Raw genomic sequence first — 138,803 nt, 5'->3', positions numbered from 1 at the left:
AGAGCAGGAATCTGTGCAAAGTTTTTAGCAAGCAGTTCATGCCAGGGCTGCTCTCAAAAAGCAGGTGTCACATACCCAGTCCTGGTCCCTGCTCCAACACTGGCCTCCTCCACAAGGCAGATAAGCCACAGACGGAGAAATGGAAGGTGAACACAACTCTTTGGGGCTGTTCTTGGATACACAGTAGGGGCTAAGCAGTCATATGAAGAGCCCACAGATGATGCACCAGATCATGTGAGGATGCCACCATGACCCTTACCGCCTTCCTGAGCCTTAGGGGGTCAGATCTTGCAGCTGACTGGTTGGCTTGGAGCAGAGAGAAGGGGCTGGGCTCCTGGATGCCCCCCAGACCCTTTGGGCTGTCTGGCTGAGAATGTAACCATGTAACCTAATTCTCTTTTTTGGCAAAGCAGCTCTGGGTATGCCCGATGGGAGCATCCACTGCCCGAGGGAGCAGCTCTGCTTCTGGTTCCCTCCTGCAACTCTGTGGGCAAAACCGCAGTGGCGTCTCCTTCCGCCTTATTTCCTCTTATGTGTGAGGTGATAGCAGGTCTTGGAGGGTTTTCCTTCCCCACCCCCTGCCCCCCGCTGGAGGAAGCATCCTGTGGCTACCTGGGGATTGGTCTGGAACTGATCACCTGTGCTTACTGGTGGCTCCCCGCAGGGCCATGGGGTGGGACAGGGACCCTGCAGACCAAGACCCAGCATGAACCTTTGGGGGTTACTGGGAGGGTCCTCACTTGGACCAGGACCTCAGCCCTGCCAGTTGCTAGACTCACTGGGGGCTTCACCTGAGATGTTTCTTACCACCCCCCACTCTCTGACTCAAGCTGCCCTCAGAGCCAGTCTGATGACACCCTCAATAAGACACCAGCAGGACCCTTCTCATGGCTGGGGTCCTGGGGTGGAGGAAGAAACAGTAGAGAAAACTCAGCTGACCAGGGATACCATTTCAGGAAACAGATGATCCTATATCTGTGGCCTGGCAGAGGAAAGAGCCCTCCACATGGGAACAGAAAATCTGAGTCCCAGTCCTGCTCTTCAACTAACCAGCTAGTCACCTTAGCTACAGCTAGTCCCTCAGAGCCTGTATACCCACCTCACAAGGTTCTCAGGAAAATTCATCAATCCAATGGATACCCAAATGCTTTGAACAGTAACACACAAATGTGTGGAATTTATTCAACACCTGTTTTGTGGTTGGCACTGTGCTGGATGATATGGTAGATACTTGTAATATCTAGAGTTGACCTCTCAGGGCTGTAAGCAGCATGACATCTCAGATGATTGGTTGTTGCTCTTTATGAAGCTGCACTCCTTCTACAGTGGGACTTGAACCCACAATCCCTGACTTAGGAGGAGACTCGAACCCACTGTGTTTCGTTTTGTATTTTTTAACATCTTTATTGGAGTATAATTGCTTTACAGTGTTGTGTTAGTTTCTGCTGTATAACAAAGTGAATCAGCTATATGTATACATATATCTCCAAATCTCCTCCCTCTTGTGTCTCCCTGCCATCCTCCCTATCCCACCCCTCTAGGTGGTCACAAAGCACAGAGCTGATCTCCCTGTGCTATGCAGCTGCTTCCCACTAGCTATCTATTCTACATTTGGTAGTGTATATATGTCCATGCCACTCTCTCATTTTGTCCCAGCTTACCCTTCCCCCTCCCCGTGTCCTCAAGTCCATTCTCTACGTCTGCATCTTTATTCCTGTCCTGCCCCAGGTTCTTCAGAAACGTTTTTTTCTTAGATTCCATATATATGTGTTAGCATACGGTATTTGTTTTTCTCTTTCTGACTTACTTCACTCTGTAGGACAGACTCGAGGTCCATCCACCTCACTACTAATAACTCAATTTCGTTTCTTTATATGTCTGAGTAATATTCCATTGTATATATGTGCCACATCTTCTTTATCCATTCATCTGTCGATGGACACTTAGGTTGCTTCCATGTCCTGGCTACTGTAAATAAAGCTGCAATGAACATTGTGGTACATGACTCTTTTTGAATTATGGTTTTCTCAGGGTATATGCCTAGTAGTGGGATTGCTGGGTCATATGGTAGTTCTATTTTTAGTTTTTTAAGGAACCTCCATACCGTTCTCTCTACTGGCTGTATCAATTTACATTCCCACCAACAGTGCAGGAGGGTTCCCTTTTCTCCACACCCTCTCCAGCATTTATTGTTTCTAGATTTTTTGGTGATGACAATTCTGACTGGTGTGAGGTGATACCTCATTGTAGTTTTGATTTGCATTTCTCTAATGATTAGTGAAGTTGAGCATCCTTTCATGTGTTTGTGGGCAATCTGTATATCTTCTTTGGAGAAATGTCTGTTTAGGTCTTCTGACCATTTTTGGATTGGGTTGTTTGTTTTTTTGATATTGAGCTGCATGAGCTGCTTGTATATTTTGGAGATTAATCCTTTTTAAGTTGCTTCATTTGCAAATATTTTCTCCCATTCTGAGGGTTGTCTTTTCATCTTGTTTATGGTTTCCTTTGCTGTGCAAAAGCTTTTGTTTCATTCGGTCCCATTTGTTTACTTTTGTTTTTATTTCCATTTCTCTAGGAGGTGGGTCAGAAAGGATCTTGCTGTGATGTATGTCATAGAGTGTTCTTCCTATGTTTTCCTCTAAGAGTTTTATAGTGTCTGGCCTTACATTTAGCTGTTTAATCCATTTTGAGTTTATTTTTGTATATGGTATTAGGAAGTGTTCTAATTTCATTCTTTTACATGTAGCTGTCCAGTTTTCCCAGCACCACTTATTGAAGAGGCTTTCTTTTCTCCATTGTATATTCTTGCCTCCTTTATCAAAGATAAGGTGACCATATGTGCAGAACCCATGGTTCTTTTCATTGAAACCGCTCACCTGTGTCAGAACTTACTGAAGCTCAGGTTCTTTTGTCTTGGTGCAGAAAGAATTCAGCAAGAGGCAAAGTGGCAGGCAAAGAGTGAGTTTATTACCATAGGATGCTCGTGAGAAATACAAGCGGGCAGGCGAGAAGGCTTTGCCCCAAGGACTGAGAGGACTTTATTTTTATAAACAAAAGAAAAGTGGGAAGGGGGGAAGACCACTTCTTCCTCATTCTTGGGCAGACATCAAAGCTTACATCATTAGTTCTTCCTTTGACCCTACATGGTTTGAACAGGACTGTCATGGCGCTATTTAAATCATATGTATATTAGCAAAAGAGTGGTGACATATACTAAAATATGGTAATTCACGTCAGGTTTTGGAATAATGTCCCCTTTCCCCCCTTTTTTTCCCCCTTCACCTATATTTCTGTCTTGGCTACATGCAGAAATGCTGCTCTTCAAGGACTAACTCCCTGACTTCACGTAACAAGATTCAGACCCCAAATCTATTGTCTTGTGTTTTAACTATCAGGGTTTGTGGCTTGAGTGTGCCTGGTGCTTGGATGCACCTGGTCTCCCTTCAAGGCAGTGTAGATTGTTGCTAGGTTACTGGATTCTTTTCTTGAGTGGTCATTAGCTTACGACAGTCTCCGAAACTCCCTTAAAACTCCCTTTCTGTCCTTAATCCCCTAGTGAGATTTCTAAACTGACTATTTCATTATCCTAATCTATCCCTATCATTTAGGGAAGGCAAGAGGGGGCAGGAACAAGGCCTACACATGTGAAGTAAGCCAAAGCCATAATGAAGTGCCCTTATGTTTAATAAAAACAATGGGAGATTGGGAAGGAGAGAAAGGGAGAGATGGACATGGCCCAAAATGTCAGGGAAGGTTTTGTGGAGAAGCCCGTTTGAAGCTGGGCTGTGAAGATACTCAGTGTTGGCTTCAGCGATCTGGCTGAGAGGATGGGGGTGGGAGAAGGGTGTGAGGGTGGAGAGACCTAGTAAGCACAGGTAAGGGTGCTGTGAGGGAAGACAGCCTGCCCAGCAAGGAGACAAGACTGTAAAGGCTAGGCTTTGGCTCTGACTTCAGGTCTCTCTGTCAGCAGTTGTTTGCCTTGGACGAGCTTAATTAGGCTTAGTCTCAGTTTCTTGACTGAGGAAAAAGTTGCTAACAATACCTGCCTGAAATGACCAGTGTGAGGAGTATGTTAGATCCAGGCCACAGTTCTGCGGCTCGCTAGCTGCCTGACCCACACAAGATCACTTCTCTGAACCTCAGACTCCTCGTCTTTAGAGAGGGGATCACACCTCCTCCAGAGGGTGATGTTAGGACTAAAGGAGCTAATGTCATGAAATATTTGGCAGAATAAATGTCCAGTGAATGTGATAATACACCAGATTCACTCCAGGGAGGTGGGCTGTTGGAAAGTTTTTGATCAGCGAGGAAGGGTTTGAGTCGAGCCCTCCGCCCTCCCCTCTATGACCCAGGGAGAGCATTTCTGAGTGTCCAGGAGGGAAAGCCCAGTGAGTAGCAGAGCTTCTGTCCACCCCATCCCAGGCAGAAGCCAGCAAGTTAACCAGGCCAACCGCAGTCTTGCAGGGCACACTCTCATCCCCTGAACCCAAGTGACCAATTGAATGACTGTAACCAAGGCAGGAAAGGAATTCAGAGCAGACTGTCCTCTGGCAGTCACTGTTGGATTACATTTCTTTGTTGGAAGAAAAAAGAAATCATTCTGGTGGATTTATTTTCCTGCCGGCACACTGAATCACAGAACCTGGACAGCCTTTCCCAGCCATGAAGCCTCTGAGTTCACCGAGTGCCCCTACTGAGACCTGGGAAAAGCAATGCACTCAAGCCACTGGACTCTGGGCACCTGGACCAAGAGCGGAGGTGGGGGCAGTGGGCTGCACAAGCCCCAGGTTGATGCAGAGCCTGTCCCCCTCCCCCTCCCTTTCCTGTGACCACTCCTCAGAGAGCCACCCATAGTGGGCTTGGTCTCAAAGTCCCCCTGATGGGGGTTCCCCCCTTTCCCTCACTGGGTCAGGAGAGGCAGCCTGAGGTGAACATGGACCCTGGACCCAGAAACACTGATGTCAAATCTCCCTTACTGATGAAGTATGGAGTGACCAGCGAGAGCCTTAACCTTTCCGTGCTCCGTTTTCTTTGCCTGCACAATCGGATGCTGTCCTGCCCTGCTCGTCTCATGGGGTTGATATGGGGACCATTTGGGTTAATGCTGTCTGTCATCCTATCACCTTACAAATAATCACAAATGACCAAGTCACTTAAGTGCTTCCTTCTCTCTTGGGCAAATAATCCCAAATCCTTGCCCTCCAATCAAATTTGAATCCTGTCTCTCTGCAAAACATTTTCCTGTTTGTGGCCTGTGGAGCTTGAAGCCCTCTAAACAGACAGTCCTCTAAGCCAATCTGGACTAGTGCACGGTTGGGGGTGGGGTGGCGGATGGCTTCACGGGGAGGTCCTGCCGTGACTCTGGCCTGGGCTCCCCTACCTGCTGGCACTTCCCCCTACCCTCTGGCTGCAGGCAGCTGCCACCCCAGATAGCTGGCTCTTTCTCTCTCTTTGCCCACCGCTCCAGCTCCCTCCCTGCCTGCTGTGTGGTCCTCATCCACTTGTCCTGACATCAAAGACTGGAGTGTTAGCCAAGCCTGCAGATGAGGCCAGCGCATCCTGACAATCCAGGGACTTGGCTTCAGGAGCAGCCACTTGCCTCCCTGCCCATGGGCTGGCTGGAGTCTCCCCTTCCTCCTCCTAGAGAAGCCCCGTGTCCCTCCCCGAGGACGCAGCTTCCCCTGGCCGAGCACCTCAGGAGAGGGTCCTACTTTCCTCTTTTCCCTCAGGTTCGAGCAGGGTGTCCAGGTGCGTGCCTCCCTCAGAGGAAGTGTGTGTCTGTGGGATGACTGGGTGAATGAATAATTGTGCTGAAGGCCTCACAAAGAATTCCCCCCCTCCTTGGGATCTGGTTTTCCTCAGACATGAAATTCCGACCAACACTGAAAGCCCCTCCTCCCCTTCCTTGGGCCAGCCACGTGGGCATATTTCTCCAAGAGGATAATTCCATTGCTTTTCCTGGGAGTTTCCAACCCCAAAATGGCTCAGGCTTGCGCAGTGATGCCAAATGTAGCACAAAAATTATTCTGAGCAACTCACAGCCTGGTCTTACACAAATAGTGAAGTAGAGGAGGATGATTCTGGCTTTCTCTTTCTTCGTTCCTGTCTTCCGTACTGTCACTGATTGAGTGAATCACTCATTGAATCATTGATTTAGTTACAGAGCCCCAGGCACTGGTAGGTATAGGTTATACAAAGGGACGACGGAAACTGCGCAGCCAGGAGGGAGTTTGTCTATAAACCAATAGAACAAAGTTCAGGGCTGCCTACTCCAGGGAGGCCCAGAAGCCCAGGGAAGCAAGGAGGACAGACCCTTCCTGGGGATGTGGCTGGGAAGACTTCTGGGTGGAGAAGAGTCTTTCGGGGCAGGAGGTCATGTGGGCCTAGCCAATGAATGAGGGAGGTCTGGTGATGTGGGAGGGAAAAGGGTGGGAGACCAGGGAGAGAGGAGCTGTCTGGGAACAATCTGGAAGACAGGTTTTTGTTTGACAGGACAAAAGGGGGAGTGATGACCCATTCTGTCAGCAACTGATTCCTGCTAAGGTGTTAACTGCTCATTAAGGAAAGTGTTAAATGTTAATTAAAGGTGTAATTGTGAATTAAGCTTTAAGGTGTGGCGTCCTTTTGAGGACTGTATTTGTTTTCATCACCTGCTGCCTGGGAAGAATGTGGCCTTGGAATCAAGCCTACCTGGGTTCGAATTTGATTGCAGTCACTACCTATAACCTTGAGCACATCATTTAGTTTCTGGAACCTTCACTTTCTATAAAGTGGAGACAATAGTCTTCACCCCATAGGGTGATTTTGTGGGTTAAATGAGATGTCATATGGAACCTAGCTCACAGCTAGTACAACACAGGTACTCAGAAATCTTGCTTTTACCTCAAAAATTAAATACAGAATTACTATATGATCCAGCAATTCCGCTTCTGGGAACATACCCAGAAGAACTGAAAGTTGAAGAGATATTCGCACACTTATTATTCACAAGAGCCAGAAGGGTGGAAGCAACCCAAGTGTTCATCAGTGGATGAAGGGATAAACAAAATGCAACAAAATGTGAGATCTCTCTCTCTCTCTCTCTCTCTCACACACACACACACACACACACACACTGGAGTTTTTTCAGCCTTAAAAAGGAAGGAAATTCTGACACATGCTACAATATGGATGAACTTTGAGGACATTACGTTAAAATAATCATAAAAGGACAAATACCGCATGATTCCACTTAAATGAGGTACACTGAGTAGTCAAGTTCATAGACAGAAAGTAGGGTGGTGGTTGCCAGGGCTGGGGGGCGGGTGGAATGGGAAGTTGTTGTTTAATGGGTACAGAGTTTCAGTTTGGGGTGATGGAAAATTTCTGGAGATGGATAGTGGTGACGGTCGTACAACAATGTGAATGTATTATACTTAATGCCACTGAACTATACACTTAAAATAATAAATTTTGTTGTGTATATTTTATTACAATTTTAAAAAGAGCAATGTTGCTTCTATTCTTATTCTCCAGCAGCAGAACCTCTACCAACTTCTCTTTTCTTGGTAAGGAAAGTGGACTAGGACAGGCCTGGTGTGACACTTCTAGAAGGTCACTAACCTGAGCTTGATGCCTAATTCTCAAGGGATCCTGCCCAGACTCCCAGAGGGGATTGATGAATCAATGTTCTGTCGAGGCTGAGGAGTCTATAGATCAGGCTCACTGGAAGGAAGCTGGCTGCAGGCTGGAGTAAAGCTGAGGGAGGGGAGGTGGATTAGCATTCACGGAGTGTCCACTGTGCGCTGGGCAGAGCGCTCAGCAGGTGCTAGGCATGCAAATGACAAGCTTCTGCCCTCAAGGAATTCACAGTCAACTTCCACCTTTACCCGCCGGCTGGACTTCCCCACTGTGGAGATGGCCAGGAGGGTGAAGGGGAAGAGACACCATTTTGCAATTGTCTACCTGGACTCAGGCCCCAGAGATTTAACCAGGGCCCCCTAAAGACCTGGCTTCTGAGGCTAGAAGTCCTCTGTGTCCAGACCCTAAGGAGTAGTCAGAGTTGTCTGGGGGGATCTTCACAGTGCTGAGTCTGGCAGGAGCCCAGGCCATGGGGCAGCAAGGGAAGGGAAACCTACCTGGACGCCCTGCTTCCTGCAGCACTCTGGGTGGGTGGGGCTGGGAGGACCTCCCCTTGAGCTGATTGAAGGAACTTGCTTTGGCCAGCATCCACTTGGGATCACAGGCCCCAAGAATCGAAAATCTTCGTGGAGATCACCTAAATAGTTCAAGGTCCTGGAAAGATCTCATTTTTCCTACATCCCCAACTTCCTGGCATATGGCAGGTGAAGACCCTACTGCAAAGTGTAGTTGGCAGTTTAAACATAAGGTCCCAATTCTATGCAACTGCTTTTTATTAATTCAACAAACATTTATTGAGCCCCTACTTAATACCCGGCATGTTAATAATTCAGTCTCTATACTTAAGCTGTACAAAAGATAAGAGATATAAGTATAATTTCCAAAAAGTTAAAAGCACAAGTCTCATACAGATATAAAATGAACATGTGTCAAAGACTTTACTAAACTCACTAACTAACGAGGGAACCAATAAGATGACAAAGCTGGTTCAAAGAGCATTTAAGGGACTGAGCTTTAAAGGAAAGGCACACCAAAATAAATTTTTTTTTTAAGTTAGAGACAAATCTGGTAAATATCCTACAGGGTAATAAAACAGGGATTATCTCTCTTATGAGACAGAAGTCATTTGAATCTCTACCAGCAAAAATCTACAAGTTAACATGTATTTCACGGTCTGAGCCCTTCATTAATAATAGCAAATGACAGGGCTTCCCTGGTGGCGCAGTGGTTGAGAGTCCACCTGCTGATGCAGGGGATGCGGGTTCGTGCCCCGGTCCGGGAAGATCCCACATGCCGCGGAGCGGCTGGGCCCGTGAGCCATGGCCACTGAGCCTGTGCTCCGCAACGGGAGAGGCCACAACAGTGAGAGGCCCGTGTACCGCAAAAAAAAAAAAAAAAAGAGCAAATGACAAAGTCAAACAATGAACTTGTCTTCTAGAGCAGTGCTATCTGACAGTGTGTAACGTGGGTCAGGTCTGTAATTTAAGTTTTTCTAGTAGCCACATTAAAAATTAAAAGCAAATAGCTGAAACTAATTTTAAGAATATATTTTACTTAATCCAATATGTCCAAGATATTGTCAGTTTGACATGTGGTATTAGCCACATTTCAAGGGCTCAATAGCCATGTGTTGATAGCACAGTTCTAGACAAATAATCTTCCTGTAGGTCTGTTATACAAAGCTTCAGTATGACACTGAAGGAACATACAGTCATCCTCTTGACCGTATCTAAATTTCAGATAATTTTTCCCAACATACCTACTTAGGTCCCTGTGACCTAGTTGGCAGGGGTATGGGAAAGGTGAGTCCAAACAGTGGCCCTTAAAAGACAGCCATATAACCATCCAGTGCAACAAATGGTCTTGGACAGGTGTATGGGGGCCGTGAGGGCCCAAAGTTTTGCTGGTGGGATGGGATGGATCAGAAAAGACTTCACAAAGGATAAGTGGCTTTCACTCCAAGCAAGGGGGAGAGTGTAACCAAAAGCAGGACAGTGCACAGGTCAAAGAACAGTCTTGCTCAGGTGTGTAGGCAGGGAGGGCAGGGACTGAGCCTCAAAGTTAGGCTGGAACCAGATGGTCAAGGGTCTTGGGCATCTCACCTCTACCCAACAGGGAGCCATAGAAGGGTTTTCAGAAAAGGAGGGACGTGCCCAGACTCATCTTTTAGGAAGACACCTCAAGGAGCTGTTGGCCCTGTGGCTGGCAGAATCTTCTCCAATTCCCTACCCTCTCATTGCCCCAGTTGTGAATAGGGAAGAAGTCATGGTTGGTAGCTAAAAATATTTCCTAGGCTCAAGTTCCAGATATGATGCCAAATCCAGAGTGAAGAAAGCATTGGTGAAGGAGGCAAGGATGGATTAAGACTCCTCTGGGTCTGAGGAAGGCTGCAAGATGGCTTTTATGGATTGGTGATTCAGTCGCTGATAACCTGGCAGCCTTTAGGGCAAACTTAGTACAAGCTAAGAGAGATCTCAGCATGGAATTAACTCAGCCACTGGCCAAATGAGGCAAGAGAGGGCACGGGGTTTGGCTGTTTTGATTCCCATCCTCTGGATAGAGATAAGAGCTGGCTTTGATTTCTCTTTCCCTTTACATCTTGAGAGGTTCAGAGTACTTCACGGGCATGCCCTAAGATGCTGTCCCTCAGTCCTGCAAGAGGCAGGTCAAACAAGGGCAGAGAAAGCTGGAACAGGCACGGATAGTACAAAGAAGAGCCCTTGAATCTTCTGAAACTTCCTCCCTGGTCCCCCACCGCATCAATGTCAGAGAAGAGCGACCTGACTTCCTTAACTTCTAGTTCTACCTGAAATGCACAGAATAAGCTACTTCAGGCTGAGAGCCTCTGGCCTACAGGAAGAGGAGAGGCAGTGTGGGGAAGGAGAGATTTGGGGATAGCTCTTCAATCAAGTCATCTCACTTGGTGGTGTATACAGGGGCCGAGGGGTCTTAAATCAGCTATTTTACAGCTGATGTGTTTCCAAGTGACCATTCTGAGAAGGCAGACAACTCTAGGGTCCTATTTCCACTGGGGGTTATATAATCACCATGTGCAGGACTAACCACCCAGTCACACAGGAAAATTCTAATCTAATCTCCTTGGAGATAAGACTTCCCCTGGCTTTTTGCCATGAATTGATCACCAGCTGGGGCTTCGTGTGAATGTCTTCTGATGAAAACTGAAGCCCAGAGCAGCAGAGAGAACTGAACTGGAACTTAGGAAATGGACCCAGCCCCCAGCCTCCTATTTAGAAATGAGCTGGACAAAATGTCAAATATTTGGTTAAAGCCAAAATCCAGTCTGATAACCAGCTGTGTTCCAAATATCAGATAGGGGTTTGGTTGCCTCTCTGCCACAATGGGGACCTTCTGCTTACTCAGACCTCCCTCTCCCAATCCTCCACCAGATCTAACCCTCCAGCCCCAGCTCCTCGTGGGCTGTGATCTCCTGTGTTCTCTCTCTCCCCAGTTTAGTTCTCCTCAAAGGTCCTATGGTGGAGTCTACGTATTAAATGTAGAAAGAGCCTTAGAGTTCATCCAGGAAAGAAGGAAGAGAGGAAGCAAGGACATTAAGCTTCATGAAATGTTAGTTGCTAAGCTAAGTCGTAGAGACATGGGATCTCACTTGAGCCTTGTGAGAACCTGCTAAGGTGGGCAGTATTATCCCCAAGTTTACAAATGGAGAACTGCTGCTCAGCCAAGTTCAGCAAGTTGCCAAGGATTGCACAGCCAGTGGTGGATGCGAGGCTGGAGCTCTGGCCCCCTCATTCCTGTCCACATTCAGTCCCAAGTAGAGCTGATCTGAGCTTGAGAGAAAACGGCGATGGAGCAAAAGTCCCAAAGTGAGAGGGATTCCTTGGGCCAGGCTAAAAAGCCGTGCCAAGGGCCACCTGGCTCCAGCTGCCTTCACGGCCTGTGCTGGCCCAACCTCTAACTGCTAGACTAAGAGTTCTTTGTATTGGCAGGGGGATTGGCAGGGGGTGGGGTGGGAGGTGGGTGCAAACTCCTCCGAGAATCTGATGAAAGCTCCGGATCCTGTCTCTAGAAAATGTACATTCACCCTCACACACATACAGCTTCGGCTGCAAGTTCAGGGGGTTCCTGGGCCCCAGAAGTCAGCCATTCTCTCTGAAACCCCGGAGTCTCCATGGGGACCAAGGTGGGAAAGAGGGAAAGGGTTTGGAAGCGCAGAGGAAGATTGAAACAGTGTGCTCTGCAGGGTGGGGGGAGGTGAAGGAGCAAAGAGGTGGGGTGGAGAGTGGTCAGGGAAGGAGGCGCCCACAGCAGAAGTTCAGGAGGCCTGGGCACTTCCCGGGGTGACATTTGCTACCATGGAGTGAGCTCATCGAAGGGCATGGTGGTGCTCTGGGAGGGCTGAGGGAGATGGGCCCCCAGGCCAGTCCTGACCCATCCCAGAGCTGGGTTTTGTTCTAATAAGGGAAGTGGGATTCTGTGACACAGCTCAGATTCCAAAATCTCCATTTGGAAAGTGAATTCAGATCCCTTCGCCTGAAGCCAGCAGCGTCCACAGTTAGAATAAAAACTCACAGTAGTCTTGGTCTCAAAGTAACCAAACCTTCCACCTGCCAAGGACAGGGTGGCGTCAGGCTAATGCAGCCACCAAGCCAGCCTGTTAAAAATAATGGTTATATAAAGAAAACATCCTCAGAAAAGAACCCTGACTAATCTGGTCTGGGCTAGAATAAACGTCTCCTGTTCTGACCTACCCCCGAGGTGATGATTTATTTATTCCTTGAATTACTCCCCCAGTGTCTGCGCATTCACATGCTTGCTCAGCAGACCCCCAAACAGAGCATTTTGGGTTTGCCCAGCTGTTCCATTTCCAGCCTGTTCAGTTCATGTCAGGTCCCACCGCTGGGCTTGGTCCCTCCTTCTCCCTGCCCCCTCGTCTTCCCCTTCCTGGTTTTTCTCTCCCTCCTCCTTTCTCCCTCTTCCTCCCCCTCCTCCTCCTGCTCTGAGATCCCCGATTGGCCTCCCTTCCTGCCTCTCACCTTACCGCCTCCTTGGCTCCCATTCCCAGGGGCCCACAGATGTGTGGAAACGCCCTGGGGGCAGCTCCTGATCCTGGGCCTTGAAGGAGAGACGAGGAAGGGAAGCTGGAAGAGGCACCGGCAGCAGGCTGCTCTCTGATTTCTCACTGCTTTGGGGAACAAGCACGCAGGTATCACCGTGTCACCAAGAGGGAAATGGCCATGCCAGTGAGTCATCTCACGAGCATCCATATCCCCAGCGCCTGCATCAAACAGGACACTGCCTCCATCCCATCATCCCACAGTGAGTGGCCCTAGCAAGGCATTTCTGGAAAAGGGTTTCTGGTGTTTTCTGTTGTGGAAGTCAGCCCTGCCACCCCGCTCCCGCCCCCCCGCCCCCCCGCGCTCCCCTGTTTCCCTACATGTAAATGGGGCAGGACACTCGTTGAGTACCATTCACCTGCCTGAGTCGGGCTAGCTGTTTCACGTATTCATCCTCCAGTGATTCCTCCTGGTAAAATTTGCAGGAGATGTAGGATTATTCCCATTTCCTGGATGAGAGACCATGCTCAGAGAGGTTGTCATTTGCCCAAGGTTGCACAGCTCATAAGTGGCAAAGCCAGTGACAGCCAGAATCAGCATTCTGAGTGTGGGTAGTAAATCGATGGCAGTGGTAGTCCTGGTGCTGAGGGGCCAGCTGCTACCTGTGACTGTGTGAGGCCATAGAGCCAGTGGTCAGGAGCATGGGGCCAGGGCCCAGCTGAATGAGTTCAGGTCAAACTCAGGCTGTGATGTCCACTATCTGTGGGACCTCTGAGCCTTGATTTCTTCATCCATAAATGGGAGTGTTTAAAAGAGCCCTTTCGGGCTTCCCTGGTGGCGCAGTGGTTGAGAGTCTGCCTACTGATGGAGGGGACACGGGTTCGTGCCCCGGTCCGGGAGGATCCCACATGCCGCGGAGCGGCTGGGCCCGTGAGCCATGGCCGCTGAGCCTGCGCATCCGGAGCCTGTGCTCCACAACAGGAGAGGCCACAGCAGTGAGAGGCCTGCGTACCGCAAAAAAATAAAATAAAATAAAAGAGCCCTTTCCTCCTGGGTTTGTTCTGAGGATTAATCCACATATATGGCTTAGAGCAGTGCTTGGCCCGCATAAGCACTGGGTGCTAGCTATCACTACTTCCAGAGGCACCGACGCTTTGATTCTGGAGGAATACCCCAGCCTCTGAGAGAAGGTTGGAGGAATGATAACTTTCACTTCAGGTAGTGCTTTAGAGGATCCAGAGGCCCCATCCACTGACTTCCCGTTCAATCTTTATAACTCCCTTGGATAAGGGCAGGGTTGGTTTAATTCCCATGTCACAGATGTGAGCTTGAAGCCCAGCAATATCATGGGACGTGACTGGGTCCCTGCAGAAACAACTCCTACCAGCCTCTCTCTATATGGCTTATTTTGTGGCAGGACTTGTGCCCAAGAGTGCACACCTGAGCAACCAGACTGGCACTCAGAGAATTGGGGAGGGCATGAGGCTCATAAAAGAACACCCTGATGCTTTTCCGGTCAGCGGCCTGAGGTGACCTCTAAAAATGGTTCGCTATTCACTTGACCCAGAAAACCCCACATAATCATGCAAGTCGAGAGGTTCAAATCTTCGTGTTCACTTTAAGAACACTCATGAAACTGCCCAGGCCATTAAGGGTATGCATATCCAAAAAGCCACCAAGTATCTGAAGGATGTCACTTTAAAGAAGCAATGTGTGCCATTCCGTCATTACAATGGTGGAGTTGGTAGGTGTGCCCAGGCCAAACAGTGGGGCTGGACGCAGGGTTGGTGGCCCAAAAAGAGCGCTGAATTTTTACTGCACATGCTCAAAAATGCAGAGAGTAATGCTGAACCTAAGGGCTTAGATGTAGATTCTCTGATCATCGAGCATATCCAGGTGAACAAAGCCCCCAGGATGCGGCGCAGGACTTATAGAGCTCATGGTCAGATCAACCCATACATGAGCTCTCCCTGCCACATTGAGATGATCCTTACTGAAAAAGAACAGATTGTTCCTAAACCAGAAGAGGAGGTTGCCCAGAAGAAAAAGATATCCCGGAAGAAATTGAAGAAGCAAAAACTTATGGCCCGGGAATAAATGCTGCAAAAAATAAATGCAAATAAAAGTAAAAAAAAAAAAAAAAAAAAAAAAGAACACCCTGATGAAGGCTGAGAAGAAAGATGGAGAAGAAACCAGGACATAAGCCCCTGGCCCTTCCAAGTGGACACCACTGCCAATCTAAGCCATTAATGTCAGGAAGGAAAAACCCAGCTGGTCACAAACAGGGAAGCCGAAAGGAGTGGAGGACAGTGGATGGGAGCCCTGGTGGCAGGGGAGGAGGTGGGGAGACTTGGCTGGCACAACCAAGGAGCCCAACATTCCAGGGAATTGTTCTGGACAAATTCTGGAACCAGACATGGGTTAGGATGACAGGTGTGAAAGACAAGAGTCAGCAATGAGCAGCTAATTCTTTTGCTTTCTACCCCTTCCTCCCATCCTCCCTTCCTTCCTTCCTTCCTTCAACATTGAGCTCCTAAGCCCTGAGCAGGGGCTGGAGATAAAAGTGTTAAAAAGGTGAAGCATCCATAACTGAGTAAACAAGCAACAAGCTATACTGTGATAAGTACTATAATGGAGGGGCAAACAAGGAGCAGTGAGAGCATAAAGGAAGAATCCAAGAAGGCTTCTCAGAGGAGGTGACAGCTGTATGGACCTTGAGGGATGAATAAGAGTTTGCCAGGAAGAGGACTCAATATTGGAATGTGGAAGGGGGCAAAAAAGAGAGAGAGGATCTTCTGTCTAGAAGCAACTCCTATTGCTTATCACTTCAGATTTCCCTTTTGTGTTCCATTTTCTTTTTTGTTAATCAGAGCCAAAGCAGAATTCCTTATAGAGCCCTGGCCTCTAATTTACCTCACACAAGAAGCTCCTGCTTTGTTTCTCCTCTGAACAAAACAATTATCTACCCTGTTTGGCGCTCTCTGGTGCTAGGGTTTCCTATAACAGAGAATAAGGCTCTCATTCCATAAGCTGAGATGAGGTGTAGTAATCCTACATCCTGAGAAATAAAGTATACATGGACTCTAATTTACACTAGAGTGTGGATGACTGACACAAGATACTTACCTATGCATAGATGAGAACACAAAGAGAGAGTGAAGAGAACAGAAGGACCCTGGAAGTATGCGTGTGTCATTAAAGGGGAAACAGTAGTGAGAGCCCCTGACAAGGGTGGAGAAGAATCCGGGAAGAGAGATGGAGAGTACTAGATTAACAGTCACAGTCCAGCACACTGAGACCCAGAGGGAGAGTGGTACCCTCTGGAGCCTTCTTACTTGCCCCCTACTCTCACAATCCCACCCCCAGACTCCCTGGCAAATGATCGCTACCTCCAGTGGGGTCCTGAGAGAAAGGAGGTCCCTAATTGACCTGCCAGGAGTACGGCATTGTCCCTTCAGGGGAGAAGGCGGTCCCAAGGCATGAGGCTGGATGCAGGTGGGGCATTGGGAAGGACGCTGGTTCCGTCCTGTTCCTTGGTCCTGTGTCTGCCTGGTGGACTGAGAGGACGGCACAGGCTGGCCCCCAGGCCAACCAGCCAGCAGCCTAGGAAGGGTTAAGGATCCCAGGCAGCTTCTACACAGAGCTGGTGGTGGCAGTAGCACAGCTCTGCTCTCCACAGCACCTTGGGTACCACCACCCCTGGGAGGGCCACCATGGCAACAGCTAGTGTGGGAACAGGTCCTCTGGGTCTCCCTGCCTCCTGGGCTCGCCCAGGTCCTCCCGAGGGGCAGCTGGCCCAGCCTGGGCCATGAGGGAGAGGCAGGCCACCTCCTCTCTGAACCCCTCTGGGGCCGAGGGCTGAAGGCATGGAGGAAAGTCTGGTTTTGTTTGTTTCCCTTTGTTTGCTCTGAACTTTTGATCACTGATACTGCGTTGGAAGTAACTGTCCTTTGACCTGGGGTCTAAAGATGAGGAATTGTGGGGGGAGATTTAAGGGGGAATCTCTGGGGACATTAGGAATGGAGTCGTGCCACAGGTTGAGGAATCCCAGCCTCTGGTCCCTGCAGAGGTCCCCTCGGGGCTGGTCACCCCCAGGAGGCCTGAGCAGGGTCCGGAGGCTCAGAGTTCAGGAAGGAGCCCATGGGAGGTGAGGCGGGCACTGGCATGAAGGCCAAGCTGGGCCAGCAACTCCTGCCTCAAGGTTTTCCTTCTTTCCCTCCATCCCAACCCCACTCCCTCCATCGGTCTTTCCTCTCTTCATCACCCCTTCCTGCCTCTTGCTCCCCTTGCCTTCTCTTCTTCCTCACTCTTCTTCCTTTTCCATCTTCATTCACTTAAACATTTCCCTGAGCACCTACTATGCAGGGAGCGCTGGGCTAAGCCCTGAGGGGGCGCCGGGATGAATCAGCTCCCTGGGGTAGCTCACAGTCAGGGGAGGGGAATTCGACAAGCATCCAAAACACCAGGAAGAGATGGTTAACTTCTGAAAGGAAGAGCTATGGGAACTCTCCTCTCAGTCCCTCTCTTCCAGCCCTCCTCGTTATGCTAACAGTTTCTCAGGCAGGAAATGCATAATGTAAAGAGAAGAGCTTTCACGTTATTCCCCAAGGACTCCCAGGAACGCCCTAGAAGTGAGGTGCCAGCCAGAGACATTTAGGAGGGATAAGGGAGGACACAGTTGAGCACTTACTCATGCCAGGCCCACCTCTGCCCCTTCATTCATTCATAAAACATTTATTTCACACGGTGCTAGGCCCCAGGTACTTACAGGAAGGCAGGCAATAGACAAATGCAGTTACAAGAAAGTACCATGAAAAAAATGAGCAGCTGCAGTGACAGAAAACAACACAGAGGTAGCGGCAGGGGGCAGGGGGCAGGGGGCAGGGGGGAATCACCAGGGAAAAGACACTTAAAGCCGGACCCAAAGAGTGAGAACTCAGCCAATCAAAGGGTTCGGGAGAGGTGGGGCACAGTGGTCCACATGAGGGAACAGCGTGTGTAAACTACTAAAGGTGGAAGAGGCTGGTACGGGTAAGAAAGTTTCCCGGGGGCAGAGGGAGGGGCAGGAATGATTTGCTGAGGCAGGAAGAGGCCTGATGAACAGCAGGGCCTTGAGGGCTCGCCTTTCTTTGAAGAAGTCTGGATTTTATTTGAAATACAGTGGGAATCCAGCCACTGACGGTTTTAGGCAGGGGTAGCACGATCTGGTTTCTGTTTTAAGAAGCTCTCTCTGTCTGCTGGGTGGAGGCTGGGTGGTAGATGTCAGTGGGACCCGGGGAGACCAGGAAAGAGGAGATGAAGCCCACCTTCAGAGTTGGAGGGGAGAGAGTGGGAGATGGAGAACGTGTGAAACACATTTCAGAGCTTGGAATGATAGAACTCGCTAATGGCTTGGAGTGGGGGCAGGGTATTGTTAGATATTTTAATCTACTGGTCTTTTGGCCTACCTCCTCTATTAGAATGTAAGCTTCATGAGGGCAGGGACTCCGTTGGTCTTGCTCACTATTGGTTCCCCAGGACAGAGTATAGGCATTTAATACAGATGTAATGCACGGCGAGTGAGTTGAATTAAGGAATGAGAGGGTGGGATTAATGATGACACCTCAGTTTCTGGCTCAGCCTCAGGGAGAGGAGCCGCCCCCTCTCTCCACACCAGGTATTGCTGATTTAGGAAGCAGAGACCCTAAGTCAGCGAAAAGCAGAGCCCTGCAGTTCCAGGAGACGTTTATGGAATAGCCCTAGAAGTAGGCAAATATGGCAGGCGGGGGCCTGACAGAGCTCTGGGGAAAGGAGAGGCTTCCAGCACCCGCAGCAGAAGGCCCCTCTGACCTGGGGCCACAGCTGTCCTCCTGGCTCCCTCTCAGCCCATGATGTTGTGTTCAAGGCCAACTGTGGTCTCCCAGGACAGAGCAGGTCTCAGAACCCCTGGCAGCCCTCGCCGGCCTCTGGAACAACGTAGGCAGTTGTGGCATGGGTGTGCTTACCACAGCCTGAGGTGACTGAGCCCACTCGTGTGCCCCCTGTTGTGTGGGTACCAGGGTGGGCACGCTCAGGGGCCTGCAACTGGGAGATGACGGTGGGTGCTTGCTGTGGTGATGCTGTCGGGGCCCCGGGGGGCTATAGGGGTGGGCGCTGGGTACATGTCGTCAACACCGAGTCACTCTGGACCGGATGCACCACAGATGCTGGTCTCTGCTCCAGCCTGTGCGGAGGGGCAGGGAAGAGGCAGACAGGGAGTCTTCTACCCTGGAGTTAAGGACTTTGAGGAAAATCATGCTGGGAAACGAGCTTATCTGAGTCCTGTTCAGAAGACCTGGGTTCTGGACCTGTCCCCACCATTAACAGCTGTGTGGCCCCATGTAAGTCAGACCATCTTAGAACTGGAAGGGGCCTTCTAATTCCACCTTCCAGGCTGAGCAGAAATTCCTCCCACGAACCCCTGGCACACGATCATTCGGGGTCTCTCTAAACTTCCAGGATGGGAACTCCACTCCAGGACAGCCCATTCCTTCAGGAGTTTTGTTAGGAAGCCTCTCTTTTCCAAGAGGCCTGGAAGGACCCAACACCAGAGGTTAACGGTGTCACCTCCAGGGAGGACAGTGGGATTGAGGGGGGGTGATGAGGCTTCCCTGTTGACTTGGTTTGGGATGCTTTTGGTACCATGTGTTAACTTTGTAATGGCAAGGAAAACAACAAAAAAGTCAGGTTTTTCTTGCTTTGAAGCCAATCTGCCTTCCTAACATTTCCACCTACTGGTTCTAGGTCTGCTCTCTGGGATCAGAGAATAATCTAAACCTACTTCCCCTCCGATACCCTTCAAATACGTGAACTTGATCCCCATCAAATTTCCAATAAGCCATTTCCAGGTTGAGCTGCTCCTCACGTAACTTGGTTTCCAGACCAGTCCCCATCCAAGTACCTCCCTTCTGAGCATCAGAAAATAAAACTCAGTGAGTTGCAGAAGGAAGGAATCAATCACTCCAGTTGGGTGTTACCTTATGCTAATTAATTAACGAGGCTGAGAAGACATCCTTCTCCCTTTTCTGTGTGCATGTGGGGGCATGATCAAATCACTTACTTCCTCAAGCCTTGGTTTTCTTACCTATAAAAGGGGAAAACAATACCTTTGCTATGAGAATCAACAGAGGTTAAGGAAATGAAAAACATTAAAAAGCACGAATCTATACTTTAGGTATGATGACCTAGGAGCCTCATTCCATTTAGACAGCAGCTAAGTGTAGGGCTCACAGAGCCAGATGGCTTGGGTTCAAGTCCCAGCCTTACCGCTTATTGGCTGTGTGACCTTGGAGAAATGACCTAACATTGCTGTGCTACAGTTTTCTACTCTGAAACAAGGACGATGATAACACCAAGCTCAGAATGGGTGTTTAGGAGCATTAGATGTATTGCCTGGCACTTAGTAAAGGTTAGCTGTTTGGTATTATCCCCCAACTCTTATTCCTTCACAGGGAGATAAGGGGCTCACCGAAACGAGGCGAATTCATGGCACCTATCTGAAACGTGAGGCCATCAAACCAAACCGGTCATTTGTCATTGGAGAGAGTTGCTCCCCCAGCCAAATATTTGTAAACAATGTTTTGTGCTAGGTGCTGTGCTAAGGGTGGCACAGGCCCTGCCTCACTGAACTCTCCCAACAGCTTCATGAGGTAGATACCATTATTGCTCCCATTTTACAGATGAGGAAATAGAGGTTCACACAGATTAATTAACTTACCCAAAGTCACATAATCAGGAAGTGAAGGAGCCATGAGTCAGACTCCCAGAGTCAGTCTCCATCACTATAGCATCCTGCTCTTTTAACCAGCTCCCTAGTTTGGGTTCCACTCCAGCTTCGGGGACCAGAGGGAGCCAGAGCCTTTGCTTCCTTGACAGCATTGCCTGCGGTTTCTGTGAGGTGGGGAGGAGGGGTGGTCCCCTGCTTCTCTCACTGAACTCTGCCCTCCTGCACACTGCCCCCTCCCCCTTCCCCTCCAGGGGTCTGAGGGTGTCATCGGTGACCCCAACTGCATCTCCTTGGGTCCCCTCAGGCCCCCCTGGCATTGGGTACCCTTGGGCTGCCTGCTGGGTTCTCAGCCCCTGGCCATGAAACTGTTCCACATTGATCAACAACAACAACAAAAGTAAAAGAAAAAGAAAAAAACCCCAAAATACCCAAACACCATTTTGGACATGGGCCCTGATGCATAATATCATTATGGAGTCAGCAGTGCATCCCATCCTCTTATTGCCCGGCCAAGCTTCTCTGAGGCGAGCCTGGCTGCAAATGGCTTTCTCCTGTCTTGGGGGGCGGTAGCCTCTACTTGCCCTCCACTGCTGGAGGAGAGATTTTATCTTTAATTGACAACTGGCTGCCTGCCATCGCCTTGCCTCCGCTGGCCCAGGCTCCAAGCGCGATATTCTCTTTGCTTCAGGGACAGGCTTCCCCTTACTTCTCCCCTCCCCTCAGCCCTGCCGTCCTCACCCCCTGCTCCCTGGTGTGCTCTTGTCCTTTCCTGGTGTGACTGGACCAGGCAATCTCAGAAATCTGGGGAGAAAAGCTGAGAGCAACAGGAAGTGGGTGAGGAGGGAGCTAATACTTACTGTGCATCTACTGCATGCCATATGCAGACCGATGACACTGGGCCAGGCCTTTACACTCACTGGCTCTGAGACAGGGGCTATCATTATCCCCATGCTACAGGCAGGGAAACTGAGGTTTGGCAAGTTGCCCCAAGTTACCCAGCTGGGAAGTGGCAGATCAAGACCCTGAACTGAGGCCCCTTTGACGTTAAGTTTACACCTGGGATAAAGAGTAAAGAGAGCACCCATGTGCCCAGGCCTGGCTACATAATCCGCAGAGCCCAGTGCAAACTGAAAACACAGGGCCCTTCTTCAAAAATTATCAGTAACTTTAAGATGGCAACCGCTGAGCATTCAGTCAGCTGTGGGCCCTTCTGAGTGACTGCACGGGTGGCACGGCCCTGAAGCCAGCCCTGCTCATGCCCTTGTGTGAGTGTGAGAGGGACAAGAGCGAGGGATGGCGTCTGAGCATCACTCACCGCCACCCCCATCCTATCTAGGCCCAGGACCATTTACTCCCCAGCCCTAAGTGGTCCCAGTTGTGCTCCCAGCCCCTTGTCGGCCTCAGTTCATCAGCCATCCATCTAGTCATCACAACGACTTCGGCATCCCCAGGGCCTTGGCCAACATAGAACGGGTGCAATTTCAGGGAAGAGAAGATGCCCCCTGCAAAACAAGCAGGAATACAGTGGAACCCCCTAAACAAACAACCGTCTCTTCTTCCATGTTACTGCTGGGGGTGGTGGTGGGGCGGTGGCAGCAGTGGAGATCACTGCCCAGAAGCCCGGGGTCCCAGGTTAGTCCTCTTGGCGTGACCTTGGCCAGATCACTTTTCATCTCGAGCATTCATGTCTGGCTCTAAATGCAGGGGTTGGGCTGCACTGGTCATTCCTGGTGGGGGCGGGTTAGGAGTGTGTGGCATTTCTCGGGTGTTGGGGGGGAAGCCCGGGGAGGTCCCCACAGATACAGAAAGGAGAGGCGGAGGCAGTCACTCACACAGCGAGCACGGCAGGACGCTCCAGATGTCTTTATTGGGGCTTGAGCACAGCATGACAGTCAAAGGCATGCAGACAGGGCGGCAGGGCCCAGCCTAGGCATGCCTCAGACACACGAGGGGACAGCTTTAGAAAAGGACGACCAACACCAGGGAGGGGCAGGGCGGGCTGGGAGTGGGGAGGGAGGGCCGACACAGGGGCAGAGGCCAAGGTCGAAGGGGGCACCTGGCCTCGGCTATTGCACGCATACTCTGGCCACCAGCCAGGAAGTACTGTATTGCAACTGGTCTCCGCTCGCCCACAGCATTCCCTTCTCGGACCCCTGAGCCAGATGGGCAGACAGACCCCTTCCCTGCCCGTCTGCCCAGCAGCATCTTTGGAAACAAACGGACGAAGGCGACAGAACAAAAAACCAGAAATAAAAAAAAGACAAAACACCCCCTCAGTCGAGGACACAGGGAAGGTGGAGAAAGGAGTGGAAGAAGGTGCAGCGGGAAGTCCCCCAACAACTGGGGCGTGGGGTGGGAGGTAGAGCCCCAATCTGGGATGGGGTGAGGCTAGTGGGAGCAGTGGCTCCAGGGGGCAATCTGGCCTTCCACAGGCCTCTGGCCCACAGGGGAAACACTTCCAAGAGGGAGAGTCTAGCCGGGGACCACCCAGCTGGACTGGCAGTTCCCAGGTACACTTTTCCTGGGATATTCCACACACATATTCAGCAGAAACAAGGAATCAGTGAAGGGGAAGGGAGTGAGGGTGGGGGCGGGGCGAGGGCCTGGGGAGACACAGCCTAACGAAGAAGACAGACCACCAAGAGCACATGCACTACACACAATAGTATAGCATGTATGAATATAGACACTATATGTGCATATATATCTCTTCAATGTACAACAGAACAAGAACATCAGACCCAATGGCTCTGGGCCCCGAGGGTCACATGGGAGGTTTCCCATCAGTCCTGTGCAATCAAGGATATCTGAGTCTTTCCCAGCGAAAGATTCTTGCCTGGGTTCCAGAGTTGCCCTAAGCCTCTGGCTTTCTGTCTGTCTGCCTGTCTCTCTCACGTTGGTGCCGCTTTAAGAGAGGGTGAGGACTTCAGCCTGGGCATAGTTGGACGAGAGGGCATCTTGGCAGGTCTCTGTGTTAAAGAGCACAGGTGTGAGACACTTGGACACACACTTTCGGCTCAACATTGCCTTCTTGGGGGGGTTGGAGGGGTAAGGAGTTCAGCAAAAGAAAGGGAGAAACAAAGAATGAGATGTTAGAAGGAAGGCAGCTGCTGACCTATAGGCGGTGGCCTGAGGAGTAGGCCAGGAGTGGAGCTGGAAGGCATGGGGCCCAGAGCTAAGAGTCCAGGAAGAGTGGGGATAGGGAGGAAAGGAGGTGAGCCCTTCATCACCCCTCTGCCAACCCAGCACTGGGCCATGGTGACCCATAGGTGATGTTACAGCTTATCTCCGTGCCTGTTAGGTAATGAGCTCCAGGAACCAGGAGACCTCAGGTCCTCAAAGCTGTAGTGCAGTGGGAAGAGGGACCACAGTTCTGCAGCCTGGCATGGAGGCAGTGGGAGAGGTTCCTGGCAGGGTGGTGGCTCACAGCCCACAGGCCATCACCTGGGCTGCTGCCTGCCCAGCCTGTGCTCCCCCCTGACACAGCTCCATCTGCCATCACCACCTGGGGCTAGTCCATTGTCCCAGGGGGCTGGTGAGGAAGGCTCCTGAGTGTGCTGCCGTGTCATGCCCAGTCCCCTTCCTCAATCTGGCAGGAACAGAGTCCCAGCAGCTGGAGGGTGGATGCTGAAGGGGAAGGTCAGGGAGGACGACTGTGCCCATCTCAGGAGAGACAGCAGGAAACCCAGCCCCTCAGTGAGCCCTTCTTGGCGTCTCCGCCTTAGCCTGGGACGGCAGTGGCCTGGGCCTTCCCTTCCCCTACCTTCTCAACTGGGGCACAGGTAGGGCAGGCAGGAGGCTGCTGTGGGGGCAGGCATTATGCCAGAGAAGGCGATGTTCTCTGGCCAGGGCAGAGGAGGCCCTCGTCTTCCAGAAAGCTCTGTGAAAGGGCAGCCGGAGCTGTTATGCAGCCTCCCCTCTGACTCCCATGCAGTCTGGGCTCTGGGCTGAACAGCTACCTTCCCCTCTGGCTCCAGCTCCCAGCCACCCCTCTCAGAAGCCCTGGGGGCTGAGAAGTGGGCTCTAGGGTTGTCAGCAGCCCTGGTACAAACTGGAGGGGTAACAACTCTTAACCGGGCTGCTTCCCTGCTCTGCGGGGAGTGGCTGGGCCCCAGCTGCAGGGGAAAGGCTGTTAGAAGCCAAAGTAATGGGTGGAAGTCCAAGTCCAGATCCAAGGTAAAACAAACTGCACTCTCAGGTTGTGGGTGGGAGGGAGAGCCCTCTCCTGAGGAGGGAGGCCCGAGGCCTGGGCAAGCCTGAGGCCCATGCAGGCAGCCGCCTCCCCAGGCAGGGCCTGGTGTACAGTGGGGCTCTGTAAACTCCAGGGCTCACTTTGCCCTTGCCAAGGGCCCTGAGAGGAGCTGGGGCAGGCAGCCTACTCAGCTCTCCCGTCAGCTTACGCTCAATCCTGTGTCAACCCTACAGAAGCCAGAGAGACAGGAGGGGTGTGTGGGAGCCCATCTCCCAAGGCACTAGGGGCTCCAGCCTGGCACTCCTGCATCATGTCGCCCAGAGACATCTGTGCCCACCACGGGGGTGCCGTGAGCATGCCCGTCCCTGTGGGAGGGAAGAGAGGGAAGGAGGCGGTGGGTGCCGTGGAAACTTGGGCTCCTGACAACTTGAGGGCTGCCACAGAAATAGCCGCCTCAGTTCCCTGAACCAGAAAGGCAAGTGAGAGGAGAAAATAGCTGTGGTGCCCATGCTACACCGGACACCCAGCTCATTGTGCCCGTGTCAGAGCCAGGACCCCTGCACCAGGGAGCCCAGCAGGAGCAGGACCGAACTCATCCTCCCGGAAGAGAAGCTGGGTTCTCAGACTGGGCTGGAGGGGTAGAAGGTGCCCTGCTCCCATCCTGCTCCCCAGGGCTTCCCTGTCCGTGTCCCCTTCTGAGGGGCAGTGGCAGGGATGCCCCTGAATCTTCTCAGTTCTTCTTCTCGTCATTCTGAAAGCAAGCAGGAGGCAGGCCCCACAGACCACAGCAGGGCTGGGGGAGCCCAGGACCCACCTTGAACAGACTTTTCTGGAAGGGATACTCCTGTGTCTGCCCAAGGCTGAAGAAGGCACTGAAATGGGAATGTTCCTGGAACGGGCTCTTCATCACCCCTCCAACCCCATGAAATGGTCGGACCTTTCTGCCCAGCTCACCTTTTGGGGTGGCCTCCAGAGTCCCCAGCCTCCTGCCAAGTCCCAAAATGCTGTCTGGCGGTACCTATCTCTGCCCACTCTGGAAGGAGCAGACACGGACCTTCCTTAGTCATTCCCTCGACAAAGTTGCATAATCTGACTCTAAAAATTGCCAGGCACACGGCTCTGCTGTCAGGTCTAATTCCCGTCAGGTGAAACAGGCAATGTCTTGGCTGAGCTGTTCTGAGATCCTGGGCTGAGGAGGTCCTGGAGAGCCTGGCTGGTGTGCTGGGGAGGGGCCCCCTGTGGCTCGGCCCACCCTGGGCGCAGCAGGCTGCCCGTCAGGGAGCTGGTGGGGGCAGGATGGCTTCAGTCCCTACACTTCCCCTCAGCTGCCCCTGCCCAGGGTGCACCCCTGCTCACTCAATGACTCACAGACCTGTTGTGCTCCCTGGCTCGTTAGGTAAATGAATACACTTAATTATAGAAATTAGATGAGTCTCCGGTTCTGGCAGCGATACAGAGCACAGAGGCTGGGTGGGAGCGGCAGGTGACTCAGAGGCAGGGCTGGGAGCTGGAGGGAGCAGCAGAGGAAGAAGAATTGTCGGGGAAGCAGAGGAAGCAGCGTGGCAAGCGATACTGCAGCTCGGGGTGCAGATGGGATGCTGGGCTCCGCTGCTGGGCGCCACCCCGAGAGGAGGACATCCCCGCACCTACGCAGCCAATCCTGGGGCTCTGACTCTAGGAACTCCCACCTGCACCCCACGGCAGGGCTGGAGAACATCAGGTGGCACCGCTCCCCCAAGGAGTCAAGCCCTCACACACCGGCAGAGATGCCCCAGGGGACAGCCTTAGTCCTGGCCGGTCTGGGTGTGGGATTGACAGACAGACAGACAGAGATGTTCAGTTGCAGGCTGTTTGGTTACTGGTTGAAGGCCCCGAGGGATGGAAATGCATTTGCTGTGATCTGGGTGGGACCCTGATGGGGGAGGCAGGGCCCAGAGACACAGTCCTGGGGGTGACGGCACCCTCAGCTCAGGACGGGAGCGAGCGGAATAGAAGGCCTGCAAGTAATCTCTCCCTCACTCTCAGGTCCCAGAGCTGAACATTTTGGGGAGCTGGGTGCTGTGGAGGAGAGGCCTCGGGGCCTGAATTCTCCTGCATCCTGCCTGGCTTCCGCAGGCCCCAGGAGGAACGAGGGCTGGAGGCATGTGAGTGTGCCTGTTTGCGCGCGTGCGCCCAGGGGCGGGGCGAGCCGAGGGTGCAGCTACAGGGCTGAGTGTCCAGGGGGTGGGCTGGTGAGGGGGTGGAAGGGGTGGGCGAGCAGGAGCTTTCTTGGAGGGTAGGGTGAGCTGTACTGCGATGCCAGCTGAGATAGCCCCAGACTGGTTCCAGCAGCTCCTGCTGTGTTGTTTAGACTCCGGGACTTTTCACAGCCTTGGTGAAGAAAAGGCGCGTGGGTCAGAGGGGCGCAGCTCCTTGCCTGAGATGCTCCATGGGATCCGCGTGCCGGGAACCCTGCAGGGCGGGCAGCCCTGGGACTGGGTGGAAGGATCTGGTCCACCTGGGAAAGGCTGCCTGACTTTCTCTGGTCTCTGGATGGACCCCTGGGCCCCACACTCAGCTGAACTTTGCCCTACCATTGTCCCCAGGTAGGTTCCCCTCCAGCTGCATGAAGCCCCTACAGCCCTCAGTACCCTCCTTGCTCAACCCTAAGACGCCCTAATTAGCACTCACCAGTTTCCTTCCAGGGAGCTCACCTTCAGTCACACGCACCTACAGGGTCACATGGGGTCTGTGCTGGTGGCCGGAGGAGGCCTGGGCCCACTGACTCCTGGGCCTGAATGTAGCCCAAGTGCAGAGAAGTGTGGCGTGGTCTGGCACAGGGAAAGTTGCCGAGCGCGCGCTGGGAGTTTGGCGATGCTAACTGCCACGCTTACTTAGCAGGACCTGTTTCCCAGCAACCCACCTGTTCCCTCTCGAAGGTCACTCTAATTGGCTGAGCTACATGCTTGTTGCCAAGAAGCGGTGTGGAGGCATCTTGAAAATAGAGCAGCCGGGCCCCACAAGCAGCCAGAGAGATACGACATGGTAGGACGCAGGCTCCCCAGCCCCATGCACGCACACACACAGTCCCCTCCTCAGACGGGACCTGTTCCCCAGGCCCTCATGGTCCCTGCTCTGACTTGCAATCTCACAGCCTCCTGCACACCACTACTTCCACTGAGCCCCTCACCACTCTGGATGAAAACAGGGGTGATCAGGACTCAGTTCTGTTTGCTCAAGTCCTACATGGGGGGTGGGGTCCCCTTCACCCCACCTTCTACACCATCCGCTTAGCATGCTCCAGCCAGAGCAAGACTAGGATGAGCCTGAACTAGGACGCAGTGGAAGCCACAGCATGTTTGGGGTGGGGGCAGGAGGGAGAGGCACATCCAGAGCCCAAGGAGTGGGCTACACAGAGGCCAGGGGTGACCAGAAGAACACAGAAGAGGGTGTGAGGAGTCTGAGCACTGTCCATCTGCAGCTCTTTAGCTGAGCCTCCGGGCCACCTCCAGATTCCAGGTTGCTGCTCCTGCTTCTGCCACCCAATAGGACACGTGCCCAGCAAAGCAGGATGCATACCTCTCAGGTCTTAGTTAGGGTCAGGGTGCCCTGGGGATCCCTTGGGGACAGTGGCGCTGAGCAAGCCAGGGAAAGGGCCTGGGAAGGTGTCCCTGGAGGCTGCCTGGGCTGGGCAGGCCAAGGGACATCCTGTGGGGACAGAGACATCACAGGCTATTCCTACAGCAGCCACTGCCCCTGCCTCACTCAATCTGCCTTTGGTCTGGGGTTTGGGGATGGTGGGAAGTGGAGGCGGGATGTTGGGCTGAAAGAAGGTTAGTTAGGAAGTGGCCTGCAAACCCAGGGAAGAGCTTTTTGCGGGGAGAGTTGGGGTTTATCCTGAAACTAGGCAGGCTGTTTAGAGAGATTAGGTCACAGGGACAAGGCAGGAAAAACAAAAAAGTGATGAGGAGCTGGGCAGAAGGGACACTTGGCCTTGAGAGCCCTGGCTCTCAGCCACTACTGGCTCTCAACCATCCCTAATCATTTCGGTCCCACTTTTTCAGGCCGGGAATCCCTAGCTCCACTGACCAGCTTCTGCACGGGGTCTGCTAATGGAATTTCAGCCTTCCCTTGAACTCGCCAAATCCTTCAGAATGCACTTCAGAGGGGACCCACTCTCCCTGTCCACCCCTCCCCCTGGTCACCCTTCTGGCTCTACCCGGAGTGAACAGTCCCATCTCAGAGGCTTACAGATTTGGGCTGCAGAACCCCCAGTGCAGGGCAGAGGAGGTGGGGCCTGAGCCAGGCTCTCTGAAAACCTCACACCAGCACCCCATTCTTACCCTGATTCCTGAATGTGTTGGCATCCCCCAGGGCTACTTACCTGGGGAAGCCTGAACTGTGTTTAAGGGAGGCCTAGGGGAAGGCTGCCAATGGCCATGAGGCGCCAGGCCTGAACACCACTGCAGCAACCAGAGGAAGAGAGGCAATAAAATGGAGGGGGCGGCAGGAGCCATGATCTGGGGTCCCCTCACCCTCTAGCACTTGTCTTCCCCGTGGGCACCCAGGGGGCTCTGTGTATCTTCTGGGGATGCTGCAGGCCTTTCTAATCCGGGAACTGGAATATCAGGGGACCCATCCTAAAAGCGAGGGTGTATCCGAGGCAGAGGAGATGGTGTCCATGGCCTCAGAGGAGGAGGGGACCTCAAGCTCCATGGGGGACACTGGGGAGACTCAGCTCCGTGGGGGCTACACCCCTGCCCAGCCTGGGGAGCCATACCTTTCCGGACACTACCATCGGCACAGGCAAAGTCCCCAGCGCTGAGCAGGAAGCAGGCAGCTGCCTTCTTGTTTCTGTCTCGGGTGCCGGAGCGTCGCAGGGCCCGGCGCTCCTCCGGGGTGCGGGCGGAGGCCAGGGGCTGGGTGAGGCCGGCTCCCTCCTCGTCTGACAGCACCGCACTGGCATCGCCGTTCTGCTTGGAGTCTAAAGGGGCAGACAGAAAGAAGGCTGCATGAGGGCTGATCCCAGACCTAAAGCATCACTTACCCAACCTGAGGGGAGAGTGTTGCCAGAGCCAGGGAGTGGGTCTGGTCCTGGGGGGCAGGGGACAGGATGCGGGCTTCCCTCCCAGCCTTGGCCAGGGCCACAGATACCCTAAAAGCAGGGATTCCCCAAGTTGGCCCTTTGAGATCAGTCCAAGGCAGGCAGCAGAGTCAGCTTCTTCCTTGGGTCTGGCTCAGGCTGACACTCGGATGAGTTTGCATTCCCTAGGAGAATGCCTGGCTTATTGGGGTGAGGGGTAGCGCTGTCAGGGCTAAACTGTTAGTGTGGCTTCTGCAGCTGTCTTCCTGGACCACCCGAAGGCACTTATTCTTGTTCACCAGGATCCAAGCCAGAGTCAGTGCCTGAAGGATTTAGAGCCCTCTGCTCTCGGGGCTCCCCTGTGTCTGGGTGGGGGGGCTCCCCTGTGTCTGGGGAGGCCCCGAGGGGAAGAGGCTCCAATTCAGCTCCTACTGCTGTGGGCTCTTAGTCCCAACCCTGCTCTGCCAGGCACGCAGCAGCACAGATGAAGCTGAGCCCTGGGATCTGGAGAAGGGGGGCTCCTTGGTCTGAAGGCAGTGGCCAGGAATGCCCTTTCTGTGACCGAGCAGTTAGGATCAGGCTAAGGAATGGCTCATGGTGCCATAGGTATTGTGGAGCCAGCCTAGGGACTTGTACATTTTGATATTAAGTTACCCTCTGAGCCCTGAATGGACCTCAGGGTAGAGCTGAAATTCCCTGGGGTACTGGCTGGGAGATTTATGTTCAGGGATTGGGGAAGAGGGTACCATTTTGGTGGGGTAGAAGAGGGGGGCCTAATGGGTGCTGTTCCATCAAGGTCTTTGAAAGACCCGGGCCCTTGAATGACCCCAGGGAGTGAGTGGCTCCAGCATGTAGGATGGGCACCCACCAACAGGCCACAGGTGAATGTCCCAAGTCAGGCACCTCCCCACAAGGACGAGTCCCACTTTGACCCCAGAGCTGAGACAGGAGCTGCTACCTTAGTCTCCTGGTACCCACCCCCAGCTCCCCAATGGCCTGGCATCCGACGGCCCCCCATGCCCCATACCTCCCTCAGGAGCCCATCCAGTACCTAACAGTTGGGTTCCCACTCTCCAACCTAACTTCACGTTGCTGTGGGTGAAGCCAATTTCCTTTCACTCTTGACTCAGGTAGAAGGAAGCTTTCCTGGGGTGGCCTTTCTCATCCTTGAAGAGCACGATTCAGACCCTCAGGTCCTCCCGTTCCAGGATGCAGCTACCGGTTTCTTCCACCTTTCCTTTCCCCTCTCCCAACACTGTCTGGGCTGCTCCCTCTTGGTTCCCTTCTGTCCTATGTTAAACCCCGAGCCCAGGACTCAGTCTAGCTTGTGCCAAGCAGAAGGCAGACTCCCACTGCCATTACGTTATCACATTTATCAGGCCAAGAGGCACTAGACTGGAACGTTTGGAAAGAAATGATTCATGTGTTGATTCTCCTCAGAAGAACAGCTGCCCTACTCTCCAGCTAATAATGACAGCGCCTGATATTTGTAAAGTGGTTTTAACTTCTTAAAGGACTTTCATATCCATCATTCGTTTGGGTCTCGTCAAAGTCGGGGTAAGGCATTGACAGCATTCCTGTTTTACAGGTGAGGAGTCTATGCCCAGAGAGGGTGAGTAACTGGCCTACGGGCACACAGCACAATGGCCAAGATGGGATTAGAAACCCAGGCTTCTAATTTACAGCCCCATGCGCTGCCCATAGCAGCCTAAATTTAGGGGGATACTCATTCCACAGAGCCTGATGTTCAGGAAGCTATCAGAGAATAGATATTCAGCCTCAATACTGTGCCCTCATAAAGGCACGCCTTATATTTAGGGAAGCCCAGGGCAATAAAAGCACAATCCCAAGTTCCAAGGGCTGAGTTTCACCTGGGAACTCCCCTGGCCACTGGGGGAGAGGTGGCTTTCCTTCCCAACCCCCAATCTCACCTGCCCGTTTCCTCTCAACCACACCCTCTTCTGGGGCAGGGGGGCTGGCATCACTGTAGGTACTGTCCCTGGACGAGGTCTCCTGCGACTTGCAGTACATGGGCGACTCCAGCTGGGGCGGCCGAGGTACGTGCTTCTTCCGTTTCTTGGGCAGCTTCTGCTTGGCCATGGCCAGAGAGTAGTACATGCCGAAGTTGTTGACAATGACAGGCACGGGCATGGCAATGGTGAGCACGCCGGCCAGTGCACACAGCGCCCCCACCAGCATGCCTGACCACGTCTTAGGGTACATGTCCCCATAGCCCAGCGTCGTCATGGTGACCACGGCCCACCAGAAGCCGATGGGGATGTTCTTGAAGTCGGTGTGATCATTGCCCCGCGGGTCGGAAGGCCTGGCGCCGATGCGCTCCGCGTAGTAGATCATGGTGGCGAAGATAAGCACGCCCAGGGCCAGGAAGATGATGAGCAGCAGGAACTCGTTGGTGCTGGCGCGCAGGGTGTGGCCCAGCACGCGCAGCCCCACGAAGTGGCGCGTAAGCTTGAAGATGCGCAGGATGCGCACGAAGCGCACGACGCGCAGGAAGCCCAGAACATCGCGAGCCGCCTTGGACGACAGGCCGCTCAGCCCCACCTCCAGGTAGAAGGGCAGGATGGCCACGAAGTCGATGATGTTGAGCAGGTTCTTAACGAAGTCCAGTGTGTCGGGGCAGCACACGATGCGCACCAGGAACTCCAGCGTGAACCACAGCACGCACACTCCCTCGATGTAGGTCAGGATGGGCTCTGTTTCCACCTCCCGCCGGAAGCGCACGCTGGTAGTATTCCCCACTCTGTGGATCTCCGTCACGTTGCGGTCGATGTTGAAGGCCTCGTGGGTCTCCAGGCAGAAGGTGGTGATGGACACCAGGATGAAGAAGAGAGAGGCAAAGGCCACCACCTATGGGCGGGGAGGAGAGTGAAGGCAGCTGTCAGGGACAGATGCACCCAGCAGGGACAGGGCCCTCGGCCTGTAGAGGGAGGGGCCGTGGGTCACCAGGCAGTCTGTTAGGTGGTGAGAGGTGGGATTAAGGTACACGGTCAGGGGCTGGAATTCCCTCCCCAAAGGGTCTTTATCCCTCTGCTTGCGTGCTTTAAGGCAATACGTCCCAATCCTTGTCATGGTGCACAGAAGTTAGAGGCTGCCTTTGGCTGGAAGGAACTGAACAGAGGACTGTAGCTGCCTGGCCCTGCCTACTGCCTAGCTCTGCCTACCTCTAACCTGATCGTGCTTTTGAGGCTTCTCAAACTGGAATGGCTGTATAAATCCTCCAGGAACCTTGTTAAAATGTCATTCTGATTCAGGAGGTCTGGGGCAGGGCCTGTGATTCTGCATTTCTAACAAGCTTTCAGGTGAGGCTGCTTGTCCACAGACCACACCTCAAGTAACTAGGCTTTAAGGCAGTATTCCGCAAAGTGAGGACCTGGACCAGCAGCAAAAGCATCACCTGGGAACTAGTTAGAAATGCAAAGTCTCGGGCCCCCCCAAACCTACTGAATGACAAATGCTGGGCAGAGGGTCCAGTAATGTTTCAACAATCCTTCCAGGTAATTCTGATACACACTAAATTGCAAGGGCCACTACATTAAGGGATATGCCTAGAGGCAGGGGGCTGGCATTCTACCTATTAAGCTCCGGCCGTGACCCACCTCCTCAAGCCCCAGGTCCCAGCCCCTCCTGCCTGCCTCTCACCCTAGGATGTCTGAGCCGACTGCCCAGACAGTGAGAAGCGTCTGAAGAAAGACAACCTGCTGCAGGGCAGGAGACAGGGTAGTCTGCCCAGAATAGCCACCCTCCCCTTCCCGAGAACTGACATTTCCTGGGACACTGAGCGCCAACAAAAAATAAACTGCACCCATTGGGATCAGAGTGTGGCAACAGCTGATCTGGACAGCTGCTGGGATCTCGGCTAGAATGATGAGAGCAGCACTCAGCAGAGGAACGGCTGGGTTTAAGTGTCCAATCATTATGAATGGAGATGAAATGCATGTGTAATGACACCAATTATGGAGCCTTCATCTGTTATTCATGTGATGCCATTCACCACTGTCAGGGTGCTCCTTGCTGGACTCCATGCCCCCTGCTGTTGTCTGTCCTGCTTGGTGGGTGGGGATGGGCTTCCTCCCTGAGCAGGGGCTGAGCTGATAGATGAGGGAGGACTGTGGCCCCACGACCCCTTGGCAAGCCCCACTGCCTGCCCCACTCTGATTTCCACCTGGCCATGGCATTGCCCTGTCTAATGATGCCTCTCAGAGATGCTTTCCTCCCTGGGAGTCTGCACCAAGACGGGTGAGGTGGGTGGGCACAACTTCTTCTTAGTACTGCAAAACACCAATGGAGAATACAGGGGGATCTGGGAAAATAAAGCAAGAAGTAGCACCTCCAAGAGCTTCTGGAGCAGGAGCAAGTCTGAGGAGGGAACTTTGGGAATGAACATTCATTAGCTGTCTATTCTGTGCCTGCCATACTTGGGCACTCTATACGTGTTATCACCTTCAGTCCTCCCTGTGAGGTAGGCCCCATCATCCCATTTTCCAAAGGAGGAAATGAAGATCAGAGAGGTTATATACTTGCCTAAGGTCACACAGCCTGGAAGGGATGGAAACCAGACTTGAACTCAGCACTGTTTAACTCAGGGGCCATACCTTCTCTTCACACCTCCCAGGCAGGGTCAATTCATAGACCCAGGAAAGTCTTCTCTGAATTGTCAATACTGCTCCCAGCCAGCTCCCTGATGACTGCTATTTCACTCTTAGGAATGTGTACCTTTGGCTTGGGACAGACACCCGCCACACAGTAAGACTTATACTTGAACATGGACAGGTTGATCAGATACGGCAAGTTAGGAGAAGCAGGGTAGCAGACCACAGACACACTTTTCCACTTGACAACTCTGCCTGGAGCTTCTCTTGCCTGCTTCTCCCCCCTGCCCCATGAAGGTGAATTTCAAGTTCCCTTGCTGGTTTCAGTTTTCTTCCCCTGAGAAATGGGCTGTCAAGACAATACGGGCTGACATGTGCATTAGGCAAATAGCTCCAGCCTATGGGCTCTCGAGGGCCATCCAGAGATGAGCTGGTGGAGGCACCTGTCCAGTGGCCATGGTGATGCTGGGAACCCCGAGTCCTGGCACTGCCCTCCCAAGCAGAGGGGATTGGGGTAAGGGGTGGGGTCAGCACATCCCAGATCGGCCAGGAAGCCTGGGAAGCAGAAGCTTGTGCTCTTCTGAGGAAAAGTTAGCCAGGAGGGTTGGCCCACCTGGGAGCTCAGCGTGAAGTTAATTGGTGATTCGGAAAAACAAGTTCAGGAAGAGCTGCCAAGGGGCTGAGTAGAGGGCGCAGGGAGGGAAGGGGAGGGCAGGGCGGGTGCTGTGGCCAGGGCCACTCTCTCACCAGCAGGGCCAAGGTGCCTTCCTCAACTCCGTCCCAAGGGCTCCTTCTGCAGCAGGCCCAGTGGGTGCAAACCACTCCTCCCTCCTGCATTAGGGAACAAGCCCCTGAATTCCTGCAGTGTTCACTCATTTTTTTTTTTTTTTTTTTTTTTAAACACAGAACCATCCCATCTACTTACTTCTACCCCACACGGCCACCCTCTCAGAGGATGCGGACAGGGAAAGGGGAGCTACATGTGTCCATTCCTCAGGGGCAACAGAGGCACGAGACAGGGCAAATGACTTCTTGAGGATTAAACTGAGGCCAGGTCTCTTAACTCACAGCTCAGAGCTCTTTCCTCTTGGCCTCTCTGACCAAACAGATGGGGACAATCCACTCCTCCCTGATGAAACCTACATGGGGCCTCAGTCTCCCATGTGGCCCCTCCAGGCTGGTCCCAGGAAGCCCTCACTCCCTGAGCAGACAGGTAGACCTAAGGCCAAGCGGTGATAGATGCAGTGGCCTGTGCTCTGGCAGGCTGCCCCAGGTGGGTACCCGAAGTTACAGGTACCCCTTCAGGGCCCTAAATTATTCCCCAAGCCAAGTTATTTTGTAAGTGGTGGCCCTGCTTGCAATCGGTGCCTTTCACCAGGGCTTTTCCCTTTCGTGGCAGGGATACTGCTTTCATTCTGCTTTCAACCCTTGACTGGGACCTGAAAGGGACCAGCGAGGAGGCGGCGGCTGCAGCAGCATCACCCAGCTTAGAGGTCAAGGCCTCACACCTGAGCCTCCTATCCAGTGCCCGCCGCCCTCAACCCTGGCCCATCCTGCGAGGCTGGCAGGGCCCCTCAGAGCGCTCCCCGTCGGCCCCTGCCACACATGGGGCTGTGCAGCCTCGGGGAGCTGAGACTGAGGGCAAAGGAGAGCTAAGGAGCCCTGGGGTCAGCTGCCTGGGTGCCGCATCCCGGCACTGCTACTCAGTCAGGGGAACGGTGCACTCTGTGCCTGTTTCCTCGCTACAAAATGGGACACTACTAGTGCCCCCAGTAGCGTTACTGTAGGATTAAATGAGCTTCGACACAGCAAGTGCCTGGCATAGAGTAAGTGCTCAATAAATGGTGACAGAGCTGAGGAGGTGAGGGGGCCTCCGTGAACACTCGCGTGCAGCTTCTGAGGACGAGTTGGATCTGGAGCCCAAAATATCACAAAGCCTTTGCTTCACAGAAGAGAAAGGGACTCGGAAGGTCATTGAATTCAGTTCCCTTTCTGCTGTTTTACGGGTGATGAAACTGAGGCCTGGGGAGAAGTGACCTGCCTGGTTCCCATGGCCGAAGCTGTCCGTTCTTTCCACTGTGTGGGGACAGAAGGCATGGATTCTGCTGGAAGTCAACACTGCCCAAGCAGGGACTTCCCTGGCGGTCCAGTGGTTAAGACTCTCCGCTTCCACTGTAGTGGGCGTGGGTTCGATCCCTGGAGGGGGAACTGGCATCCCGCATGCCGCACGGTGCAGCCAAAGAAAACAAAAACCAAAACTGCCCAAGCAGAAAACCGCTTGTGTGAACTAGTTCGGCCAGCAGCAGCCCCTCCCCTGCCAGCTGGAAGGATACAGGGGGGTCTCGCCACCCTGGACAGGAGGGTCCTAGCCTCTGTGAAGGACAGTGCTGCTCCTTCGAGCTTCCTGCTCCCTTGGGCCCCTCACACTGGCTGGCTGTATCCTGTTGGGGACCCATCTGTCTCCAGAGACCCAGGTGTTTCAGCTGGTGGGCCAGCCCTGTGACCAGCCTCCTTCACTGAGCTCATCCCAGGACTGTCCTTGGCGGAAATGTAAAGTCACATAGTTCTGGACGCAAGTCTGGCTCCGCAACTTACTGCCCAGACCTTGGGCAAGTTACTTACCCTCTCTGAGCCTTAGGATCTTTGTTCATAAAATGGAAAATTGAGTACCTACTATGGCCAGACACTACTGGGTGCTGTGGAACAGCAGGAAACAAAACACCCCTGCCCCTTAGACCTTCTATTCCAGTGGAAGGAGACTGTCAACAAAGAAGTATAGTATGTCAGATGGTATAAGAGGGAGAAAAATAAAGAGAAAGATTAAGAAGTGTGAGGGTGGAGGAGCTAATTCAAATAGGGTGGTCAGGCAAGGCCTCAGTGCCAAGGTGACATCGAAGCAGAGACCTGAAGGAGTGAGGGAATGAGTTATGTGAAGATCCAGCAGAACTCCAGAGGCAGCGGGAACAGGCAGTGCAAAGGCCCTGAGGCTACCAGCATACTTCATGTATTGAAGGGATAAGAGTACCTGTCTTACAGGGTTATTTTGAGGATTAAAAGAAATGATATTTGTAAAACTTAGCACCGAGCCTAGAGTGGCTCAGAAATCTGGCAGAGGCTGGGTTGGGGGGGGGTGGGGAGGAGGTGACAGACACCAGTCATTGGGAACTGAATACAATCAGCAGGAGCAGGGGAGGGGAGCCCAAGGAGGAAGGGCCAAGGAGACAGATGGACAGATAAACATAAGAAGACTCATGCCCAAAAACCTATATTAAGGATGAAGTGTAGGAGAAGAGAAATTTGAGAACACAGCCAAAGACACTTGCAGAGGAAGATCTGAGGGGATGGGATGAGGAGCTGAGCCTTCTGGGGAAGTGAGATCCTAGTGCCCAGGTGGTGCTGGAAAGGGAGTGGGCAGCCCTGCGGGCTGAGAAGCAGGGAAGAAGAGGAAGTCTGCCAGGCAAGGCATCTCTGAGCCGTCCCTGGGCTCCTAGGTGAGGACCTGTACTATGATGCCCAGGTCCCAGCCGAGGGACCCCAGCTCCTCTCCCTTCATGGGCTGCCCCAAAGCAGAACCTGGCTGGCCCTGGGCCTTCCCATCCTGAGCCAGGACCCTCTGGTTCCGGTGTCAGAGCCAGCCTCTACCATGCCCAGCCCCTGCCAAGCTAGCACCTGGGGTCTCTCAGGGCCACTCGGCTGCCTAGAGCCGATGAGTCCCAGAAGGAATTCAGTCCAGTCCATATCACTGGCCAAGAACTTACCCAGACAAATGCAATTCCAGGTTCTTGCCTATCCCTCAAAACACCCCTGCCCCTTAGACTTTCTGTCCCATGCTGTCCTATCTCTGCTCTGGCTGGTCCCCTGGCCAGGAAATTCCCTTCTTCACTAACTCTGCATGGCTAAGCACTACCCACACTGAATATTTATTTATATATGATAACTGGCTTCCTTCTAAAAATTATTTAAGGAAGCTAAGTCACTATCATGCAGGGCCTACCCAGTTTAACTTCTATTTCCTTGTTGAAGCTTCCCTGCATACCAACCCCCCTCCAAACAAATAAACCCTCATCTCACACAGAGGTGGGATTTATCACTTTGCCCTCTCACCTTCTATTGAACTTCATTTTTTAAGACTACTGTGACCCCTCTCCTGATCTACCTTGTATTATTATTACCATTTCTTGTTACTCAATTTTCCCCAACTGCCACCTACGCCACCTGATCTGGTTCTCTTTAGGAACAGGGACCACCTCTAACTCGTCTTTATATTTATAGAGGCCAGCCCGGCATCTGGCAGGTAGTAAGTGCTCAATAAATGTTTTCTGAATGACTGAAGCCAAGGTGACTGCCTGTTCCCTCTCCTGGTCCTAGGGAGCCTGTCACGAGGAGAGATCATCAGCCTTACTAACTGGGACTAGAGGTGACAAAGGGATGCCTAGGAATCCCTTCAGGCACCTGGGCTCTCAAGACTCTGCGGCTCTCAGGGGTGAGTCAAGCCATTTGCCTGATGTGGACCCCTGCCAGGGGCCAGTAACCTTCACCCAGCCCAGAGAAATCCCCAGCAGGGAGCTGGGCCAGGTCGTGGCAGGCTGGCTGCCAAGGAACAAAGTTGGCTTGAGTACCCTTGAGCCCAGCATCCCAGGCTGACACTGACCACAGGTGGAGGTGAAGGGCCTGGGGGCTCCCGGTTCCCAAGGCCCAGCTGCCTAACTCTGTTCCTGCCTGCTCTTCCCCCAACTCTCCAAAATAGCCCAAGTTTATCTTATCCCTTCCCCCACTTTACACCCCACCCCAAATGGTGACAAACAGAAACACCTCATCATCCAGAGACAAGATGTTCAGAGACAAATGTTGGTCTGTTCAGAACAAGAGAGGAAAACAGAAAACAAACCCAGGAGACTGGGAGGCTGCCTCAGGGAAGAGGTGGGGGGAGGCCTGCAGCCCTTGGCCTAACATTGCTCCCGCTCCCGGGAAGGCAGTTCCTTAGGAGGGCAGTGCCAGCATGCCCCAGGGCGGAAGCCCAGAGGGGCTGCCCTGGGGCATGCTGGCACTGCCCTCCTAAGGGTGCTGCGGAAGCTGGGGCACCCAGTCTCCTGGGCTCAGGTTCCTGGCCCTTCCTCACCCAGAGGGCATGGCACTGCGAGTCCTGGCCCTCACTCGGAAGGCTGTCATGCCCACCGACTGGCTGGTCCCAGGCAACACCCAGGCCGGAGAAGCTGGGGCCTTCAGATGGGGTGAGCAGGAAGCAAGCTCTGCATTTCCTTCCTAGAAGGCCACGGTTTCATTCCTCTGCCTGGGCCACAGAACACCTAGTCTCTTCTCTTAACCAAGCCCCCTTTCTTTTTGTCCTATAAAAAGCCCCACAGTGAGGGAAAGAAAGAGAAAGCAAGCTCAGGTATGAGCAATTCTAGGGAGCAAGGAGACGGGGGCTTTAGTTTGGAGGGAGAAGTGAAGGAAGGGATGCAAGGAGAGCAGAAAGGCCCTCCCTCCTGAAGTCAGAGGCCCTCTCCAAGCAGAAGCCCCAGGAGGCGGCCAAAGCAGGGGACAAGCACAGACGTGGATGCACAAGATCTGGGCTTGGATCCTAGTTCTACCACCAGCTATGCAACCTTGAACAAGCCCCTCTGGGTCTCCGGTTCCTTCTCTGTAAGCTGAGGTTAATCCCTGCCTCACATGGGTCAGATATTAGAAAAAAGTGCAGGTGTGCTAGCACCTGACAACTGGCACAGTGGATGCCCAAGCAGTGCGAGACCCCAGCTGCAGCTGCCTCTTGGGGCAGTGGGATCCTGCAGGGTCACCTCCTCTACTCAGAGGGGAAACACCATGAGAAAACTCAATCTAGGTACTGAGTTAGCCAAAGGAGAACTATCATCCTTAATAGGGCCGATAACTGGACTAAAGCCAGCTCAGCCCCTGGGACCTCTGGAGACTGGGGATGAGGGAGGTGAGTGTCCCAGGGTCCCATTCATCAGGCCTCCGGTCTGCCCTCAGAAAAGGAGGAAGGCCTGATCCTAGAGCTCCGGTTGCTGCCCAAACCCTGACTGGTCCGCCTCAGTCTGGGAAGCCACCCTCGCCATTGCTGAGCCCTCCCTCTGCCTGGGACCACGGGCAATGGGCAGAGGGGGACAGGACCAGCCTGCCTCTTGTGCTTGCTCCCAGGTCAGGCCATGGGAACAGAAACAGAACCACAGCAGCAGCAGCCGTCCATGGACCCTGCCGCTGTGAAGGGAGCAGGGTGAGCACCCAGGCTGGAGCCTGCCTGAACAGGAATGGCTCTGCGGGCCAGGCCGGTAGCTAGGCAACAGGCTCCCATAATCAGCTCAATTCACTTTCCGTTTGTATCTGTTTTGTTCCTGTCATAACGCACTACTCAAATGACCAGCTGCTGTATGCGAAGAGATGTCCGGGGCAGCGCTCCGCTCCTCTGCCCTTACTGGCCCTCGGTGAGCGCCCCAAGCCCACCGCAGTGCTGCAGGCCCCTCCCCCTCTTCCTCCAGGGAGGCCAAGGGAGGAGGCCGAGGGAGGGAAGGTATGTGCACAGACCCAGGGGACAGCACAGGGGCAGGGGGTATTACTGGCCTGGGGTAAACAGAGCAGGGAGGGCATAGCCCCAGAACCCCAGCACCTCAGACCCTCAGGCCTGGAGGCGTAACCGAGTAAGTGTCCCTTCTGATGTCCCCAACTGCCCCTGGTTTTCTGATGTCATCCACAGGAGGTACAAAACCTCAGGCCACCTCCCAGACCAGAGTAACAAATGATCCACCTCAAAAACAGCCGCCTTCAGTGGCAAGAACATGTTATCATCCAAGAAGCAAGGGCTGGGTAGTGAGGGAGCCCTGGCTTCGAGTCCCAGCCCAGCACTCTCTAGCTGTGTGACCTCAGGCAAGTTGTTTACCCTCTCACAGCCTCAGTCTATTAAATGGGGATAATACCTCCGCTGTAAGTTTACCGGGAGGATTAGAGATTAACGCAAAGTACCTGCATAGTGTGCTCAATAAATGGCAGTTGTTTATCAATTAATTTTTTAAACTTGTATCCTCCCTTGTATGTCCCAGGAACAGCTGAAGGCTTGCCTTTGCCTGTGCCTCTCAGCAGGAGGCAAGCCCCTTCTGGAGTGAGTGCCACCAAAGCTGCATATGGCTGTGCACATCAGTATTAACAACCAGAAGGCAGGATACTTGGGGTGATTTGCCGGCTCTATTATTTATTAGTTAAGGATCTGTGATGACACTTAACACCCCTGAATCCTGGTTTCTTCCTTAAGTGGGAAGAATTTACCCAACCCGGCCCCAAACTTCTGACCTCAACTGGATTGCCCTGGCTGCTGTGATTCTACACCAAAAGGGCCAAGTATCGTGGGCTCCTGGAGGATTTCCAGGGGCTAACCAGGCTCTGAGCTTACTCAGAGAGCCCCGGCTGGACCACTCTGCAGTGAGTTGAGGAGAAAATAAACTCACTGATGGTACAGCCCCTTGGAATCAAAGGGGGAGGAACCTGAGCAGATGAAAAGTCCTCAGAGGCCCCGGAATGCTCGGAAATAGGGCCCCTAACCACCTCATCTCATTCCTGCCTCCCTGGCTTGGCCCCTTTGCCCCACTCCATCAAGCTAAATCTGCCTTCTCCTCCCCCACCCCCAACTTCGAAAGAGCCTGAAGGATCTGCACTTGTCTCTGCCCTGGTGCACACAGCCAAGAGCGAACACTAGCAGGGTTAGAGGACTGCATGAGAAGCCCATGGGACTCACAGCCAGCCAGGGCCAGGGCCAACAGAAACAGCACTCTAGCTTTGCTCTCAGTAACGGAAAAAGGTCCCTACCTTCCAGTGGCTGCCCTGGGATGGTACGCCTCAGCCACTGAACCCTCTGCTCTTCCCTCCTCTTCCACGCAGGAGATGCATGTGCCCTGGTAGAGCATTTATGCCAGCCTAGCCCCTCCCTGCAGCCCTGTTTCCCAATCTCCCGCCTTCCCCTGGGGGGGTAAGGGGAGTGTAACTTTTTCTTCCATGACTGGGTTGAGGCCCAGCACAGGGAGTGCGGCAGGGCTCTGAGACTCACTAACATGACGACTTGGGATGCCAGAGGAAACTACCAGCTTCCACAGCAGGGGGCAGTCCCCAGACCCAACACATCACGCTGCTCTTTCCTGTCTCCCAGACAGACCCCAGCCAGGCTTCAGGCTGCCATCCATGAGATCAGACACCAACCCCCAGGGGTCTCTTTTTTTTTTTTAAAGAATCTAAAGCCATCCTTCATGGGTGTTTTTTTCATTTTAGATGCCCAAGCCTACCTTCCCCACTACCTGCTTCCACCTAAGCGGGTTAGGGGAAACTGGATTGACTTGGGGAGGGGATGGTGGGAAAGGACTAGATCTTGCCTAAATCAACCTACACTTCTCCCCCCTGCACCCATCCCCATCACCTATTTCAAGCAGTAACCTGAACCAGGGCTTTCTGGGAAGCCAATTTGTGCTGCAGTAGGAAGAAAGAAGCAGCAACAAATCTGGGATCATCACCAGGCAGCCTGTGGCTGGCCACTGGCTGCGGGAGCCCGAAGGGCCCGCAACATTAGGCTCTTCCTGTCTGACTCTCCCCTCATCCCAGCAGAGGCCAGGACAACCCAGGTGTCCAGGAAGCCTCAGGGGCGTGGTGTGGAGCAGGCATCTTGACTTATCTTCCTGGGAAAAAGAAGGGCTCTCCCAAACCTGGATGATAGGTCTGGGTTCTGGTCCCAGTTCTGCCTGTTATGGCTGAAGATGGCTGAAACCCATCCCCTTCTCTAGAACTCATAGTTCCTAGCACACTGAGCTGCTGGGAGGGTTTCAATGAGATGGGACACAAGGAACTGCCAGAGTAGCCACTTACACTCTAGTTTTTTCCCCCAAATCCTGCCTGACCCCAGCACAAGGCCCCATTCCAGTTCTCCAGGACTCTGTCCTTCAGAGGAATTGGGGGTAGATGTAGAGAGGCCACCTGTGCAGGAAGAAGGGGGTGGAAGAGCTCAGCTAAGAGCACCCCACTCGCTGGGAGGGGGATGCCTTAAAGCAGGAGCTGGGATTAGGTCCAAGTAGTAAGTCAGGAGTGCAAAAGTGTGCAATCTCCTGATGAAGCGTTGGGGGTGAGGATGATTCCCCTGGGGGCCCATGGAAAGCAGAGGAATTTGGGAGGGAGGCGGTGGTAAAGTCGGTCAGTCTCGGTCCGAGAGAAGACCCAGGCTCTTGCCACTCACCCTGGCCGCCCGGGAGGAGTAGGGATCCTCGAAGAGCGCCCACATGCGGGGCTGCCAGCCGCGGCAGCCCCCGGACCCGGCGCCGGGGCCCGCGCCTCCCTCGTGGGGCCCCAGGCGCTGCAGGGCCAGCTCCCGCTCATCGTCGCCGGCCTCGTCGCCGGGCCCCGCGCCCCCGCCGCCTCCGTCTGGGCTCTCAAAGATGTCGAGCGCCTCCTCGGCGTCGCGGTGCTGCCGGTAGGTCATCCAGCAGCAGGGCTCCACGTCGGTCTCGTCGATGCCCCAGAAGGTGAGCTCCTCCTCAAACAGAGGCCCGCACACGTCGGCGGGGCAGTGCAGCTTGCCCGTGCGGTAGTAGTTGAGCACGTAAGCAAAGACGCCCGGGTGCCGGTCGAAGAAGAACTCGCAGCCACCGCCGCCGCTGCTGCCTGCACCACCGCCATCGGACGCGGGCCGGCCCCCACCGTCGGGATCGGCCAGCCAGGCGAGGCGGGTGCCCGGTAGGGTGCGCAGGGTGCTGCGGTAGGTCTCATGTCGCGTGCCGCCCACGTTGATGATGATCTTCTCCGACGCCTCGCCCTTGGCCATCTCCTCCTTCAGACATGTTTTGGACGGAGGCTTGTTCCCCGACTTGCGCCCGCGGTAGGAGGAGACACACACCGAGCTGATCATAAGAAGCGCTGCGGGGCTTCGGCTTGGGGCGGCCGCTGCCCTCCAAACACCCTTCCAGAGGAGGCAGCGTCAGACGGGGGAGGGGGAGGAGACCAGGAGGAGGCAGGAGGCCGCGGCGGCCCCCTCTGCGGCGTGGCCCTGCCCCTGCCTCCCCCCCGGGGCGCGGAGCGGGAGGAGTTGGATTTCTCGGGGGGCACAGGTGGTTGGGGTTTGGGCTGGCAGCGCCGGGGAGGGAGGCAGGAGGGTAAAAGGAGAGCCGAGGACCCAGGCGAGGCGCCCGGGAGGCAGGGGTAGCACACACACACTTCCCCCGCTAGCACTGGACACCCAGACGCTCGGGGCCCGGGACACGCCCCCCTGCACCCCCCAACAGACGGGGAAGCGCACTGTCCAGGCGCACTGCGCGCGCTCACACTCACACGGGCCACCCTCTGGCTCCCAGTCCGCGCCGAGACCCGGGAGCTGCGGCGGCGGCGGCGGCGGAAGCGGCGCAGCAGCAACAAGTCCTCCAAGCGGCTGCCGAGGCCGGGCCGGCGCTCTCACGGCAGCCGGAGCTCCGCGGGCCCGGGCTGCGTGCGGTCAACACAAGGCGGCGGCGGCGGCATGTGGCCTCTTCCCCCCATTCATAAATCCAGCGCAGGGCACGGATGGCGGGCGGGGCGGAGCGGAACGCGGCGTTCGGGCGGGCGGGTGCTGCGCAGAGCGAGGCGGCACAAGGAAAACAAGCGCGCCCGCAGGAGCGAGCCTCCGGTCCTGCGTCCGCGGCTCGACAGCGGCGGGGAGCTGCGCTGCGCTGGGCGCTGCGCTGCGGGGGCCGTGCCGGGGCGGGGGGGCCTCGGACGGGGCGTCCTGCGCGGCGCCGAGCTTGGGGGCGGGGCAGCTCCCGGGAGCAGGGCTCTGGGCACTGCGAAGGAGTCTCCCGGGCGGCGGCCGAGCGGCCAAGGACACCTGCAGGCTTCCCGGGCTGCGACAAGCAGGAGCCTCAGCGCAGCGCCCCGGCGCCTGGCTCCTGCGATCTGGCGGGGCTGAGAGCCACGCCATCCACGCGTCTACCCATCTCCGGGCGGGGCGCTGGCCTTGGCCCGCAGCAGGGGGTGGGCGAGAGGTGGCCTAGGGGCGGGGGTTGCCTCCACGCCGGTGGGCTGCGGCTCTGGGCGCTCTCCGTCTCCCTCCGGCGTTGGCAGCGGACGCCGCTCTCTGCTGGCGCCTTTTCCTCCCGGCGCCGCCTAGCCCGGGTGCGCCCTCCGCGGAGCGGAGTGGGCGGGGCGCGGCGTGGGGCCGACCTGGCTCGCTGCAGGGCCCCGGCGGCCGAGCTCTGCCTTCCTCCGCGGAGCCGAGCCGAGCCAAACCAAGTCAGGCGCGTAACCCCCTCGCCGCCTGCACGCCTTGCGCGCCTCCGCCGCCGTCCCCTCCCGCCCCCTTCGGCCCGGCTCCCCGCCTTCCCCGAGCCCAGAGCTCCTCCCACTGCAGTCCGGCTGCCACCCAAGCGCTCTCGACCCCTGACCTCTGACCTCCTCCCGCCCCTTCGGGCAGCTCCTGTTGCCTCGTCCCCACCAAGCTAATCGCTTTGTTGCCGGTTAATTGTGGCTGACTGGAGGCCGGGGAAGAAAGAGCGGAGAGACAGTGTCGCTAGGAGGAGGCTGCCCCCTCCTGCCCCAGACACTGTGTTAGGGCCTCCTGACGACTCCGCCGCCAGCTGGGCCCAAGATCCCCGTGGTCTTTATGTTTGCGGCCTCTGTCACAGTCACCGAAGTCCCCGTGGTGGAATAAGGGACCCGGCGGCCTTGGGCAGAGAAGCAGCTCCTGGTTTAGGCGGGCGTAAGGAAACCGTAGCCTTGGCGCTGTTATGGGTGTGGGGCAGGTGGCCCTGAAAGATCATTAGGTTAAAGCCGTGGCTTATCATTATCCTGGGGAGCAACCTCCTGGTTCTACTGTTTCACTCATTGCAAGCTGACTTTGCCCTTTCCCTGTCTCATCTCCCCTCTCTGACCCTGAGCTCTTCCAGACCGGACTGCTTTTTCACCTTAATAGCTCCCACAGTGCCTGCCTCTGAGAACCTGTTTGCTAAATGATTGAGAAGCTGCTGTACCCAAAACATTAGGCACTAGCCTGACCTGACTGGCCTCATCCCAAGAGCAATGTCCAGATTCTTTTTTTTTTTTTTTTGTATTTAAGTCCAGACCTCTTCCACATCTTTAAATTAATCCTCTTTTTCTTAATTAAAAAAAATTTTTTTTTTTTACAGTTTTAGGTAAGCCGCCATGTCTGTCCAGATCACCGTAAGAAGGATTTTAAAGCAGAAATGCAAGGTGATTAACACACCTTCCCTGGACACCTGTGCATCATCTGTTTTCCAGATCAGGCAGTACCTGGCTATGCTGGAAGAAACAAGACAGGGGCTTGGGGGTGCTCTGAGGAAAGGTTAGAAGGAAGGTTAGAGGAAAGGTTAGAAGCCCAGTACAAATATGGGGAATTCTTATAAGCAAAATCTTTTCATTAATGAAGTCAGAAAACCAAAATAATGATGATGATCTGTGATCTGTACTAACATGCAGAAGAGGTAAATAGCATCCTGAACTGTAGTCAGAAACACTCATTTGCTGGCACCCATTTTGTGTCCAGTCTCCCTACCCCTTGGACCTGATGTCTGCATTTCAGAGTTTAGCTGGCTGAGTTTGCTGCAGTGGAAAAGAAATCTCCTAACTGTGACTGGGGAGAGAAGACCCAGGACTGGCCAGAAGCTGGAATGAGGAAGGAAGAACCACAGCACGGTTATTAAAGAACTGACTGTAATGAATAGCTTTAAAGCCCTATCTGGTTGTGTCCTGGCAAACTCCCTTGAGGTCTCTCCCCCACTTTCCATTCTTCAGGGTGGCTGAACTCAGTCATTCCAAGAAAAGGGAGAGGTTGGTGGGGGTGGGTGGGAGAAGTGAAAAATACCATCCCAGCATCCCACTCCTAAGTCATTTGTTCATTCAGTAAATATTTCTTGAGTACCTACTATGTGCCAGAAGCTGTTCCAGGCACTGAAAATCAACAAACAAAACAGAGCTCCTACAACCTTGCCCTGGTAAATCTCCACCCTCTTGGTGCTTTCACTCTGTGGTGTTTATAGATGGTGAGAAGCATGTGGGGAGATAAGTGGAGGGAGAAAACTGCCAGAGAAAAGGAGGCCTGAACAGGAGGTCAGAAAGCTGGGGTTGGGGTAGGGGAACCCAGGAAGAGTCACTGAAAACAGAGGGCCCAGCCTGGGAGAGGCAGCGGGGTGAAAGTGCACTGGGTGGGAGGGCCCCTGACTCAGCACACTGCCCGGCTCCTGGAGAAGGGAACTCAGCCAGGCCAGAGGCCTCCAGAGAAGACCTCACCACTTGCTGAAGGTTTTATCCTAGAGCTCTGGGCTAACCTGTTACCTGGGCCTCTCTGGAATTTTCTGGAGGATTCAGCATGCTGCAGCTGGCCTCATAGGGCTTGTCTCCATCAATTCTGTATGTATGAGGTCCTGCTATTTCCGAAAAGCTCAGAACCCAGGAAGGAGAGAGTCACCCCCCCCCCCCCCACCGACCAGACTGCCGTGTGACAACCTACTGTGGATGGGTGGGTGCTGCCCCCTGGTGGTGCTAGGAGACCCTGCTCCAGACCTCACTGTTCGGGCTGTGGTCATGGGAGAAAATGGGGCTGATAGGCTTCCGGTCAATTCCAGGACCTCAGGTATCTCTCCCATCTGAGACTTGGCCTGATCTCTCCCTTTTCCTTTCCTCCAAGATCTTGATGACCAACAGGCTTAAGCAAGACCACGAAGCAGTCACAGCTGGAAATTCCAAATTCCACAAGCTTCTTTCCCTTTTCTCCACTTTCCTCCTCTGGATACTCAGGTTTCTTCCAGCTGTCTGGAAAGAACATCCATCTGGGAGCCAGTTCATGCTAAAGTGTCAGTCACAGTGGGTTTTCCTCAACAGGAATAAAGGTATAGCAAAGAAAAGGAAAAGAGAGCAATGTTTGATCCCAGAGTGGAACAGATGGGGGCTCTGTCAAGCACCTGTAGCCTTTCTAGAGCCCCCTCATATGAGGCCCTTGCTCTCTGAGAGCTGAGGCTGATCTGGCCAGTGGGAGGCTTGAGAGCCTGACATCAAAGCCATTTACCCTTCCTGTTTGTCCACTGGGAGCTTGGTGTGGGGCTCAGCCACTTTGAGGTGACAGAAGCTAGCCAATTTCCTCTCCAATTTTCTTCTGTGGACTCTGCTTGTTTTGAGGGGCTCCAGGCCTAGGAGCAGGCCCAATGGCTCCCAAGGCAAAGTCCTAGCCATTGATATTCACACCTCCCCCTTTTGGTATTCCAGCTCCTGCCAAGAACCAAACCCTCTTCCCTCAGGTCCAGGTCAAGGAGCCAGCATCCTTTCCCAGCCTTCCCTGCTTCCCAGACTGGTTAATTGAATTGCTTTATCAGTCATCATCATTGGGGCAGAGGGTGATAGAGCTTTTCCCCTCATGGAGGGAGAGAAGGGAGGGTGAGAGGAGGCTGAAACCTCCCGTGTGCTTATCACTTCACTTTATCCTGCCTCCCACCCCCACCCCCAGGCGGCCTGTGGAGACTTGCAGGCTCCAAATCAAATGCTGAGAGCCTTCCCAGGAGGGGTCTGGGAAGAACCCAGACACAGAATGACAGCCCACGGGGCCTTGCAGAGGTCAGCTAGAAGGGCTCGGCACAAGGGATGAAGGCAGGGCTGAGTTGCTGTGAAAATCCTAGTGAAGGTGTATTTGGGGCTCTGGGGGAACACCAGAGATGGCCTTTGATGGCCCAGCTCTTAAAGGGAAAAGACCAGAAGGGTACAGGCTACAAGCTCAGGCCTGGCCAGGACACAGAGCCTCATAAACCATGGACTTGGGAGTCAGAGGGCTAGAAGGGACCTGATTGTCAGCTCACAGGCACATTCTCCTTGACAGATTCCAGCCCTGTGGAGCAGAGTGAGTGCTGGGAGACTGAGCTGGGCCACTGAGCTGGGCCTGGGCTTGGGCCAAGGGTCAAGAATGATAGTGGGCCCACATGGCCTCTGCATGTAGAACAGTGTTCATGGGATCACAGGATCAGGGCGGCTAAGGGGACTCCCGGAGCCCTCCTGGCTCAAGGCTGCTGAGATAGAGGCCAAGGCCAGGTGCAGAGAGTGAGAGCATGCGTGCACACCTGGTAGCTCAGGGCCCAGCTGGCAAGGCTCCTTGGCACTCAGTGCTTCTCCATCTAGAAGAGTACAGCTTCCTCCCACCTGGGCTAAATTCCAGCAAAACTGGCTTATTCCATTAGAGTGGTTAATTAGTCCTGATGGGCCCAGTCCCCTCCAGCGGTGTCACGGGGAAAGGAAAGCAGTTGTCTGGAGAGGGAGACCAAACTCTGACTCCTCTTGGACACTCACGAAGCCCAGGGATTCTCCCCTGCTTGGGTCAGCCCTGGGAAGAACAGACAGACCCAGAAGCCAGCCAGCTCTGACACAGGGAGCCCCAGGGTGGAGCTTTGCTCTACAGCTGGCACTGTGGCTCGCTTGGAGTAATCCTAACAATGGTTGGGTGGTCGTTGAGTGACGCACATGGTCTTCTCCCCATTTCCCAGGGTTTCTTCCCATGTAAGACCATGTAAGTAAACGCAGCAGTGTGCCTGGCACCGGTGAGTGTGACAGTGACAGGACATGCCAAGTCAGATTATTACTGCTTCTACAAGGCAGTAGAAGTACAAGGCAAGGGACCCCTGCCTGATCCTTCTGTGTATATTCCTAGTTCTTAGCACAATCCTAGGCACTCGGAACACTTGGTTTATACTTGATGCATGGAATTAATGAGGCAGTGGGGTGAGGGTGGGATGAGGGTGGGAGAAGGTGGGAGCCCTCCCTGTCAGCATCTTGCTATACTGGAGGGTGCACTGGATTGGGAGAAACCCAGTCTTTGACCCCAATTTTGCCCCCGCCTGGTTGACACTCAGATCACTTCCAGCCCTTTGACTCCAACTCCGTGGTTTATGAGGCTCTGAGTTTCCCATCTCTGGGCCAGTTTCTCCAACTATTCTACGAGGAGGCTGGGCCAGATAAGCCCTAAGGTTTATATTCTGGTTACTGTCGCTCTGAAACAAATTACCCAAACTTCGTGGTATAAATCCAACAAGTGCTGTATTTTGCTCATGATTTTATGGGTCAGAAGTTAGGAAGGGCTGTTAGACAGTCCTTGCTTAGAGTTCTTCACGCAGCTGCAGGCAGATGTCAGCCGGGGCTGCAGACATCTGAAGCTCAGCTGGGCTGAATGTTCACCGTGGTGTGTGCATGTGGCTGGCAGTTAACGCTGGCTGTTGGCTGGGAGCTTGGCTGAAGCTGCCAACGGTACACCTGCAAACACATGGCCTCTCTGGCACAGGCTAGTCTCAGGGTAGTTGTACTTCTTAGATGGTGTTTGGGTTTCCCCAGAACTCCCAAAGGAAGTGGCATGACCAATTCTAATCTAGCCTCAGAAGTCACATAGCATTATTTCTGCCATACTCTGTTGGTCAAAGGAAGTTTTTGCTCACCCAGATTCCGGGGGAGGAGCATGGACTCCATTCCCTTGAAGTGTTAAAGAATTTGGGGCCTTTTTTAAAAAAAGCTGCCGTATCCCTATGGTCTGTAGAATCCTTCTCCTCTAGCCCAAGGCCCTGTGGCTGGAGCTGGCTGAAGCTGTGTAGCTGTTTATGGCTGTTTGTTGAGGGGAGCATGATGGTGTGAGGGATTGGGGAGACACCCACACTCCTGATACTCCCTTTCCTTAAAACAGTGCCTTCTCTCCCCTCCTTCCTTGGCTTCTTTGAGTTTTAGGCTTTCAAAATAGCTCTGGGAGAATGACTCACTGCAAGGGTGATGGGGCCCCCAGAATGAAGCAGGCCCCATGGACTTACTCCAGTTGCAAGAAGGAAGGAAGCTAATATTTAATGAGCACCTATTATATTCCAGTTTGGAAAGAATTCTATACTGGATTCCAGTAGGTTTTCCAGAAGGAGTTCATTTTTTCCTCCCAACATCTCTGCAAGGAAGCGTTTTTATTGTCATTCTCCCTATAGAAAGTGGAGGTTCCGAGGGCTCAGGGACTTGCCCCAGGTCAGCCCCTGGTCATAGGTTTGGTGATAGAGTCATGATTCAAGCTTACTTCACACTACCTGCCCCGGGCAAGCATGCGTCAAAAGAAGTTGTCTCCGGAGCTTCCCTGGTGGCGCAGTGGTTGAGAGTCCGCCTGCCGATGCAGGGGACACAGGTTCGTGCCCCGGTCCGGGAAGATCCCACATGCCGCAGAGCGGCTAGGCCCGTGAGCCATGGCCGCCGAGCCTGTGCATCCGGAGCCTGTGCTCTGCAACGGGAGAGGCCACAACAGTGAGAGGCCCGCGTACCGCAAAAAAAAAAAAAAAAGAAGTTGTCTCCCATGCCCCCCTCACACCCTCCTCTTCCTCCCTGTCTGCTCGCTATACCCAGGGCCCGAGCTTAGCCATTCACTTCCCCATCAGAACTTAGCTGTTTGTGCCCCACTCAGGCACCAGTGACTGAAGATCTCTGGCACTCTGGAATAGGCCTGTTTCGTGGGCAGCCACAAATTCTCTGGCCCCCTTCCCATCAACAAGCGGGATCTGTATGTCCTCCCATTAACTCTGGGCAGATGCTGTGACCCACAGAATATGGCAGAAGTGTCATTATGCCATTTTCCAGGCCCAGGCCTTAAGAAATTGACAGCTTCCATCTCCTATCTCTTGAATCGATCTCTCTGGGCACCTTGAGCCATCACATACAAGTCTGGCCACCCAGAGATGAATTGTGCTGTGGAATCCAGTTGTAGATGCTCCTCTGGGGACAGTCTGAGCCCAGGCTGCCAGCTGTTCTCACTGAGGCACAAGCCATTTGAATGAATTTGAGCGAGGCTGCCTTGGACCCTCCAGACCAGCTCATCTGCTGGTTGAATACCACTGAGTGACCTCAGTTGCCACTAGAAGAGCCACTCAGACAAGCCATACCTGAATTCCTCACCCCCAAAACCATGAGATATAATAGAACGGTTGTTTCAAGCCACTAAGCTTTGGAGTAACTTGATACACAGCAACATGCATTATCTCATTCAATCCATTCATTATACCTATCTTACAGACTAGGAAATTTAAGCTCAGAGAGGTTAAATAACTTGCCCTAGGTCTTTCAGGAAGCAAGAAGCCTAGCTGGCATTTGAACTTGAACTTGGGAAGTCTGACTCCATAACTCCCTCAAACCCAAGTATTTGTGATACCGCTTTTTAGTGGATCTATGTGTCCCTCCTGGCAGGAGCATTGGCATTTCAACCCAAAATATTACCTTTAAACAAATAATTGAATTAATTTTCAAGGAGTGATATTTTTAGCACCAAGACATTCTCCTGTTTGAGAGATATATAGGGAGATTTGAAGATGGGGGGTGGGGGAGGAGGGGTTCCCTTACCCAAACTCAGGACAGTGAGTGCTGCTGATTTATTTATCTTTGTGTATCCATAGTTGGCACAGAGCTTGTTCATGGTGGATACTTAATAAACGTTTGTTCAAGAATAAATTAGCCCACAAAAGAGAAAGTGATGGAGTTGGAGAGGCGGTTAAGTGGACCAAGACCTGGAGAGAAAGGCTTTCCTGCCATCTGGTGGCTATTCCTGGAACAACACTTTCTTCTCTGTGGCAGGAGAAGGAAATGGAACGTTCCTTGGGGGACTTTGGCTGTGTCAGGTATCAGGTAGCATCATTCTAGACTGGAGTAGAGTGCCGTGTGGTGGGGCCTCCCCCAGGATCCAGACTTCTTGTCTCTTCCAGTGTCTGTGCTCCTCGAGGGTAAGCAAAGAAGTAGTGCTTCCCCTACCCCCAGCTCATTCTGTTCTCCAGAGCTAAGCATTCAGTAGGTGCTCAATAAATACTTGAGACTGAAATTTGTGAAAATAAGCAATGAACAGTCTCATATTTCACCTTTACCTTCTACTGAAGTTTGCAAAAAAGATAGCTACCTTGAAGAGAGGGGCCGTTCTCTCTGAACTTAAGTGGCCTGCTCCTGGCAAACCCTCAAGTCCCCAGCCATCCCCCACCTCAATCTCAGGTCTCTGGACACTGGTGTCTTCCCACCCTCAGCCCCTCCCACAGCCCCCCTTGCAGAACTGACAGGCCTAGATGGCTGTCTTCCTGGCAGTAAGGCAGGGTCGGAATTTTCCCTACGAGGTCCCATACACGGACACAAAACAGCATCCTCACATCAGACGAAGCCTCATTTGCCTCACCTGGAAAAACTTGGACAACAGCTATCTCCCTCAGAGAGCTGTTGCTCTATGATCACATGAGCTTAGATGTGTGAAGTACCTGGAATCCGTAAGGCTTCCTACCAGTGTATGCGGTTACCTATCCTGGACAATTCCTAGGAAAATAAACACATGCCCCTCTTCATCCTCCTCAGCCAGACAGCCCGGCAGCCCCCAAAGTCCCACAGGGGTCCTCACCAACCCATCCCATCCAGGCTTTCAACCCAAAGCTGTCCTCGGGATCCGCCTCTCCCATCCCCTCTCCCTGATCCCAGAGCAGGTCAGAAAGACAAGAGGGGTTTGGTAAGAACAGACACTTTATTGTACACCATGGGGGGTGTAGAGAGGAAGGAGGGGCTCCAGGGGTGACAAAGCCTCATCCCCTCCCCTGGGCTGAGTGGTCTTGACCCAGGGCTCTGAGCAGCATGGGGCACGTGGACTAGAATTTTTCTGAACTTGCGCCAGAACCGAAAGTGACACCTGGCATGTGTGCTTAGGATGAGAAGGGACGCTGGGCCCTTCTCCCCCATCCCCAGTCATTAGGCTCCGGAGAAGGGGCAGCAGACCCCAGTCTGGGGGACTGGTGGGCGCTCAGGGAGTCGGGTGCGTCCCAACATGTACTCCGGTGGGAGGGGGATGTGCAGCTGTGAAGAAGGCAGACGGCAGCCCCCTCCCCGTACTAGTGCAGGCCTGTGTGGGCCTGGGGCCGCACAGCTTCTGACCCCCAGCCTCACGGCCTGTAGGCTGAGTCAGGAGGGCCTCTCCTAGCACTAGTCCCCACAGACTTTTTGCTCGAGGACAAAAGCCAACCTGGCTGGCATCAACCTCTGTGCCCATCCGTCCACCCATCTGGGCCTCAGCCTTCACGTTGCCTCAGTGGAGAGGGCTCCCTGAGCAAGAAGCTGGTGACTGGGGCTGGAGGGCGGGCAGAGGCAGGACCAGGCACCAGGGACTCTTTCAGGTACACCCCTGGCCTGCCCTGCTCTGCCCTGGAGTCTGCTCTGTCCCCTGTGGGCACTGCATGGACAGCACCAAAGTCAGTGGGGTGGGGACCCTGTGCTGGAACATAGGGCCTGCCCCTCTCTGGCCACGTCCTGCTCCTCCAGGGAATCTGGGGCTGGATCTCTCTCCGTCAGATGCCCTACCTGCTCTTGACCCCATCGGCCCCATCCACTCCCAGCTCCCCTGAGGAGTGAGCAGAGGTGTGTGTGTGTGTCAGAAGCACAGGGGAGGGGTGGCTGTTTCCCCTGAACACTGTCAGGAATGTCTCAAGGACAAACGCAGGACAAAGGCGCGGTGAGATGACGCCCTCTTGGGGTCTCACCATCTTAAGAAACCCAGCACTTTCCCTGGAGCTGAAGACATTGTGTCTCCAGTGGGCACAGCAAGAAAGTAAAATAAATGTGGGGACTTCTCCCATTCCCCTAAGATGCCTCATTCCCTGTTTCTGGCAAGCCCAACGGGATGAAGGCAATGAGTCACCAGTGAGAGGCATGTGTCTTTCCCAGGACGCGGGTTTCCCACGGAACCCTGCCCTGAGGCCTCGCCTGACGGAGTCGAGAGGAGGAAGAGGTGGCAGGAGGGCAGCGTGGCCTTCAGGAACGTGGTGAACACGGGCATCACAAGTCAGCACCCTACGCACACCCACACCCACACCCACATATGTGCACGCACACACACACACGCACACACCAAGCTCGGGGCCCTACGTCTAATGGCAGAGACGCAGCAGGACAGGGCCCCGGACTACAGCAGCCAGCTACGAGCACTACCCAGCCCACGAGGACCAAGCTGACGGCCCCAGCTCAGCCGCCCTGTCACAGGCTGGCGTGATGGGGCCTGGTCCAGCCACACGCTACAAAATTAAAAATATATCAAATATACAATGAAAATAGATCTTTACAGCACTGAGGATGAAAATAGTCCACCAGCCACAGTATAATATTGGGTTTGTCATTTAACAGCATTTACACCCACATGTACAGATTGAATATACAATAGAAATAGAATATATAGAAGAGTATATATAGTAGTGTCTCTCCTGGGGCCTTGCTTTTCCTGTTGCTATTTCTGCTTGGGATTAGGCACAGGGCCAGGTAGGAGGTGCTGTCAGGTGAGGAGGCCTAAGGCGTGATGTTGTGTCCCAGAAGCTCATGTCTTTGTGGAGATGTGCGTCTCCCCCTCCCCTCACGCACTCAGGAAGGATGGGTGGGGCTGAGAGGGCTGGAAATGGGAGCACGTGTGGGAGGAGGAAGAGGAAGGGAGTTGGTGAGTGGACCCCAAGGGGGGTGGGGAACACCAAGGGACTAAGGGGTGGAGGAGGGACCCCTGGGCCTAGTGTGTCCCCCCCCAGTGCTGAGAGCAGTCAGAGGCACAAGAGTGACTCAGGACCCCTGGTGAAGGAGCCAGGCCTGCCCCTGCCCTGCCCACTGCAGCTCTCAACGATGGAGGTTTGCTGTCCCAGCCAGTCTTCCTTCCTCCCCCGCCTCCTTCCTTCCATCCACCCATCCTTGCATCCTTTCATCAGTCCATTCATCTCTCTGCAGACTTCTGACCTCCAATCAGGTTCCAATCCTCTTAGCCTGCACTCCGAGGGCAGCCCTCTTCCGGGGGAGGCGAAGGTAAGCGTGGGTGGGGTGCCGGAGGGCTGGGCCCCAGGACTGAGGCCCGGCCCTCCCCCTGGGCAGCTTCCAGTGGCCACAGCACGGCCTGTGCCCCCCACACCCCGCCACGGGCCGGGCAGCTTGGGAAAGGTTTCCGAGGTGTCCACACACGACGTGCACACTGGGTGGCTGTGCTTGTACAAGGAGAGGGGCGGCGGCCCAAAGGGGCAGTGAAATTATCTCCTTCCCAGGTGTGAGCCCCTGAACTCCAGGGACTGCCGTTCCAGGGCAGAAGCTGCCGCTAGCTAGCGAGAAAGTCGGGTCCCTGGCGAGAGGGGAGGGGGTGTGCTTTCACAGCTGTGCTCCAAACCATCTGACTTGTGCTATGAGCCATCAGGTGTGCCCTGGAGACTTCTCCTCTCTCGAGGACAAAGTCAGAGGCCACGACTCTGGGCTCCCAGATGGGGGTGTAGGGAGAGGGCAGGCTAAGCCCTAATGGAGGTGGGAAGGGCTCTGGGGCCAGTCACTGCCCTACCAGGCAGGATGCGGGAGCACACACCTCCCCCCACCCCAGGCAGGGCCAAGAACACTGGAGGGTCCACCTTGAGCCTGGGGCCAAGGAGCCCCCTCATCCCACCACCCCCGCTGCCAAGGCTCATGCTCTAAACCAGAGGGCACCGTCTGCCTCACCAAACAGAACTTGGGGATTTCTGCAGACTCCATCCCAAAGTCTGAGCCCTGAGTCCTGGCACCTTTGCCCCATCTCCAACCTTAAACTGGGCACCTCTGGAAAGGGACACCCCACCCACCCCATCCCTGCGCCACCACCACTACCTGGCAGCACAGACCTAAGGGACTCCAAGACCTAAGAACTGCAGGAGAGAGGGAGTGTGGAGTGACCCCTGGAGTGGCCACTTGGAGTCTCCCCTGTGCTGGGAATCAGGACGTCTGGGTGGTTCCAGTTACTCAGCTGTAGTTTGGTAAAGAGATCTCTGAAGGTTAGCTGGGTTGGGGGCCTAGACTGAGGGACAGAGCTTCTCCCAGCCCCCACTCAGATCTAGGAAGCAGAAGTCGGCTGGGACTGGGGTGGAGGATGAGGCAGGGCAGACCCCCTCCCCTTGGGCAGAGGGCCTGGCCTGGAAGGAAAAGCCAGGCTGGGACACGTGGGCTGGCTGGGTGTGGGAGGCAAGGCGGGCAGGGTGGGGCGGTGGTCACAGCTCCGACTCAGGGGTGCTGGCCAGGAGGTAGCCACTCCCATAGCGTCCATTGGGGTTGCCACTGGTCTCCAGGGGCGATGTGCTGCCGGGCCCCAGGTAGGAGCGGTGAGTGGGCATGGGGGAGGGTGCCTCGCTGGGCACCTTGCTGAGGATGAAGCGGGTCTCGTCGTTCTCCTCCAGGTTGGAGATGTCCTTCATCATGCGGCCCTTCTTGTAGGACACGGAGAGGGTGTTGGAGCCATCAGAGAGCAGGTGGAAGTGCCGCAGAACAAACACCACAGGGATGGGCAGGACAGCCACGACAATGAGCGTGATCAGGAGAGCCATGGCCCAGTTAGGGAAATACAGGTAGCGCTCGGCAGCCTAGGGGTGGACACAGGTGAGGGCTGCCGCCCGCCCTGCCGCAGCCTGACCCTCTCAGGCTCCAGGACAACTTCCCCGCTGCACTCATCCTGGCCAGGCACTGGCAGAGATGGGGTTCACTGGGGGCTGCTCCTTGGGTTAGCTGGTCCCCTTGGCTAAGGGCCTGAGCCTCCCTGGGTCTCAGTTTCTGCACTTGTAAAAAGTTGCGGCGGGGCTTCCCTGGTGGCACAGTGGTTGAGAGTCCGCCTGCCGAGGCAGGGGACGCAGGTTCGTACCCCGGTCCGGGAAGATGCCACGTGCCTTGGAGCGGCTGGGCCCCTAAGCCATGGCCGCTGAGCCTGCACGTCCGGAGCCTGTGCTCCGCAACGGGAGAGGCCACAACAGTGAGAGGCCCGCGTACCGCAAAAAAAAAAAAAAAAGTTGGGGTGGTTCCACTCTATGGACTCCACAGGGAGAGAAAACATGGGGTTAGAAAGACTGGACAAGTGCGTTCACCTTTCTGACCCTCAGTTTCCCCATTTGTGTGACAGCGATAACACCACCTCTCTCTTTGGGTTGTTGTACAGGTTACAGATCAGCTGTGCAAAGCCCCTGGCAGGGTCTGGCACCGAGTAGTTGCCCTATAAGGGGTTATCTCTACCACCTGTGGCATTAAAGGCCTGGGAAGATGCCAGTGTCCCTGGAGTTTCAGGCCCCCACCTCTCACCTCCTCCTTGATCCAGGCGCTGTAGCCCGGGGGCGTGACCCCCAGCTGGATGATGCTGGCTGTGGTGAGCACAGCCATGCACAGTGGAGACACGAACTTCCACATGTAGAAATAGAAGCGGTAGGGCTGGAAGCCCAGCATCTCCGTCAGCTCCTGCATGAACCTGCCAAGCACAGCACAGGGTCCAGAAGTTGGCACCCCCACTATGCTGGCATATGCCCCCCAGCCACCTCCTCCAGGAAGCCTTCACTGACCAGTCCCTCCCTCCCAGGCTCTTACACTCTTCACATTCAATACATTATTCTGTGGCCCCACTGGCCTCTGAAAAGGCTCTGTTGTCCTCCCCTAACTTCCTCTGACTATGTCACGTCACACCTCACCCAGGGATATGATACAGCCCACAGGACACGCCCTGGGCAGGTGGACAGGCTCCAGAGGGCTTTGCTGGGCACCCAGCCCTCCTGGTGCTGGCCTGGCTCTAGACTCCCCCTGCTGGAAGAGAGGTAGAAGTGCACATTCCTAGTGTCCAAAGGCAGAAGGCCGTCCTGACTCTGGGATGCCTAACCACTGGGCATGTGGGTGAAATTCCGGGAGGCTGGCAGGCTGTGTACATGAATGGCATTTTAAAAAATCATCTTTACCTCAGTAACACCTAGCTGAAAGCTTGCATTTCTTTCTGTTATAAGTGCAAGCAACGACAGTAGTATTAACAGTACCCAAGACGCTGCAAGCAATTGATTAAATCACAGATATTTCCCTATCACATTACAATTGAGATACTGACAAACATCATTTATACTCATCACTGCTTTGAAATTACCACTGTTATTAGACCCACAGCTAGATCTTGTAACTTAATGCAGTAAAAGTAAAGTACACGTATATTACTGTATCACAGATTTTAAACATTATTTTGCTAATTTTCAATATAGTTTCCTATATAATCTTATATATTTTATCTTATGCATTAAAAAATAACAGTCTGAGAAGGGGTATGGGGCTTCACCAGACTGAAGAAGAGTGAGAGACTTTCCAGCAGCGTGTTCTAACCCCGGCTCACAGGGCTGCTCTCTGTCTTATCAGCCCATTCCCTCCTGCACTCTCCTAGGAAGTAGATGGCTGTAGCAGGGCCTGTGAGAGTCTGATTCTGAGACCAGGTCTAGACATCGAGGTGGGTCAGGCTGAGTGGGTTAGGGGAGCCCTGGGTGTTGCTGAGTGAGTTAAAGGACTTCCTGGGGACACAGATTTGTCCTGAAATGAGGAATGAGGCCAGGGGCTGACAGTGTGTATAGGTTTCCCTGAGGCTCAGGCTACGAGACCCAATCCTTTCATATTGCTGAATTCTCTTACCCCACCCAACCCCAAACTTAGGGCCCAAACCACATCTCGTCTCACACTCCTTTGTAACTCACTCTAGAACTATGAGTCAGGCTGCTGAAGTCAATGGGTTCTTTGAGGGCAGGGGCCTCTTGTGCACCCACCAAGTGCTTAATGAGCTTGACAGAATTCTGAAGAGTTGGTACCCAGGAAAGGTGCTATGGTAATTTAAGCCCGTTCAGGATGATGCCAGCACCTGAATCCAGAAGACTTGTGTCCTCAGCCTGGCTCTCTCTCTCACCAGCCCAGTGGCCTTGGACAGTCGTGTCCTCTCTCTGAGACTCAGTTTCCCTAAGTGATCTGTAAGGGCACTCTCTGGCTGACATCTGACTCTGTGATCTCCTGCCCCACTCATGAGCAGCCCTGGGAACACAGCACTCTCCAGGGAGTCATGATGGGACAGACCCCTCCTCCTGTCCCCAGCTCTCCCCCACGTCCCCCTTACTTCTTGGTTCCATAGATCCAGGCCACAGCGACATTCTCAAGGATGACGATGACGGTGAGTGGCAGGGTGGCCGAGTAGTCATCAAACATGGTGACAAAGTAGTTTCCGGAGCGCTGGACGAACAACAGCCCCACGAAGAAGGCAAAGACACAGCAGCCCACTACAGAGAGCCGGGAGGCCGGTATGGGGGCAAAGGTGCAGGGTGGGTGGTGCCCCAGGGGTCTTAGGGGCACCCAGGTCCCTTCCATCTCACCCCTCCTCACAGCAGGCCTGCAGCCCACCCTCTGGTAGGCCCAGCCCTGCATGGAGGTGGCGAGGGGGTCCAGATGCTGAGGTTCTGAGTTCCTACTCTACTAGGCAGGGAACACCCTGGGGCTGGGAGTGACAGGGATGAAACAGGGTGCAGGGCCTGCACGGAGGAGGCCACCCCTGCTAAGACACCTCAGCAGGCCCTTGGGGAGAAGGGCAAACGAACCAAGAAAGAGGCCTATCTCCCAGCCCAGGTTTGGCACAGCTTCCCAAACAGCCTTCTCCCTTCCGGCTCTTAAGTGCTCTTCTCTGGGTGGCGTGGCCAGGCTCCAGCTGTGTGCCGGGTTGGGTGGGGGGTGGGGGGGGTGGAGCTTTCTAAGTATGGAGTCATGAATAATCCAGTGGGAACCCAATCTTTCTACAGTCAGAGTCACAACCTGTTCACTGTTCCCCTGGACAGCCCACAAGCCCAGTGGGGGCTGCCGGGAGGAGTTACCTGTGAACATCTCCTTGGGCACCTTGAAGGTGTCGATGATGGGCGTGGTGATGCCCGCCATGGTCCCGATCATACTGCCCAGGCCCAGGTTGATGAGCATCAGGAAGAACATGACGGACCAGAACGGGGAGGCGGGGAAGTGCGTCATGGCCTCGGTGAAGGCGATGAAGGCCAGGCCTGTGCCCTGCACGGACTGAGGGTGGGTGCGGAGGGCGGGGCTGAGTGAGGGTCCACGCCCACCTGGGAGCCCCCTGCTTCCTTATCTCTGCCCTCAGAGCTTTAGGAATATAGCTGTTCCCTCCTTCACAGAGATCCCCGCCCCCCTAAATCCTCTTGCTTTCAGCCAGTGGGTCTCAAATTTGAGTGGGCATCAGAATACCCCCCAGGGGGCTTCCCTGGTGGCTCAGTGGTGGCTCCCCTGCCGATGCAGGGGACACGGGTTCGTGCCCCGGTCTGGGAGGATCCCACATGCCGCGGAGCGGCTGGGCCCGTGAGCCATGGCCGCTGAGCCTGCGCGTCCGGAGCCTGTGCTCCGCAATGGGAGAGGCCACAAAAGTGAGAGGCCCGCGTACTGCAAAAAAAAAAAAAAAAAAAAGAAAAAAAGAATACCCCCCCAGGGAGTAAAACATTAATTCAGGACTTCACCTGTGGGGCCTGGAATCTACGAGTTGTCCAAGGACCCCAGGTGATTCAGATGAAGATGCCCACTTTTAGAAACACACCCAGCTCAAGACACTCCTCCTCTAAGCAACGCAGCCGCCCCCAGCTCCGAATGCCAGACTTTACCGAAGTGGTCTCAGCCTCGGCTGCCCCATGGAAGCACGTTGGAGCCTTTAAAAAACACTGATGCCTGGGTCTCTCCCCAAGGACAATGATTTGTTTGGCCTGGGGGTAAAGCCGGGTATCAGGGTTTTATAAAGCCCCCAGGTGACTGTGATGGGCAGCCAAGGTAGAGAACCACTGCTTTAGTGCCCAGGTCCCTGCTCACAGGGAATTGACCACACACTGTCCGCTGACATCACTTCTGTGCTATCCTGTAGTGTCTGCGAACTGCGAGGGAACACCTCCCCAAACTGTGAGAGTGTAGTTCTTGTCACTTAGATGTTATCAAGATTGTATTATGTAAAAAAACTGCTACGGGGACTTCCCTGGTGGTCCAGAGGTTAAGACTCTGTGCTCCCAATGCAGGGGGCCCGGGTTCTATCCCTGGTCAGGGAACTAGATCCTGCATGCCGCAACTAAAGATCCCACATGCCGCAACTAAAGATCCCGCACGCAGCAACGAAGATCCCACACGTGGCAATGAAGATCCCTCATGCCACAACTAAGACCCTGCACAGCCAAATAAATAAATAAATGTTTTTTTAAAAAAAGCCTGCTACCATCCTACTTCTATTCAGAGGACCAGGCCACACCTGTGAGAATGGGGCAGGGTCTCAAGGAAGGGCACCGTCCTTTATGCTGCCAGTTACCTGGGGAAGAAACCAGGGCAGGGGTGCCCAGACATGGCCCTTTCACTCTTGATCACATGGGAAGAGCTCACAGGCGACACAGTTCCTCAGCATTAGGCTGGTGCCAGTAGAATGCAGCTGACTTTTTCACGAGTGCAGGGGAAGCGTCAGCTTCCCTGGCTCCACGGAGAAGGGGAGGGTTGGTCGAGGCTGACTGAGGGGAGCTGGCTCAGCCCCATGTGAACCCTGGCACCAGCTGGATCCCAGGACCCCATGGGTATGTCTCTCTGCTGTTACCCCTCCTAACAGAACAGTCACTTTGAAAGTTTCCAGCTGTGTAAACGGGGATAGAAGCAAGGTGTCCAAACTTGGGCCTGCATGTTAATGAGGGGCAGCATTGCCCTGCCCTCCCCAGGGGCTAAGGGTCATTGTGGCAGTGGGAGTGGGGAAGCTGGGGGAGGGGCAGAAGCATCAAGATTTGAACCCTGGCTCCCCTACTTCTTAGCTGTGAGACCTCAAGCAGGAGACAACATTAATACTCGGCTCACGGCTCTTGTCACGAGGGCCCAGGGGATAGACAGCAAAGGGCAGACGCTAATGTAAACACTTATTTTCTGCGTGCTGTGTCCAAAGCACTGTTCCAAACGCATTACACATGGCAGAGACGGGTGCGCAGGAAACCCATTCAAGACACGTGAAAGCCGTCCCCATTCCCGGTGATTTCTGGGACTTGTGCACCTGCCTCGTCTTCTCAGAGAGACTCAGCCTACCTCAGGGCAGAGGTTTTGGCCAGCACCTTCCCTCTGTCTTTCTCTGGGCACATAGTAGGTCCTCACTTATCAAGTAAAAAAATGAGTCCCTGGAGGCTTTCTGCACCCAAGCTCCAGCCACCCATGGCCTACCTCTGGGTCTTGCACTCCCACACCTGCCTTTCTGCCCATCCTGGAAGGACAGCCTGCCCCATACCTTGTCCAGCTCATCCTCCAGAAGGCAGGGATCAAGGCCCAGTGCTGAGAAATGGTCCTCCTTCACGGTCTTGATGACCTTGTACATCTCCGCGTAGTCCTTAGTGGTCAGGTGAGAGAAGTTGACGTGAGGAGGGATGAGGGCCCGGCTCAGGACGTCGGTGTTGAGGTACCCCAGGATCTTCTCGGCATTCCTGCAGCACAAAGGGAAGGGTAAAGTCAAAAGGTTTAAAACAAAAAAGTCGAAAAAAAAGGTAAAAAAAAAAAAAGTTCAGGTAAAAAGGCAGGACTGGGCACCATCCTGGGGGTACCTCCTAGATACCCAGGCAGGAATTGACAGAGACATCTCTGAAGCTGTCCCTGTGGTCCAGGGCTGGGGACAGAGAGCTCCTCTGATCTCCATCACCCAGCACGGGTGGAGGGGGACTCTCCCAGGGGAAGGTGGACAGCGAGAAAAAAGGACAGGAGGAGAAAGGGCCACCTACTCGACCACACACTTCTCGTTCAGGATGTTGGCCTTGAAGCCCAGCACAGCGAACACCACGAGGGTGGCCAGCACCGAGGTGAAGAAGTTGATGAAGGACACCAGGGCGGCGTCGAAGTGGCAGTTGTTGTCCTGTTTGTTGTAGCTGGAGAAGGCGATGACACCCCCAAAGCCTAGCCCCAGGGCAAAGAAGACCTGTGTGGCTGCCTCTCGCCACACCTGGGGGTCCAGCATCTTGTCCAGCTGTGGTGGGGGAGGGGCGACCATGGCAGGGGAAGAAAAGAGACACAGAGATCATGGCTTAGGGAATTCCCTGGCGGTCCAGTAGTTAGGACTCGGTGTTTTCACTGCCGTGGCCCAGGCGCGAACCCTGGCCGGGGAACTAAGGATCCTACTAGCAGGCGACGCAGCCAAAAAAAAAAAAAAAAAAAGATAATGGCTTTATTCTCGTGCGGTGGAATTCCCACCACACCCCTCTTCCTCAGCCTCACAGAGTCCAGAAGCAGCGTGGCACAGTGGTAAAGAGATACGTGTGGCCTGGGCAATTCCCCTAACCCCCCCCCCGAGCCTCAGGTCTCTGATGGGTAAAACACAGATAACAAGAGTATCAGGAATCTAAAAAATACAACAAACTAGTGAATATAACAAAAAAGAAACAGACTCACAGGTATATGGAGAACAAGCTAGAGGTAATCAGTGGGGAGAGGGACAGGGGAGGGGCAAATAGGGGGAGGGGATTACGAGGTACAAACTATTGTTTATCAAATAAGCTACAGGGATATATTGTACATCACAGGGAATATAGCCAATATTTTATAATAACTATAAATGGAGTAAAACCTTTAAAAATTGTGAATCACTGTATTCTACACCTGTAACATATAATATCGTATATCAACTACACTTCAATTTAAAAAAAGAGTATCAGCTTCAGATGATTGTTGTGAGCCAGGTAAGATAAAATAAATGCTACATGCTTACATAGTAAGTTCTCAGTTAATTTTAACTGCTATCGTTGCTTACCACAGAGCTATCATACCAAGGAACATCTTCAAGGCCATCAGGAATGATGTGTAGGGCAAACTCTAGGGAGTGACGTTCACTTAGACTATAGTGTGAATGGTGCCTCCTGGAGTCGGGCAGTATACAGCCTGCACAACTGTACAAGACAACTAAGAACACAAACGTCCCTCTCCTCCACCTCAAACCATGAAAAAAGATACCAACCTCTCCCTCCTGCTCACCCAAACTCCCTTTTCCAAAAAAGAAAAAAACCCTAAGTTCATTCATATACATCTACAGGCCCTAGATCACAGAAGAATCACCCCCAACCCACCCAGCTTGAAGCACAGAACCCAGACACTTCCTGGAGAGGGGAGCCCCTACCTGACCTGTCCATCTGCCCTCAGACCCAACAGGAGCCAGGACCTCCACAGTATCTAGATGGCTTGGGGCAATTTCTAAACGCTTTTCATGTCTGTTTTCCTTTTTTTATTTTTATTTTTTTTGCGGTACGCGGGCCTCTTACTGTTGTGGCCTCTCCCATTGCGGAGCACAGGCTCCAGACGCGCAGGCTCAGCGGCCATGGCTCACGGGCCCAGCCGCTCCGCGGCATGTGGGATCTTCCCGGACCGGGGCACGAACCCGTGTCCCCTGCATCGGCAGATGGACTCTCAACCACTGCGCCACCAGGGAAGCCCCATGTCTGTTTCCCTTTTACTGTTTGTTCCTCAATGCAGGGACTAGGGCTTGGGCCCAGCATAGGGTTTTAGAGTCAGAAAGACCCAGGTCTAAGTCTGACTCCCTCTTTAAATAGCTGAGAAGGCTTAGGCAGGTGATAGTGCCTGTTTTATGGGCCTCTGTTTTCTCATCTGAAAAATGGGAATAATAATAGAGTCTCCCTCCAAAAATGATTGTGAGGACCAAATGTACAGTCTCAAGTAATGCCTGGCGCATAGGGGCATTTAATCCTGACAAAATGCCTCTGACCTGGTCAGGACAGAGGTGGGTTTTGGGTTTTTTTTGGGGGGGGGTTGTTTTTTTTGGTGGGGGAAGGAATTGTTATCCACATTTAGAAAGAGTAAACTAAGACCCAAAGGTGAAATAACTCACTCAAAGTACCGGAGCCAGCCAGCTGGGGCAGAGGGGTTACTAAAACACAGATCGTCTGACATGGGGCCACGGCGCCCTCCTAGCACCATCTCCTGACTCAGCTGGTCTGCCGCTATACTCCTCAGACCACTTTCCCTTTGGACCTTTGCTGCTGAGGTGGATCCAAGTGACTTCACTCCAACCAGAGGAGGGAGGCAAGGAGAGAACTAGAGAATCTACTCCCCCTGTGGGCACAAGCCCCAAGTGGTCCTGGCCCAGTTGCCCCTTGCTGCATGCCTATAAGAGAGTCTGTTCCTTGTGTGTACAGTAAAGTGATGGGCTTAGGGTCCATCCAGCTCTAATATTTCAGTCCTAACATCTAGGACAGAGGCCCACCATCTCAGCAGCTTCCCAGGGCGTGTCTGAGCACCAGGAGTCACTGCCCAGCTGAGAAGGCGTTGGCAAGCTTGGAGGCTGGCAGAGTGATGGGCTAGGGGAGGAGGAGGAGGGAGATGGTAGTAGAGCCCTTGGGCTTTGGGTCCTGTACACGAATGCAGGACCAGGAGGACTGCCTGGTCGCTGTTATGTGCATTCCAGGGGAGATTACAGTCCCTCAGTCCACACAACATAGGTAAAGCCATCTTTGGCCCACCAAGAAAGCCCCGAGCCCAGACCTTAAGGAGCCAAGAGCCCCTTGTCATTCATGCGGAGGTGACACCCTCTCACCCCCTCCCCCTCGCTGTACACTCAACAGCTGTAACGTGTGTGGGCTCCCTGAGGATACGACACGCAGCCACTCATCCATCAAACCCTGAGCACCTACTGTGGGCCAGGCCTGGTACTGGGTGGTGGGGAGCCACGGGGAGCAATAGCAGACAAGGTCCCAGCTCTCGTGGAGCTGACATTCTAGTTGGAGAGATGGACATTGGTCAAATGACCCCATAAATAGATGCTAAGTTGCAAAAGTGACAAGGGCTGGGAAAGCCAGGTACCTAATGCTGGGAGAGCCTGTGATAGGGGGATTTGAGCGAGTCAGGAGGTCAGGGAAGGCTTCCAGAGGAAGGGATCTTTGAGCTGCCCTCGCTAAAGGGAAGGAAGAGCATTCAGGCAGAGGGAACAGTGTGTGCAGAGGCCCTGAGGGGGGACGGAGGAGGACACCCTCCTCACACGGGGAGCTATGTGTGTAGGGAAGCGGTGACGACAAGGCAGGAGTGGCACAGGCGAGGCTGGGAGAGTCAGAGGAGTCACAGCAAAGGACCGTAAGGATCTTTGTCTTGATCCTAAAAAAAGCACTTAACCAGGGAAAGCATGAAGGGGTGTGAAGGAGGAGCGAAACAATCGGATGGGCATTTCTTAAAGAAACCAGTGGACGCAGCAGATCTGCGAGGAAGCACATCCTGAGATTCAGGTGGGAGGTCATGGTGGCGTTGCCTAGGGTCAGGGTGGTGAAGACAGAGAGGGTATAGCAGGAAAAAACAAGTCTACCTTAGTGACGGACTGGAGATGGGGGGCGCTGGAAGGGGAGATGCCAGGGTGACGGCCACAGCTCTGGCCTGCAAACCTGAGTGGGTGGATGTGGAAACAGCGGAAGAGGGGCCGGTGTCGATGGGGTTAGAACAGGGAAGATCAAAGCATCCCTTCTAGAAATGCTGAGTTTAATGCGTCCTTAAGATATCTACAAGGAGATGTCAAGCCGGTAGTTAGACAAATGAGTTTGGAATTTCGAGGAGAGCGCTGAGCTGGAGGTATAATGTGTGCGTAGCAGGTGTACAGGCAGTGATTGCCCTGAGGCTGTGGGTAGAGTGAGAAGAGGCAGGAGCCTGGGGCCAAGTCAACATCTGCAAGTTTAAAGCAGGGAAGAGGATCTTACAGGGAGGGAGAGGAGCAACAGCAGTGGAGGCCGGAGGAAAAGCAGGAGAGGGCTGGATCACGGAGGCCATGGGAAGAAAGCCCGCCGGGGAGGAGCGGGGACCCCTGCTATGGAGTGAAAGATGCTACAGCCACAGGTCATGGGTGAGCTTAGTTGGAGCTGTACAGGGAGCAATGGGGCCAGAAGACAGAGAGGACTGAGGAGAGTTGAGAAGCAGAGGGGAAGAAATGGTGGACACTCTGGAGAAGCTAGGCTTGGAATGAAAGGGCAGTATCGGGGGAAGGCTACGAAATCTGGAGCGTTGCTTTTTGATTTGTTGCCTCGTCTTTGTTTTTAATGCAGTGACTTGACGATACCTAAAGGTGATGGAGGGCAGGAGACCTAGAGGAGGGAAGACGAGCTGTCTGCCATAGGGGACCCTTGAGCTGCTCACCTGGGAGACGAGAGAAGGAGGACGGGATGGGACAGCTGTGGGCAGGGCTGTATACATTTTCTGTTTCTGTCTCCGCCATCTAAGGGAGTTTTCGTCTTGGTGGCTTCTGTTTTCCCCATAAAGCAGGAGGCAAAATCATCTGTTGGGGGTAAAGTGTACTGAGAGGAGAGGTCAGAAGGTTCAGACAGTGGAAAGGGTTGAAAATGTTCCCCATGGAACACAGGAGAGAAAGATGGCCAGAGAAATGGCACAGGGTCATCCCACACTGTTGAGGGCCCGTTGCTCTTGCAGTGTCACCTTCTTTACAAAAATGGTACAGACCTGCATCTCCTCATCTAAAAGCCTTGGGACCAGACTGGTTTTGGAAACCAGGCTTTGTTTCCAATTTTATTGTAGAAAGGTAATATGGTGTATATGCCACATAATTACATAACACCCCCCCATGGAGTCTGGGGCAGCAGCCTGTAATCAGACACATTAGTATTTCTGCAGCAGAATATGAATATTCACACCAAGTGAATCGATAAAGACTATAAATAGTCTCACATCTGTTCAGGTCATTTTGTCACCAAATGAGTTCTGGGAGAAAGAAAAAAATTTTGTTTTGTTTTTCAGGGCTATTTGGATTTTGGCATTGTACATAAAGAAATAGGCACCTATACATGCTCCTAATAGAAATCTGGAGATTATTTTAAAAGGGAGAACAAAATAATCATAGTTCCACTAGGAAAGGACTTCTGTACCTCCCTTCTCCTGGGTGGGTTTTTGTGTTTTTTTAAATGATCCTCTCAGAAGGTTCCAGAAGTGGGTGGATTACTTATGTCTGGAAGGCGTGCTAGTATTCACTGAAGTTCACGGATGTCAGTCATGACAGTCCTACCAATCCGCTGGAACCTCAGGCTAGAAACCTGGACCTAGTGGGAGGGCTCTGGGTAGTTTGGAGAGTTCCAACTAGGAGGAAGCATAAGATTTTGTAAGAGAAGACCGGTTGAGGGCTTCCCTGGTGGTGCAGTGGTTGAGAATCTGCCTGCTAATGCAGGGGACATGGGTTCGAGCCCTGGTCTGGGAGGATCCCACATGTCGCGGAGCAACTAGGCCCGTGAGCCACAACTGCTGAGCCTGCGTGTCTGGAGCCTGTGCTCTGCAACAAGAGAGGCCGCGATAGTGAGAGGCCCACGCACCGCGATGAAGAGTGGCCCCCGCTCGCCGCAACTAGAGAAAGCCCTCGCACAGAAACGAAGACGCAACACAGCAAAAATAAATAAATTAATTAATAAACTCTACCTTAAAAAAAAAGTTTCAAAAAAAAAGAGAGGACCGGTTGAAACGGACATAGCGCTGGCAACATCGTTTGCAGGTTGAAACATCTTTAATGGTTCCCCACTGCCTGCTGGAAAATCTTTTTCCATTCTGTGTTCTGAACATCCTAACCACTCTTCAAAAGCACTGTGGGTTATACTTCTGGCCTTTGCCCAAGCTGTTCCCTCTGCCTGGAATTCCCTTCCACCTACTCACTTTCTGGTGAACTCCTATTTATTTCTCAAAACCCAGCACAAATATCACCTGCTCTTTGAAGCTTTTCCTGACTGCCTCTGGCAGAGCTACTCGTGGTCCCTGGACTCTCGCAGTTCTTGTCCATACCCGCATTTCAGGTTTATGTGTCTGTCTTCCTTTCCACACTTGGTGCTTGTTAGGGGTGGAGCACATCTCCTGTTCATCTTTGCGCCAGTGCTTGGCACATAGGAGAGAAGGAAAGAGTGGGGGGCAAGAGAGAGACAGACAAAGGCTGACCTGTGTCCTCGAGGTGAGCTGATCAGGAAGGAACGCACCAGAGGCTATGAAGTTGTATAAGCCTTTTTGTGCTAAGATGCAGTCTTCTTGGACAGGAAGATCCTTAGGACTTTAAACTTCTACTTTCTAAAACAAGTCTATTTTAATGCTGGCTTCCTTTCCATCTCCTTTCTTTCTCTTCTCTCTCTCTCTCTCTCATTTTGAAGTAATTATTTCCTTTTTGATATATGTCAGTCATTACCAAAGTTTTTACAAAAAGGTCTGGGCCGTTTATGAGACTCAAACACATGTCATCATTAGGATTTTCACCACTTCCTAAGCCTAAAACTAAGATGTGGATAAATTCCTAGGCCCAGGCACCATCAGGGCCAATTTCATAAATGGAGGCGGCCAATTTCATAAATGGAGGCGGCCACTTCAGGGAGGACACCATAATCCCAAACTGTGCCATCAGAGCTGACCCTACTGCATGCGGGGTTTCTCAGAGGACAGGGTAGGATTGTCTTACATGCAATGATTTTGGACGGAAACAAAAACTGTTTTTTGTTTGTATGTTAAGATGGTATTTAATTGCTGTTATTTTTCCATTTTTAAGAATTGTAAAACACTGATTACAAAAGTGGAGAGGATAGTGATATGAACCCCCGTGTACCCATCACCCAGCTTCAACAATTATCAACACATGGCTAATCTTGCTTCCTCTATATCCCCACCCTTCCCCCCGCCCACCTCTAGATTATTTTGGAGTAAGTTGATGGATCCAAATCTGACATTAATAAGCCCCCGGGAAAGCAGCTGAGAGGGCCAAAGCTTGGCCTTTGTGTGAGTGGTCCCTGGGCATCCCCCCTTCCAGCCTGCAGTGTGGAGGGGCACTCTTGCCGGTGGAGAGGACCAGAAGCCCAGTGCACATCTTGGGGTAAAGAGATCAGGCACCTTCAGGACTGAATTGTCGGAAGCCATCCTGGAGCCATTGCACCATGACAAAGTCATGAGCAACGGAAGGCGAAACTGCAAGGCAGCGCCGTGCCAGGAAGGTGGACTACAGCTCCGTTGTTATGTTTTATGATAATAAATTTACATACAGGGGCAATTTTGGGGGGATGTTGCTCCACGTGAAAGAAAAATTCCTCTAGGACTCCCCCTCCTGAAACTACCACAGAATGGGAAGTACCCACTAAAGCCCCGGGGAAATAGGTAAAGAATTAAGAGCCTGGAACTAAGGGGATGTTTTTATGAAAAACACCCTCTAGTATGGAGTTATGGCCATGGGCCGGAGTTCCTGATGACGACATAGGAAATTTATGGTTCTATTATAAAGGAAGATTAATTATAGAAAAACAAATGACTAGAGCAGAATTCGTTGCCAGGATAGGGAGAAGACACTGTCTCAGTTAAAGGAAACAACGAGAAAGAGCATGCAGGTACATTGTAAATATTTTCATGGAACCATTGTAAAAGGTTGCTCATGCAAGAAGAAAAATAGGAACAAGTAGCTTTAACTTTTACAATTGAAATAATCATATAACTGCTTGACTTGGTGACTAAGAAGCAACCTGTGATTAATGGGAACTTGGGGAAATATTTTAATAGGACATCTAGAAACTAGGGGATATTTGTTTTAAAAAATCTTTACAGAATATTTTGAGGTTTGATTGTGCTAAGGTTGTTTGGCCACGTACCTGGTAATGTAATCAACTACAATATATAAACCTGTGATTGTAACAAAAAAAGAAGAATGAAGAAGAAGAATCAAGAATAAAGACATGAGAGAAAGAAACATGCAATGCTGAAGTAATAGAATTATTTCCTTCGCCGACGCTATCCATCCCTCGGGTATCCCTGGACTCGCTGGAGCTGGACTCTGGCACTGAATGCCTGTGTTCCTTGAATTTAAAGGGGCTCTTTGAGGATTTCATGGATGATAGTGCCTGATCTCAACAAGGTCCTGGTCACAGTGTCAACAGGGGATGAACCCAAGACCAGACCTCAGGAAACCCAGTGTCCTTTCTGGACATCAGGATGTGACTGCAAGAAGAGAGGTGGGAAACGGGCTTTCCCCACTGAAAACAAGGCTCAAACCTGCCTCAGGGTGCCCACCCTGAAACAGAGCAACGGCTTCCTGCCATTCCCTTGGCACACGGCTGAGTCACTTCCTCACACGGGGAGCAAGGTGTTCCACGGCATTTGACTCAGCAGCATGAAGATGCTTTTTGAATCGACAAGCAGCTGCTGAGCCCTAGCCCGGGCTGGTGCATGAGAGGAGCGCACGCCGCCCTTGCTTCTCAACGCAGACGGGCCCGCAGACACCAGATGGCACTGGGGCACCTGGTTCCTACCGCCCAAGGGCAGTGTCACCTTCACGACGGAGAAGAAAAATAGCTAATGCTCACCATGCACTCCCTGCACCCCAAGACAGTCCTATATGCTCTCCTGACGATGCGGTGGGGGAGCTGCCGTGGTTCACCCCATCTTGCAGCTGAGGAAACTGAGGCCCCAAGAGGCCAAGGAACGTGCCCTCCCACGACTGAGTGATGAGCTGGGATCTGAGCCAGACTGTCCGGCTCCAGAGCCCACCTCTGGGAACAAGGCTGGGCTGCTCTCACCACCCTGCTCAGAAGCCTTACGCTAGTTGCGGGGGTCACGGAGTTCCTCCACTAACCGCTACACCTGGGCCTTTGCAGGGACCCTACTTCTCCTCTCTGAGGGTGAACGCACAGCCCTGCCCCTGCAGCCTGTCCTCACCGGGCAGGACCACTCGCTCGTCTAGACCCCAGAGGCCACAAAGAAGATGCCCGCAGCTCCCCCATGGCTCAGGTTGTGCCAGGCCCCGCCCCTGAAAAACTGGTGCGGCTTCCATCTTACTGATTATAGGTAACGCGGTTACGTGGTTTAAAACTCAAAAGGCATAAAAGGGTCTCCTTTTTCTCAGCCCTGTATTCCAGATACTCAGTTCCTCTTCCCTAGATGTAACCACAGTACCAGTCTCTTGCCTACCCTTCCAGTGATATTTTATGTGTATACCAGCAATATAGATATATGCACGCACACACACACGTCACACACATGCATATCTACGTGTGTGTGTATTCCTCCCTGTTTCTTCCCTACTGTTCACCAGAGATGTCGCCCCCAGCCTTAACACTTCCTCATCCTGCTGAGTTGGGAACCCAAAGGGTTCCGGGGCTCCTGGTAAGCTGCCCCCACTGCCCCTGCCCACTCATAGCCTCGTCCCCACAGTTGGCTTAAGGGACCACCAGGCCAGGTCCTCGGTCCCAGGGCCCAGTTTAGCTCCGCTGCTGCAAGATGTCCACGACTCCAGGGTCATCCTTCATCTGGCCTTCATCCCGAGAGGGCCAGGTCTGTCTCCTGCTCTGACTCAAGCCTCTGCACCACCGCCCACCACAGCCTGCACCCTACCACTGGGCCCTGTTATCAGCACGATCCCCCATTACTACAACACATCTCTGGATGTTCTCTTCACCTTCTTGCTGTGACTCAGCAGCTCTCCATCCTGGCTACACATTAGAATCACCTGGGGAGCTCTGATGCTCTACTGCCATCTGGACACCACAGCCAGCGATCCTGATTAACGAGTCCGATTGCTGGATTCTGATTAGTCGAGGGTGGGCCTGAGCACTGGTAGTTTTTCCGGGTCGTTACAGCTCCCAGGGGAGCCTGATGTGCAGGGAAGGGCTGAGCAAGGGGCCCTGAGTCCAAGGCGGACCCTGCAGCCTCTCAGGGGGAAGGCTGTTTTCTTGCACACTTAGGAGCACTGGGCCTGAGTGGACAAAGTGCTGTCCGCTCTCCCCGCCGCTCCCCACATTCCACTGCACGCTGTCGCTCTTCCCAACACTACTGCTGCTATCATCTGAGTGATTTCAATATCTCCATCAATGTCCCCTCCAACAATCTGCCTCTGGGTCCCTTTTCTTCCTCCCTTCTGAGACAGGAGCAAAGGGGGCAGGGCACAACCTTTCGAAGAATCACAGAGCTGTTGAGGATACGAAAAAAACTGGTTAGAACGGGTTAGGCCCAAGATGGCAGAAGATTCGACTTCCAGTGGACTTTAAGCCTCATGATACATTCATGTAATAGATTAGCTACATGACACACCCACAGGCGCCAGGACAGTTCCCAGGTCAAGTATAAAAGGCCAAAAGGTGGGTGATGGCCCAGTTCCTGGGAATTCCCGCCCCTTTCCCAAAATAGTTGGAATAATCCTCCCACACGTTAGCCTATGAAATTACCCAGCCCATAAAAACTACCCACCCCACCCCTCGGGGCCTCCTGAGCCCCGCTGTGTATCTCAGTAAACCTGCTTTCACTTTACGATGATGGCTCGCTCTTGAATTCTTTCCTGCGTGAAGTCAAGGACCCTCCCTTGGCAGCCCATCCCCGGGACTCACCGGAGACCTGGGCCATGACCATCCTCTCAGGCCCCATTTTCCTACAACACTTCCAGTACTCTTTGTCTTCCCCCACTCCTATGGTCATGCCATGGCCTTTGTCATGACTACTAGCTGTGCTCCAATTAAACCTCAGTTTTTAAGGGTCCCATACTCCAAAGCACCCCATCTTTCCAGCTAACCTCTAGTATCTAAACTCTAAAAATTCTTCAGCCCTGCTGGGGCCTCCAATCCTTTGGCCTACCTCCATTTCACTGCCCCTCACCCTGTTTGTATCCTAACTTTCCTTCATCACTGGCTTAGTCAATGTCCATCCTTCTCATCACTCCTCGCTTACACTCTCATCTCCCCTGCCATCTCTCCATTGTCATCGCTCGATAAGCTCCTGACCCTGGGGATGACCAACCCCCCATCTACTCTGGGCCGGCCCCCAAGCAGCAAGCATAGCTGGACACAGCGCACACCCTGGGCCCAGAACACATGGGACCTTGAACTAATTATTTAACTTCTCTGTGCTTCAGTTTCCCCATGTGGAAAACGGTGATAATAATAATACTTCTAGAATTGTCATGAGTTTAAATGACTTAATATACGTAAGGTGCCTCACATAGTAAGCAATGACTGCTGGAAAACATGTGATTGTTCTAAGTGTCTCACTGACTGTGAGAACAGCCTGCTTTCAGAGATGATAAAATATGAAGAACTGTCCACCGTGGAACTGGAACCACGCTGGCTGCCTTCCCTGCTCCCCCGACCCCTGACCTCCAGCTCCTGTCCCCTCCACCCCCGTGTGCATGCATCCCCATCTCGTACACAATTACGTTACACTCACCCCTCCTTAGGCCTCCAACCCCTCCCCCACCATCCCTACTCTCAGCTGATGACCTTGCTGCCTACTTCACAGCGAAAAATGACCCAGTGAGAAGAGAGCTCCCACAGTGAGAATATCCTCGCCACCGCTTCTCAGCTGCCAGCCAGCGTCTGTGCCACGGGCTGGCCCATCCCTCCTGCTCCTACGGGGACAGTGTGTGCTCCAAGCTAAGACCAACTCCTCCACCTGGGCACTGGGTCCCATCTCTCCTGCTTATTCAAGGACTTTGCTTCCCTCCTCTCCTATAGCATCAATTTCCCTCTCTTTTTTGCATTTTTTAAAAAAGTGTACAGTTCAGTGGTTTTTAGTATATCACAGAGTTGCACAACGTTCCCACAATCAATTTTGGAACATCTTCATCACCCCAAAACGAAAGCCCATACTGTTAACAGTTACTCCCCATTTCTCCCCCAATCTCCCCACAAGCGACCACTAATCTGTTTTCTGTCTCTACAGAATCACCTATTCTGGACATTTTATATGAACAGAATCACACAATATGTGGTCTTTTGTGACCGGCTTCTTTCCCTCAGCATAATGTCTTCAAGGATGAATTCATCCATATTGTAGCACGTACTTCATTCCTTTGTATGGCCAGCTAATATTCCATCGTATGAACATACTACCTTTTATTTTTCCATTCATCAGTTGATGGACATTTGAGATGTGTCTACTTTTGGCTATTATGAACAATGCTGCTATGAACACTTGCGCACAAATTTTTGAACATGTGTTTTCAGTTCTCTTGGATATGCGCCTAGGAGTGGAGTTGCTGGGTCATACAGTAACTTTGTGTAACCTTTTGAGGAACTGCGAGACTGTTCCAAAGCGGCTGCACCATTTTACATTCCCACCAGCAATGTATGATGGATTATTTTTATCATCATATAAAATTCTTAAATAACACCTTTGATCCCATGGTCCTCTCTGGTTACCACCCCATTTCCTTTTCCTCTGCTCCCATAACAGCAAAACTCCTGAAACTCAGTGGTCTTTGTTACTTGCCTCCAGTTCCTCCCCTCCCATTTTCCCTTGAACCCACTGTTACTAGACTTTGTCCCCAGCATGCCACCAAAACAGCTCTTGTTGAGGTGCCAGTGACCCCGCCCTGCTGCCAAGCACATTGGCCATTTCTCAGTCCTCATCACTGACCTCTCGGCAGCTTTGGACTTGGCTGACCATTCCCTCCTTCTTAGAGCACTTTCTCCACTTGGCCTCTGGGAGGGACCTCTCTATCTCTCTCATTTCTCCTCCACCCTCATTGACGATCTCTCCCCCAACCTCTAAACACTGGGACCCCAGTGTTCAGTGTTTAGTCCTCTTCTCTATGTTCACTATGTGACTGTAACCAGTCCACGACTTTAAATTCTCAGACCCCCAAATTTATACTTCTACGCGACCTCCAGACTCATCTATCCAACCACCTACTCAGCTTCTCCACTTGGCTATCTCTTAGAGGTTTGAGACCCGCCATGTTCAAAACAGTACTCTCGGTGTTCCTCACCAAACCTGTTTCCCCCAGCCACATCCTTCCGGTTGCTCAGGCAAAAGGCCTTGCAGTCGTCCTTGTCACCCTCTTTCTCACATCTCACATCCAATCCAGCAGCAAATCCTGTTGACTCTGCTTTCTGAATATAGCCTCAATCGGACCACTTCTCATCACTTCCATTGACATCACCTGGGCTCCAGCCAGTCACCTCCCACCTGGATGAATTCTAGCACCTGGGTGGAGGCTTCTCCCTCGTCTACCCTTGCTCCCTCAGATTCTCAATGGCAACCAGAGTGATCATCAGAAGACGGAAGTCAGATCATGTCACTCCTCTGCTCAGAACTGTCCAATGGCCCCCATTTCACCCCAAGGAAACACCAGAGTCCTTACCTGGCCTACAGGACCCTCCTGGTCTGGCTCCCCATTGGCCCCGTGGCCACAGGTCCTATCTTTCTCCCCTCCCACTCCAGCCACAACAGCCTCTTTGAGAATGACAGACACGTACAAACTTAAGGGCTCTTCATTTATTGTTCTCTCCGTTTAGAACGGGATGTGCTACTTCCAAATACCCACATGGCCTGCCCCCTCCCCTCCATCGAGTCTTCACTCAAATATCACTTTCTCGGGGAGGCCTTCCTTGAGCACACTAGCTAAGCAACCCTCTCCCCAGCGCCCCGAATCCTTCTTTCTCTGCTTTATTTTTCTCCTTAGCAACACCACCCAACAACTCCTTTGTCTTACATTATCTGTCTCCTTTTACTAAAATATAAGCTCCAAAAGGGCCAGGAAGTTTAGCTGCTTTGTTCACTGCTGGATCCCAGAACCCACAACAGTGCCAGAACATAACAGGAATTCAATGAACCTTTATTGAATGAAGAAATAAATAAATGATGGTCATTCAGGTTGTTTTCACTCTTTTGCTACTAAAATAAATGCTGCAAAGACCAATATTATGCACAGATCATTTTGTCTGTGGGTGAGTACATCTGTAGAACAAATACCTAGAAGTGGAATTGCTGGGCCAAGGGACATGAACAGTTGTAATTGTGATAAATATTCCCTGGAAGTTTTGGCGGTTACAAAATCTACTATAATCCATTTTATACTGAGCAAATCACATGGTTAGTTGTATGGTATCCCATAGCGACTCGGGTTTTTAACTGGATGGAAAGAATAATCCAGAAAGAAGTAGCCCAAGGAATTCAAGAAGTTCGTTAGCCATTAACATGAGCTACTGTCCCATCAAAAGTGCTAGCGGGTCATCATGGTATCCTGGCCACACTGCATTCATCACACTTAATAACTGTTTGAAGGCATGGACTGAGAGCCCAGGTCCTCTAGCTTGGATTATTTCTGATGTTGGAAGACTTTATAGCAGGGGGCATCTTCCTGGTTATTCAGCATAGCCATGGAGAGCCTAGGCTTCTTTCAGGTGGATTCTGAGATGCCCTGGCCAAAAATCTGCTTGGACTGTCCCATGGCTGCCAAATGGCATGACCCCTGGTGATGTTATTTACATTGTGGTCGATATGAATGGAGCAGTGCACAGGCTGGGCAGCTGTGTGCAGTGACCCTGGCACTCTACAGCACTACACTAGAGCCAGGACTTGAAATGGCTCCCGGGTTCCTCATATCTCACCAATCCCATGCTGAAACAGTCCCAGCTCTCCAACAGTAGCTTGCCATGTATGGACAGTCAGACATCTGTGTCTGAGAGTGGGTCCACCCTTTTTGCAGATGACTTGTAAGGATTTGTAAACAGGAACTTCACCCCAGCCATCACTACTGGGCCTCACCTGCCTAAAATGGTGACACAGGCTGTGAAGGAGATCCCTGAGGGAGGCGTTTGGCCTCTGAAGCCCTCAAGCCTCCCCTTCCCTGCTCAATACATCCCTCCAGGGTCAAGGGCAGGAGCTGCCCCATGGCACTGCTCAGTGGGCAAGGTCTCAAGATGGGCCCCATAGGCTCTATCCCTACCTGAAGGTCACAAGAGCTAGATGGACCAGGGACCAAACCTGCTGGTTCTTGGTGACCTGGCTCCTCTAGGGCCTTCTGGATTTGATTTAAGTTTCACCTCATGAAGACTTGGGGCCTCTGCAAATGCTAAAGTGGAACCACACTGTTTCCTGAACATCCAGGAAAAGCTTTGGGAAAGGAGTGCCCCTGTTATTCAAAGTGTACATCAACCTTTTTGCATCCACCTGATTGGCAAAAATTGCAGTGTAATACATGTGGAGCAACTGGGACTCTCATATACAACTGGTGGGAGTGTTAGTATCGATAGATGCAACCACTTTGGAGAGCAACTCGGCCAACACCTAGTAAAACTGAAGACACATATACCCTTTAAGATGGCAATTCCACTCCAAAACATATACGCCCGAGAGAAACGTGTGCACATGAAGACCTGTGTCATAATGTTTATTAGCATTATTAGCAATGGTGAGAATTGGACACAACTTAAATGACCATCAACTAGAGAATGAATAAATAAATTTTAGTTTAGTGCCACAGTGGAATACAATACAGCCATGAAAATCGATGCACAAGAGCTCCAGATATCAATCTAGCTAAAATCTCAAAAAAGAGTGTTTAGCAAAAATAAAAGCAAGTTGCAGAAGGTTGCATATAATACAAAAAAGATTAAAAGTACGCACATAATGCTATATCTTGTTTAAGTATACACATATATGTATTACAACATTTTTAAAATGTATGAGCAGGTTAAACCCCAAATTCAAGATAGTGGTTATTTTAGGGAAGGGAAGAGAATGGGATGAGGGCCGGCTACACAGGCACTTTTATGACACCTGTAATATTTTATTTCTTAAGAATGTTTATTATATTATTATATGTGTGTTTATATGTCTGAGATGTTTCACTTTAAAAAATGTTTTAAAGAGTGTCTGAATCAGAAGGGGAACAGTATTGTGTGTGCTGGGACTGGCAACTGATCTTATGAATTGGTTCCACTGGCTTCTGAGTTAAGTACCAGGCTCTCTTAGCACCACCCAAGGGACCATTTGGAGACCTGTGTGAATCTCCATGTTTATCAACATCTCCAGAGTATATAATTTTCTCATAAAGCTCAATAAAGTATAACAGAAAGACTCAAGTGAACACATTAGACTGGTCACGGTTCTAGAAATACAGTTGAATTCATTCATAAAAACCATCGGCTTTCATCTCAAGGCTGTTTTCCCCCAAAGAAACCAGGTTTGCATTTTTCTCTTCTTTGTCAGACATCACATGTTCACAACAACCCTGCCCCAGCCAAATGGCTCGGTAGTCACACTCATGCCTCGGGAGATTCACTAAGTGCCCCATAGAGCGGACCTCCGCGCTTGTTCACGTAGAAACCTCGGATGTTACATCCAAGAACGCTGAGGGCCCATTATGCTCTGTCCAGTGGATATGGAGGGGTCTGTGCCCTGCCTATTGCTACCCACCTCCCCCACCCCCAAACATCAGGAGCTGTTTGCAGCTGCGGAGCAAGGGAATTGGGAGGCAACGGGGATTTCAAACCCCACTAGATCTGGATTCTTCTCCCTGTGCCATTTGTATGAACTTTCTGTGTAAGCATTAATGCGTGTGTGTATGTGCGTATGGGTGTGTGTGTGTGCGCGCACACACGAGTGAGATGGCACTACTGAGGGACAGTGTTGAGGGCCTTAAGCTGGCCTGGCAGGGTTCTGACCCTGTGCCCGTGGACTGGAGCCTCACTAGGCCCCTGATGTTGCTTACTGATCATCTGGCATTTGGAGGTGGACTTCCCAGCCTGCCTGCTGGGGCGACTGATGTACTTTGCTTAGGGTTACATTGAAGGGCATGCCGTTTCTGCATCTGAAATTCTCTTATTCCTCAGTGGACTGGCTCATGCCAGCTGTGCCCAGTGGTCTGGAGGGCAACAGAGAGGCAGGGCCACCTGGTGGGCAGAGGCCACGCTTAGGGAACTGGCTGTTTCCATTTTCCTAAGGAGTATAGGTGTCCACCTTCAGGACTCCATGCACCATGGTCCTGCTCATCCCTCACTGGGCTACTAGGAGAGATGTGGATAGCTTTGGTAAAGGTAAAATCTCTATCCACGTGGTCTTTTATCTTTAATAAGATAGTAACCTCATTCTCCTGATTGGGGTACAAGTTGGGATTCCCAGGGAGCTTTCTTCTCTTAGGCATCTCCTTGGTTCCTGCAGTCACAGATCCACTCAATGAAACGCGCCCCGACCCCCACACCCGAGCCCAAACTGACTTCACACCATGGCCCCAAGCACACCCAGTGCTTCTCCACACTCTTGCTCATACAGTTCCTTTGACTGCAACGTCCTACTGCCGCCCACTGAAACCCTATCGGCTCCCTGAGGCTCGTTTCAGATCTCGTCTCCTCCCTGAAGCTTCTTCTGATTTCACCCATACTGATGTGGTGTCCCTGCCCTGGCCCTCTCCTTGGGACCACGGGGGCAGGGCCCACGCCCGCTTCCCTGGTGCCTCCCTCTGGCGCCCACCACAGTGCCCGCCACACAGCACGTCCTCAGGCAGTGTTAAACCGCGTGAAGCAGACGAGGCCCAGAAGAGCTGTCCATGTTCCTGGGGAGCCTGAGACCCTTACCTTGGGAGTGAACATGTGTAGGATGCCGTCGACGGCCCCCCGCAGCAGCAGCCCCCGGACCAGGAAGCAGGCCAGCACCACGTAGGGAAAGAGGGAGCTGAAATACATCACCTGCAGAGAGGACAGGGACCCACTGTGGGCCAGAGCCCCTCCTGCAGCTGGCATCCGCCTCCCTGCTCGCAGCTGGGGTACACGCGCCTCCTCTGATGGCAGCAGAAAGCAGAGCCCCGGGACCCCTGGGCACGGGGCCAAACCCACTGCACGTTTGGCATCGAGCCAAGGCAGAAGCAGCCACACAGACAAGCTGGAGTCAGCATGGCTGTGCCTGAGGCTTGTTTTCTCCTTTCAAGGGCTGGTGGGGCTGGGCTCGCAGCCTCCACGCCCCCAAGGGCCGCCAAGGGGGCGAGGAACCCTTTTCTCTCCCCTCCTCATTTTTTCATATCTCATGCCTGCTTTTCTGTCCCTGACTCCAGTGGACCCCCTAAGGATCTCCCCTGTCCTTAGAGCTCCTTTGACAGAAGGCATCCAGGAGGTTATAGGCACGACTCCCAAGCAAAAGCATCAGAAGAAGGTCCTGCCTCTTGTGATTATAAATTAAATGCTACTTTCTAGCACATGCATTTCTTGAACATTTCTATATCTCCATGGGCCTGGCACAGAGCCTCCCACAAAGGAGATGCTTACAAAAAGTTTGCTGCACTGAAACAAACCAAGAAGGCTGCTCAGGGAGAATGGTGTAAAGGTTAAAAGCACGCATGTCCAGAGTTAGACCACCTGAGTTCTGATCCTGACTACCATTTTCCAACCACATGACCCTGAGCTATTTATTTAACTTCGGGGTGCCTCCATTTCCTCATCTATCAAGTGGGTAAAATAACTCCTAACTCCTAAGATTGTTGTGGCCCAAACTGCACTCATACATGTGGCAGTGCCTGATCAGTGCCACAAAGTGCCAGCTACTATTTTGGCCTTTGGAGACAGAAGAAGTGGTGGCTGAGACCACGCTACCTTTCCAGGGCTTAGCTTCCCTGCTCATCAAATCCACCAAAGAGCCTGGAGCCTCAGACAGACAGCCAGCCAGGATTCTAGTTCCAGCCCTGGGGCTGACTGGCTGCCTGATCTCAGGTGAGATATTTCCCCCCTCCTCTGGAACCTCAGTTTCTTCGTCTGTAAAATGGGCGGATTGGGCTATAGGATCTCTAGTATCTTTTCCAGCCCTGGCAGTCCATGAATACTGACACATGACAAAGAAGAAAGTGCCCTTATTTGAAGGGAATCTGACCTACTGGGAGAAGCTGTGTGGGGGGCTTGGCTGGTCTGCACCCTCAGAGGCCCCCAAAGCCCCCTTCACTCACAGCACCCACCCGTTCACAGAGCTCATTAGTTGTAGATACACTGAGCTGTTGGTTTTCACCAAAAATTGCTGAGCAGGCTCTTCTAGGGCTCTTGCTAGGGAAGCTGAAGGGCTAGGGTCTAGCCGAATGTCCTAGCTCAGTACTCCCGGTTTTCCTTCCCTTTAAAGTCTGCGGGAGCAACCCAGAGTTATGTGAGCACGGAGGCAGCTGGGGTCAAGGCAGTGATTTTCCACAAGCCCATCCCTGGCGGGCTGTCCACAGGGAACAATACTGTGGCTATGATGCTCCCATCACCTCCTCAGGGGCCTGTGTCCTCATCCTGAGCCATCCAGAGGCCAAGCCCACCCAAAGAACCCTGCAGGGGCGACCCAGAGTTCTCCACCCCTGCCTTCCACACTTTTCTGTGGCACCCCCTCCCCCGTGTAAGTGTGGGTGCTCCCCCCCCCCACCGCTCACCTTCCCCGAGGACTGGATGCCCTTGACGACAGCCATGCCCACGATGCTCCAGGCCATGAGGAGGCACAGGGTCATCTTCCAGTTGAGGCCCCCACTCTCTGAGATGGAGTTGGAGATGTCCAATGCCTCTCGGTACCAGAAGTAGGTAGTGGCCGAGCTCTTCTCACACTCTGGCTCCACCACTGAAACGGCAGCAAAGGCCACAGGGCCTCCCTCGGTGGAGGGGCCTGTGGGACCACCTCCTCCACTTGACCCCCACCCAGGGCAGCTGAGCATGGGCAGCAGGGAAGAATGATATTGTTCTGGGTTAGCCCGGATCTGGCAGACCCTGAGGACTCCTGGGCTCCCAAGGGGCCTGGGAGGCGTCAGGATATACTGATCTGACTGAATTCCCACTCATGTCATCCCCCTGCCCACATCCATCCATGGAGGGCAGGAAGGATTAGGCAGAACTGGCCTCAAGTTCCTTGGGAAGGGTTCTGCGTGAGGAGCCGGAGACCTGCATTCTCATCCTCGATCCTTGGTTAAGTCAGTGGTGTGACCATGGGAAAGTTGTTTCTGGGCCTCAGTTTACCCATCTGTGGGTGGGATAAGTCAGCCAGCCCTTTAGGGGACTGGCATGCAAATTAAGGTTGTTTCCAGATAGGATGGTATTAGAGTAACCTAGGGTAGTTAATCATAACTAAACAAAAGTCACAATCTCCAGAGTTATATCTACACTCACTATTTCATTCAATCCCTGTAAGAACTCTGTGGGACAGGCTGGCAAGAGATCACCAGAAGGGAAATGAGGATCAGAGAGGGTAGGTGGCTTATCCAAGGTGGCAAGTCAATGAAATCCCAAATCTGTGCCTTAGCCTCTTAGGCTCCTTCAGCTCCTTCCTGGGACAGAGCTGGCTGGAATCCCCACGTGGTTTCCTCAGAAGAACCATACTTGCCTGCCACGGTCCCATTCCTGGCGACAGGGCACTCACTCCAGGGCAGCGGGTACTGGAAGGACTTGAAGAAATAGAAGATGCTCCACCCGATGATCACATTATAGTACAGCCCAACGAAGAGGCAGACCTGCAGACGGGGGTCCATGGGGGTCACAGAGGCTACAGGCAACTCCACCCCCAGCCCCCTCCCCATGCACAGCCTTGGAGGAGGAGGAGGAGGGATGGGATGACGGGACAGTGGCAGCTGAGGGCCTAGTCCTAATCCTCCACTCATCTGCTATTTGGGGAATCCACAGAGGAATGTTTCAGATATTAAAGTTCTCTCCTTTAAGCAGTAAACTCTTAAAATGTTAATCCTCTCCAGTTTGAAATTCTTCTAAGATGCTTGAAGCACTTCCCCATCATTTCCTGATGACTCAGGATTACAATTCCAGAGCTGCCCTCCAGGGCTATGGAGGCATGTACAGCTACTGCCGCTACAGTAAATGGCCCCAGACTGCTGCGCTTTTTGAGGTTTTGTAAGTGCTTCTTATTGGTTTCCCATGTCTTTCCTTCTCTCGGGATGCTACTTTCTCTTTGGTACTGTCAGCAGTCTGCCTCTAGAAAGACATCACTTCTCGTTCTTGGAAACATGATAACCAACCTTGGTAGAACTGTATTTAAAATAGGAGCACATGGATTCTGACTGAGGGTTCAAGGGGTTTCTTTGAAAGCAATGCGTTTACATGCAGAGATTTGCTGCATCCACTTTGGATGTCAAAAGGTCCCTTCTATCTCCAGGGGCCCAACTATATGATGCATCAGTGACACTGCTGGGCAGTGTGAGAGCTGAGAGCCCCTTGCTTTATTAATTTCACCTAAGCCCGGGTATGCACAAGCAGACACTCCTACAGCACACCTTACGTGGAATACAGAAGGAGAGACACCCACTACCTTTACTTGGATGCTTTTAGTCCAAGGGGCAGATGACTGACACTCATGCATATACACCCGGCCAGCCCCAGTAGAGGTTGCTGTATTCAGCCATGTCAACCTGTGTAGAGGTGATCTCTCCCAGGCGCTGAGTGAGGCAGGTTTGGACTGGCCCTGCTGCCGGGGCTGACAGATCCTCAGTCCCTTCCAGAAGCAGATTCCAGTTTTTATCCCAGGTGTGAGCATGGGCACCTGTGGGCTTTACCCTTAAGGGAGGCTCGGTTTCCTCACCTAGAGAGCTAAGCAGGGCCTCGTCTGCTGCCCTGTGGATCAGCCTGGAGCTCTCATGGAGTTCCCCATCCAGGCCAGTGGGGTCTCCCTGTCTCCCATTGTTCCAAAGCCTCACCCCGTCCTGGGTGAGTCCCAGGCTCCTGAGTCTTTCTCCTGTCCGCTCATGCGCACAGCAAACTGGCAAGGAGACGCCATACCCCAGGGCTGCCTTTCCTCGTGCCACCCACTTACCCAAATAAAATACTCTTTAACCCAGGAAAAGGACAGGCCTCCCTCACAGAGAGCTGATGGGCTGGTGGGCAGAAAGGGGAATCTGGGATGGTCCACATGTCCCCAGAGAACTCTGGCGGAGATGTCCCAGGCCTTTCCTCCTTCATAATAATCCCAAATATTAGACCATCAGAGAGTGGTGCCAACTTTTGGTTTAGGAAGTATGTGGCCCTGAGACACCAGCTGGATGCAATTCTCATGATGAGGGTCTCCCTCCCTGCCCTTACCCCCGCCCAGGACTCTGGTCTGTAAACCCTGTGCCCAAGAGAAGCCCCTCTGCCTCCTGGCTAGTGCCCGCCAGCAGCCCCAAACTCACTATGCAGCTGGAGAAGCCGATGCCGCCCAGGCGGGGGCACACGTAGTGCCACACGCCAATGCTGCCACGGCGGATCCTCTGGCCCACAGCCAGCTCCAGGAAGAAGAGCGGGATCCCAATGACGATCAGTAGCACCAGGTAGGGCACCAGGTAGGCACCTGGGGAGGAGGGAGGGAGGTCGGAGGGTGTCTGAAGCACAGCAGCAGGGTAAGGGGGGGGGTAGCCAGGCCCTACAGCGTCGGCCACATCTCCAATCATCCTCAAACCGTCACCAGTCCCTGTGCTCCTCCAGGAATGGTCTGGCTCACACGTGTGACCTACCACACACTGGCCGCCTAGACCTCCTTCTAGCCCTTGACCCGAAACGCTAAAGGAGGATCCAGATGTATGTCAACGCCTCCCACTCACAAGGCTAGACTCAGAGACAGACACAGCCACCTCCTGACATACTCTGTGGTCACCTGTCCCCCCAACATGTGCCCAAACTACCAATGAGTCCAGGGGGTCGGGCATCTCCGGGGCGCACGACCCGGCACTTGGCAACAGTCAGCTGTTATCAGCTGTTATCTGCAGTGGGGATATCAGGGCAACAGAAGGCACAGATGCTATCCCAAGAGAGCTGCGGGACCCTCAGGTTCACACGAGCAATGTCCGTGCATGCACACACATCACGCACAGCCAACTGAGCACATGTGTCCTGAGGGAGGGGTGTGAATCCCATGGAGCTAATCAGGAGAGGCTTCCAGGCGAGCAACCTCCCACACCTCATATAACAGCATCTAATACATTAAATAAACAGGTGCACAGGGTCACATGCACACGTAAATTCCACTTGTCACTAACAACCTGCTGTATCACGATCCTAAAAGGAGGAGGGCCTGAAGGACCCCTGGCTCTGTCTTTTAACCTAGTTCTGTCTCTTGGTCTCCGGCTCAGGGACGCAGAAGAGGAGAGAAGTGATCTGCAGGAAAGGACAGGGACACATCTTCCTGCACATGTTGCCCGACCTGAAGACTTGCGGGTGAAATACAAAACCCGGGAGGCTGTGTGACATGTCTATACATGTCTCGCTTCTTGCAAACCCCAAGGTTATTCCTGGGCCTTGAAAGACCATCTCGATCTCAGCCTGTTGAGATGCACACTGAGTGGGGGTTAAGATCCAGACCACGGAGCCAGACCTCCTGGGCCTGAATCCTGGCTCTGCCACTTACTAGCTGTGTGACTTTGGGCAAATTGCTTGATCTCTCTGTGCCACTGTTCTGCCATCTATGTAAAGAGGATGAAAATATTAAGTAGAATCATATGAAATTGCTGATATTTGATCACTTTTGACTTATGAAAATGGCCATTTCATATGCTTCAACTGTATACCTACTGCACAGGGCTGTTGTGAGGATTAAATGAGTGACTTACCCATACTACGCATCTGATGACCATTTGCCTCCTTCTCATAAAAATAAAGAGAAAAAAAAAAGCAAACTGAGAGGATGCAGAATAAACTGTCAACATCTGGCAGAGCTAGGCAGAGTTCCAGAGTTTCCATCCAAAATTAAGTAATTTTGACTGGATCACCCAGGGCTCAAAACCAGAGTTTTGACTCTCAGACCAACCATCTCCTTCCTGTGATAATTTGCCTCCTTCCAAAAAACATTTAAGATGACTTACTGTAAAAACAGTAAAATATTGGAGAGTTAAAGGTAGAGATAAAGAGGGATTCCAGGAGTCAGAAAGGATGGGAAAATGAAGGTAGGAACATGGGATGGGGAGCTCAGAGTCCTGAGACCCGACAACGCTTTTCTTCCGGGAGTTGTTCGTGATGTCTGGTGCCGTGGCAACTGTCTGGTGACACTGGAAACTAACAGACTTTGGCAAGAATGCTGCCCAGGGGAGCGGGGGTATGGGCAGAATGTGTGGTGGAGAGAAGGACTCTGTGATTCAGCATCAGTGCTCAGGCAGACTGATTATCTCGGCCACAAAGGACAAGGCTGGAGGTTGCCAGCTGGAGTCCCCAAATGCAACGTGTCCTCCAAAGTTGTTTCGGGTACTCTGAGCTCTTAACATCTCACAGCACTTAAGGGAACCACACACTTCCATTTGTATCTTTGCTTTGGGCTGGTCTTATATAAACTCAGTGACCTGAGCCTGGCCATGCCATACAGACTGAAAGCTCTGATTGGCAGTTATTTATTGGGGGAGAAAAAAAAGATCCTTCAAAGCAAGGAGAGCATGAGGGGGATAGACTGTGCCCTGGTGGCAAGCTGGAAGTTTCTGGCCTAAGTCAGGTGGGCATTCTCACTCCCTGCCCTTCACTAGAAACTGCAAAGGAGGGGAAGCCTCCAGCCAGACTCTGCCTTCTGGACCAGGGAGAGTGTCCCAGAGAGGAGGGAGGGTCCCTGAATAGGGCTCCATCACTGGGAGGAGAGTCCCATGGGGCAGCGAGGGAGGCAGCAGGGTTCAAAGGCCCGCAAAGCGGCAGCCACACCTTCAGGCCGGAGTGTGCAGTCCTAGGGCACAGGGACTCAGGGGCATGAAAGCTCTCTTCTGACTCAACTCACTTTCCCAGGACCAGAGGTCTGAGCTTGGAAGCGTCATTTTTTTCGGTCCATGTTTGCCTTGCTTATTTTTGGTTAGTTTCCCCCTGGTTTCAAAGCAAGTTGCCTTTGGAACTTTCTAGCCTGCATTCAGGTGCTGGGGGATAAGGCTTGGGGGCTTCTACCCTCCCTGGGAGCTAGAAGTATTGAGTAGAAGGGGTTTGATACCTCGGGCAGGATCCTCTGGGGGGATTGAAACTCAGGGGGCAGTGTGAGGACCCTTCCTACCTGGGAGGCTGCGGGTGTACTGATTAAGTGCTCAGGCTCTGGGGCCAAGCTGTCCAGGTTTGAATCCTGACTTTATCACTAGCTGTGTGACTTGAGCAAGTGATCTAACCTCTCTGTGCCTGTTTTGCAGTTTCTAAAGTGAGGATGAGAATAGTTCTTCTTCACATAGGCTTTTTGGGAGGATATGATGGTTGAACCATATGAAATTGGTGCTTTGGCTGTTCCAAGACACTCACATATCAGCAGTTTCATGTATTTCAGCCTAATATCCAGGAAGTGCTCACAACAGTGCCCAGCAGTTATACGCACTTAGTAACAATGGCCAATAGTTACCGTGTCAGATACAGTGGTAAGCATTCTACGTGTAAAGCTCATTTAATTCTCCCAACTATCCTGTGAGGCAGGAACTACTACTATTCCCATTTTACAAATGCAGAACAGCAAGGCATAGAGAAATTAAGCAACTTGCACGGGGTCTTAGTGGCTGCACTGGGATTTGAACCCAGGCTGTCTAGGGCCAGAGCCCACATTCTTATCATCATGCCTACAGCCTCTTGAGAGCTGTTAGCTGTTAGCTATTCCTGGGGAGTCTCACTCTGGAGTTCTGAGCTCCATCCTACGAGGGCTCTGGTTCTGCCTCACAAAGGGGTGTTTCTTTTCTCCCCTCAGCCCAGCCCATTTGCAGGGCACCCCCAGGGCAAGCAGGGCTGCCTCTTACCTCCTCCATTTTTCTGGCACAGGTAGGGGAACCTCCAGATGTTGCCAAGGCCCACAGAGAAGCCGATCTGGGCCAAGATGTACTGCAGCTTGCTGTTCCAGGCCGGCCGGTCCTCCACATCCGCCACCTTCTGCTTGCTGCCTGCTTCTCCGGCCACATTCAGGATGCTCTGCTTATAGTCCACAGGCTCCTCAAGGGCCAGCAGGTCGGCCACCGACTCCGTGACATGCTCATTACTGTGCTCGCGCTGGGTCACCTTGCTGTTCTTCGGCATTGGGCCACCTGGGCGAAGCAGCCCTGCTCCCCAGCACGCAGAGAAGGTGGGACTCGGCCGCTGTCAGCTCCTTCTCATCCAGGGACCTCTGAAACCAGACGAGCAGGAGAGGGTGAGCTGACCACACCAGAGAGGTGGGGAGCCCAAGTGGACACGACACAATCAATTCATCAACTCCCCGTCATTCACTCAGAAGCTGGTCAGTGGCCTTGAACATCGAGCTCGATTTCCTCCCCATTGAGGTGCCCGCTGAGGAGCTCGAGGTCTGCACACTCAGTTTCCCCACTGGCCTTCTTATCTGAGCATCATCAGAAAGGCAAGCCTAATGGGACGAAAGAAGCAACACCATACACCAAACCCAAATAAAGGGTCGTCCATGACAACATTGACCCCTTTCATAACCACAGATCCTAGAATGTTCAAGAACATCTGGAGGGCTCCACGGCCTTTCCCGCCCAGGGCAGCACAGGGTACAGCCAAGTCCTAGCCCTCTTGTGTTCTATTTAATCAAACCACCTGGTGGGACCCAGGAAGCCAGCGCCTGCATTCAAAATGCAGTTTTGGGGCCAGTGGCATCATGGGAACTTGTCAGAAACACAGACTCTCAGGCCCACCCCGACCTACTGAATCATTCTCTGTATTTCTACAAAACCTTTGGTGATTCAGAGGGACTTTAATGCTTGGGGAAAAAATGGCTAGAGCTCTTACCATGGAGCCCCTGGACACCAGCATCCCAGGCAGGAGCACCGGCCAGGATCAGCTAAGGATTCTGGCAGCAGAGCCCTAGAGATGTTTGCTCAGTGCCAACAAATCCTGGGTCATCACTCAGCAGTGACATTATCTGAAGGCCACCACAGCCAAGAGCCAGTTCTCCATCCTTCAGTGACAGTTTTACAGCAGATAATGTCTGCACAACGTGGGCGGGGGAGGCAAAACCCTCCCTACTCCTGCAATTCCCCATCGTGTATCATGCTTTCCCTTAAACAAATAAAGCACCAAGGAAATGAGTCCTCTGAAGGATCCCAACATTCTGCTTGTTTTGAAGCACCTCCTCATTAAGGGAAGGATGGAGGATTTAAAATTAAACCACATACACCCCGGCCTGCAGTCACCCTGCATCTTTCTAGGGATGTAAATTATCCGGCTCTGCCATTACTAAGGGAAGGAGCTGCCTCTGTTCTCCTCGCACGTGCCACCTGAGTTCTTGGGCAAGGTCCCTGTGTAGCGGAAGCGTGCAGGGAAGCCCCTCCTGCTGGGCTTGACCCAGACCTCCTGGCTGACTCCAGCCACAAGGACCTTCAAGGAGACCTGGCTGGCCAGATCCCGTTACACATGTAATGAAGCTAGGAGGCCTGGCAGATGGGGACAACTGTCCACCCTGGTCTGTGGGGTTAGCCAGCCCTCCCCAGGCCAGGCCTTGGACCACACAAGCAGGTGACACTTCCCTGCTCTCCTCATCTAAGGGGGACAGTGATTCTTTAGGGACTGTCCCCTTCCACCTCAGGCACAGCCAGGGTCTTGGGCTTTGGAGTGACTGGGACAGAGCCAGCCTGCCTGAAAGACCTCAGAATTCCCTACAAGAAATGTAGCTCTCTGTTGGGACTCAACTTTAGAGTGGGTCAGCTGAACACTCCATCATGTCCTGGAGGGTGCTCCAAGGTGGGACTCTGTGTCTGTGGCCCCTCCAGCCCTCAGCCTCCCCCAGGGCTGCTACGGTGCCTGTGCTACAGAAGCCGATGGTGCCCCCAGGAGTTGTGCAAGGGGGAGGCCTGTGTTCTTGCCTGGGCTGCCAGGACAAGCCCCTCCCCCTCCCCAGTCAGTAGGTCCCTGTCCCCAGGCTCTCAAATGGAGAACAAAAGCTAAGGCACATGCAGCGGTTGCTTGTCCAGCTACCCCATCTCTCCTCAGCTTACGTCAAGAGTTTTATTAAAAACTAGAGATGGGGAGAAGGGTGAGGGTGGGTCCCTCCTGCAAGCACAATCACTCAGGTACCTTAGCCCAGAGCCTCTCTGCAGGTACTCAGCCTGCAGCAGGATTTGATCAGAACACTCTGCTGTGCGTTAGATATGACGTACTGTTCATCTTGCCACAACTGGAGAAAACCGAGGGGGATTCCTGCAAGTCTGCAGAATTTATCTTGAGGCTGACCAATTAGAGAACATAAATTCTCTAACTTCCCCATAAATAGATTAGTGAGCGGCAGCTCTAGTCACCAGCATGAGAAGGAGGGCGGAGGGGAGGAAGGGGGCTCAAGGACAAAATGAACACCTTCTGGTAAATCCAGAGAAGGATACCCACAGCAGCATCACAGAAACCATAGGCATCAGCTCAATATGAGCTTCTTCCTCCTTCCCAAGACATCACTGATGTGCACGAACATCCTGCACTGCAAGACGGGGGCCCGAGGTCCTCCTAGGCCATTGGGTTTGCAGGAAGCAAAGTGCTGGTGCAAACTTGCAAGCTGAGACACTGGGCTGGGTTTCAATCATGACTAGAACCGTCAGTGCCCAGTGAATATGCTCATGTGACAGCAGAGTCCAACATTTGGAATAGTAAAGTTTGAGGGATCCTAGCAACATTCTCATTTTATATATGAGGCAACTGAGGCCCAGAGAGAGGAAGTGAATTGCCCAAAGCCCCTGGGTCAGACTCAGCAAGGGGGGTGGAACACTGGAAGAAGACAGTCATCTCTCATGGTAAAGGGCAGGGGCTTTGAAGTCAGAGAGGACCGGGTTTGAGGGCCCATTTCATTCATTCATTCATTCACTCACTCATTCATTGACTTGACATACATTAACTGAGTGCCTTCTCTGTAGCAGGCTCTGTTCCAGGTGTGAGGGATACAGCAGCAAACAAAATAAGCCAAGGGTTTCCTCTTGTGGAGGTTATATTTCTAGTGGAAAGGCCAGATACTAGAGAAATAAATAAACAGATAAAATAGCCAGTGGTGATTTTTGCTATAAAGACAATAACATGGGGTAGAGAGTGGGGTGGCTTGCGAGCTGGAGGGCTGCTATTTTATGGTCTGGAAAGGCGTCTCTGAGGAAGGGACATCTGAGCAGAGGCATATACATCAGGAGATGTATGTTAAGTGTGTGAGTGAATGAATGAAGTGCTTGTCTGACTTCAAAGCCCCTGCCCTCCACCCTGGACGCCTCCACCCCACCAACTGTAAAGACAGTCTCTTCAATAAGTGGTGCTAGGAAAACTGGACAGTTACATGTAAAAGTATGAAATTAGAACACTCCCTAACAGCACACACAAAAATAAACTCAAAATGGATTAAAGACCTAATGTAAGGCCAGACACTATCAAACTCTTAGAGGAAAACATAGGAAGAACACTCTATGACATAAATCACAGCAAGATCCTTTTTGACCCACCTCCTAGAGAAATGGAAACAAAAACAAAAATAAACAAATGGGACCTAATGAAACTTAAAAGCTTTTGCACATCAAAGGAAACCATTAAAAAGATGAAAAGACAACCCTCAGAATGGGAGAAAATATTTGCAAATGAAGCAACTGACAAAGGATTAATCTCCAAAATTTATAAGCAGCTCATGCAGCTCAATATCAAAAAAACAAACAAGCCAATCCAAAAATGGGCAGAAGACCTAAATAGACATTTCTCTAAAGAAGATATACAGATTGCCAACAAACACATGAAAGAATGCTAAACATCATTAATCATTAGAGAAATGCAAATCAAAACTACAATGAGATATCTCACACCAGTCAGAATGGCCATCATCAAAAAAATCTAGAAACAATAAATGCTGGAGAGGGTGTGGAGAAAGGGGAACACTCTAGCACTGTTGGTGGGAATGTAAATTGATACAGCCACTATGGAGAACAATATGGAGGTTCCTTAAAAAACTAAAAATAGAATTACCATATGACTCAGCAATCCCACTACTGGGCATATACCCTGAGAAAACCATAATTCAAAAAGAGTCATGTACCAAAATGTTCATTGCAGCTCTATTTACAATAGCCAGGACATGGAAGCAACCTAAGTGTCAATCAACAGAAGAATGGATAAAGAAGATGTGGCACATGGGCTTCCCTGGTGGCCCAGTGGTTGAGAATCTGCCTGCTAATGCAGGGGACACGGGTTCGAGCCCTGGTCTGGGAGGATCCCACATGCCGCGGAGCAACTAGGCCCGTGAGCCACAACTACTGAGCCTGCGCATCTGGAGCCTGTGCTCCGCAATGAGAGAGGCCGCGATAGTGAGAGGCCCGTGCACCGCGATGAAGAGTGGCCCCCACTTGCCACAACTAGAGAAAGCCCTCGTACAGAAACGAAGACCCAACACGGCAAAAATAAATAAGTCAATTAATAAACTCCTACCCCCAACATCTTCTTAAAAAAAAAAATCCTCTAAAAATGTTAGCCAGTACAGACAAGCTTTAAAAAAAAAAAAAAAAAGATGTGGCATATATATACAATGGAATATTACTCAGACATAAAAAGAAACGAAATTGAGTTATTTGTAGTGAGGTGGATGGACCTAGAGTCTGTCCTACAGAGTGAAGTAAGTCAGAAAGAAAAAAACAAATACCATATGCTAACACATATATATGGAATCTAAGGAAAAAAAAAAAAGGTCATGAAGAACCTAGGCGTAAGATAGGAATAAAAACACAGACCTACTAGAGCATGGACTTGAGGACACGGGGAGGGGGAAGGGTAAGCTGTGACAAAGTGAGAGAGTGGCATGGACATATATACACTACCAAACGTAAAATAGATAGCTAGTGGGAAGCAGTCGCATAGCACAGGGAGATCAGCTCGGTGCTTTGTGACCACCTAGAAGGGTGGGATAGGGAGGGTGGGAGGGAGACGCAAGAGGGAAGAGATATGGGAACATATGTATATGTATAACTGATTCACTTTGTTATAAAGTAGAAACTAACACACCATTGTAAAGCAATTATACGCCAATAAAGATGTTAAAAAAAAAAGGAAACAAACAAACAAAAAGACATCAGCTGGTGCCGAGTGAGGGGGCAGCCACCTCACTTGAATTATGCGAGCATCAGGCTCCCTCTTGGGTGAAAATGTTCTATCTGATGACAGTTCCTGCCTCCCAGGCAGGGCTGCGTGAGGATTCCATGAGCAGATGCATACAAAGTGCCTAGTGCAGGGCCTGGCACCAGGAAGGACCCAAATGACAGAGGCTGCTACCTGGAAGCCTGGTGTTGTTTGCCTTTATTCATTTAAAAATATGTAAGTCCCCCTATTTTTATTTTGTTACATAAATGCCCTGTTTCTCCTCAGGAAAAGCCAAAATGAGTTTGCGGGCGGGGGAGTGGGTTGGAGGGTGGAGAGCATTTTGCAACACCACCAGCTCAGAGATGTCTTTTTCTGTTTGCGAGAAGTGACAGCACCCTGAGGCTGGTGGCGCAGCACCCTGTGAAGCCCAGGGCCACTCACCTGCCCCAGGGTCAAAGGGAAGCAGGTAAAGGCCATGCGGCATCAGATCCTGGGCCCAAAGATCAGTAAGGTTATTACTGATAAAAACATGGCCTCGGGCTTCCCTGGTGGCGCAGTGGTTGAGAGTCCGCCTGCCGATGCAGGGGAAACGGGTTCGTGCCCTGGTCTGGGAAGATCCCACATGCCGCGGAGCGGCTGGGCCCGTGAGCCATGGCCACTGGGCCTGTGCGTCCGGAGCCTGTGCTCCGCAACGGGAGAGGCCACAACAGTGAGAGGCCCACATACCGCAAAAAAAAAAACACATGGCCTCATAGTAAAGTCTAGCAGTATTATTACTCAAACTATAGCTCATATTTGGAATAGTTTGAAACCATTTAAAAACATGTTTTACACAGTCTATGGGCACAGTATGGGGTGATTCTGCTCCGAAGCCGAACTGCCTGGGTTCGAATCTCAGCTTCGCTCCTTACCGCCAGCCTGGGAAGCTTCTTCACCTTACTGAGCTCGTTTCCTCAGCGTCAGGGAGGACAGCAGTGCTCATTCTGCAATGTCATGAGGAAGACAGGTTGTACAGGTCTCAGAAGGGGACCGGCCCCCACCAAGCGCTCACAAACGTCACCTCTTCTTATCATCTCAGATTCACAGCCTGGCCCGGGAAGTGAGCTGGACAGCTATGCCCCAGGGTGGGACAGGGCATGGCTCATGTCACACAGCTGTCAGCACCCAGGTGTCCTCACTCCTGTGCTCTCGCCGTGCCTTTAAAGGGAAGGTGGCAGCAGCGACTCAGAACAACCCTCCCCCCCTGCACGCACTAGTTCCCTGAAGCCTGGAGGCCGTCTGTGGGGAAAGGTGAACTTTCAGACCAGGGCCCAGGAATCCAATGTGTACCAGCCAGGGACCCCGAAGCACTGCTGGGGACAAGCACCGGGATCAGAGAAAACCCAGGGTGGGGAGATTCCTCTCTGCCCCTGCCTTTGCGGACCGTGGAGCCAGCCAAGATCCAAGCAGCAGGAGGCTGGCTCGGTGCTGGTCTTGACCAACCACCAGCCAACCGTGCAAATGGGCACCATCACCCTGACTTCTCTGGACCTCAGTTTCCCTGTGTGTGAAATGAGTTGGTCTGGATGATCTCTGAAGCCCTTTCAGCTTTGCATCTATCCAGGGAGTGTCCCTCCTGCACGTGCGTGTGAGCAAGGTGTGACCAGCCCCAGGCACTAGACACTGCAGGTCCTTGGGCTGGTCTGTCAGGCCACCCTCTGCCAGCTGAGAGCTCACTGGTGCACTGTGGGGATGCTTTGACAGCCAACCCAGTCGTACTCAGATCATTGCCCTGTAGTAGTTGGGGGTGGGTTGTAAAGTTGCTTTCCCAAGCAGCGCATCAGTCCATGGTACTCTCGGGAAGGAATGCCTCAATTACTTAAAGCACAATGCAGAGGGGCTCAAATGCCAAGAAAGCACTTGGTGCCAGATCTCTCACTTAGCAACAGATGCAGCTTACAGCTCAGAATAGCACATGTGAGAGAAGCAGGACCAGTGAGTGAACTGTGAATCTTCTTAAAAAGAGAAAAAAAATAGCGCCACTACGAGGCAGACAGGTAAAAATATCTCCTGCCAGAGGACTGATGGCTCCACAACTTTTCAAGCACAGCGTTCAGCAATTACCCCAAGGGGGTGGCTGCTCACCCTGAAACCAAAGCCAAGCCAGAGGCCCCTCCGCTCGACAGCAGCCAGAGAGGGAGCGGTGGACCCTCTGAGCACCTGCCTCCTGGGGTCGGTAAGTTTGTATCAGATACCTCAAGGGACAAACTCAAGGGAGTCACTTATTTTCCAAGGGAGACCCCCGGGGAGCTGAGTGGACAAGCCGCCATCTTGCGGAAAACACAGCCAAGGGGACCACAGACCTCGAGTGCTGGCTTCACTGAGCCCCAGGGGGCGTGCCCAGTTTTGCTGCTCTTGGGTTGGGGGGCTCTGGAGAGAGTGCTGCACATTCGTAAATGCAAACCTCCACCACAGGGAAGCCGTGAGAGCCCCCAGCAGAGGAAAGCCGTGGAGAACACCCAGCTCCCCCCACCATACTGCCAAGGTCCAACTCAGGACTAAGCGGTGGTGAGAAGGAAGCAAGGTCGGGCCCCTTTCTCTCAGGGAACTTGACAGCTTCCTGATTTCCAGGTGACAAGTGGTGGTGGCCCACACAGTTGTCCTAATTACCTCAGAGCCTCTGGGCTTCCACTGAGCCCGAAACAGGTCAGACTGTTATCAGAGACCCAAATTATCCTCCAAATTACTTTTTTATTTTTTTGCGGTACGCGGGCCTCTCACTGTTGTGGCCTCTCCCGTTGTGGAGCACAGGCTCCGGACGCGCAGGCTCAGCGGCCATGGCTCACGGGCCCAGCCGCTCCGCGGCACGTGGGATCTTCCCGGACCGGGGCACGAACCCGTGTCCCCTGCATCGGCAGGCGGACTCTCAACCACTGCGCCACCAGGGAAGCCCCCTCCAAATTATTTTTAATTGTCTTATTGGAACCTCTGGCAGTCACGTGGGGCAAACTGCTCCTGATGGGCGTGGTGGCCACCCGCCTTGAGTTTTCTTGCCCAGGACGCACAGCCAGGGAACCAGCACCATTCCTGGCCTCTCCCTCCTTCACCCTTCATGCCCACATCGCAAATTCTTGTCAGCGGGTTCAGATCTGTTCTTTCCCACCCCTCGTGCTCTAGCTCAGAACCTCTCTCCACTAGAGGCCAGCGACAGGCTTCCAGCTCACTTCTCCTCCAGGCCTTCGGAGGCCGCTTCTTGGGTACCACGTCCTCTGCACCCACTGCCAACGCACTGCCCTGGCCAAGACATGTGCAGCTCCTCCTCTAGGCCCCCTTCCACCTCCCCAGCCCCGGCTCCCCCTTTCCTCCCCTGCCCACCCACCACTCCCCATCCTCTGCCTCCTGGACCTTCTAGTCTTTGAAGGCCCAGTTCGAGGCCCACCGTCTCACCTGTGACATCTTCTGCAGTCCTCTAAGTAAGAATGAGTATCCCTTTCTCTCTCCTCAGCACGCTCTTTATAAGACTATTTTACACTTTTACCATTTGGCTTTCTAGTATAGCTAGTTGTTTACAGGCCTGATTCCTTTTCTAACCACAAGGCTCCCTGAGGGCAGGACCCAAGGTGTATTCAGCTTTGTGCCCCTCCTGCCTGCCCCGGGCCCAGCAGGGCCTGGCACACCAGACAGAATGTGGTATATACAGATGCTCCAGGGTCTCTGCCTGACTACCCTCCAAGAACAAGCCGCTTCCTATGTTGAAATCTGAACCACTGCCTTTGCCTTTGAAACAAAGAGGCCCGGGCGAAGAGCTAATAGCTCTGACTAGAGAAGAGGCGGTAAACCTCCCAGAAGTCGCCTGCCCAGCCGGGGGCTCTAATCCGGCACAGCCCTGCAGCACATGTCAGGGGGACCCCAGGCCTTGGAAGACAGCTTTCTGTTCCTTATTCATCTGGAAAATAGGGAACAGCGCTTACCTACCAACTGCATCTGGTTACCACATGGATAGAAGGAGAAAGAGAAAGAAAAGCTTACTGAGAAGTCAAATCAATAGGATGGTCTGTGCTGTGGTCTCCTGTCCTTATCCAGATTGACAGCATCTTTGCTTCTGCAAGGCCAAATCCTAGTGACTTACTACCACACGTGCTCAACAAATATGATATGAATGAAGTGAGTGCGTGAATCAATGAATTAAAGTATTTTGAACTCCCCAAATTTTCTAGAGTCTGATGTAATTTTCCAGCTTCAAATTTTCCCCATTTTCTGACAGGACATCCTGATCCCAAGAGCATCTGATGCCCCAAGCGGCAGTTTAAAGCTAAGGTAAACTAAGAAGCCTGACCGTCGCTCATTGACTTTTTGCCTTTTATAAAGGAGCCATGATTTGTGCCTCCTTTTCTCCACTTTGCAGACAGGATCCACCCTCACCAGAGAGAAACAAACACTGGACGGGCACAGTCTTGGCATGGAGCGTTTCTGAGGCTGGTGGACCATTCCAAACAACAAACAGGCAAAGGAGCCAGTGGAATCTTCTGCAGCCCGTCTCACCTTCCTGTTGCATTTGCTGAGCGTGTTCTCTGCAGCTGGTATTTTGTTTTCTTAGTCAAGGAGGAAAGAAAGCAGGAAAAGGGGCAGATGGTCCACAGGGGGAGGAACTGGCACTGGAAAATATGGGCGGGGCCAGTGCCAACAGAATCTTTTGGTTCAGTTCTACCATATCATGTGAGGGGGAAATGTACGCCCAGTGGGTGTACAAGCAAGAGCAGTACTACGGCTGTCCCACAGATGCCTGAGCCTTGCACTAGAATTTAGGTTGCTGAGGGCAGAGTGGGGTGGTAATAATGACAATGACAACAGCAGCACATAGGTGATACTTCTTGAGGGTCAACTCCATAGCAGCCACTGTGTAGAGCAGACATCATCTCCTTTAACCCCACCAATAACTGTGTGAGGCTGGTGCCTCTCTTATCCCCATTTTACAAATGAAGAAGTAGAGGCTCAGAGGGATTAATTACCCATATTTCATTGAACTTAAGATCCTTTGGTGCTGGTACTTTCTTGAACTTACCAGAAAGTGTCCATGGAAGGTTTTCACCCAGCTAGGTCACCACTCCACCTGACCAACAGCCAATCTGAGACGTTGTTGATCGCACATCCTGATTTTAAGATGTGACACTGTGCAAGATTACACACCTTGGAATTGATGAAATACGGCACACAGTCAAACAGTGGAGGCCCGGAGTCCCAACCAACACAGGATGACTCTGGAATCTCTCAACCACCACACTGACCCAGAAAGATCATGGGTTTTGGACCCAGGGAAGCTTGGGTCTGAGTTCTGCTGCCACTTACAAGTTGTGAGTCTTTGGGGAAGTACACCTTCTCTTTTGGTTGCAGTTTCTGGGCCTGAAAAGATGGGGATGAGGCTCTGATTTCGCAGGGTTGTCATGAGGATAAAATGATATAACGCAGGGGCCACACCATAAACCCACACCAGCTGCCCCTCCTCGTGAGAACATGGCGGGGAATGGGTCCAACCAGGAACAGAGGCCCATCCACCCACAGTCCCGAAATGGCCAGGAACTGGTGTGGAACAAGCATGCAGGTACCTGAGGACATGTGGGGCTGGTGGGGGATACAGGTGCTTGGAGCTCCAACTGATTTCCCACGCCCCTCTTGGGCTGAAGGAGAATGGAAAAATGCCCAGAAACTCCCACGAACTAGGGATACTGCTGAAATATGGGACTTTAAAAATTCCTCTCTATATTTTCCCTCCCGCTGTCTCTCTCTCCTGTCCTTTACTTCCTTCAACAGATATTTACTGAACACTAACTATGCACCACGTCCTGTCCTAGTACAGCAGAGAACAGAGCAAATAATGTCCCTGCCCTGGGGGATGTATATTACAGTGCAAAGGACAAATAAAAACCAGACAAATGTGTAATTAATATTGTATATATAGGCATAGACTGTATCGATAGTGATAACAAATAAATATATAATACAGCAGGGATGGAGTGAGGTAGGGATGCTAAAATATGTAGGGGAGTTAGGAAAGCAACTCTGATAAAGACCTGATAGTGTGAGAGAATAAGCCATGTGGATATCCTGGGAAAGCATTCAGGGCAGAGGGAACAGAAAGTGCAAAGGCCCTGAGGCAGGAGCAGCACTTGGTGAGTTCAAGGACTAGAAGGAAGGGCCCTGCGTCTAGTGCATCCTGAGCCAGGGAAGAGTGGGAGGTGCTGAGACAGGAGGATAACTGCCATCCTGAGCAGGCAGGACCCGTGGGCCATAGAAAGGAGTTTGGGTTTCCTCTCAAGGATAACAGAAAGCTGTTGGCAGTTTTCGAGCAGGGGAGTGATGTCACCTGTTTTTAAATAGATCAGTAAAGTACAAATTAAAAAGCACATGGATTGGGAGTTTGAGATTAGCAGGTGCAAACTATTATATATAGAATGAATAAACAACAAGGTTCTACTGTATAGCACAGGGAACTATATTCAATATTCTGTGATAAACCATAATAGAAAAGAATATGAAAAAGAATGTATATATATATATGTATAATCGAAGCACTCTGCTGTACAGCAGAAATTAACACAATGTTGTAAATCAGCTATATGTCAATAAAATAAATTAAAAAGGAAAAAGAAAAAGGGGGGACGGTAGGTTAGAGATGGTGGTGACCTGGGCTGGCTGTTGGATAAGGTTTAGGTTTTAAAGAGAGAGGGAAACAGAGGACTCCAGGGTGCTGAAGTGCACACAGGCCCCAAACAGAAGATCCATGAGACTGCCCTGATTTGGAAAAAAAATTTTTTTAAAATCTGTTGTGAAAATAAAAAGTCCAGGAGCAACGAGTGAAGGCCTCACTCCCTTCTTTTCTTATTCATGGGAGGCCCGTGGTGGTGACAGATGGGTCCTCACAGCTACTGCCCAAATCCACTGACCTGGATTTTCTTAAAGGCACTATTTTCTCTTGTCTCAGAGAGAGACAGAAGGAATCAAGGGTGTCTAATTACCTGAGTTACCCACCAGACTGTGAAGAGCACTTGAAGGAATAGTGATCAGAAACCCTTAATTACACTCCCAACATGATGTCTCTTTCCTGAGAACCAGAAACGTTTGTGTCTCTTTCCTCACCAGGCTTCAGTGCGGCTTTGTGGAGGAGTGGGCAGAAAAGCACTCCCAGCAGGACACCTGAGATCACAGCGGAGGGAGCACACATGTTTGAAGACCTATTGTGCTTACATATGTTATTTACACCCCCCCCCAAAAAAAAAACAACTTGGGATAAAATGGAATTCTCATTTTACAGATGAAGAAGGCTAAGCTAAGGGAAGCTAACTACCATGTACAAGATTACCCAGCCATGAAGCGGAGGAGAGAGAATCCAAACTGTGGTCTACCTCACTCGATAGCCCATACTCTTTCCAATACACTGGTGCTTTATACCCTTCCACATGTGATGACACACAGAGAAGAGAATACGGCTATGGCACACTGGGGTAAATGGAGGAGGCTTCACCTCCCTAGGCCACTCAAGGCTATTCCAAGGAATGAAGGCATCATTATTTCTGGGCCTCATGCCACCCTTCTGGGGTCCTGGTTAGGAAGTTCTCCAATGCACCATTGCCACACTGCGAAGTGACATACGTGAATCTCATTCAGCAAGTCAACAATGGAACAAGTCCATCTACCATCATTCCTCCCTGAGGTCAGGAGCTTCCTCACTTGGCTGGGCCCTTTCCCAAAGCTAGAGGCATAATACAATTTGGGGACTGGTCAAGGAGATTCCTTCCAGCGGTTCTAAAGGAGTCCCTGAATTACTAGCAGGCAGGTTGTCTCAGAGGTGTGCCAGGACCGTGGACAGCACCCACCAGGCCATCTGGGAGCCGGTGCTGGGTTGCCCAGCACAGGAGCACGCTTGCTCTCCGCCCTGTAGACCCCCAGGGAGAGGAGGTCCACGTCCTCCTTGAATACTCACCTGGCAGCACCTGCTGGAGCCATTCCACCAGGTGACTGTTCACATCTCCTGAACGGTAGCTTTCTCAAACAGCACTCCTGACCTGGAGCTGGATTTAAAACCACAGAGCCCAGAAGTCTTATAATTAAAGAGAAAATGCAACCAGCAGGAATTTGGGGTGGGGACCAACAGATTCTATTTGCAAGTGAAATAATAGGTGGCAAAGCAGTGGTGCAAAGAATCCAGTAGAAGTTCTAATTAAACCAGTAATTAAATTAGACATGATGGAACACCTCGAGAGGCAACTTAATATCTTCAAATGAACTGTGAGCAGGCCCTGGAAGACAGAGTGGCAGCTCAGTGGGTCAAATGCAGCTGATGCGATGACCCCGGGGCCTGGGAGCTGGGGTGTTACTTCCTCTGGCCCTGCTCGCCCCACCCTCACTCCACAGGAGGCCTCAGAGCAAAAGCGCTTTCGGTCTCAACTCCCAAGTTGGGGACTCAGGCTGCCCAGGCCTCACCTGACCCAAAATTATTCTCTAACAATGTATACCTGGTTTTAAATGTGAGGATAATTTGGTACAGTAATCCATCTTGCATCTGAGTTTATGTTCTCACATGTGAGTTTTCTGTACACAGTGAATATCTAATTATATTTTTCTTAAATAACTGGATTTATCCAGAGATGAACCATGTTTTAATTTTTAAAATTACTCATGGGGGATTGGAGATGGGGGGAGAGAATTACCCAAAGGCTGTATCTCCTCAAAATGGCTGCCTGTGGAGCAAGGGTTCCTGGGAAGACCTCTTTGTCTGCTGGGGGTGGAGGACAAAGCCATGCCAGGCAGGCTAGGACAGTATGGGCCTATTCCTCCAGGCTAGGACAGTATGGGCCTCTTTCTCCAGGTGATTTCTCAGAGAGAGAGAGAAGAGATGGAGAGCCAGGAGGATGCCAAGTTTCCCAGAACAGCCAAGGATGCAAGTGGTGGAGCCCCAAGGATAAAGAGAGTGGGCTCCACAGGACAGGACCAGGAAGCAAGCAACATCCCTCTGGGCAGCCCATGCCACAGCTACTGTAAATAACCTTGGAGTGTTAGCAGTTTTGCTCTGGGGTCTGGGACCTCACCAGAAACTGCTGCAGGTCCCTAGCACACCCTGTCCAGCAGAGAAACCTGACACAACAGAGCTCCCACCAGCGACTGGCTGTCCTTGATTCTGCAGACACAGAAATCCTCAGCGCAACCTCTAATCTGCTCTGACTCTTCCCTCACTGCTCCCAGAACCAACCCCAGACTTGGACAAACTTTAAGGGAATGAGGTCAGGGGTGGTAGAGGTCAGGAAGAGAAAGATGGACAGGACAGTAAAGCACCAAGATGGAGCCTGGGATGTTCTTCTGGATTCCAATCTACCTGGAACCACATACTGTATTCCCCAAAACTTAGAAACTGAGAAATGTTCATTCTCTACCAATTTCCCATTAGTAGAGGCTCATACCCCCTTCTCAGGGCACCAGCTTAAAGAACCAAACTCACAGGCTTAGACAAGCTCATTTGGGTAAATGCCTAGGTTGTCAGCAACATTTATTAAGAACTTATTACAGAGACACATCACATAGACATCAAGAGCATGAAGTCTGGAATCTGACAGACCTGAGTTCAAATTCTCAGGTTGCCATTCACTACTGTGTGACCTTGAGCAAATTATTTAACCTCTCTGAACCTCAAGTCCCACATCTGTAAACTGCTGAGAGCAATAATATGCCTCCTGGGACTGTAACGAAGGTTAAACCAGATAGTGTATGAATAAAGCACTTAGCACAAGCCTCAATAAAAACCTGGATATTATTAGTGTGTGCCAAGCACCGAGTGAGCTGCTGGAACCCAGCACCTGGCCCTCCTAAAAGCAGGCCAAGTAGGTATATCCCCACAGATCACCATCCCACCTGCGTTCAGGGCAGTGCACTAATACAGATCTACCTGCGGTACTGTGCTTCTGACCTCTGGAAGCCTGGGATATCAGTCAGGAGAGGGCTGCTATAAAAGGACTTTGTACGGGCTAACAGTTTTTCCATTCTGGTGCTCCATATATTTTGTTGTGAGGACTTCTTGCAGCCCAGCCCGAGAGGAAGCAATAACTCAGACCTGGTTTTCAGGAAAACACAAATAAAAACGAAATCCATCTTCCTTTTAAACTGTTCTGCTGCTTACCTTAGCAGCTTTGAAGGGATTAATGATGAATTGTCCTGCTGCAGCAAACCTGGACAGGAAGGAGCACAGGGAAGGGATGCTGCACAGGCAGAAGGAACTTGCTTCTTAGGAATCCTCCCATCTCTGTATTTATCATCCTTGGAATTTGCTCCCAGATCCAATTGGGAGGGCAGTGATTCCAGGGTTCACGTATCACCCCCCCCACACACAAACACATGCACATTTCCAGAAGCAGACTGGAGTCCCCTGGGTCAGCATGGCTTCTTTCTTGCTGCCCTGGGGATCCCCATATTTCCTTTGCTCTTAAGGTGCACACATCTTAGCTCAGCACCAGGTCTAGACATATTACAGGAGGGAGCCAGTGGCCCAGGATCTTTCAGGAAAGGCAGGAGATATACTCCTTTCCTCTCCAAGAAGGCCAGCTTAGCCTCTCCTGGACTGTTCTTCTGCAGCTCCCAACTCCATTATGGACAGGACAGGTGCGGAGGGGGATGGCAAGACCTGATCAAAGAGCAGGGACCCCTGAAGTTTAGCGAGTGCTGCAACTTGGGTGTAGGCCACAGCCATGAACAATACTCCGGAGTCAAAGTCTGTGCTAGAGTCTCACCCTGAAGCAACTGCAGGCAACCAAGGGCACCCAGCAGACCCAGCACAGCCCCTCTCACCCGCCACCTTCCACTCCACCCACCACAGCACTGCTCTTACTCAGGCTTCCCCATTCAGGGTCCCCCAGGGGAGACCTGAGGGTTGGAAATAGGTCAGTTTGAAGCTGAGTTATGCGTCCTTCTTAACCACATGGAAAGCCCTGCCACTTTCATTTGTCTCCACGTCCCCTCTCACACCAAGAAACAAGGACAGGAAGAGAAAGAATCACTTCTGATTAAGGCCCATAAGGAAAGGGGTGGGGAACTAACATTTAACGAGCATCTGCTACATGTCTAGCACTGGTTTCAAAAATAAGCCTGCAGAAAAGGTGCCACTGTGGGGCTTCCCTGGTGGTGCAGTGGTTGAGAGTCCGCCTGCCGATGCAGGGGACACGGGTTCGTGCCCTGGTCCGGGAAGATCCCACATGCCGCGGAGCGGCTGGACCCGTGAGCCGTGGCCGCTGAGCCTGCGCGTCCGGAGCCTGTGCTCCGCAACAGGAGAGGCCACAACAGTGAGAGGCCCACGTACCGCAAAAAAAAAAAAAAAAAAGAAGAAAAGAAAAGGTACCACTGGCATCCCTGCTTCACAGCTGAGGAAACCAAGGCTCGGGAGGTAAAGGGACTTGCCCAAGGTCACCCCATGCTGGCACATGGCAGAGCACTGGGCCAAGTTCTCACTGAAATTACAGGGCCCCCCCGCCAAGCCTCTCCTCCAGCACCCCCCCAACCCGGCCCTGCTCACTTTCCCCATGGGGTCAGAGCTCCAGGACCCTTGCCCAGCAGCCAGGCAGCCTGAGCTCTGCTTAGTTCATTCTAGAGACTTGCTCACCTTTGGTCAGTGACTCCAAAACACTGAGAGCTTGGGTCACTGCCACTCACAAGTCCTGGTAAACTCCATTCAACTCACAAACAGCTGCTGACACATGACTCTGTGTGTGACTCAGGCCAAACACACTCACTCCAATCAGAGCTGGTGGGCACGATTTGCCTTCTACACTGAGTCACCCTCCAGGCTGAGATGCAGGGATTTGCTGAAATTCACCACCTACTTAGCCACAGCTGCTCTATTAGACAAAAAGCCAGCAGAGGAGCTGAGCTTCTCATGGTCCCATGGATGGGCCACGGCCAAGGACAAGCAGGTGTGACCTCAAAGCTCTTCCTGCCCAGGTGATGGGTCCACCTCACCAGACCATGGGATAATGCAAGCACAACATGAGACAGAAGAAGCCCTCTGTTAACCTCCACACAACACACTCTGGCCTTGTTCTTCAGACATCAGTCGGTAGGTCCAGCACAGCATAACTAAAGTTTTGGTTGAATTTTGGGGCGAGCCATTACAGGATTTTCTTAGTTCCTGAAAGTTCCTGTTAACAGGCAGGGGCAGTGCCCTCAAAAGAATCTTCCTTCTCTACACCCCTGACTTCTCTCCCCAACCCAACCCCACCTGCCTCATACTCACAGCAGAATTGCCCCAAAGGTAGCTCTGGTTAGAAATTTCCTAATCCAAAGGGTCCGTTAAATTTTTTCTCAAAGAACGAAAGAGGGGTGGGAACAAATTTTTTTTAACTCCGCGTCACAGCGACCGGGTCCTGTAAGGTGAGTGGCCTCCGGATTTCTGAACACTTGCAGCCCTGACAGGGCTGTTTGAGCTTTAAAAGGATAGAGCAGGAGACCGCGCCCCTGCGGGAGCGGCCCTCCCCAGAGCACTGTGCGCTAGACACACTAGCATCGCTAGAGAGCACGGTGCGCACAGGTATAAACGTGGCAGAGGCCTCTCTCCCGAGGCGGTGCCCCCTCCAGACCTGCACCCCGCGCACGCCCCCCATCTCCGCCATTCGGTTCCCAGATGCGCTTTCCTCGAGGGAGGATGGGCTCCCCGCTAGCTCCGAATTCAGCGAGGACCAGCCCCAAGACTGGGAATTAAATATTCATCTCGCGCGTGAGCGCTCTGCTTCTCTTGCCAATGTTACTGTCAAGGTCACAGGCCTGAAGCCAAGAGGCTGGGGCTGGGGTCTCCTGCCGCGCAGGAGCCTCCCCGAGGGAACTGCGCCCTGGGCGCGCAGCTCCAGGTGGCGATTCTGGCCGGGCCTCCTCCCCGGTCCTCCGCGGGCGCTTGCCTCTGCAGCTCTGCCCGATTACCTCCGGAGTTCTTGGGCCCTCTTAGCCCCGGAAACGGGAGTCCGGTGTCCAACCGTGAGCGCAGCGCAGGGCACCCCCGGAGCGCCCGAGAAGCGCGGGCCCCGGGGCTCCGTCGCCAGGTAACGGCGGCTGGAGTGGCGGGAGGAGCCCGGGGCCCTCGCAAGGCTGGGTCGATACCCCGGCAGCGCCGCCTCGCACCTCGGTCCTTAGGCCTCCCTGGCTGGGGCGGGGCCGGAATAACTGAAGTTGCGGTGGCTGGTCCCATAAAGCCAGACGGGGCGCGGCCGGCGACTCACCTGTCCCGCGTGGCCGTCGCGCGGTCTCGGCCGCTGCACTCCGACCGAGCAGCTGCGGTCCCCGACGGGTCGCGGGCGCACAGCCCCTCCCACGACGGGCAGTCTGAGTGTGGCGGCGATGGGCCCCGGCCAGGGCTGGGAGGGGACCCGGGGCCGCGCGCCGGCGCACGAGACTCTGCTCGCTCCTCTCTCCCTCTCCTCGCCGCTTGTCCCTGCCCGTCTCCCGCCCGCGGCGCGCTCGGGCCTCGGGGGAGCGGTCCGGGAACCCAGGTCCCGCGGCGGAGGTAGTGCGTGAGGCTGCAGGCACCGGGACCGAGGGCCACCCTCCCTGCGCCCTGGCCGCGCCGGCTCTGCGGAGCGGAACGGAGCGGGGCGGAGCGCAGCGCGCACTGTTACCTCGCTTTGCGAAAGGCCACCCTGGCGGCGGGGCGCCGTGACGCAGGCTTGACTCACGCACGGGCCCGCGTCAATGCGAGGCTCTGGGGCCGTGAGCGAGGCTCTGATGGACGACGCAGACAGAGGCGGGTGGGCGGGGAGAGGCAGGGGGCTGCCCCGGGAGCAGCCTCTGGAGGCCCCTGACCAAGGGACCCAGATTCTGGAGCATTACCAGGTTCTAACCTCAAAGAGGAATGGGAGCCCCATAGCCGAAGCCCTCCTGAGCCCTGGGCCTCACTTCCTTCATCTTTCCAGGCGCATCTCTTTCGGCCTCCTGGTATGAACTCAACCCCCGACAAAGTGGTTATTCCCCTGCCCTAGCCACTTCCACCTCAATGCCTTTGTTCACTCTCTTCTCCACACTTTTCCACTCCACTGTCCTTCCCTCCTACCATTCTGCAAGACCCTTCCCTGTGCCGTTCAACTCCTCAATACATCGCCCATCTATTGAGCTCCTACTATATGCCAGGGGCTGCAGGAGTTGCGAAGATCACCGCTCTGGGAGATGAAGGCATGGAACCTCGGGGAGAGGCAGAGTGGGATTTACCCAGGAGGCCACAATTCAAGACAGAAGGATGGGAGGACCCTACAAGATGAGTAAAGTGAGTGAAGCTTGGAGAGTGACTGAGCTCTGGGCAGGCCTTATGGAGGAGGTGAGACAGGATCCTGGCCGCAAAGGGTGGACAGGATTTCAATGGAAAGGGTGAAGGATGACCCTTGTGGAGGGAACAGCATGATAAGGGCAAAGGTGCAAGAGAGTGGAGAAGGTGTGCAGCTGGGATGACTGCCTGAGCTGGAGCAGGGGTGGGCTGAGCGGAGGTGCAGTTAGGGAGGTAGGAGCCATCCCTCAGGGCCTGGGAGGGCTGTGTGGGGAGTCTGGATGGATTATCTCGGCACTAGAGGACACTAAGGGGACCTTGGCATTAGAGGCAGGTGTCTGGGAGGGATGGGAGGTGGAGGCTGTATCAGTTGCTCTACTGAAAGGCAGTAGGACCATTGTCATGAATTCTGAAGGCCCTGAGATTTTACCCTTGCATCTCACTCCTGGGCCAGAGACAAAGGACTCCTGGGCCAGAGACAAAGGACTTCCGTACTCATAGCACAGCAGGTAGCATGAGCTTAGCATTCAGATCAGTTTCTCTAACCCCCAAGTCCCATGGGAGGGATGTGTGGCTGGGCCCAGGTGATACTGCACATGCTGAGGAGCTCCAAGCTTAGGAAACCCCAGTCTTTTTATAATGCAAGCAAACCTGCCAACCTTTGCTCCTGAGGGAGACATTATTATACTGGATGGCAAATATACCTGGCCTCCAATGGGGGAGACACTATCTCTGTCTTTCAAGGCTGTTTGCCATGCAAACCTCCTCAAAAAGATAGTCTGGAACAAAAAGCCATCAGTGCTTCTACCCATGAGACGTGGAAACTTGAGTCACCCATGGAGAATTATCTTCTGATAGACATTTATCTCTTGACTCAACCACTACTTAGTGTTAGCCTAGTGTTTGCCTACACTGTTTTAGGCCCTGAGGATACGGCAGAAAACAAGACAGATAATGATCCCTGCCCTTGTGGAGCTTCCACTCTGGTGGATCTAGCCAGCGATGCAGAGTGGGGTGGAGGGGCATGGCAGGCAGTAGCAAGTGATACAGGAGGCTTGATGGACGTAAACCAAACGGAACGTGATGACTGACCCTGTGTAGGAGGGAGAAAAAGGAAAGAATCCAAGATAGGTGGTTATAAGGCGGGGAACTTGAAGGTGGTGCAGTGAGGAGAAAGGGGAAGGACTTTGGATTCATACAGACCTAACTTTTCATCCTGATTGCCATTTACTAGAAACCTTGAGGAAGTTATGTAACCTCTCTGAGCCTCAGTTTCCACATCTGTAAAATGGGTAACACATACTCCGTAAAGTTATTATGGTGATCAGAGGAGTTGATTCTTTTAAAACATCTGGTATCACATCTGATATCACCTGCTTAATAAATTACTGTTATTACTGATATTATTGGGTAATTGTATTGTTGTTAACCAAAGTAAGGAATCTAGAAAGAGGAGCAGATTTGGGGAGCATTGGGGAAGAAAGTAATGAGATAATGGATTTGAGGCATATTGAGAATGAAGCATCCGGGGATATCAAGACATAAGCAGGTGTCCTTGCCTCTCTGCCTTTGTATCATGTCTACCCAGTAAAACCCCAACCTTGAGTGAACTCAATACTTGGTTTCTCTAGACCAAGTTCTCTAGAGAAAAACACACTATGGGGGTACATGGGTCTCCCTCTGACTTCATGGTTTCCAACCTCAGGTGGGCTGCTCCTGCTGCCTGATGACCTTCCTATGACTCCCTGGTCGACTTACTTCCCTACTCTGATGAAGTTCACTCCAACCCTCTCCACGGTCCTCGAACACCCACCCTGCTCTTTCTAACCCTAACCCTTTCTTACTCCCTCACAAAATCTATCACTAAATCCTGGAGATTTTATCTCCTAAGTACCTCTAGAATCTGGCCAGTTCTGTTTAATTCTGCTGCCACAACCCTAGTCTAGGCAATAATCACCACCCGCGTGAACTCTCACAATCGCCTCCTGACTGAGACTTCAGTCCCGTCACCTTTTCTCCACGTAGCAGCGAGCGTGATCTTTTTTTTGTTTTTGTTTTTGTTTTTTTTTTTTTTTTTTGCGGTATGCGGGCCTCTCACTGTTGTGGCCTCCCCCGTTGTGGAGCACAGGCTCCGGACGCGCAGGCTCCGGACGCGCAGGCCCAGCGGCCATGGCTCACGGGCCCAGCCGCTCCGCGGCATATGGGATCCTCCCAGACCGGGGCACGAACCCGTATCCCCTGCATCGGCAGGCGGACTCTCAACCACTTGCGCCACCAGGGAGGCCCGAGCGTGGTCTTTTAGAAGCACAGATATGCTCACACCCTTCTCCAGCTTGCAGACTTTTGCCCACATCTTTAACATGTCCTTCAAGGCCCCTCGTCATCTCCAGCCTCATTTCACACCCCTCTCCCCTCAGCCTTCCCTGCAGCCCACTACCTACACGACCTTCTCAGCTCTCCTGCTCACCCACTCCTTCCTGACTCAGCCTTCAGTCCCTGTGCCTTCTCCGCCCCAAGCTGCTACGTCCCACTCCTCTTCCCCTGTTCCCCATCCACTCCCCCACAGAGTTCACCTCAAATCCTACTTCTTCATGCCTCCCCTGACCTGGAGAAGAATTCAGTCCACTTCCCAGGTAGACATGGCTTCTCCTTTGTGGCCCTCATCATGATTGTAACTGAGGACTTAGTGGTGTGACTGGGGGCTGAGTGATGGTCTCCTTGGCGGGGGTGTAAGCTTCATGGGGCAGAGACCAACTTCAACACAGAGCAGACACTCCATAAAAATTTGCTGAAAAAATAAAGTGTGGTTAGAAATATGGGCATAAAGTCCAGGCAAGAGGGTAGAGATGCAGACTGGGGAGTCATAAAATGGGTCATTAAGCGGAGGAAAAGATGGCAGAGGAAGTACATAGAAGGTGGTCAAGAAGATAGAATTTTGGGGATGCAGGGCAGTGCTCACTTCTAAGGGGCAGGAGAAGCAAGAAGGGTCAAGAAAGAAGACAGAGAGGAGGAGTCAAGAGGTGAGATGACAACGTCTATCACAGAAGAAAAAAACTTGGTCCCTGCAGTCAAGGTGCCAGCATTCATAGTTCACCCCATTATGACCAGCTTGGGGACTCTCAGGGCCAAGCCTCCTCATCTGTGAAATAGGGAGAATAATAGTACCCCTTCATGGGATATTGAGTGTTAAATGAGATTTTTTTCCCAGGTAACATGGTTCTAAGAGCAGCCTGGATCATAGGAGGACTCAGTACATGTACCTGCTGCCATATTGTTGATGATGATGATGGTGATGATGGTGTGAAGTTACACAGCGAGGAGCTGGGCCAGGGGCTTGGAAGGGGGGCTTCAAGCCAGATCCCTTTGTCCTGGGGTCCCATGCAGATGCAACAGTGCCTGGAGCTCTGCCTTGCAAACCAGGCCATCCAGGAGGTCACCTGTCCAAACGAGTCATGTGTTGAGGGAGCAGTGAGAACCTGAATGGGGAAAGGATTTCCCTGGGCAAAGTCAGGACATGCAGGCAGCTGTCCCTCCTCTCCTGCCTCCCCTGGTGCCAACCTTAGAGGACGTCAGCCCTTCATATAGCTCTGAGCACACCTGCTTCTGTGTACAGGCAGTGATCTGGTCTTCCAATCCAATGACATCATATGTGGGGAGAGCTAGTCCATGTCGGGCACTGTACTAAACTCAGTAGCTCGTGGCTGAATTCAGAGGCAGGTTTTATACAGCCAGTCAAGGACAACTTGGAAGGTGTTAGGAGCTAAACAACTTTCCTCTGCCTAGGCCAGAGCCTAATGAAAGCACCAAAGCAGCCCCAGATGGGAGAAGACAACTATGAAATTCATCTTATGTCCGTAAGAGGAAGCAAATGTTTCCTGAAGCAGTGAAAAAGGGACTTTGTTAGCACCTAGGGGTTTGTGTTGAGTTCAGTTTTTGCTCTGAGTATTATGTTGTTTGGAAAAGGGAACAGGACTCTATCTCTTCCCCCGCCCCCAACCCTCTCTGTCTCTGCTTGGGCATGTGCAATATATATATATGATTCATGTAAGAATCTTTGTAGAAACAGCACAGATGATTTCATTCCCTTTTACATTTCTGTTTCATGTTTCTTCTCAAAATCCATCCTTCTCAGTTCCATCAGAGTTTATATGAAAAATAACTGGAGTTTTATTTTAAGCTATAGATATGAAGCAGCCATGTGAAATGCTGCTAAAGCAGCTTATGTTAAGTTTGAGCTGCACTAACAGAATTATCATTTTCAGATGAAAGGATGGATATAACCAGTCTATCTAGCTTCCTCTCTGGAGCTAGAGGACCACTCTAAAGGAATAGAGAAAAACCATTCCTCCTCAGCTTGTGAAGGAATTTACCATGTCCCCAGCCTCACAGACCTAGGTCTGGATCCAGCCAGGACATTTAGAAGCTGTGGGCTTAGGGGACAAGTGAGAAATAAAGCCAGAAGGCAAGTTGGATTTGCTAATGTGGAGGCCTGACATGCCAGGATAAAAAAGCCTCTACTTACTTCAGAAGGTAATAGGGAGCCACTGAAAGTTTTACAGCATGATAGTGACATTATAGGGATGACTTCCTATCTAGACTTAAATGGGAGGTGGCAACCCCAGAGCCCTTCAGAAGCATCACTGCTCCCTGAAAGGAGACTGCAATTTCTATTCCCAGGTCCCACCTCACAGCAGCTCTGAGAGTCTCTTCGTTCTTGACCTTAACTCCCCAGGCTGTAAAGTGGAAGCCTCACTTCCGGGCCTGAGAGAACCCCAGAGGTGAGCAGGGTTGGGGAAATATGAGGAGAGAGAGAAGCAGTGAGAGGTCAGAGGCCCAGGAGGACCGAGGGGACCTCCAGATTTCTTCCTGCACCTCCACCTGATCTTCCCCACGTGTGACTCAGGTGAGCCTGTGAACCACTTGGTTCCTCACGTCCCCCCGCCCCCCGGCATCAGCATCGCGAGGTGGTCATGTGCTGTGCTGGAGGAGAGGAATGGACAGCTCTTCACAGGAACAAGAGGCGCCATGCAAAGGCAGACCAGGCCCCACTGTCCAACTCCAAAGGCAGCCCGACCTTCTGCTTATTGGGACTCAGGGGCCTAGGATGCTGGCCCCGGGGCATCTGACTCCATAGGGCCCTTATCAAGCATGGTGGGTGCCCTGACTAAACACACCCCTTCGTAAACGTCCAAAACACAAATCAAAACCGACCTGTGGGATGAGCGATTCTAACAGACCCTTCACGTGACAAAAGGACTTGCCTTGTTCTCTTTCTCTGAGACAGTGTTATGTATACAGTCAGATAAACTCAGGTGCCAATCCAACACTGCCTTGCCAGGTGACCTTTGACAAATTGCTTAATATTTCTGACCTTCAGATTCTTTATCTGGAAAATAGAAATAATGTGTTCTCTAACCTCATGGGGTCCTTGTAAGAATTAAATGAGATAAAACCCTGTGAAAACTCAAGGCATATTCCCACTGTTGCTATTAGCTCTTAAGATGTGCCCAATGCTACTCTAAGCATCTTACACCTATTAACTCATTGAATGATTAAATAGCCGTTTACCCTGGAAGTTTTAAAATATAATGTGCTTTCTTTCCTTAAAAGCTGAAAACTTCATTTAAAAAATAACTCAGAACTAAAAATCTTAAACAATATAATTCAGTAAGTGATTGTTTGCAAAATTAACATGTAGGATATCTATAGCCTTCAGATCTACAACAACCAGTAAGAAAACGTAAGAAGTGCTTCATTTGCAATAGCAACAACAAAAAAGAAAAATACTTAGAAATAAACTTTAAAAGATGTGTAGAAAGCTCCTGAATGCCACTGAGAGCTCCAAAAGGACATTTGACCATAAGAAAAGAAACATGTTCTTAGATTGGAAGACAAAACATAATGAACATGTTAATTCTCTCTAAATTAATCTATGTTTTAAAATGACCTCCATGAAAATAACAAAGTGGTTTTATTTTTCTTTTTAACTAAGCAAGCTGATACTAAGCTTCATCTGAAAAAAGAAACCAGCAAAAATATCCAGGGAAATTAAAGGAGAGAATGGATGTGGTGTGGGAATTTACCAGGTGGTAAAACATAGTATAAAGCTACCGTGTTTAAATTAATGTAGTCCTAGTTATGAGAAATACATGAAGCAGAACATAGTCCAGAAATAAACCTAGATTCAGTCATTTAAAATATAATAAAGATTACATTTCAAATGAGTAGGGGGGAAGATGGATTTTTAATAGACACTATTGGTTTGGCCATCTGAAAAAAAGTAAGTTTGAATCCCTGCCTTACTGCTTATACCCACATACATTGTAGATGTATTGAGATAATAAATGAAAGAAAAAAATAATCCATAGGCGGCATCAAAAGCAGTACTTAGAGGGGTATTTACAGCCTTAAATAGATATATTAGAAAAGAAGAAAGAGTGAAAATCAATGAATCAACCAACCATCTCAAGAACTTAGGAAAATAGACCCGAAGAAAGTAAATGATAAAGACAAGGTAGAAACTGATGAACTAGGAAAGTAAACATACAATAGGATCATCAAAGTCAGAAGTTTGTCCTTTTAAAAGTCTAATTTTTTTTTTTAATGAAAGGTAAAAGTACTAAAAGAAAGCATGGGAAAAAAATTGTCACAATGTGGAGTGGGGAAGACCTTTCTAAGTCTGATATAATGACTGGTACTCCCTTTACCTCCTTCTGCTTTATTGTTCTCCATATCACTTCCCACATCTGGCACTCAATTCACATTCATGTTTATTTACTTGTTGTCTGCTCCAAACTAGACAGATGAACTCTGTATTCCCTAGAACAGAGCCTAGAACAGTCCTGCCATATAGTGGGTGTTGAGGGATATCTGTGGAGTGACTGTTTAAAAAGTGGAGGTGGTATTTTTTTAATATATAAAGAGTGCCTAAAAATCAGTAAGAAAAAGAGAAAATGATGTGAATAGAAAGTTCATGGAAAATAAAATACAAGTGGCTCCTACATATATAAAAAGATGTTTAGTTTCATTCATAATAGAAGAAAGGCACACTGAAAAATGAGATATGTATTTTACCTAGTATGTTGGCAAATTTTTTGTTTTTAGTAAAAGAAGGTTGATAACACACGTGTTGCTAGTGGGAGAAGAGTTAAATTGTACAATCTCTGTGGAAGATAATTAGACTATATTTTTCAAAATTACAAAGGTGCATCCCATTGCCCATTAGGCCACATCTGTCAAAATTATGGAAGCACACACTCATTTTGCATATGTGTTTGTTTAAAGACATTCATCTAAAGATTCTCCTTCAGCAGTATTTGTAATTTAAAAATGGAAACTATTTAGCTGTCTATCAACAAGAAACTGTTTACATAATTTATGGTACCATCACACAATCAAACTTTTTGCAGCCATTAAAATGAACAAGTCTGCTCCATGTTCTGATTTGGAAACATCTGCAAAATGTGTTGTTAAATGATAAAAAGATGCAGGATAGTGTGGAGAGGGTGTGACCATTTGTGTATGCTGCACATACTTGTAGAGGCATAAAATATTTCTGGAATGATACATAAGATACTGATAATAGTGCATGCCTCTAGGGTGAGCATGTCTGTGGGCAGGCATGGGAGAAAGATTTATTTTTCACCGTTTGAATTTTATACCTTATGTCCGTACCATGTCGATTCAGTATATCCATATCTGCTTCTATAGTGCATGTGAGATCTCTAGAAAGGGACATCTGAAACTGGCCATGGTGACTTCCTCTGCAGAAGGAAACTGGGGGCTGGAGGGCCCTGGGAACAGAAATTTGGCATTGAACTTACTGAGTTTTGTTGTAATTTTTCTTGACCGTGGGCATGTATTACCTGATCATTAAAATAGCGAAATGAATTTCTCCTTGCTCCCCAGACTGCAACTGTCTGCCGCGCTCTCCTCGGCCCCTTCCTCCCCTCCTATCCATTCCGCTCAGGTTTGCTCTGCCTTCTCCACAGCGGGGCACGGTGGGAAGGGCGGGGGCTGTGGAATCAGATAGGTTGGGGTTCTCATCCTGACTTGGAGCTTCCTCGTCCGCATCTGTGAAATGGGGATAACGGCAGTATCTATGTTCTAGGGCGTGTGAGGCGGGTGTATATGAGATAACATGTATAAGGTGAGTGCTCAATAAATAATGGTTCCCGCTAGCATGAACTTGCTTTTCTGGAACACGGCTGTAACATCCACAAAGGGCTGGGTAGCTGAAGCCCTCCTCCCTTTGGCAGCTGTCTCCAAACTTTGAAGGAAGAAAGAAGTGGCAAAGGCTTTGAGCAATGACAGTATCTTTTAAAATTTATGAAGAGCAGCAAGGACATTCTTCTGGTTTGTACTTGGGGTGGGGGGGTAGTGAAAGAGGGTGTCCCAATCTGCCCACATGCCCAGCATCCTGGAGCCCCAAACTCCCAGCCTGGGAAGAAGCCTTGTTCCATGTAAACAGAAGGGAGCGGGGCTCTGCTCTACTAGGAGCAGCATCAGCTGGGTGTGAGGTGGGGAGGGGAATGTGCCAGGAGACAATAGGAAGGCAGGGGGCTATCTGCCTCACCCGACCTGGGGAGGGAGAATCTGGTGCAAAACCTGCCTCGCCCCAGAGCCAGCATGAAGTTTTCAGTACCAGAGTCAAATATAGACCCATTTCCGTAAAAGCACCAGCCTGCTTCTATAAATACCTCAGCCAGTTTTCTGGGGTTCTCATGTGACTTTGATGCCTACCTCGTCTGCGGGGATCCGTCTCCATGGTGACCAGGCCATGTGACCAGCCACTCTTCATTCAAGGCAGGTTGCCGAATCCGGGGTTGGGGGTGGGGTGATGAAGGGGGCTGGAGGGAGGGCTAAGGAGAAGAAGAAAAGGGATGAACAATGAATAAAGATAAAGTGTCTGGTCTTGGGGAAAACTGCAGAGTTCCAGCCTTACTGCAAGGATGCTCTGACAGAATTATTGATCTCCCAAGCTGGCTGTCAGGAGAGGAATATTTTTTTTTGAGAAGCAATAGACATCTTTGCCTCTGAGTCAGAGAAGCAAAAGTTCAGAGCCATAAAGCACCTTAACAACCCTCGAGGACTGTTACAATCCCCTTGTTGTCAGATGAAGGTAACCAGGCCCGGAAAGGTCGAGGGACTTGTCCAAGGTCACGCGGCGAGTCAGTTGAAAACTGGGGCAAGAATCAGCATGCGTGTCCTTAGCAGGCTCCCCCCCACCTCACTGGGGCCCCACTCTGGACTGGGGACTGCGAGGGGCCACTGAGATATAAGTGTGGCTCTGGTGAGTGGGGATTTCGGTACCTTGGCTCCCAGGTTATCCCACCTGGCTGGAGTCAAAGGTCCTCCAAGGAAGGAGGAGAACAGAGCTTAATTATTCTGTGCCGAGACTCAGCCCTGGCCCCTTGGCTGATACATGTGGAGAGAGTGGCTAATATATCATGAGAAGTCCTGCAGTGTCGAGCAAAGCCAGATGTCATCCATGGTAATCTATGGAAATCTTTTTTTGATCAGAATGTCCTAGATCTGCCCCCATCCAGCTGAATCCCTTAAATATCACCAAGTCCTTTGCCCTTCTTTGATTGGTGCTGAGGATGAGATGAAAAGGCAGGAAAGGACTCTTCCTGCCCTTACAGAGCTGCCCTGCTTTAGGTACATATGGATAAGTGAATAGAAGAGAATCTTGTTAACCATTAGCTGCGCTCTGGGGACATTTGGGTCTGGAAGTAGGGTTGGGCCACAGAAGTCAGGGAAGGCTTCCTGGAGGATGAGAAGGGAGAACACAGCCAGGCAGGCAGATGGGGAGGAGCATTCCCAGGGGATACTGGGTGCTGGGATAGGACCTGGGGAGGGGGACAGTGCTCTGACTGAGGTGGGCTGAGGAGGAAACACTAGCCAAGTCTTGGGATAGGACACTGCCGACCACAGACCTGATTCACATGGTTCAATCCCGTGAGCTCAAGCTGCCAGCAGTGGAGGGTCCAGGGGGAGGTGGATTCAGAGAAGACAAAGAAACTCGTGCATTGACGTATTCTTGAAGGAGACAGAAGAGAAAAACAAACGTCATCACAGGGCTGCCTCTGTCAGCATCAGCCATGGGCTCTGTCACCACCTGGCCTTGGACGGGTGTCCAGCAGGCTCCACAGAGGTTAAAATCCACCGGGCTGGAGGCCAGTACCAGCCAAAGTGGCTCAGGGCGAGCCTCTGTCTCCCTAACTCTCTTCACCTGTGCAGTCTCCGTGGAGCTCAGGACAGATTGCCCCGCCTGTCCCCGTCCCACCGGCTCTTAGCCGGCCTAACAGTGGACTGACCATACCAGCCCATGCCCAAGTTCACGGTGGGGGGTGTGGAGAGCAGTTACTCTGATCCGGGAGGCCGTGACATGCAGGCCACGCTTCCTCTGTGCTTCACCGCCAGCCGAGCCCCCAAGCTGTGTGTGTTTCCTTTACCAAGGCCACCAGCTGCTGGAGTGCAGAACCAGTGCCCAACCTGTTTCTAGAAAATCCTCCCCTGGCTCCTAGCAGTGGGTGAGGGATGGAGGCACACATTCATTCAGCGCTGGTTGGTAGTTAGCATGGCAGGGTGTCACAGCACCCTGGGGAGACAGACCTGAATCTGAGTCCTGGCTCTGTCACTCACTTGTGACTCCCTTGGAGAGCTTACTTAGACTCTCTGGGCCTCAGCTGCTTATTTGTGAAAGGGATAATGTTATCTACCTTGAAGAAAGTTGTGAAAGTTAGAGTGATTACAAAGTGTCCGGCACATAGAAAGCGATTTTAAAAAGCAGTCGACTCTACTACAGTGGGCGGATGAATGGAAGCATCTCCTCATGGGTTCCAGCTTCCATGCTCATGGGCCCCAGCATTCTCCTGAGTCTTTCCCCCAGCATCATCTCTTCTGCCTAGAAGGTCCTCCCCCTTGGCTCCCCTCATCAGAAGATTTTCTGTCCTTCAAAGCCCCATCTCAGTGTCACTCCTCCCTGCTGTCACACCTGATCACCCACAGGATGTTCCTCGGGTAGAGTCTGCCCACACTGAGGACTGGCCACACTGCTTCCCTGAGAAGTAGGTGATGGATGATTCTTCTTCCATTACTGCTGTAAGATAGTTAAACAGGAATCACAAATTCCATTTTACAGATAGAGCAGTAAAAGCCTGAGGTATCAAGTGACTTGCCCAAGGTCACAGCCAGCTCCTAAGAGAGTCAGTTCTGGAACTCGGGGCTCCTAAACCCAGGGCTCCACTTTCTCCCTCATCCCTGCTGCCTGTGACTGAGATTCTTGAGATGGAGACACCAGGACTCTGGGACCTTGGCCAGGAAGTCGGCCACAGGTCTCAGCCTGGGCCCAGGATGACTCCAACCTGGGAGAAATCTGCTTTGAAGACAAAGGATGATTCCTGGCAAGGAGAGTCACTCCTACTTCTGCTCCAGACAAATGGGAAGCTGTCGCAGTTTCCATGATAAATCTTTTTGCTAAAGATGATGCTTCACTTTGAGCTTGTTATATGCACGGAGTCTTTGGACATCATACAAGTCAATTACTGAGACCAAGTTCTCAGCACTGAGCAGAGATTTGCATTGAGTGCCTAAAACAGAGGCACAGCCTCCCAGGGACCTGGCTGGGAAGATGGTCGACTTCAGGTTTGATGCTGGGGGTGACTGCAGAGTGCTGAGACCTGCCCCAGGAGCCCAGTGGGAAAGGTCCCCCATTCCCATTCTAATGGCCTGCACTCTGTTTGCCCTGAGGCCACCACAAGTCTTCTGGGCAGGATTATTCACAGCCAGGATTATTCTGCCTATTTTATAATCCCCAGCCTCACTCTCAGCTGCCTGGACTTGGGGAAACCCCAAGTACAGAGCTGCAAACTGGGTCTTGCTTCCCTAGCCCTGAGTCTCAGAAGCACTTCCCTATACCCCGAGGAGCTCCTTACCTGAGCCTGGAACACCTCCAGATCAGCTCTCTGCCCCCCAGAACTCCCCAGAACCTCTCATGCACCACAGCTTGCGGAGGCTGGCCCCTGGGAACTGCTCCAGGCCAGCAGATACAGCTTTCCCTAACTCTCAGACCCTAAGAGAAGCACATGGCTGGTCCTCTGAGGCCAGGAATTTTAAACCTAGTATGTTTGTTGTTCCAAGAGGATCTTTCTCTGGCCTGAGCCTGGCTTTCAGTGTTGCAGAACCAAGGTTTGAGGTCCTATCAAGAACATAGGGGATGTGAGTTTCACTTAACCTCTGCGTGGCTTTGGGCAGGTCTTTAATCTCTCTGGACCATAATTTCCTCACCTAAAAATGTGACAAATGGTCCATCCTAGCTCCAAAATGCTAAGAGTCATTCTCTGGGATTCCAAGTAGGCAGATGGAGATGGCTGGAGCGTAAGAGGAGGGGGCTGGGGATGGTAAGAAATAAGGAGGTGAGAGATTAAATGGAAAGGGCAGAGGTCTGAATCACCCTTGAATGTCATGCTAAAAAGCTTAGATTTTATTTTAAAGGTAATGGAGAACCAGGGGGAAATTTTAAGCATGGGAGAAGAGTTGCCAGATTTAGCAAATACCAAACATCTATTTAAATTTAAACTAGGCATCTTGTATTTTATCTGGCAACCCTGCATGGAGTGACAGAGAAAGCTCTCTGGCCACTGAGTGCAGAATGTATTGTAGGGGATAAAACTGGAAGCACAGGCCATTGAGGAGGTGATTATATTCCAGGCAATAATTACAAAAGTTAATATTTGTTGAATGCTTGTTTTTGCCAGGCACTGTTCTAAGTATTTTGTGTATATAAATTCGTTTAATTCTCATAACAAGGTGTAGTATCTAGTATCATTTCCATTTTACAGGTGAGGAGATGGCAGCACAGAGAGGTTAGGTCATTTGTCTAGGTCACACAGCTAGTTAGTGGCAGACTTGAGGTTAGAGTCTAAGGCCCACATGCTTAACCACTGTGACATACTGCCACTCCTGGCGGCCATGAGAGCCCAAACCCAGGCCCTGTAGTGGCAGTCAGAAGCTGTCTTGTAGCCCCAGCCCCTCGGGTAGGGGTTGGGACACTGTGACTGGCAGAGAAGTGAGAAGGGAGGCTGTACCACAGTGAGACATTTTCAGATCACTTGGTATTTTCAAAGCAGGAAGAGGGGCTCAGAAGAAAAAGAACTGGCATCTCTTCAGCATCTACCAAACACCAGGCAGGGAGCACAGCAATCCTCGAGGTATTTAGGAGGCACAGTCAGCGGGGTGCAGTGGTCGACTGCACATGGAGTGAAGGAGGACCCGACGGTTCTGGTTTGGGGTGGCTGAGGGCCACATTAACCACAGATCACTGGGGACAATGAGCTGCAGGGCATCTGGGCCCCAGGTGTGAGGGACTGGAGAGAAGAAGCACCTAGTCCAGGACATGCTCAACTTATCAGGTACAAGACCATGAGGCAATTGGGGCCCAGAGAGGTTAAGTAACTACACTGGAGTCACACAGAAGGTAGGTGTCAGGGCAAAAACTGGAACTGAAGTCTCTTGACTTGTGTCTGGGGTGCCTGGCACAGATAGAGCCCTGGTCTAGGTTCAAAGATGGGGTGGGGATGGAGACACCCCAGAACACAAGTCATGACCAGTATTTAGGGGCCACTGTTTGATGCGGGTTCAGGCGGTGCCTACACACTCAGCTCTCAGAGCAGACTGTGCCCCTTCAACTCCGAAACGAAAACTGAGGGCAGAGCTGGGCTGAGCCAAAACAGTCTCTGCAACGGTTTTCTCCATCTGTAAAAAGAGAACAATATCCACAGCAAAGTTGTTTTGAAGATTAAATGAGGTTAAATAAATAGGAAAGCCATGAGCCATGCAATGTAATCTGTGATTGTGCTATTATTCCATTCTTCTGCTTCTGCCACGACTCCCTCACCCTTTCCCTCCTCCCCCATCTTCCTCTCTCTCCCCCACTCCACCCTCCCATTTTCTCATCTTTTCCTCCCTCTTTTTAGGCCTTGGGACAGAGCCTGTTCCAGGGAGTGTCTGCAGATAAGCAGCCTAGAAACAAACGTACAGCTTCACATCTCCACCAGCCTAGCTCCCTCCTCCTGCCTCTGGCTCTCCACCCCCGACACACACACTCACACGCCACACAGGACAGCCCACCACATCGGAGACCAGTCCACCTGGCCTTCTCTCCAGCTGACCATCAACTCCCCTCCCTGCTTCCACATCCATGGGCCTCCCAGGGGGCCCAGGGAGCCCCACCTGCTGTTGTCCAGGGAGTGCGGCCAAAGATGGCAGTAGGGACTGCAGGGGCAGCATGAGAGGCCCAAGAGGATGGGGAGGCTCCGGCCCGGACAGCCTGGAAATGCACAAAGCCGATCCCTAGGGGCTGAGCGAGAGACTGACGTCAAACCGAGGCTGAAAATATAGTTTGGAAAGTCACGCAGCACAGGGAAAAAATGAGCCACTCTCCTCAGCCAGAGACATGGGCGGTGGGGAAGGGACATAAATCCCAGCTCTTTAGAGGCTCCAAACAGCAGGCGTTGCTAGCCTCTAGACTGACTGTTGAGAGGTCTCAGGGATTCCCAGTGTCCCATTCAGGGGCCAGGGCATCTGCAACCGCCCGCATTCCTGAGAGCAGCCAATGCCCTGAGAACCGAGGGCCACCAAGGGAATCTAGGGGTGGTCCTGGCCGCCTCCCCCACACCCACCCCTGCCCAGGGCATCTCTGGCTAAGCTGTGGTGTAGTGGGTGACACAACCTCCCAAACCGCACCCAGAGGGTTCAGAGAGCCAGGGCTAGTGCCTTGGTGTGGAGGTCAAGGCCCCTGATGGCACTAAGCTCTGACATGCAGCCTGCCCAGCGAGCCTGTCTTCCCACCCCATTTTCTCCACCCACCCGCCCTCACAAGTACATAAGAGTTGCCCCTTTAAATAGGAGAAACTGAGGTCCAGAGCTGTGTTGGGTGGCCTGGTGTCCACCCCACAGGCAGTTCGTGTCAGGGAGGGCCCAGAATCCTCTGCAGTATGAGGCTCTCAGAGACCAGACGTCCCACTGACCTCAGGTGCCCAAGCGTCCCCCTCAGACTGGTGTGAGAGGAGCAGGGGAGCCCCGGGCCTTGAGGGCTGGTCACGGGGTTGGGGCTTCCTGGGACAACCAGCCACGGCCCTCAGGGCCAGCACTGCCAAAGGCAGACATCCCTGCCCCTACCCATCTTGGCTCTCCATAAGCCCCCAAGAATTAAAGCAGTCCCAGGGAAAGTGACAGGGGTTCCCCACCAAAGCGACCGAGGTTACATTTTCCCCACGTCATGGCAACAGAGTCAAAAGAGAATTTGAGCTGTTGTAAGAAAATAAAGAAAATTTGATTCATCTCACCCCTGAGTTGGAGATTCAGATTCTTACCTTCCACACACTTTCCTATCCCTGTGTCTAGTTCCCTCTTCTGGTCTGCCCCTCCGACCTCTCTTTTTAGCACCCCAGCTCCGATGTTGCCTACTCTCTGAATGCCCCCACCTCATTCCCTGCCCCCAGCAGCCCAACCCCTCCAGGACAAACCGCTCTCTCCTCTGAGCTTCTCCACAGATGGACCTCCTCACACTGCGTCTTAGTGTGTCACACATATGTCTGTCTCCTCCTGCAGGGCTCCTCCAGGGCAAAGAGGTGCCTTGGTCCTCTCTGCAACCGTCAGGGTTCAGCTCAATCCAGCCAGGAGGGCTTGGCTCACGTTCACGGAATCTAACCAAACAGGGTTCATTTGTATGCTATCCTCACAAAGACCCTAAAAAGACAACCAAGAGCTGGAGCCCTAGGCTGGGAGTTGGAGGTGTCATCAGACTCCCCTTCTCTGGTTGCCGGTCCACAAAGCCCTGAACCTCAGGGCTCTGACAATCCTGGGTGGCACTGGGTGGGAAGCAGAGACGTTTGCATGAAAAACTAAGTCAGAGCATATCCTTCAGCTCAAAGTCCTGCCCTTGTTCCTCACCTCACTTGGAGTAAAAACCAAAGTCCTTAGCAAAACCCAAAAGCCCTGTGTGATCGGGTCCCCGTTATCTCTTACCCTGTCTCATGCTGTGCTCTGCCTCCTTCTTCCTGTTCCAGCCACAGCAGGTCTCCTCCAGCACCCACCTCAGGACCTTTGCACCTGCTCGGTCCCATGGCTCAAGTGTCACCTCTAGGGAGGCCTTCCCTGATCAGCCTATCTGAAACCACACACATGCACACATACACACAATCATGTTCCCTCTACCTCTTTCCTGCTTTCTTCTTATCATTTATCACCACTGATACCTATATATTTTATTTGTTTTTTTATTATTTCTCTCCCCCACTAGAATGGAGACTCAATCAGAGCAGGAACTTTTATCTGTTTGATTCTCATTCTTCTCCTAGTTGATTCACACTCCTCCCTTTAATATCCTGTAACTTAAATTCTGAGATATAAAGTTACCTACTATTTTATGTTATGTTATGTTAGATGGTGAGAATGAGAGAGGAAAAAAAAAGTAAAATGTTTGCTTAATAGAAATATACATATAAACATATTCATAAGGAAATCCTGTCCTAGTTTCTACAACTGGCAGAGTATTGATAATTCCCTTCCTCCACTGGACGGTCCTTGTTCCCTTTGCCCTCAGCAAGTTCCTCAATCAGCCATAGTCCTTGCAGGGTCGGGATGGAGAATGTTGGGGCACATAGCAGGCCCTCAAATGATATTTATTGAATCCATGAGGAAGAGGCTGATCTACACATACCATAGGAAGTAGAAAGGAGCCCGTCTCTGATTTGTGTAGACAACTAGAATAGATAAACCGACTAAAAAGTTATACTCACAAGATCACTACGTGACTAAAACACCCAGATCGGGGGATATTCTCTTGTTGGCTTTCAGTTCCCAAGGTGCTAGGATACACAGTAAGAGAGCTGTCACTCTGGCTGATGGTGCAGACCTACCTGCCTCAGTTTCCCCACATCAGTGGAGGGCTCCTTCAGGCTGGATGGATAGGAGGGCTTAGGCCCTGGGAGGCAGTGTGTGGGAGGGAGATGAAAGGCAGTCCCTCATGCCCCTGTGCATCTCCTTCCGCATCTCCCTCTGGATGGCGTTTCCCAGTGCCCTTACCAGTGCCTCCAACAAGGCCCAGGGAACCCTGGGAGACTGCCACCAGGGTTTCTGCTTGTGCCCTGATAGCTCTCCACTCTGTCTGCAGGCCCAGAGCACCTACCTCTGCAATGGCTTCTCCTGCAGGCTGTGAGCCTGGGTACTGCTCAGGAAAACCAGGTCCAGGCAGGGAAGCCAAGTCCAAACCACAGCTTTCTGGAGGCCCAGCATCAGCCCTCAAACAGCCATAGGCCCCAGAGAGATGCCTGGACTAGGAGCTCCATGAGGGCAGGGGAAAAACCTGATCATTCACTATTAGGTCTCCATCCCCAGCCCTGGGGCCTGGCCCGGAAGAGGCACTTGACACATAGATGCTGAACAGTTGCAAAGGCAGCTAGCAAGACAATGGGTAGTGCTGCTGGGAGGGGGCTGGGAGGGCCCCTGGGGACCAGCCAGATCTCACTTCTGCCACTTATTGGTTGAGTCACTTGAGTTCTCTGAGTCTCCAATTATGACTCTTTATCTGAAAGGTGTGAATAACAATGCTTGTCTCACCCACTGTTTAAAGGTCGTGATGTGACCCTGTGTGTACCACCGGGCCGGGGGCCGGCAGGAGCACCACAAATGCTTCAGTGCAGGCAGAGGAAGAACTCCCACTACCACACCTTCATGACACCCTGGTACCACTGCAGAGCTTCCACAGGGGCCTCTTCCACCAAACACACCTCCCCACTCGTTCACCGATGCTTCCTGCCATGCTGTGTGTCAGCAGGAGCACCCCGTATCAACCAATGAATCAGACCCAGTAGGAAATTTATATGAGTTTATCACATGGAATTGGCTTACATGAGTGTGGGGCTGACTAAGCGGGTCCAAGGTCTGTGGGACAGGCAAGCAGGCAGGAAGGGAAGATCATGGGCAGGCTGAAACCCACAGGCACCAGCTGAAGCTGTTGGCCACAGGCCTGAGTCCCTCTCAGGGAACACCCAAGCCTTCTCTGAAAGGGCTTCCAACAGAGTGAGCCAGGCCCAGCTAGGATAATCTCCATAATTTAGTCAACTGATTAGGGACTTTAATCACCTGTGCAAAATCCCTTTACAGCAGCACCTGGGTTAGTGTTTGATTGAATAACTGGGAGATGGGGAGTGTATGCTACAAAATAGCTGCTGCTTCCTTTCTGTTCTCCAACTCCATGAGAGAGCACATGGGAATTCTAGCCAAGCCAGGCTACCAGGAAGCCATCACATACCCCATGGGCTTAAGTCTGCATAAAGGCACACTAGTCAACATACAGTCACAGTTTACAAAGCACATTTAAATTCCATTGTCTCACATAATCCTCCTGACAGCTCTCTGAAGGAAATTTAATTATTTTATTTTACTGGTGACTTACCCAACCTCACACACAGCTGCTAAGTGACAGAGTTGGGACTTGAGCCTCTGCTGACCTGATCCATTCTCATCCTCACCAGAGAGTGAGTCGGATAAGGGAAGGGAGGAGAGAAAAGCTTTGGTTTCTGGATGCATTTTAGAGAAGGACAAAGGAATAGAGACCCAGGTTTGCAAGACAATCTTTGCCTACATTTTGGTTTTGCTGGGATCTATTCTGGATGATAACAAGGTAAGATGTCACGATTAGGGGATTTTACTCTCCTGCATATGGTGCTAAAAAGGTACCATTTCTTTCCCCCAATTAAATTTAATCTGTTCCAAGACTCTATCCTACCCGTCCAGAGGGGAATTCAAGGTGCAATTATTGGAGCTTCCTTGTCCACTATCCATCAGAGGGCAGCAAAGGCTCTGGGGTCTCCCACATCACAGCACCTTCAGGAAAGGGTCCACTGGCCTCTGTGCCCACTGTCCACCAGCTACGCTCATGACCAATCCTCATTTGGTCTCTGCTGAGAGTCAGCCTTCTCAGGCCACCCTCCTGCCATTGTCCTCAGCACCTGCCACCTCCCTGGAGCACGACAATGAACCGTGGCCCCTCCCAACATCCTTGGAACCCCCATCCTTTGCCCTTTAGCCTGTTTTCCTCCACACTTCCCTCCCACCATCTCCCCATACAAGACAATCCAGTGTAATCCCCTCAATGAACCTATATTTTTACAAAACAAAATCCAGGAAATGGTAAGACTGGTCTTCTAGGTGCCTGACAACTAACTGGTGTTTTTGGCCTTACCATCCCAAAACAGCAGTAACAATGACAAAACTTACTGAACATTTATTGTATACTAATCACTTCACTTCTGTTCCTTCATTTAATCCTGTTAATAAGGTGCTATTATTCTTAACCACTTTTACATACAAGGAAAACAGACAGAGGACTGAAGTCACATGCCCAAGGTCAGCCCAGCTCACAAGCGCCTCCCAGCATTCTGACTCCAGGGCCTGCACTCTAACACTGCTCTGTGCTATTTCTCCCCAAAATCGGTGTAAGGCAAGGTGGCACAAAAGCCTGCCTGTGTTCTTGGGATGGAGGAAGGACAATTAGCTACAGAAGCAAAATCAAGTCACAAACTAAAATTGCAATAAATTACCCCACCCAGGTGGGTGGGGAGTAGGGAAGGGGAGTAAAGGATTCAGATGTTGGTTCTACTATCGACCAACTCCCTGACTTATCCTCTTTGAGTGTCAATCTCCTCCATTATCTCCATTATAAAATAAGGATGATGATCCCAACCTTCCAAGCTTGATGAGAGGACAAAAAGAGAAGAAGTATGTGAGAGCTCTTTGTAAACTCTGAATTCTGTAGATGTTCCACGTTAAGGGCGTGGGACAGAACATGTGCCTCTCCAGCGCCTGGGCGTAATAACCTCAGCCTTGGCAGCCCCAAACGAAAGACAGCCCGGTGCCAAGGTTAGGTCATTGTGCTGGAAGCTAGGAGACCAAGCAAGAAATTCCCTTAGAGACTAAGGCAGAGAGACAGAGAGTTTGCTTTCCTGTGCTAAAGATGCTGGAAAGCATAGAACTACATTTCCCAGACTTCTTTGCAGCTAGGGCCCACATGTGACCGAGTTCCACTAAGAAAATTCATACATGAGACTTGGACGGGTTGGGGAGGGGAGGCGTGGAAGTAGAAAGAAGCAACAGGCAGCAGCTGGGCCAGGGAAGGTAAAGCCTCCTGGGTGAGCTGCGGGAGGTTTCCAGCGCCTGCTCCCTGGGTAGAGGGCAGCAGAGCTGTGTCTGCACCGGGATGCTCGGGGAATTCTCCTGGCTGTGTGATGTCTTGGCCCTCTCCGAGGTTCTATAAACTACCTAATGTCCTCTAATAAATTCCTTTCTGCTTAAATCAGCCAGAGTGGAATCTGTTCTCCCAGACTGGTATTGGAAGAGATTCCAAGCAAGAAACCCTCGAGGATATGAGAATCTGGGACTGGTTTCTGAACGAGTTGCATTTCCAGACAACAGAGAGCTGGTTAGCATCAGAAGACAGGATTTTAGCGGTGGACGGTTTCCTGGTGAAAGAGCTACTGCTATCACTCTGAGGTCTCCACAATATGGTGTCTGTGGAAGGCAAGGCTTCAGCAATTTGGCAGCTGCTGAGATAAACCTCTAAAATAAACTTTTATTGTGAAAAATTTCAAACCAACACTAAAATAGAGTTGCATGATCAACCCTCATGCACCCAGTTTCTACAGTCATCCCCCTATCATTGTCACTGCAGGAACTTCCTCTGTCCCAATTCACTGGATCGTTCTGAAGCAAATCTAATATAACATTTCACCCAGAAGTACTTCAGCGTACTTCTCTAAAAGGTGACTTTTAAAAACATAACCACGATAATATTATCTCACATTTTAGAAGTTAACACTAATTCCTTAATATCATCAAATATTCAGTCAATGTTCATATTTCCCCATTGTCTTGCCTTTTGTTTTTTTAACAGTTTGTTCAAATCAGGATCCAAATAACTCTATACACTGCCATTAGTTAATACATCTAAGTTTCTTTTAATCTATACATTTCCCTCCCTCTTTCTCTCGCTCTTTTTATTTTTTTCTTCCTGTTGAAAAAATTGGGTCATTTGTTCCATAAAATTTCCCACAGACCAACCCCTCCCATCTCGCTTGTTGGAAAGTTAAAAACCACATTTCCAAGACTCTCTTTCAGCTAAGGTTTCATCACAACCTGGCTTCTCCCAGGCAGGCCACCCACATGGAACTTGTAGGTGGAAGTGAGCCAGGTCAGAAGAGGCAGCTCTTCAGGGTGGGGCTGGAGGCAGCAGAGTCCCTGGGGGCACCCATGGTGGGGACTCTGGGTTCTCCTCCGTGGAACCCGAGGAACCAAGTGGCAGGTGGGGTGGCAGTCTGGGTGTCCCTCTTGGCTGCAGTGCTCCTGGCTAAGTGTCCAAGCCTGGTCCCTTGGCCCTCCCAGGGATCCTGTAAGCCACCCCTCTCCATGCAATAAATCCCTTTAGGTGTGAACTGGTCAGAGCGCATTCTGCTGACTGCAGTAGAAATCAATGTGGGGTGGGGGGCGTAGAATAAGCCTTAACGCTGCACAGCACTTTAGGGTTTATAAAACACTTTCACATACATTGGGTGCTCTTAACTACCCCCACAAGGAGGGCACTGAACAGATGAGTCAGACCAAGCAACCGAATCTCCCAGTTAAGCAGTATCTCAAGACTCAATCTCAAATCTTCAGATTCCAGCTTTCACACCGTTCTCTCTCACCAGCCGCCTCCCTCTCCTCATGGGCTGTCAGACTCACAGCACAGAGGAGGGGTGTCTGGGGCTAAGATGGCCCCAGGAAATAAGGCAGCGCAGAGGGATGGTAGAAGCTATAGAAAGATGTCTCACTTTGCGTCAGCTGAACATGCATCCTCCTCAAACCTCTCTGCCTGGTGATGTCAGCGACAGGGTCGCTTGGACAAAGTCCTGGGGTCTGAGCACCCCGACACTCTTCTACTTTCAGCCAGGCTGCGCTGGAGGGAGGGGCGGCAGTGGTCAGGAAAGACGGCCATTCAGGCTAAAGCCCACTCTGTCGCCCCAACTCTGTCACCAGAGCCTCTTCAGGGTCCCTGTTCGTGTGTGTGTGTGTGTGTGTGTGTGTGTGTGTGTGTGTGTGTAAGGGGGGTGCACTTGGAGTTGGTCAGGGAAATAAAGTGGAAGGGGGCCCAGGGGAGGGCTGAGAGGACTGAGGCTTTCTCCAACGTGTGGTCATTCAAGTTTAAGTAGCAGCAGTGGCCTGAGGTTGTCTGGATGAGAGGAGGGGCTGGGGAGGGGGGCTCCGAGGGCCTCCCCCAGGCCCTTTCTGATGGACAGCAGCTTTGATCCTGGGGTCTGAGGCTCATAAATAACGTCCCAGGCACGGGTGCCCTGGGACTTCTCCAAGGGCGGCTGGCTGACAAGGCCAACTTGGGCAGGCCTCGCGGTCAGGCCTAGCCCCACTGCAGTGGGCCGTGACGGGTTTATGGCCAGCAACCAACAGTAGTTACCTCAGATTTATCACCCTTCTACGAGGGCAGGGGGAGCCGCTAAAGGCTGCCAGGGAGCCCTTAAATCACTGTGATGGGAAACACTGTCAGAGGCAGCGGCGGGCAGGCAGGTAGGAGCCACCCTGGGGGCCTGGGCTTCCTGCTGGCTCCTTGGCTTACAGTCCTTTCCAGACGGGGATTTATAGCCCTGGAGCCCAGAGGAGCCACGAAGCCCCCCAGTGGGAGACAATAGGGACCACAAGAGCTGAATGAGAATGAGGGTGCCAGTGCAGCTGGATTGGCCCAGACAGAGCCATGAGAGGGAGCACAGGGACCCAGCACCCAACCTGCTGGCCGCCGTGCCTGTGAGAGGGCAGCCTGCCACCTTGGCCAGCACTGCCTGGGCAGTGCCACCCTCCCGGAGGCACGTCCATCTGTGAGCAAGGCTGTTGGCCGCAACCCTCTGTGTGCAGATACCTGTGCCCTTTCTCTGGGTGTGTGTCTGTGTCGGGGTTTATATCAGCCAAAAAAGGTGCATGCGTACAATGAGGCCATTTCCTATCATTCCCGAGCACCGGGCTGGATAGTTGTGCCTATGAATTAGTATCGCACGAGTGTGCAGGTGGGGTGGAGGATGGGACATCATCAAAGGCAGTGGGTTCTGGGTCCTTGTCCACACCCGCCTACTGGGTGAGTCTGCAAATACAAGAGAGAGGACACTAGGAGGACAGGGAGAAGAGCTGGTGGGGTTTAATAGAAGGGCAACTACAGATGCAAGGAATAGGAGGAAAGAGAAGGTGGGCAGGGGTGGGTGGAAAGAGACAGAAGGATTAGCGAGAGAGCTCAAAGGAAGTGCCCAGATGTCCACACAATGCAGCCAACTCGGCCCCAAACATGGTCGGAGAGAACAGGAGGGAAGGGGTGGAGAAGAAGTACAGGAAGAAAAGCAGAAATGACAAGGAGAGGAGGAAGGTGACCCAAGAGGGAGGAGTGGGGCAAGGCAGCCAGTGGGAGCATCATCTGCTCCGGGGGCCCGGCTTTGCAGCTTTCTCGCCTCAGCCATCTCCACCAGCGACAGCTGGTTCTGCAGCTGGATCTGAACACAGGGCAACCTGCCCTCCGGCCAGTCCCCTGCCACAGGCTGGCAGCCACCCAGGCCCAGCTCAGAGCACAAAGAGAGTGATCCAGGCTGGGGCCAAGATGGGAAACAAGCTCGCCACCTTGGAGAGTTCACACAGAGAAGGGAGTCTCTGCCCTCGGACATACGGGGGCTGATGCCGACATGCATGTATGGCACCCTTGCAAGGCCCAATCGCCACCCAACACAAAAGTGTGTGCACCTACATGTCCATCTCCATATTCCCACGTGTCCTATGAGCGCTCGGGTCCTGACTACGATGTATCACTTAAACAGAGCAAAGTTGGTCCAGGCCACCTCTTCCTGCAGCCCCAACAATTCCTAGGCTTGGCTCTGCAAAGTCTCCCCTTTCTGTCCTTACATTGACTGTGAGGGATCTTCTGGCTGGACTGCCTGGGCTCTAGCAGCCTGAACCCCAAAAGGCCGGGTGTGGACCCAGACACTGCAAGTGGCACAGAACCTAGAGCTCATTTCTGCAAACCTGGCTCTGCCACTATAGAACCCACCCCCATGGGTGTGAGGTGTTGGGTGTCTGTGTTTGTGGGTGTGCACCTTTGGTGCGTCATGTGACTCGGGGTGTCATGGGGCGCCCAGCCAGGTTGGAGGCTGGGTGTGCTGAGCCAAGCGACAGTGCTCCAAGTGTGACGTGTGGACCCCTGGGTGTCAGGAAAAGTCCCTCAGGGGCCCTTTAACTGCCCCCCCTTCCTATCCTTCATTGGTGTCTGGCCCTTTGTGAGATCCCCTCCCTCTGAACTTGGGCAGGACCTGTGATTTGCTTCTAACTGCAGCATCAGGCATCCAGAGTCTCTGGAACCCCTGGACATTGTAAGCTCTCTCCTTCTCCAACATCTACCAGAATTTTCATCATGACAGACCATTCCCTGCCCCATCATTCAGGGCTATGGGTAAAAACAATGCAGTGAGCTCTCCACACATCCCCAAATCTCTAGCCTGGGCTGTGGCTGGGCTTCCCAAGGCCCCTCTGCTGCACTATGCAGCAAGGGACAGCAGGGGGTGCACTTCTCTCTAAACGGCCTTCTCAGGGAGATAGGGCTCCTTGTCCACCAACCTAAGTCCCTAGCACAAAGCCTGGCACAAAGTAGGATCACCATCAATCTTTATTCATCAAAGAATAAAGGACTTATGAAATAGCACACAAACTAGAGTGCTGTGTCTGTTTCTCTCAGAAAGACGATTTCACCAGGGACCAGGGGACCAAGAGTGCTGGCCTGCAGTGTTGCAGGAAGGAGCTAGGAGGAGAAGCCAGACTTCTCTGTGGAGAAGAACACAAAGCTGGAAACCTGGATGTGGTTGCCATCCTAAGATGCCTCCTACTTGAGCAAGGTTGTTACCTTTAGGGACCTTGTGTCCTTTCATGGCAGGAGAGAGGTGCTGTGGTGAACTAAGCGGCAGAGCTACATGCCCAAGGCTGCAGTTTAAAAAGAGTGCCCCCCTCATTCCCACCATCCTTCAAGTGGTGGGGCAGAGGAGGGGACAGGGGGTTTGCTGGCACAGGTTTCAGCGGGTTTGCTGGCACAGGTTTCAACTCGCCTTTGAAATAAGATGAAACAGGGACAGGGAAGGATCTCCAGGGCAGGCAGTCCAGGAGCTAGGGCTCTCCACACAGAGTAGGATTCTAACCCATTGCTGGAGTATGAGGGGCCACTCTGCCCCCAGCCTCCCAATATTCCGTAATACCTGTAAGCTCATCCATTAGGGGACAAAGCCTGTCACCCCGCAGTGAGAAACGCAGCATTGAGTAAAATATCCCTGGGAGGGGGAACAGACGGAGGCAAGTTCTTGCTCAGTTCCATGTGGTGGTGCATCCTTTCCCAGGCTCAGCTTTTGTGGGGAGGGTCAGGCGCAGGGCCCCCCTGGGAAGGGTGGAGTCAGTAGTGAGAAGCAATCACGGGCACAGAGGGCAGAACAACTCTCCTTCCCCCCATTTTGGGCCTGGAGTCACCCTCCCCTGCAACCTCGGGGACAAGCAGTAGAGGTGGCTGCTCCCAGCAAGCCCTGACACTCCCGCTAACCAGAGACAACAAAGGCTTCCCCGTCCCTCGTGCCAGCTTCTCTCTCAGCAAAAGGAATAAAACGGCCCACTTATTTTTATCACTCACAGATTCCCCGGGAAATGGTCTATTAGTTCCCCTAATGTAAAAATAATAGGCTCGTCCCCCTTGGTAGATGGCACAGCCCCAGCACGAACACACTTGAAGACCCGTCAGGAGGTCTCTCCTATGGAGGCCGGGGGACCTGAGAGCAGGACCAGGACCTGCAGAGACAGGAACCAGGGGCAGGGGCTCCGGCAGCCCCAATGGAGGCAGAGACACGGTTTCAGGAGTCTCTCCCCGCCACTGCCACTGCCCCACCCCACTCTTCACTGTAGAGTCTTCATGCCTTACCCTCACAAACACCTGGGGGGGGGGGGGAGTAAATACGATTATAACACGCCCCAGTTAATAGGATGCAGGGCCCCATAGGCCAAGGACAGGATGCCTCCCAGGGACCGGGGCCCTGATTGTTCCTTTCTAGACTGTGCCTTCATCCCCTTCCTTCTATCTCCATCCCCCAGGATGGACCGACCGTGGTAACAGCACTTCTGGGACTTTGGGGGACCAGGCTGTCAGTGAGTTCCCTGCCCCCTCACACACGGGGTGTAGGGGCTCCTCAGCCCTTGGCAAGGGCCATTCTCTCACACCGAGAACAGAGAAGGGGGCCTGGCTTTCCTGTAGTCTATGGGCACCGGCCCCTCCACACTGAGCCCAGGGCCCTGCAAGGCTGCAGCTGGCGCCTGGGCATTTAGTCACGCAGGCTGTACTCTGGTTTTATGTTGCTGCTTTACTTGTCACATTTATGACCTCTCTCTCCATCTAAGCTGCACGCTCTGTGAGGGCAAGGATCCAGGCTGGTACCAGTTTTGATCCCGGGAAGCCTGGGCAGTGGTGGGTGGGAAATGGGGGGTGCTCAGTGAGACCTGGTGATTGATGAGACTTGGGGCAGGGAGAGGTTGGGGCACGGCTCCGTTCACACTGGCCACGATGAATGTGCGACGATGCAACCGCCTTTTCTGCCTAAGCTTCCTGCTCTTCCTGGTCTGTGTGTGTCTCCCTGAGAGCTCCAGGCCTGGCACACAGTAGGTGCTCTCCCCCCACTCCTACCTCTGCTGCCCCTACCCCTGCCCCTTAAACTGTGGAAGCACAAGCAGGCAGACAGCAGGGAGAGCCTCACCCAAAGAGCAAGGGGCAGCTACTCGGCACTTCTCTACCCTTGGCTGTCAGGAGGCCTGGGGGGTGGGCGCCGTGGCCTGGGGATGGAAGAAATGAACTCACATTATCTGTCTTTCTGTCTCCAAGGAGAAAGAGGGTCTGTTTAAAGCCATGGAGGTGTGCTGACAGCCTGGCTTGCTGCTGGGCATACAGCTGCCCAGGAGGCAGTGCCCAGCCTACAAGGGGGAAGCAGCCTTTGACCGCCCCCTTTCAGGCTGCCCATGGGGCAATCAGAGCCCCTTCTAGGGGATGGTGATGTGGAGGGGATCATTCCGTGTTTCAGAGGGGAAACCACAGGCCCAAGAGAGGAGAGAGGGGTCCAAAATCCCTGCAGTTACTTTGAAATTTCAGAAAGGGGTGAAGATGCACCCACATCAGCAGGAACTAGTGGGGAGTCACCAGGGAACACTTAAGGATGAGGCTGGACGAATTTGAGCACGCAGACGAGTAGGATGGCTGGTTTACTGCTCGGCCTGCTCCTCTTCCTCCTTGTCTCTGGGTCGCTGAGCCTCAGGCTCCCTCTCCCCCGTGGGCTCCGCGAGCGGCTCCTTGCTCAGGAGGTAGCGCGCCAGCTGCTCCAGCTCCCCTAGGCTTATCCTCTGCAGGCGTTCCTTGTGCTCCCGCCTCAGCAGCTGCAGCACTGCCTCGGTGTCCTGGGGCCCAAAGTGCTTGGCTAGGACCTGGCCCAGATGGTGCCAGAGGGGCTGGGGCTGGGGCTGGTGGGCCTCCTCGGGCACCGTCTTCTCCAGGGGCCGCACAATGACATTGATGGAGGCGTTGGGCCCAATGCAGTAGTCGGAGAGATGCCTGTCATCTGCCAGAAGCTGGCCGCGGAAGAGCAGGTGCTGCTGCTCCTCGGGCACCCGCAGCCGCTCGGACACCAGCTTCTTCAGCATGGCCACACTCTCTCGCCCCGACACCTTCAGGCTACATCTCCCGCCCAGGAGCAGCTGGACTGTGAGGAACATCGGGCCGACAGCGGAATCAGGAGGGATTCATGCTCCAGCGGCTGCCCTGAGGGTTAAGGGGCTCTGCAGGAGAAGGTGGTTTATCCTTATCAATGGAGGGCGGTGGTCCCAGGAGGGCCCGGCCCAGGAAGACAGCCATTGGCCAATGCACGGTGATGTCACAATGCTGTCTGCCAGAAGGCTCATTTCCAGAGCGGGATGTCAGGGAAGTCGGGGGGGCATTTGGGACACAGAACATCCTTCCTCCATGAGAGGAGAAAGGAGGAGAGAAGAGGAGAAAAGGAGGGTCAGGAGAGAAAACATAGGGCTAGGAGAAAGGAGAGCAGGAGGGGGAATGGGAGGGCCCAAAGGACAGGGTGGCAGAAGGAAACGTGTCCATATTGACTCATTCAGCACTATATATTGGGTGCCCTCTCTACCGGACCCATCCCTGGGGAGAGATCGTATCACAATAGATACTTTCTGCCCTAATTTATCAAGTGTCTTTCTATCACGCACTTGACATGCTCTCTTGGATTGGGTTTCCCAAACACAAAGACAGGAATTCCCGTGCATGTATTTAGTTGGGAGGTGACCCCAGGATGCGCCAGTAGGTGGGCGAGAAAGCAAGACGATGAGGGGCGGGGCAGCCCCCATTGCATCAGTGAGCAGATTGCCTTTGCGGTCACCTGAGAGCCCTCAGTCCCGCCAGGCGCTCTGGGAGGCCTCATGGAATACACCTGCCATGCTGCTGGGGAAGCAAAGAGGATGGATCCATGTGTTCTCGGTCCTGACTTTGGTCAGTGGGGTACTAACTCCTTGGCACTTGTGGTCTGAATGCGTGCAGAGCATGCTCCCGTGACCAGAGAAGACCCTTGGGCAGAGACTTGCAGGTGCTGGCAGCAATTTCAGCTCTCCCCATTCCACCCCCCATCCCCCACTCAAAAATAATTCTCTCTTGTCCCAGTTAAAACCTACTCATCCAAAAGAATGGGACAACCCGAGGGAGATGCCAGGACAAATAAGTAGCTATGAAGCATGGTGATGGCAGCTGGCCTCTCCCATCCCAGTGACAGACTACCCCCCGGAGGGTTGCCAGGGATGACACCCTGTCCTCTCATGGGTTGGATCCCACTCTTGAAACAAGACAAAACCCTAGAACTTAAAAAATCCCTCATGACCTTTGAATTCCAAAGTCAACTAACCCCACCCCGGCTCAGCCCCTTTTGCTGAAATGAATCCACCAGAGCCCATCTTAAGGAACGGGAGCACTGAGGGGCTCAGGCTGGGCCACCAGCAGGGTCCGCAGCACGGGCATGGCCTTAGCCACCCCTCCCAACCTCCGGGGCGGGTACTGTCCTTTCCTCCACCTGCCAGAGGAGACAATGGGGCTGGGCTCACACGGCCAGCAGGCAGCAGAGCTCACGTCTTTGCCACTACCGAGTCCTGCCTCCCTCAGAGCCTGCTCAGTGCCCTCTGTGTGCCAGGCATGGTGCAGGCGCCCAGGGCTCCAAGGCCAGTAAGGAAGGGGCATGACGGGGCCTCCACAAGTGTCAGCCACTGCTGCTGCCTTGGGAGTTTTCAGTTCAACTTTTAGCTCTCCTGGGCGAAGCCCTTTGTAACTGCTGGCACATTTCAGCCCGTGAGGAAGCTGATCACCTCATTTTGGAAGTGAGTGAGCGTGAAGGCCTGGCTGATGTCCACAGCTGGTGGGGGATACTGTCAGGGACGGCTTCACCTCCCCCTAGCCCTCCATGCTCCAGGGCTGTGCTCGGCAAGCACCTACTTCTTTCCTCGCCTCCTCTCTCCCTCCTCCTCTCCTTCCTTTTGCTCCAGCCTGGGCTACACTTGATTGACACTGTTGCCAATGTCCCCGGACTTTCCAAACTTTGCCCTTCCATAGCCCTGGGCCGATTCCCCGCCTGGTCACTCCTGCCTCCACCTCTCTCTTCTGGCTCTGGCAGCCTTGGGCAGCGGAAGAAAACACCCATGGAGGCTA

General features: G+C 52.3%; 3 protein-coding genes and 1 pseudogene across 7 annotated transcripts; 1 reads left to right on the top strand and 3 right to left on the bottom strand.

Moving 5' to 3' along the window:
- The first annotated feature begins 14,195 nt into the window (after positions 1-14,195).
- LOC132481496 (large ribosomal subunit protein uL22-like) lies at positions 14,196-14,750 on the top strand (annotated as a pseudogene).
- Positions 14,751-22,307: 7,557 nt separating this feature from the next.
- Positions 22,308-44,993, bottom strand: KCNC4 (potassium voltage-gated channel subfamily C member 4). 3 transcript variants are annotated; one of them, XM_060086383.1, is made up of 4 exons: positions 43,482-44,993; positions 31,583-32,519; positions 29,349-29,552; positions 22,308-23,366 (listed from the first exon to the last, which is right to left on the bottom strand). In XM_060086383.1, the coding sequence occupies exons 1-4, from the start codon at positions 44,148-44,150 to the stop codon at positions 23,305-23,307; spliced, it is 1,872 nt and encodes a 623-aa protein (XP_059942366.1). In that variant the 5' UTR covers positions 44,151-44,993; the 3' UTR covers positions 22,308-23,304. The 3 variants fall into 3 exon arrangements, with proteins under 3 accessions (XP_059942366.1, XP_059942370.1, XP_059942363.1); XM_060086387.1 differs by having other exon boundaries at positions 23,294-23,427; XM_060086380.1 differs by lacking the exon at positions 22,308-23,366 and adding an exon at positions 24,670-24,954.
- An 8,767-nt stretch (positions 44,994-53,760) lies between these two features.
- On the bottom strand, positions 53,761-108,299 carry SLC6A17 (solute carrier family 6 member 17). Of its 3 annotated transcripts, none has more exons than XM_060090233.1 (12): positions 107,925-108,299; positions 89,430-89,791; positions 85,893-86,050; positions 84,104-84,230; positions 83,166-83,347; positions 81,355-81,465; positions 63,799-64,040; positions 63,315-63,507; positions 60,898-61,090; positions 60,153-60,312; positions 58,331-58,493; positions 53,761-57,624 (listed from the first exon to the last, which is right to left on the bottom strand). In XM_060090233.1, exons 2-12 carry the CDS (start codon positions 89,701-89,703, stop codon positions 57,256-57,258), a joined length of 2,172 nt encoding a protein of 723 aa, XP_059946216.1. In that variant the 5' UTR covers positions 89,704-89,791; positions 107,925-108,299; the 3' UTR covers positions 53,761-57,255. The 3 variants fall into 3 exon arrangements, with proteins under 3 accessions (XP_059946216.1, XP_059946218.1, XP_059946217.1); XM_060090235.1 differs by having other exon boundaries at positions 53,761-57,468; XM_060090234.1 differs by lacking the exon at positions 81,355-81,465.
- A 25,435-nt stretch (positions 108,300-133,734) lies between these two features.
- Positions 133,735-136,881, bottom strand: UBL4B (ubiquitin like 4B). Its single transcript, XM_060086372.1, has one exon. The coding sequence runs from the start codon at positions 136,823-136,825 to the stop codon at positions 136,319-136,321; it is 507 nt and encodes a 168-aa protein (XP_059942355.1). The 5' UTR covers positions 136,826-136,881; the 3' UTR covers positions 133,735-136,318.
- Positions 136,882-138,803: the final 1,922 nt, after the last annotated feature.

The sequence above is a fragment of the Mesoplodon densirostris genome, chromosome 2 (genome assembly GCF_025265405.1).
Source record: "Mesoplodon densirostris isolate mMesDen1 chromosome 2, mMesDen1 primary haplotype, whole genome shotgun sequence".
Classification (NCBI taxonomy): domain Eukaryota; kingdom Metazoa; phylum Chordata; class Mammalia; order Artiodactyla; family Ziphiidae; genus Mesoplodon; species Mesoplodon densirostris.
This window is presented reverse-complemented; position numbering and strand designations above follow the sequence as displayed.

What these genes read in the sequence shown, in the direction of transcription:
- KCNC4 (XM_060086380.1), bottom strand. Translation starts at nt 44,150, where the DNA reads ATGATCAGCTCGGTGTGTGTCTCCTCCTACCGCGGGCGCAAGTCGGGG. An exon ending in ACTCCTCCCGGGCGGCCAGG is followed by an intron (nt 32,520 to 43,481) that starts GTGAGTGGCAAG and finishes CCCCGCCCATAG; the next exon opens with GTGGTGGCCTTTGCCTCTCT. An exon ending in CGATGGTAGTGTCCGGAAAG is followed by an intron (nt 24,955 to 29,348) that starts GTATGGCTCCCC and finishes TCCCTCCCACAG; the next exon opens with GGACGGGCATGCTCACGGCA.
- SLC6A17 (XM_060090233.1), bottom strand. Translation starts at nt 89,703, where the DNA reads ATGCCGAAGAACAGCAAGGTGACCCAGCGCGAGCACAGTAATGAGCAT. An exon ending in TCGGCTTCTCCAGCTGCATA is followed by an intron (nt 84,231 to 85,892) that starts GTGAGTTTGGGG and finishes CCCCGTCTGCAG; the next exon opens with GTCTGCCTCTTCGTTGGGCT. An exon ending in TGGAGGATGAGCTGGACAAG is followed by an intron (nt 61,091 to 63,314) that starts GTATGGGGCAGG and finishes ACCCACCCTCAG; the next exon opens with TCCGTGCAGGGCACAGGCCT.
- UBL4B (XM_060086372.1), bottom strand. Translation starts at nt 136,825, where the DNA reads ATGTTCCTCACAGTCCAGCTGCTCCTGGGCGGGAGATGTAGCCTGAAG.